The 144,179-nt window shown below is 32.2% G+C and overlaps 6 protein-coding genes and 1 pseudogene across 9 annotated transcripts; 3 read left to right on the top strand and 4 right to left on the bottom strand.

The window, feature by feature from the left end:
• Positions 1-8,798: 8,798 nt before the first annotated feature.
• Positions 8,799-22,123, bottom strand: LOC111700721 (uncharacterized). The gene is made up of 9 exons (XM_023471732.1): positions 22,029-22,123; positions 21,668-21,727; positions 18,603-18,675; positions 13,399-13,438; positions 13,144-13,205; positions 11,839-11,885; positions 11,237-11,282; positions 10,579-10,638; positions 8,799-8,828 (listed from the first exon to the last, which is right to left on the bottom strand). The coding sequence occupies exons 1-9, from the start codon at positions 22,073-22,075 to the stop codon at positions 8,799-8,801; spliced, it is 465 nt and encodes a 154-aa protein (XP_023327500.1). The 5' UTR covers positions 22,076-22,123.
• Positions 22,124-35,203: 13,080 nt separating this feature from the next.
• LOC111700720 (multidrug resistance protein 1-like) lies at positions 35,204-71,302 on the bottom strand (annotated as a pseudogene).
• Positions 71,303-83,096: 11,794 nt separating this feature from the next.
• Positions 83,097-87,444, top strand: LOC111700725 (uncharacterized). The gene is made up of 7 exons (XM_023471738.1): positions 83,097-83,185; positions 84,062-84,103; positions 84,689-84,771; positions 85,072-85,146; positions 85,663-85,724; positions 86,378-86,456; positions 87,279-87,444. The coding sequence occupies exons 1-7, from the start codon at positions 83,129-83,131 to the stop codon at positions 87,355-87,357; spliced, it is 477 nt and encodes a 158-aa protein (XP_023327506.1). The 5' UTR covers positions 83,097-83,128; the 3' UTR covers positions 87,358-87,444.
• A 3,163-nt stretch (positions 87,445-90,607) lies between these two features.
• LOC111700724 (uncharacterized) lies at positions 90,608-94,453 on the bottom strand. 2 transcript variants are annotated; one of them, XM_023471736.1, is made up of 9 exons: positions 94,340-94,453; positions 94,091-94,204; positions 92,812-92,927; positions 92,344-92,401; positions 92,100-92,149; positions 91,904-91,943; positions 91,340-91,401; positions 91,213-91,260; positions 90,608-90,791 (listed from the first exon to the last, which is right to left on the bottom strand). In XM_023471736.1, exons 1-9 carry the CDS (start codon positions 94,415-94,417, stop codon positions 90,686-90,688), a joined length of 672 nt encoding a protein of 223 aa, XP_023327504.1. In that variant the 5' UTR covers positions 94,418-94,453; the 3' UTR covers positions 90,608-90,685. The 2 variants fall into 2 exon arrangements, with proteins under 2 accessions (XP_023327504.1, XP_023327505.1); XM_023471737.1 differs by lacking the exon at positions 91,213-91,260.
• A 1,297-nt stretch (positions 94,454-95,750) lies between these two features.
• LOC111700718 (uncharacterized) lies at positions 95,751-143,488 on the bottom strand (the record flags this gene model as incomplete). Of its 2 annotated transcripts, XM_023471728.1 has the most annotated exon segments (21): positions 95,753-96,853; positions 97,617-97,649; positions 98,362-98,464; positions 99,882-99,940; positions 100,539-100,636; positions 100,902-100,987; positions 101,563-101,623; positions 101,985-102,044; positions 102,372-102,397; positions 103,659-103,815; positions 107,905-107,973; positions 108,884-108,998; positions 110,440-110,487; positions 111,918-111,945; positions 114,063-114,113; positions 114,208-114,245; positions 116,313-116,387; positions 116,903-116,919; positions 118,308-118,402; positions 142,517-142,602; positions 143,336-143,488. In XM_023471728.1, coding segments are annotated over 21 exon segments (1,610 nt in total), but the record flags the coding sequence as incomplete, so codon positions are not given.
• Positions 120,187-128,007, top strand: LOC111700717 (thyroid peroxidase). Its single transcript, XM_023471727.1, has 10 exons — positions 120,187-120,294; positions 120,375-120,772; positions 121,206-121,416; positions 122,115-122,273; positions 123,659-123,877; positions 124,241-124,492; positions 125,272-125,417; positions 126,345-126,488; positions 126,931-127,161; positions 127,771-128,007. Exons 1-10 carry the CDS (start codon positions 120,218-120,220, stop codon positions 127,971-127,973), a joined length of 2,040 nt encoding a protein of 679 aa, XP_023327495.1. The 5' UTR covers positions 120,187-120,217; the 3' UTR covers positions 127,974-128,007.
• On the top strand, positions 130,572-138,704 carry LOC111700719 (lactoperoxidase). 2 transcript variants are annotated; one of them, XM_023471730.1, is made up of 9 exons: positions 130,572-130,675; positions 132,917-133,320; positions 133,776-133,854; positions 134,125-134,289; positions 134,577-134,798; positions 136,288-136,539; positions 137,117-137,262; positions 137,719-137,862; positions 138,524-138,704. In XM_023471730.1, the coding sequence occupies exons 1-9, from the start codon at positions 130,602-130,604 to the stop codon at positions 138,685-138,687; spliced, it is 1,650 nt and encodes a 549-aa protein (XP_023327498.1). In that variant the 5' UTR covers positions 130,572-130,601; the 3' UTR covers positions 138,688-138,704. The 2 variants fall into 2 exon arrangements, with proteins under 2 accessions (XP_023327498.1, XP_023327499.1); XM_023471731.1 differs by having other exon boundaries at positions 138,516-138,659.
• Positions 143,489-144,179: the final 691 nt, after the last annotated feature.

Raw genomic sequence — 144,179 nt, 5'->3', positions numbered from 1 at the left:
AATACAGGGTTAGCCACAAAGGATGAAACTTTGTAGAAGATTGTACGAAATATTCAAATGTAACAAATTCAAGAAAATACGAAGACGATTACCAATGTGTAGCGTAGTTGACCGCGCAAGATTTACAATACATTAAACTATATTCCGCTCCAAATGTGTCTCCTCATGTTCTCACCACCCCCCCCCCCTTCACCGCCTCTACTCGTGGAGAACAGCGTCAGTTTGAGTGTTTAGAAAGACGAGATGCGAACACCTCCGATCAGGAACTACTAACTCCTTCATACTGCAGCAGCAGCAGATGTCACCCCTAGCAACAATTGCTGCTAATGTCGGGATTAAGGCTGGGAAGTGTAAGATTTTAATCTTTCTGACGTAGTGACCGAACTGCGACACCCCAGACCCCGATGCTTAGATGGCCAGAACTGCTGACAGGATGCTCAGACCTGCGAGCTGACCATCATGAAGTTCCTTAACTGTTCCATTCATTTCAACACTAATAATCAATGTTATTTCATTTTCAACCGTTTAGATACTCCAATTTAAGGGTCAATATTTTAAAACAAATTTGATTTGATTTCTCATTTCATGCTATTATTTAATAAAGTTAAGGAATATCCCTTTTGTTCTTTTATTTGTGTCAACAACACTGTCCTTATATTCATAACACCCTAAAGTTGTAAACAGGTTTTCTTCTATGCCATCAAAGCATAAAATAAGCCCTTAACAGACTATATTCAAGGCAGAAGATTTAGTTCAACCGAGAAATCGTCATATTTTGATAATTTCTAGTCGTCTTTACAGTCTCATCCTTTGTGGGTAACCCTTAAAAAAACTGAAAATACATCCGCTTTTAACTTTGTAGCCATAGTTCGCACCACTTGTGTCTTTTTTAATTTTTTCCATTTCTTCATTATAAAAAAATATTTATCAGACTTTTGATAAACCTTTTCAAATCTGGTCAAATGTCAGTAAATTCAAAAATACAAAGAAATATTGCAGACAAATGCAACCAATATTATAATCAAAAATACTAAAATACTATGTTTTTGATATTTCAACAAATACCCATGAAAGAAGAATTTTTTAAATAATCTATGAATGAAATTCGCGAAAATGAACGAACCAAATTCGTTAATTTTCGTTCAAAATTTTCGCGAATTTCGATGTTAACAAATATTATGAAATACAGGAATTTTTAGTTGTTTTTGTTTTTAATGAACAAAGCTGCCTAAGCTTTATATATTATTATTGATTTTTCCCAATTTTAATTTTGTTTCTCGTATTTGTATTTATTTTGATATTATTTATTATTATTATTGTTTTTGTAATAAACTCATTATATGCGGCACACAAGTTAGAAATGTAAATGATAAAATCCAAGAACTCCTTTAGCTAAGAATCTTTGAATCCATCAAGGTGTGAAGTATAAAATATATAAAATCTGTTCTGCATATATTCAAATGTATTGAGGTATGAATATGAAACCAGTAGACCATGTTAATTACAAAACAGACATCCTTATAAACACAACATTTTGGGATATTTACTAACGCGACAACTTACTTGAAACGAAGAAATAATGTTAAAATCTGCGACAAACAAACGTTTTTTAATAAATTTTCATGTGACCCTTTATCCTTTAAGCTATAATATATGTCGAATTCATGACACCTTAGCTGAGCAAAATTATTAAAATTTATCCTATGGTTTTTATCCGAAAATTGATAATTTTCATGTCCATTTTTCTATAAAAGAAATTGATTTATCACAGTTTAAATATAGAAAAATACTGTTGTGAATCTGGTATGGAACTCTTGCAAATTGCAGGATTCTCTAAAATTACGACCAGTCATCTACAAAGATTTGTATGACCGAAAGGTGACTGGGCTTGTATTAAAGAGTCGATCTCGTCGTAATTTTGGTGAAATCTCAATTTAAAGAGCTCTCGTTTTTCATTTACAACTGTGGAAAATATTGTCGCTTTTCTCTGAATTGAAAAATGTTTAATTCTGATAATTTCTTCATTGTTTCTGGAGCAAGAAATGTTAAACTTAGTTTAGTACAGAAACCACAAATGAAAGCAAAAATTTTTTAAACCCAAAACTCATAGATATCTTATTTATACTTGTGAATCGGTCATTCTTTCAATGTAGATCCACTTGAAATCTTTGAATGGATCGATCCACTTGAAATCTTTTAATAGAAATCCACTTGAAATCTTTTAATGGATCGATCCACTCGAAATCTTTCAATGGAGATCCACTTGAAATCTTTCAATGGGATCCACTTGTAATCTTTTAATGGATCGATCCGCTCGAAATCTTTCAATGGAGATCCTTCTTGAAATCTTTCAATGGGATCCACTCGAAATCTTTCAATGGAGATCCACTTGAAATCTTTCAATGGAGATCCACTTGAAATTGTGTTTACAGTTACTTTAAGGGCTGACTGAGCATGATAGAGGGGCCTGGATTATAGAACAAGGGGGAAAAGGGGACATTTGTTTCTTTCTTTCTTCTGCCATCTCTGTATTTATTCAGCCTTGACTTTCAGCGCTTTTTCTTCCAAACTAAATTTACAATGGTCAAGCTTGTGGTGCCACAAAAACCTATCTTAGCAATCATTTTCAGAGGTGGAAGAACAGAAGAAAATTGTTGAATTTACCCCCTACCCCTCCCTCGTTCACATTTGAAATAGGAAACCAAGGTCAGATTCTACTCCAAGTCGTGACTTGTCAAATATTTCAGATCCTGATAATTTGAAAAACTAATATTTAAAGAGACTGTTCACGTAACTTCAAGGGACTCTGAACATAACTTCAAGTAATTCTCAATTTGTAGAGAATGGTAATTTTGATTTACAATGGTACATTTTAAATGTAAATTTAGCTTGTCTGGGTGTTTGACTGTTTGTTTGTACCCAATCAACGTCAAAATGGCTGAACTGATAGGGCCCACATTTTGTGTGGGACCTCACGTGGCCTCAGGGAAGTTTTAGGAATAATCAAAATTTTAAAAATTTGTGCTTAAAAGTTTTTATTTTTGTAAAATTTTGAATATGCACGAAAAAATATTTTGAAATCAGCAAACTTTTTTTGTTTTTGTTTTATACTGTACAAAGAGAAGATGTTCAGAGATAAAGCCACAACTAAAAATTGAAAAAGAAGATGGGCGAAAAGCGCCTTAAAAGCCTAGTTTTAAATATTTGTTTTACCAAAAATGCATGCGATATTATTCATTTTCCTCAGATCCTCTACAACAATATTGGAAAATGCTAGCAAAAATACGATATTTTCATCATTGTTTAAGGCGTATCCATTTTTAAGATTTGAAGGAAAGATCACTTGTATCTATTTCGATAGTCCCTTTAAGTTTGTGAGTATAGACTACCAGGTTTATAACTTCTAAACGTTGAAGGTGAAAACCAATCAAATATTCACTTCGGGGTGTTATATAAAACATTACAATTGAAAGAGGACTTAATCTTAGTCCTTAGATACTTGATAGCTACAGGGTGTCCCACATCATTTTAGATCGACAATGGGTCTAAATTGTGATTTTCGGGACTAATCAGAAAATATTAAAAGAATGAATCATTTTGAAAATTGTAATAATGCAAATATACAAATTCTCAATAAAGTCAAACGGCTATGCAAGTTTTACATAATATGGTGTACCTTATGAACATCAAAATTAGTGCAAATAATTTTTATCCTTTTTTAATTCCCATTGTGTTCATAGATAGCCATCATACAAGAACAAAGACAACCCTAAAAGTCGTAACTAAACTATTATGATTAATAGAAGTATTAGACTGAAAAGACGACATTAAACTTTTACAATATGACGATCCTAGGGATAAATTAAGTCTTCTGCCTTAAATACAGTTTTGATTTCTAAATAGCTATCTTCAAATTACATGTTTACAAGTAAACAAAGAGAAGTTGTTAATTGACAACTTCTCTTTGTTAAAAAACTTGGTAGACATCTACACCGAACATGTTACTTTATAAACAAAAACAATTTAAAAAAAAAAATTAAATACAATATAAAAAATAATATTTTTAGATTTTTTTAGTCTTTTTTTCTGACATTTATTGTTCCCTCCGGATCTGTAAACTATATATTTCTTTGCACAATTATTTAATAAACTTCTAATTTACTAGTGTTTAAGTAGTCAGTATAGTTTCATGCTTAGTGGGTAGCACTGTATATTATTGGTCCGAATATCCCTAGTAATTTCTTATGGGCTCGGGCTTAGGAATGTTCAGTAAAAACATGTGTAGTATAATTTATGCAGGAAAAACATTGCAAGAACTGAACCAAACCGGAACTAGGATTTCAACAAGGAACTTGTACAGGGAACTGAAAATTAACAGGAAAATATATAATTTCTATTGAAAAGAAAAGAAAAAATTATGAAAAAAATAAAACACAAAAGAGATCTAAAAAGAGGAACAAAAAAGGAAGAGGGGATTTGAACGCAACTTTGAAGGTTTGGAATTTTATAGCTTCTTCATCATAGACTCTTTAAAAATATATATACAAATACATACATACACATACAATAAACATATATACAAATACATACATACATATACAATAAACATATATATATATATACATAGTCTTTGCTTTGAAAATAGAATTAAAATAATGTTACCTGCGGCGCGGCGCCACGTAATGTTTATTAATAAGAGGTTTATAATATCTTAATTAAGGCAATGATTATGTATCATATCATAGTTGTTATAATGTATATAACATATCATAGTTATGCATAATGTATATAACACATCATAGTTATGTATGATGTATGTATCATATCATAGTTATGTATTATGTATATAACACATCATCATTATGTTGTATGTATATAACATATCATAGTTATGTATTATTTATATAACATATCATAGTTATGTATAATGTATATAACATATCATAGTTATGTATTATGTATATAACATATCATAGTTATGTATGATGTATATAACATATCATAGTTATGTTTAATGTATATAACACATCATAGTTATGTATGATGTATGTATCATATCATAGTTATGTATTATGTATATAACACATCATCATTATGTTTTATGTATATAACATATCATAATTATTTATTATGTTTATAACATATTATAGTTATGTATGATGTATATAACATATCATAGTTATGTATAATGTAAATAACATGAAATAGTTATGTATGATGTATATAACATATCATAGTAATGTATGATGTATATAACATATCATAGTTATTTATTATGTTTATAACATATCTTAATCATGTCTGATGTATATATAATATATCATCAAAGTAATGATGCAGCATATTAGTATTTTGCACCATACAGTCGCTGTAAGTAATCATAATTCCCCCTGTTATGTAAATTTCAAAATATGACCTGTCTTAACTATTTAAATTATTTATTACATGCCGTCTTCCTATTCCACAGTGTTTGGGTCTTACTGCATTATACTCCTATAGCGGAACAGTGACAATATTTTTTTACTTTTTATTTAGTTAAATTTTCAGAAATTCGATTCGTTAACGGTATTCAGAGGCGTCGTCAGGGGGGGGCCTCAAGGGCTAAGTCCCCACCCCAGGACCAGTGAAATATATGGATTTCGGGGGGTTTTGAGGCCCCCCTGGAAAAAAATGTAAGTTTTTGTATAAAATTGTCATAGAACAGTAAATTCTCAGTAACATAATCGTTTAAAGGGACTGTCATGGTATTTTTAAGTGACCTTCCGTTTATAGAGGGAGCATATCCGATTCACAACGGTAACTGTGAAACCTTAATCTGATCAATGATATGGGGAAGATACCGTCTTTTTTATAGCTTAAACAAAGTTTCATTCTGTTAATTTCTACATTTTTTTCTTAAACGAGAAATGCGTAGGTCACAATTGTATAGTGAAATCACAAATAGAAATAATAAATATAAAAAAAACCAAGAACATTTAATTTACACTTTATCAGACAATGCTTTTTAAGGTATACGTTGTGAATCAGACATGCCACTTCGTCCATGTAGGCTCACTTAAAATTACGTTTGTACAGTCCCTTTAAGTACTCTTGTTTCAGATTTATTTTATTATTATTTTTTTATTCAGGTTTAAAACATAATCATTTTCTAGTTAAAAATATAATCCTTTTCTGGTTTAAAACATTATCTTTTCTCTCAAATATGTTGAGAGAGATAAATATTTAGATTCTTCAGAAATATTTTAAACCTTTGGCTAAGAGCTTTCCTGCGCTAACAATACACACAATTTTCATCATTATATTAAATATTATATGTCCGATTATAATTCGGGAACCTCTAGACCGATTTGCCTCTATGTTTAGGTTTGGTTTAAATTCTAAGTTGAGTAATTTGACCTTTATTTGGAAAACTTAGTGTCCAGGCAGAGCTGGGTTCCCAAGCTAGTATATCATAAAGTAAAATATATAAAATTGTTATCAATAAATTACAACTTTAAACAATAAATCATACATTTATTTTGAAGTATTTCTCTTTCATGATTAATCACATGCTAAAATGTAATAAAATGAATGCAACTAAATAAATATATATATAAAATACACTTTTGTGAAGACTTTAAACAACGATTATTTGGTCGCTAGGTGTCTCCGGTCTTGATATATAAGGGATTTTACTAAAGAGAGACACCTACCGGCCAAAAAATTGTTGTTTAAAGTATATCGTAACTAAAAAATAAAACAATTATTATAAAATAATACCTGTCATACGAACGTATCAGATTAAATTCGAAATTTATAGATTCTAATATCTGAATTATTGATTTAAAATGTGATTGATTTTTTTACGATCTGATTGTAACAATGTAATTCTAATTTTTTTTTTGATGCTATACGCTCTTGGGTATAAAACATTTTTTAACCATTTTCTACTCACATACTCGAAAGATAAAGTTAAATTACTATTAGAGTAGCAATTTTAATATTCAATTCAATTCCTCCTTAGTTTTTCAAAAACACTCCCTTTAACAGTTTAAACATTCATAATAATTTTAGTTAGTTCAACTTTCTTACTATTGTAATCCACGTGGGGGAAATCCTTCATGACCAGTGAGCTGGAGATCACAAAAATAGATATTCTTCATGATCATTGAGCTGGAGATCACAAAAATAGATATTCTTCATGATCAGTGAGCTGGAGATCATAAGAAATAGATATTCTTCATGATCAGTGAGCTTGAGATCTCAATTTTGTTTTATTTTAGAGATAAGTTTTTAGTTGAAATAACTATTTTCAAAAATTTGATATTTTCTTTTTAAATCAATTTTTTACTAAATACATCAATTTGAATTAGTGGTGGTTTTTTTGCAAACAAATGTTTAAAATCAGTAACTTCAATAGCTTGTTTTAGAAGTGGCAATATCCCAAATGTGCAATTACCCAAGTGGCAATTTCCACAGCCGCCACCGAAGCGTTAGGTCCCTTGGCCCATTCTAGACACAGCGCTTGGCCTTGTTGCAGCCTGCAGCACCTCAGAGGGCTTAACCTAAACTTTTACATTTGCCGCTTGGGAAATTGCATATTTGGGAAGTTGCCACTTGGGAAATTTTCATTTGGAAAGTCCCTTGGGCAAATACATTTGGGAAAGTACCTTACACCCTTCAGGACTCTTTTATTGTAGTAAAAAGTTATTTAGTAATCTAGTGATATTAGAATTTCTCCAGAATATGCCTAGAAACGTCATTGTCAAAAATGAACATACACACAGCAAGGGTATAGTAGACAAGCCTGCCTGCAGCAATATTCATCATATTGCTGGTCGAATAATACCCACTGTGGGAACCACTGTCTCCAAAAGTTTTAAAAGAGATTCCAACTTCAGCGACGATTGTGAATACTATGAAAATTGTGGAGGATCGCATGCACAAGCTGCGCATACTTTTCTTTACAGTTCTGAAGGTTTCAGCTTCTTCTTTGGCATTCACGCTTTTTAGTGGAATCTGTTCAACTGTTTTGATGCTTTGAAGCTCGAAACAAGAACTTTTTCTTTTTCCGTCAGGGAAAGAGGGTTTTGTTATGCTTGGCAATGATGCAGTGCGCTTTAATTTTTTTGGTGCAGTATTTTTAGCTGGCTGTGCAGGTGTTTCTTTTTTTCCCTGCATTTTCATTTCTTTTGGGACAATCCTCCTTTTTTTCTTTTGAATCATAACAGCTTTTCTGGTAACTAAGCACATTCTTGTCACTTCCAGACCAATAGACACAGAAAGAAAGAGTTGTAAAACTGGAATGAAAGTACAGTTGCTTAACCCATCTTTTGCTTTAGAAGATTTGGTGACATTGAAGGTAAGGGTGTTGGTGTTGTTGAAGAATGAGTCAGTTTCATTAAAGTTTGCCCAGTCTGTTACATTAAACCTGTTCAGAGTGTCAACTATGTGGACATCCAGGGTTTGGTTGTAGCTTTCAGAATCATCATCTAGGAGTCCTAGTTCAGTTTTTACAATCTGCAAGAGTCTGATGTTCTTCCCATGGCCATAATTTCTGCATGTAGACCAGCTGTACATACTGTCTAGGATGCAAACACAGATTGAGCCTATTCCAACCAGAAAGAACCACAACTTAGAATTGGAATTGTGATAAATCACTGGCTTTGCAATCAGGAGTAACCGAGCAGAGCATAGGGCCACTAAGATTCCAGATCCTATAACAGAGTAGCTGTTCAAAGGGAATAGGACGGTTGAGAAGAATTGGTGATTGTCTACAAATCTGATGAGTTGAGGATGAAACCAACAAGTGATGAAGTTCAGAGCATAGGTTCGGGTTGATGCCAGTCCTAGAATCAGGATAACTAGAACCAAGATCCTATTCAACAAGGTTTTCTGAGCTATTGGTCGAGTACACAAGAAGTCAAGGATAGATAAACAAGCCAACAATGTTAATATATAAGCAATTGTTGAAACAGTAAATGTGTAGTAATTAGGTAACCTAGGAACTAACACTACCCATAAAATATAAGAGATTGCTATGAGAACCTTAAATATTTTCTCATTTTCTGTGAACATACTTTTAAACTTTCAGATTAGAATGATTGTTCATAACTGAGAGAGATAAACCTAGTTAATATTTCTCTCAAATTCAATCTCAATCAAGCATAAGCCGTGTAAGAGGATTCTAGTTCAATCTTTGGACGATTTTTCCCAAAGTAAGATATAAGTCTTTCTTATCTTTTTCTTATCTCTAAATCTCTCAATTTATTTTATTAATATTTTAGCCAAATTACGTTCTCTATTCCCTGGATTTTCAAAAAGATTTTAAAAAAAACCAGAAAATCAATGCAAAATCGATTGGCACAAATAAAGCACAAAATTTTGCTTTGCACAAATTCTTCATGGGATATTATCATCTCAAATGTGCGATCATACTAATGTCACAATAAAATTGTAATCTTTTATATAAAGAATAACAAAATAGCAAGAGAACTGTGAGAAAATTAAAAAAAATTTATGCTTTATTTATTGAGTAGTAAACTCTGTTTGTTCTGCTTGTGTGTCGAATCATAACTCATGAACCGTGGATTTGCCTAAAATTTAATTGAAAGGAAATATTATATGTCCAGGCAAAGCACAGTTCCCAAGCTAGAACAAAAAAAAAACTATTTTAATCAATTTTGAGGGAATTTGTTTGGTGATTAAAATAATTTATCACCCAACAACAGGGTGATAAAGTAGATTTATCGACCTGGTAATAAATACTCGTAGGTTGAGCAAAAGTAAGTTAATATTACTATAGGTTATTGTAATGGGTATCGTGCGCACGAAAAAGATTTTGCTGTGATTTTTGTAAATCCTGGCAAAATCATTTTTGCACTTATTAATACCCAAGATATAACTTTAGAAAACTGAACAGTGCATATCTATATTTTTTAAGAAACAAGTAATAAATATTAGATTCAACAATTTTTGAGGTGTTTAGGGACAGTAAAGGAAAAATGAAAGGGGGTATAGGTTGAAAGCTAATCACTTTGGCTCTTGATCGCGACCCATGAAAGTTTTATCTGATGTTACTATCTCGAGAAATTGATATAAAACTGTGTTAAAATCATACGAAAGTTCAAATATGTAAAATTTAGAAAATCTTAAACTTAAATCACGTGACCAGAACTATCACCAATGGCAGAGCAGTATACTGATCACGTGTCTCTGCCTGTATCACGTGATCACTTTACTGCACTGTCATTGGTGGATTTTCTGGTCAACCAATTCGGACGTGTAAATAATATTATGAATTAAATCTATTAAAAATAGAAATAACAAATATAAAATTAGAATTGGAGTAAACTTAAGTAATAATTAGCTTTCCCGGGGATATTATCGTTTTCAGATTGGTTGCTTATTTGCTGAATTTTATCTATTTAAACCCACTACGTTTAAACAAAATTGTATTTATATTAATTTTCGTATAAATTTGACACAGTTGTAAATCAATTTCTCGAGATAGGAACATCAGATAAAACTTTCATGGGTCGCGATCGAGAGCTAAAGTGATTAGCTTTCAGCCTATACCTCCTTTCATTTTTCCTTTACAGTCCCTTTAATGTAATAGTCCTTAATCTCTATATTTTGTAGCAGTGTCTTCTTCAAAATCTAAACAAAATTATATTAAATTATTTAAAATGAAAAAAGTCAATTTTTGAATTGTCTCACTGTGGTTAAGAACTTTTTTCTTAATTCGTAATAAATTATAAATCTTAATAATAAAATTTTTTTTAACCAATTGTTCCGCCCCCCACCCTGTGGTGATTCTTTCTAACTTAAAAATGGCTTACACAGACTTCTGTCTCTATCTTCTTCACTTTGTTAACTATATATTTGTGAACAAATTTATCGTTTATTTTTGATACATGAGGTAGAGTGAAGGACTGTCTAAAGGTTACCTAGTGTTTTTAAAAAAATCAATAATAGTTAAAAGCTTTTTTATTGATTAAGATACAGATCTAAAATAAAAAAATCTTTTTTTTATTTGAAAAGTCCTTTAAACTGGATATATTTTCCACAGTAAAGATAAATATTTTTCATCATTTTTTCTTCGAACTTTCATCGTAGTGGGATGGTGGAANCCCCCCCCCCCCCCAATAAAAAATAACAGGAGAACCAAGTGAACCCTGCATTTTTTTTAACTAAGCAACGAAAAAGTCCAATTTGATGAAAAAACGATTTTTATAAGATATAAAACAATTGTAACCTTGTTTTTTCTAGCTTCCACAGAAAATACTTCATTTGTTCTTGGTCTAAAAACATCAACTTACATTCACCGTCAACTAAGTTTTCGGTGCGTAATCTCCAGTACACTAACCGAAGATACTGTAGGATTCAGTTGCGTAATCTACAGTACACTAACCGAAGACTCTAGGATTCAGTTGCGTAATCTGCAGTACACTAACCGAAGATACAGTAGGATTCAGTTGCGTAATCTGCAGTACACTAACCGAAGATAGAGAAAGATTTAGTTGCGTAATCTGTAGTACACTAACCGAAGATACAGTAGGATTCAGTTGCGTAATCTGCAGTACACTAACCGAAGATACAGTAGGATTCAGGTGCATAATCTGCTCTACTGAGAGTGCAGTACAAGTTCTACGTTGCTATCTAGTGTATTTGCTGTAAATGAACAAACACAATGGCGTTTTAAAACTTGTTGAATTGTATGAATTTTTTTTTCACAATTGAAAATTTAATCATCAAGATCACTTAAATTTTTGTCGACAAACTCTTCACTTAGAAAAAAATTGTAACACTGAACATTCATTTGTAAGCCTTTCAAATTCTAACAATTTAAATACTTACACGCATAATGTTCCATTACCATGTATACAGCCTTTTTTAAACGTTCCCTAAAACATTTTATTTTCAATGAGGTAATTGTATTTTGGGAAGCTGGGAACTTTTGAATGGTTGAGATCGGGATTAAGGCTTGATCCACTCTTTTTCTTAATCTCAAGATTAAATAGTGCTTGTTCTCCTCTTCTTTTTAATCTCCAGATTAATTGACCGATCGGGATTAAGGATATCCCATTCTAAAGTTTTCAGCTATGGACAAATATAGTGTTTCCTGTTTATTAGACTATTCCAAATTATAGGTTGTTAAGTACTTGACAATCTACTTAAACTATTCAAGATAAAAAATTAAGTCTAAGAATCGTACGTTAAACTGAACATAGTATTAGAATCGTATACGTTTTCAATCATATATAACCCCTTTTATTAGAAAGCCATTAAGACGAACAAAAATATTTTGACCTTCAAACATGGAACCAAATAAAATTAGCCTTATCTTTCTTTTTGACCTTCTCTTTCTGTCAAGCTTGCAATACTCGTTTTCCAATTTTCAAATCTATAAGTCCTACTGTATATCTTACTGTTTTATGAGTCCTGCGTTATATCTTACTGTTTTATGAGTCCTACTGTATATCTTTCAGTTTTATGAGTCCTACTGTACATCTTTCAGTTTTATGAGTCCTACTGTACATCTTACAGTTTTATGAGTCCTGCTGTATATCTTTCAGTTTTATGAGTCCTGTACTGTACATCTTACAGTTTTATGAGTCCTACTGTATAAACTGTAAAAGATCCTTACTGGCTTATAGTTAAAGCAGTTTGATAAATCAACATAAAAGTTGCGAAAAAAAATATTTTATAACAAGAAGGTTTGAGTGCCGTCTTCTCTGTGGGTGGGTGAACTACGACAACTGTTTATTTAGAATTATTTGAGGGTTAGGTAAGGTTAAGACAATTTGTGGGCCGAACGCTGCGGTAAAATTACTTATTAACAATAACAGCTGTAAAACCATGTGCGAATAGGTCAGAAGTTTAGCATAGCGGATGTGCGTAGGTCGAAAGATACACCATCGGTAAATATCTTATATTCCCCTTTACAAAACCTTTATTTTAAACCCTTGAATATCTTATTGATAGATTTTATCAAAGATTATATAGATATGCTAAAAGTTCTCCTGAGCTAAGACATTTGTGTTCTGAATGCTTGATCTTGATATCCGATATTGTGGGCACTTTTATGCATTAATTAGTTTACAATGCCCAGAATTCTCAGAACCAAATAAATAAAAAGAAAATGGAAAATGTTTTTTAAACCTGATAAAATTCCCCCGAATTCCACACCAGGCTGCCTTCGCCGTTAATTCGAGATTTATGATCTAAATAAAAATGAGAATTAACTTCAAACTGGAAGTTTCTAAATGTCGTCTAGAGTTTTACATGTCGTCTTGAGTGTAGTTTACACACGAAAAACTGCCATTCAATCACTTAAACGTAAACTATTAATAAATATATATTCTTATTCGATCCAATTTTTAGATTAAACTTTTTGACATTTCAATTTATTTTCACCTAATTCTCCATAGTATGCAGCTACCTCCATTTTCTTCTTCTAAACAAAGATTATATCAACTGCATGTTCCATAATAACCCTGAATGATGTATTCAAGTCTGAAGGATAATATCAGTTCTAATCTTTAAATCCTGAACAATCCACAGCGGTTTAGCTATATTTTTCATATATCAAAACAAAGAAACAATGATAACTAATATGGCGACTGTTTATGTATATCACATGAGTTTTGATCAGGTATAACTACTTGCAGACATTACGGCGGAAAGTAGGACGACTTGTCCGACACAGAACTCCCCCCAGAAACCGAGGTGGAGAGATTGAAGGCGGAGGCGAGGTTTCTTGAATAACTCCTTTCTGTTCTGTGAGGATTTCTGCGAACAGGAACTGCAGGCTGAACTTGAAAAGAACCTTCCTGACGACTCGAGGCGGAGCTGAGGCGGATGAATCTGTTTTTGGACCTTGAGGACGGAGGATTGGACGACCATAAGCAGGAGGACTGGCGGGAATGATCGTGGAGTTGGATATCACTGGTTTGAGTCTGTCAAAGGATACCACATCAACCTTGTCACCAATCTGGAGGCGGAAGAATTTGCTCTGACGTTCCAGCACTTTAAAAGGACCTCTGTATAACGGAGAGAGGGTGGGAAGGGAGGCATCTTCACGGACAAAAACAAAATCAGCTTGAAGCAGAGAGTTTGGTAGAGGTTTAGAAGCAGCGGAAGCTACATGATGAGGAGGAGGGGCGGAGAGGCCTGATGAAGCTAACTGGATTTTCCTCAAGAAAGAATCTGGTGGGAACTCTGGAACGCTCAGAAACTCTCCTGGAATGCTGAGAGCAGATCCATAAACTGCTTCTGCTGAACAAAAACCAGTATCTTCTTTAGGAACAGTACAAAGTCCCAGAAGAACCAGAGGCAGATGTTGAAACCAGTTTGAACCAGCTGCTCGAGCTCTGAGAGCAACCTTCAAGCTTCTGTGGAACAGTTCGATCATACCATTAGCCTGGGGATAATAAGAGGTTGTTCTGGACACCATGATTCCTAGTTCTCTGCAAACTGCAGTCCAGATTGAGGAGATGAACTGGCTTCCTCTATCTGAAGTCAGAGTGTCAGGAACGCTGAACCTTGAGACCCAGGTTAAAATAAATGCTCTTACACAGGACTCAGCAGTAATTGAAGATAAAGGAACTACCTCAGGCCATCTCGTACTTCTATTGATCATCGTGAGTAGATATGAAAAACCATGACTTGATGGAAGAGGCCCTACAATGTTGATATTAACATGAGAGAAACGTCGTCCAGGAACTGGAATTTGAGGAACACTGGACTTCACATGAAAACTGATCTTGCTCCGCTGACACTGCAAACAAGATCTAGACCAGGAACCAATTTCACTTGACATCTTAGGCCAGACAAAACGTGAAGAAATCAATCTCTTAGAACCTCGTATTCCAGGGTGAGTTGTGGAGTGCAGCAAGTCAAAAAGTTTCCGTCTGAGAGAAAAAGGAACAAGGGGTCTTGGAACTCCGGTTGAAATGTCACATTAAACTTCAGTGGTTCTGTAGGGAACGGAAATAATCTTGAGAGAACCAGAGTTGAGAAGAGATTGAACAGAACTACACGAGGATTGAAGAGCAGCTAATTGATCAAAACTGAAACCTGGTCCTGTTGTTAAACCTGGATTCGGAGAAACAGACTGGACGCAACCAAGGGAACATGTCAGGGTTTGAGTCCAAGCTGTCTTGCTCTGAGGGAGTAAACTTGTGGAACAGTAGGTCGGGACAGAACATCATTGACTCAGTTTTCTGCTCCAGGTAGGTGAACTGTGCTGGAGTTGAACTCGGAGATGTAAGAGAGATGACGCTGTTGACAGGTGGACCAGGGCGAGACGTCCTGGAAATAGCAAAAGTTAGAGGTTTGTAGTCAGTATAGAGTGTAAAACTTCTACCTTCGAGCATGAGGCGAAAATGGTGGATGGCGGAGTAGACAGCTAAAAGTTCTCTGTCGAAGGCAGAGTACTTCCTTTCAGCATCATTCAGCTTCCTAGAGTAGAAAGATAAGGGAAACCAACTTCCCCGCATTTGCTGCTGGAGAACTGCTCCAACATGAGATTCGGATGCATCCACGGCCACTGACAAAGCTGAACCAGGTGCTGGATGAAATAGAGTAGGCACGGCGGAGAGAAGACGTTTGCTTGAAGAAAGGCGGATTCCATTGTTGAGGACTACACTAACTGCTTATCAGGACCCTTCAGAGCGTTGGTGAGAGGAGGAGGAGCTAGGATGAGAGCTGCGTCCTTGATAAACTTTCTATAAAAATTCACCATATCAAGAAATCTCTGGAGAGCAGGTTTATCTGTCAGAGTAGGAAATTCATTGACAGCAGAGGTGTGCTTGCTCAGGGGCTGGCATCCAGAGCTTGTGAGGTTGTGACCAAGGAACTTGATCTCGAAAACCGCAAACACACACTTAGGCAGACCCACAGTGAGACCGTGAAGATGGCAGAGCTCAAAAACTTCCCGGAGATGAACCACAAGAGAAGAGAGATCAGGACTAAAACCTAGGATATCATCCACATACACAAAACAGTAAGGCAAACCTCCGAGAACCTGATCCATGAGCTGTTGAAAGGTTTGTCCAGCGTTTCTAAGTCCAAAAGGAAGTCGCAAGAACTCAAACATCCCAAATGGAGTGATGATTGCAGTTTTCTTGATGTCATCCTGAGCCATCAGAACCTGATAATATCCCTTCTGCAGGTCGAGTTTGGAAAAAACTTTGGATCCTGAGATTTGAGAAGAAAAATCAGCAATGTTGGGCAAAGGATACCTTTGAGACGACGATAATCTCCACAGGGCCTCCACAAACCGTCCTTCTTCTTTACCATGTGGAGAGGACTTGACCAGGGAGAGGTTGACCTTCTGACAATGCCTGCCTTCTCCATGGATTCAAACTCCTTCTTGGCGATCTCTAACTTGTCCGGATCCAATCTCCTAGCTTTAGCAAAGACCGCCAGGCTGAGTGAGGAGATGATGACGAACTTCATGACAAGGCGGAGAAGCTGTGAATCCGTCTGAGGAGAGAAAATCTGGAAAATCTGATAGCAATTCTCGAATACATTTTGGTGTTGAAAGAAGAGCCGCCCTCAGAAAACCGGGATCATCTGAAGACAAAAAACTTTCTCCGACACTGTTGAGAGAAGAGGATTCAAGAACTCTGCCACCAGCCATGTCGACCAGAAGGTGATTATGCCGGAGAAAATCAGCTCCAAGGATTGGAGCAGACACTGGAGCAAGATGAAACTTCCAATCATAACTTTTGGAACCAAAACAAAGAGGAATAATCCTGGTTCCGCTGTAGTACATGGTGGATTCGTCCTCGGTGAGGAGCTTGATGTCAGAGTTGGAACTGTTGTTGGAAGGCTTTGAACAAGGAAAAACGGACACTGAAGCTCCGGAGTCTATCAGGAATTTGCGTTTGCTCAAGGAGTCCTGTAGATAGATCAGGCTGGAGCTTCTTGAATTGCCGGCAGGAAGAGAAAAGGATTCCTTCCGGCGGCCAGCTAGTTTCCCGATCAGGAGCAGGGTTTACGGCAATTCAAAGCATTCTCACCATGAGTCCAATGATACCAGCAAAGGGTTGAAGCAGGACGACGACCCGTTGTAGCTGAACTAGAGCGACAACCTCTGTTTGCACTGCTTGGCCCCCTACCAGCGTTGACAATCTGAGGATCCAAGGTTTCTTCAGAGGACAGAACATTAACTGAAGCGGAGGCAAGGCTGTGGTACAATTCATCTGCCTACAAACAAAGAGCACAAGGGTCGGATATATCTTCCTGAGGAGGTGTGCACGAACATCTGCAGGTAAACAGCGCAGGAACAAACCTCGAAAGATGAAGCCAGGCTTGAAATCCTCCGGGAGCAGGGCGATCATCCTGTTCATCAGGTGAGACGGCTTCTGATCACCAGAGAGTGGTAGAGAAATCAAACTCTTGAACCTCTGATAGTCATTGAGACCGTAGGTTTTAACTAACTGTGCTTTAAGGACCTTGTAGGTTTCAGAGGCTGGAGGGGCTCGAATGAGATCTAGCATCTGAGAGGCTACTTCCTGGGACATTGAAGCCACGCAGTGGTAGAACTTGGTGGTGCTGCTGCTGATCCCCTTGATGTTGAACTGGGCCTCAGCCTGGGCGAACCATACTTCCGCAGATTCAGGCCAAAAAGGGGGAAGCTTGAGGGCAACAGCTCCGACACTGGGCAACGCTTCACTTGATTGGGTGGCCATATTCGTTGACTATCACACCAAAAAGCTTATTCACCGCTTCTAATCTTACTTAAGGAGTGGACTGTGATGAAAACAGGGAGCCCGGCTCACTTCAGAAAAGAGTGCTGCGAAAAAATACGGACAAAATATGTAAGGGAGTTAATCATGTCGAGGTCACCAGATTTAGCGACGGCTAAATAAAAGACAAAAGTCTATAAACAACTAACTATATTTTTCATATATCAAAACAAAGAAACAATGATAACTAATATGGCGACTGTTTATGTATATCACATGAGTTTTGATCAGGTAACTACTTGCAGACATTATGTCGGAAAGTAGGACGACTTGTCTGCCACAGCGGAACTTTTTATTCGGAGCAACTAGTGCTTTGATGGAAAAAAACCAATTTAGAAATATAAATCACCGTTAGATTAGAGAAAAAAAACATGGATTAATATTAAAAAACGTTCTACCCCAGATTTACATACAGGGTTACCCACAAACAATGAGATTACAAAGACGACTGTGCGGAATTGCCCAGTCTTTTATTTAAAGTTTACTGTTCTCCGAAGCTGTAAACAGGTTTTTTACATTAATGTATTCTTTATGAATTATGGGTAACCCAGTAAATAACGGTGTTAGGTATTTTCCCAAGGGCTACTTCCCAAGTGAAAGTTTCCCAAGTGGAAATTTACCAAATGTGAAATTTTCCAAGCAGCATATCTTCCCAAAGGTTAGGTTAGGACTTAAGAGAGTCGAGCGCTGCGGCTAGGACAGATTTGGGAAGTTGCCGCTTCTTAAATTTCAAAATTGGGAAGTTGCCACTTGCAAATATGCTCTCGGGAAGTTGCTATTTGCGAAAATATCCTTGGGAATTTGCCATTTGGGATAATGCCTTTAGGATAGTACGAGTACCTAATATTAAATGATTTATCATACCTGTTTTGTATCAATGGTATTCTCTATAGTAAAAACCTTGTAGAAGAAAGTTTGATTCTGATTCGGTTGAAGACTAAAAAATATTTTATGATATTTTTTCAAATTAATTTTTAAGATTAAAAGCATAATAGTACATAATAATAAAGAAATGTTTTCTTTGATCGATATCATTTTTGCATAACCTAATATGGTTTTAAAACATTTTTAATACAATCTTCATTGCAATTGATCAATAATTTTTATGAAGTTTAGAAATTTTAAGTCATTACGTTGCCATTTTCCAATACAACATCCTTATTTCTATTTACCATTAAATATGATGAAACAACTTGGTTGGTAATTAAATGTTTTCAGTTTAAACCGTAAATATTTTTTAATCTACCCTTAACAATCATTTTTAAGGACTACAGTGAGAACCAGCAAACTGTGGAATAGGAAGACGACTTTACAGCGAAACTTAAGTGTATTTTATGTAGTTAAAAAGCAAATAGTTTTACTAGAGACTTATTAACAAACTTGTACATTGTATTGAATCTGGTCACACTGCACAATTGATTAGTCTCATGTTCATTGGACTATTTAGAGTCATAACTTGCGTCTTCTTAATCCAGAGTTTTCTGGTTCTCACTGTATATGGTATACCTTCCTTTTTATGTGTCACCCTCCCCCCCCCTCCCCCACCTTTAAGAGTGAGAGCGTAATTCAAGTGATTTTCCATGGTTTCTCATAACGGTAGCCTATGGATCAAACATGTTGAAAATGTTTTATTATTTCCATGTTTAAAAGTGATTAATTCCGAAAGATCCTATATGTTTTCCTGTAGTATAAATGCGCAATTGTAACTTTTGTACGGATACCACTACAGAAAATTATCAGCTTTCAAAATTATGAGGCCGGATATCTACTTTAAGATTGATAAGACAAAGCTTTTAAGAGTGCTGTTGTGAATCGGGCATTGTCATCCTTGCTTGGAGGGTCACTTGAAATTATACACTTACAGTTCCTTTAAGCCATCCCTGGGTTTGCAATCCCTTATGAATTATTATAAATAAATATAAAGATGTTTTTCTCGTTATTTAGCTAATTGCTTCAGTTATGGAAATTGTCCAAACTGGCAAAAAAAGGTTTTACTCTCACAGGTATAGAAAAAATCGGGTTTGGAAATTAATTTCGATATATTTTATATCCTCTTCAGTCCTACAGAAAATGACCAAAATTATTTCAAATTAAAAATAAAGATAATGTAACAAATAACTTTCTAGAAATTTATAAAAAAGTAAGCAAATTAGGGGAGAGGGTTTTTTTTGAAGTGGAATAAAAAAATGAAAAGTGTAAGAATTATGGTCAACCTTAAAGATTGATGGTATTGTCAAAACTGAAGGAAATGTTCATTGAATTAAGGATTGGGGGGTGGGTGGGGGGGTCTTGTAAATTCTGGTCATTTTCCATTCCCAAATTTATAGAATGAGTCATAATAATAACTGCTACTGGAGAACATAAATGTGAAGGATTAGTTTAAGTTTTGTAAACTGATCTCATTGAAGAAACTAATGAACCAGTTTAGGAATGTTCTTCAAATCTTCTTATCTAAGTGTGAGAGAAGGCTGTGGGAACCTGCTGTACCCTGTTAGAAATGTGTAAATGTAAATTTTCCAAACGAGCAAAAAAAGGTTTTACTCTCACAGGTAGAAAAACTCGGGTTCGGAAATTAATTTTGATATATTTTATATCCTCTTCAGATAATTGAGAAAACGAACCAGGATGTCCAATTAAACTTAAAAAGCATAAACTAGAAAAACTAACTATGTGTTCCATTCCAATTAAACTAAAAAATCATATTCTCTAGAAGTCAATTAAGTGTTAAATGAATATGTTTAAAATTACTCGTTATTTAACTAAATTCTTCAGATAATTGAGAAAACGAACCAGGATGTCCAATTAAACTTAAAAAGCATAAACTAGAAAAAAATAACAATTTGTTCCAATTAAACTTAAAAAGCATATTCTCCAGAAGTCATTTAAGTGTTAAATGAATATCTTATCCATCTATACTGTGGTTGTCAAAAATATCAGACATTGAGATTATGCTGTCCGCAGCAATATCATACAAATGATTTTTTTTTGATTAGCTTTTTATCATTAGACAAAAATTTTTTCTTCTTTTATTATAATTGTGTTGTTAAGTAGGAAACAAAATTCATGTAGTCAGAGGCAAAAACAGTATATGACTATGAGACAAAGGAAAAACACAGTATATGACTATGAGACAAAGGAAAAAAAAACAGTATATGACTATGAGACAAAAGAAAGACAAAGTGGAACACTCTTAGAAATTGCATTATTCTTCAAATGTTGTTGCATGATACGGTGTTGCACGAAATGCAATATAAAGTAAAGGATAAAAAATCCAAACCAATGAGATGTGTTTTTTCAAATACCACTTCTTACATATTTCTCTTCAAAACTGAAAGAGAAAGCGTTTTGACATGAGCTTGTATAATAAAAAAATTTTCCTTACATAGAACGTAACCAAAGCAACGATAAAACATAAACATCCTTTCTGGTCTTCAGCCCAATAAGAAATTAGAAATTATCATCTACCAAATGTGTCATGGAACGCCAAATTCAACTTTAATTGCACAAGTCTCCAAAGTTTTGTAAATGACAATTTTCAAAGAAATTGAGTCTTTGCAACATATTCAATCTGATGGTTTAAACTTTTGGTATTTCAAACTCAGATTATTTGATCAAACAGAATTCACAGTTTGAAATATCTCAGGTCTACGAGATTGATTTAAAAAGATGTAGAGAGGTTATATAATCAGAGTTTGTTGCAAAGACTCAATTTCTTTAGAGGACGAAATTTGACATTTGTTGCCAATTTTCTCTCTACCTGTTAAGATTGATATTACTCTTTATATGTAAAGATGACATTTCTTATTGCGTATTCTTACAAAACATTTAGCAATGGTAAATATACTGCTAGAATTCTTGAACTCATTCTATGCTATATTCTTCTTACCCCTGTTTACTGATTTGAAATTTTAAAATATAAAAAAATATACCTGAATCTCCTGAAATGTTGATGGTGGGAGTTTTCCACATCGGAGAAAAGACTTTCATAACTAAAAATATTATAATTAATTTATAAAATAAAAGTATTTTCTGCCAAAAAAAGTGAAGCAAAAAAAACTCACTTTCATATAGTTTGTCAGAATTTGTGTATGATCAACTTTCAGAATATTATCATTATCATAGGTTTTTATGTCAAATCTAGCAAATCCGAACCATAACTTATTCCTTAGGTTGCAGAACATTAATAAATTCAAAATCTAGAAATAAATCATGGGACCAGGCTGACTTTAAATCGTTGCACAGATCAGTGATCAATGTTGTACAATGTCTGTGCGGTATGTTGGTACTTACCATGGAGGTTGATCCTGGTTTTCCATAATTAGATTAACCAGATCCATCAATTAAATTAGGATTTGACATTTTAATCTAAACAATTAGAAGAATTTTTAAATTCTTAGTATAATCCGCTTTCAGGAGAATATCATTCCGTATCATACAGAGATACACACAAATGATGAGACTTCAGAGACGACTGTACGGAATTTATGCTGTCTGTTTATATTCATGATTTCCAACAATTGTAAAACTGTTTCTCTTTTTGCTCGATCATTATTCATTCTAGACTGCATACATTCTAGACTGCATACATTCTAGACTGCATACATTCTAGACTGCATACATTCTAGACTGCATACATTCTAGACCATACATTCTAGACCATACATTCTAGACCATACATTCTAGGCCATACAAAGACACTATATAAAAACTTATTTTAACTTCGTCGTATTTAAAAAGTCTAAAGTCGTCTTCACTTGGAAAATAAATTTACTCTAAACCTGGTTGGGCTATTTTATATATAGGTTGGGGGTTATGATTTTTTCCTTGAGTTGAGATAGGAAAGTGTGAAACATGTCCATAGTCCAACTTTTCAAGGCTTGTAAATCAAAAAAAGTTAGACCTCTAACTTTAAGTTTAGGTTGCAAGATAGGGTTTTTAAAAAGTTTAAAAAGTACGTAGAATAAACGTTTAAATATAATTTCGTTTAATTTTGACAAAGGTTAGCATGTGACACATGATATTACATCCATTTTTTAAGGGCTTTTCAAATATATAAATCAGAATTCTTAACTAATAAAAAAAAGTCATTAAGGATTTCTGATTTTTTTTAACCCCCCCTCCATTACAAACGTTATAAGGTTTAAGTACATTAACTTCTTTGAACATTTTTTTTAAACTTTCTAAATTGCTTTAACATTAATGATCAGTCAGAGGTATTAAGGGTACCGTTATGAATCGGGCATTTCCATCTTTGATATGACGGTAACTTGAAATTACATTCTAAATTATTTCCTTCCCGTGACTTGTATAAACGGGAATCAAAAGTTACTTGTAAAAATTGTCATGAACAAGTTATTGTACGTGAGAAACAAAATTGACAGTTTTGAACACTGACCAACAATTTTTTTTTACTTTCGTTTCAGTCACTAAAAATGTCACTTGTAAAAATTGTAAAAATTGTCATTAAAAAGTTATAGTATGTGATAAGCAAAATTGAAAGTTGTCAAGACGGACCAACAATTTTTTTTACTTTCGTTTCAGTCACATAAAAATGTCACTTGTAAAAATTGTAAAAATTGTCATTAAAAAGTTATAGTATGTGATAAGCAAAATTGAAAGTTTTGAACACTGACTTTCGTTTTCGTCAAGATATTTTGAGACATAAAAAATGCAAGTCATCCGTTTTACATCTGTAACAACAGAGTCGAATAGACCATCAGGGCAAACATTTGTTAAAAATCCACATTTTTCCTTCTTAGAATTTCTAGATGTGGTTGCGGAACCAAAGGTAATATCGAATTGTACGCACCTCAGAGACAACGAAAGAATTTTACAAAATTAAACACTTTAAAGATCGACGATATTTTCTCTTTTCACAATGACTGAAAGGGCATCGTTGAAAATTGGGCATTAATTTATTTTAAATGGAGGATCACTTTAATTACAGTTCAATTTACTTTTTTGTGCATAATTATTATCCTTATTATTATTATTATTTTCTTCAAGATTTAGTTTATTGCACAGGTATTGGAACATCTCTAAAGAAATTTTTATATAAAACAAACAAGATTTCATACAGGGAAACCCACAAAGGATGAGACTTCAAAGACGATTGTACGGAAATTATGCCGTACCTGGTTCATGCTTCCTTGTTCTTATTTCAATAAAATGAAAACCTTAGATCTACTGTAATTGATTTACTTTAATTTAACTTTGAATCGGTAGTTTAAATTTGAACCGGCAGTAGAAAGTTGAGCGACCTAGCTCAAATTAATTAAATTTGGTCCTGGCTCTATATATCTAACTATTGTCGGCTGGTTACTACACCACTATATCAAGCGTAAATAAGACTGACCATGTTAAGAAAATAGAACGAAGTTTCTCTATGAACCCTCGGGCGTGTTAACGCACATCATTCATCACAAAAAAAAATGAAAACTTAAAGAAACTCAAAATATTTACAAACGTTTAAGAGATAATTTTTTCAAAATATTTTCCAAAACCGGAAAAAATATAATTCTTTTTTAATTCTGTTAAATAAGAAACTTGAGTTATGTAAACCTCATTATGAAAGTAAAAACCAGCCCGGCTTTTCTCTATGCGCAGTGCACACAGATGAGTTGCAATGCGCATGGCAAAAAATCTGAATTTAAACAGTTTATGAACCAGACAGACGGCTTACTACTCACTTCATAGATTAATAACAATACAGATGGAACACTAAATGTCTTCTTTTCAAGATTTAGGGGTTTTTCGTTCACAATAACTCTGAGGCAGAAACCCAAATGGGTTACGCGCATGCGCTCTCTCTGTCTTGTAATTCAACGCGGCATATGCCTTAAGCTCCTTTGGGCCTCTGCCTAAATCTTGAAATGACGACATCTACTGTTCAATCTGTATTGTTACTAATTTATGAACTGAGTGTTTAAATTCAGATATTTTTCCATTGCGATTTCAATGCACTAAATTCATCAGTTAAAAGCGTAATACTTGCCGGAAGACTTAAATGTTCTGGCATGGAAGACCGAAGGGTTGTGGCTAATGGCTACCAGAAGACAAAAAAAAGCTAATATGTGGCATGGAAGGGAAATATCGTGACTTATGGCCGCCTGAATTTCTGATTCTAACAAACGATATATTTACACTGTGAATTAAGAAAAGGATATTTACATGGTTCACAATTTAAAATAAAATATCATTTAAGAATTAGGATAGGTTCACCTTTAATGTATATAAAAAAATCCGTGAAATTAGGTTTAAATTTTGCGCTAATTGTTTGTCAAAAGATTTTGCGAAAACAAAGGATTTTCAACGAAAGGTTGAACATTTTTGTGAAAAATAGGACTTTGTCTGAAAGTTCTAATATTTCGCGAAATAAAAAAATAAAAATTTCGGTTTCGTTGTTCCCATTTTTGTCGTTCCCATTTTCGTTAGCTAAACAAAAATTTGGAAACGCTTTTAATGAGCTAGGATCGGACATATAAATGAAACAAAAAAAAACAGACAGACAAACAGTGATTACTGCTTTATGCTTAAATTGTATGCATATCTTTAGATATAGCAGTTATGTATATATTTATATATAGATTTTTTTTCTAAATAGAAATAGTTATATGAATCAAGACTCAGTATACTTTTAGAGACTAGCATTGTTTTTGTAAATGCACAAATTTCATTTTATTGAAGATTTTTAAGAAGATGCCCCCCTCCCTGTAAAAATTGCTGGATTGTCTAGTCTCTTCAAAACCTGTTCCACAGATCAAATTAAGAATTTCAAATTTGGTCATCTTAAAGAGACAGTATGCGTTACTTTAAGTGACCCGCCGTGCAACGATTGCAATGCCCGATTCACACCTGTACCCTTTATCTGATCCATAATGTGGAAGATATCTTAGTTTTTCTGGGTTAAAAGGTTTTTAACTCTCATAAATCCTGAACACAATCAGTTTTATAAATTATAAACATTAATTCATAGTGGATCAGACAAGGCTTTACATACAGGGTGTCCCACGAAACATGACAGTTAGTGAATAGTTTTGAATGTCTTCTTCCACATACTGTATTAGATATAAAACGCTTTTATGCAATTTATTTCTTTTAAAAAATGTTTATCTCATATATATTTTACTGTGAAATCAATTTTACTATAGTATGACTATTAATGTATCGAAAGCATTCATATTTCTTAAGAATTATCAAAATACTTACGACGGTCTATGTATTCATATATCTGGGATTCACTGTATCAAACAACGTAACAAATTATGGAAGAAGACATTTTAAACTATTCACCAACTGTCATGTTTCGAGGGTCACCCTGTATAAGACACCGTTGTAAGTCGGGCATTGCATGCCAAATTTGTCTGATAACTTGCTTTTGTACCGTCAATAATTAATCACTTTTATTTTAACCAGGTGGGCTGAATCTTAGCTACCTGTGTGTGTGTTAGTGTAAATGTCCATGAGTTAATCATCTAAAGCATAGAGTTTAACACCTGTACCATGAAGTTTATCCTCTAAACCTTTGAGTTTATTATCTGATATATGGGTTTATCATCTAAAGCATGGAGTTATTTAGTTAAACATTGAACTTTATTGCCTGAACCTTTGAGTTAAACATCATTCATGGAATTTTTCATCTAAACCTAAGCTATAGGTTTTATCATAAAAACCTTGGAGTTTTGCAGATAAACCTTGAAGTTTGAATAAAGATCCATTTACAATTTATACATTTAAGTACCTTCACAAATTCTTTTAAAGCCGAAAAAAGTAGACATGAACATGTACCCCACCCAGCCAATTTTTTTTTTGCCATTTTGCTCTAACAATAAAATATAACAATAAATCAAAAGATGATAATTAGTCCTAACAAAAACTAATTTTATATTGTACAATTACTGCTCCGGTAGCGTGTATACTAGATATCATAAAGCTGGTTTAAAAACTTCTCTCTGTTAATAATTTATATTTCTTATTTAAAATACGGTGATGGTGATGGACCAAACCTCTGTAGAGTAAAAAAAGGAGATGTTAGTTCTACATTTATTGAAAATATATTTTGATCTGGGTTGACCCTCTTCAGTTTTAACGTTAAAATAACCATCAAAATCGATAAAAAAAATTGTTAAAAACCACAAGAAAATAAACAAACCAAAAAGAATATTAAAACAAAATTGGGCTGTCAAATGGACAAAAGCTGGAAAACGAACTCAGATCATGAGATGGAAAAAAGATAATTTGCAAATATTCACTTTTTAAAAATGTTTTAATTAAAATTATTACTCCTTAAGAATGTTTCATAGTTCATATTTCATAGTTCATATTTCATAGTTTAAATATTGAAAAAGCCAATTAGTCTAAAAAATATGTTTAAGTGGTTCGAGGGAAGAAGTTGATTGGAAAATTACAGAATATTAGAATATACTGGACGTCATCACGCACCTCAAACCAAGGGCATTAAAGGGACTGTAAGCGTGGATTTAGGTGACCTGGCTAGGGCTGGGCACTTTCCAACTTTTTCTAGCCGTTCTGTTAACGGTTAGTTCCAACCAATAAAAAAGTAAAATTTCAAGTAGCCGTTAATTTAAAGTTAAGAAGGGCACCTCCGATTTTAACAGATTTTTTTAGAAATTACCGTTGGTTAACGTTTTAAATTTTATTAATGGCGTTAACGGAAAATTTTCAACAACTGTTAACGGCGCCAGTGGTTTGCGATTAAAGTTTTCATAGTTCATATTTCATAGTTTAAATATTGAAAAAGCCAATTAGTCTAAAAAATATGTTTAAGTGGTTCGAGGGAAGAAGTTGATTGGAAAATTACAGAATATTAGAATATACTGGACGTCATCACGCACCTCAAACCAAGGGTATTAAAGGGACTGTAAGCGTGGATTTAGGTGACCTGGCTAGGGCTGGACACTTTCCAACTTTTTCTTGCCGTTCTGGTAACGGTTAGTTCCTACCGTTGAAAAAGTAAAATTTCAGATAGCCGTTAGTTTTAAAGTTAAGAAGGGCACCTCCGATTTTTAACAGAATTTACCGTTTTAGAAATTACCATTGGTAAACGTTTTAAATTTTATTACTGGCGTTAACGGACAATTTTCAACAACTGTTAACGGCGCCAGTGGTTTGCGGTTAAAGAAATCGATAACGGCTGAGCCGTTAATGGTCCTTTTCAATATTAACATATCATAAAATCGTTAATGGCACAAAGCTCTGAAAAAATTCGTTAACGGTTAAATAGGGTGTATCTATAAAAATGCTACACTATAAAAACACTACCAAGGCTAAATTCGCTACTATTATTAGATGAAATCTATTGATTATGATTAAAGATAAGAACTTAGATTATTAAATGTAGTTAATGAAATAAAAGATAAATGTAGTTAATGAAATAATAGATATTGCTGACATATGATAAAGTTTGAATCATTAAAAAAAATCATAGCGGATTAAATGTATTAAAAATTATAAAGACATTACTGAGCTGAAAAAAAGTGATTTGTTTTATTATCGACACATTTTTTATTAAAATTTTTCAAGTTTGAGTATATTTCTGAACCAACATTGAAATTAACATTGACATTTTGCAGATCTGATTTCACTCGAGAACTGTCTGTCCGGGAAGAGAAAATTTTGTTTTTGGATTCGATCAAACCTTATGAAGTTTTACAAAGTAAACTTGTTGACTTTAAAAGTCACTATAATAAAATAAAGAGATCTAAAATGGATATTTCTAACATTTATTTAAAAAAAACGAGTGTTTTGAAATATTTGCATTTAAGGTTGAGTTAAAATTGGTTGATTTAGAAATTAACAAAGGAATTAATGATGGATATTTGATGGTACTTCATGGGAGTGTTGTAGAGCTTCATGTTGGTGGAGCAGATCAACAGGAACTGGGGCAACAGGGCTTATCCAACCTAGTAGGCAGAGATCGCGGCTTGTCATGCTGGCTATGAGCGATTATGTTTTCTCTGGAAGTGGAGTGCATGTTAAACTGGGAACCCTCGGGTAAGCCTGTCTGCTGCTAATTGAGTATCTGCGTCATCATCATAAAGGAGTCAAGAATTTTTAAATATTTATATATAAATTATGAACTTTTGAATTATTCAAATCGTCAATTTAATTCTTCGATATTATTAAAATAGAATTAATTTCTCATTCAAGAAACAGATGTAACAATTGTTGTGATAAACTTGTAATTTTTTAATTTACGAATTCGGGAATTTTTAAATATTTATATATAAATTATGAACTTTTGAATTATTCAAATTTTAGACACAAACAGAAATAGGCAATAAACTTATAGCGAATATAGCCGTTGTAGCGTTTTTGTAGGGTAGCGTTTTTACGTGTACCGTATATAGGGTAGCATATCAATAGTAAGAAATCTTTAATGGCGCAGCCATTAATGGCCTACTTAAGTATTAACGGCAATAGCAGTTTAACTATATTTATCATTCTCTGCGGACTGATATCCAAATCAATTTTATTGATCTTATTCTGAGAACCCAGATTTTGAAGCAGAAGACGACATTTAAAACCTTCAAAAACATTTTTTTATTAATTAAATGTAATCTTAGGGTGAAAAAAATAACGAAATCCATCAAGAGGACAAAGCTCTATTCACAACGGTACCCTTAGTAAAGACCATAGTTTTATATTTGAGGTGATTAAGTAAAAGCTACAGCACTGTTTAGATACAGATTTTGTGTTGCTCAGAATGATGCATGGTCTCTCTTAAAAGGTAGCTATAGCGTCAGAACTCCGAGGTTAAACCAGGGAGTTTTATCATAATATTTACTATAAAGCTCCGCCAAGATCTTTTACTCTTCAGTTTGCCAAAACTTTAAGAGCGCTAATCAAATAACAAATAATTCCACAATGTCTTAATTATGGATTTTAAAAAATGTTTAAAACTCATATGTTTGGTTTGCTACATTTTATGGGTAGTGTTAGTTCCCGGGTTGCCTAACTACTACACATTTACTGTTTCAACAATTGCTTATATATTAACATTGTTGGCAAGTGTCTCAATCCTAGACTTCTTGTATAATCGACCTATAGCACAAAAAAACTTGTTGAACAGCCTACTGGCCCTGACTGTTTTGTCTCTAGGACTGGCATCAACCCGAACATATGCTCTGAACTTTATCACTTGCTGGTTTCATCCTCAACTCATCAGATTTGTGAACAGTCATCCTTTCTTCGCAACCACTGTACTCCCTTTGCAAAGTTATACAATACTAGTAGAAGGAGTATTTATATCCCTTTGTGCTGCTCGACTGCTCTTGATTGCAAAGCCGGCGATTTATCATAATTCCAATTCTACATTGTGGTTGTTTCTGGTTGGAATAAGCTCAATCTGTGCTTGTATCACAAACAGTATTTACAACTGGTCTACATGCAGGAACTATGGTCACGGAAAGAACATCGGAATCTTGCAGATTGTGAAAACTGAACTGGGACTCCTAGATGATGATTCTGAAATTCACAACCAATCCAAGGGTATAGACACTATTGATGTTGAAAGCTACAATTACACTGACTCTGCTAACTTTATCACAACTCTTAACCTAACCATCACTGAGACCAATTGTTCATTGCCTGTTCAGACAATAGAACATATAAGTGAATGTAACTACTTGCCAATAGTTCCTATACTTGGGGCTTGTGCAGTTTGCCTTGAAATAACAAGAATTATTTTGGCCTCTGTCAAAGCCATCCGAAAAAGAAAAAGAAAAAATAAAGTAGGCCAAAAACAGATGAAACAGACGATGAACAAAAAAAACTGCATGAAAATGACCTTTAAATCAAATTCTCAGAAAAAGTTTAATCGGACAAAATCAGTCCCTGAGATCCCAAACTCTACCGTGAAGACTCTGAGAAGGCACAACTCAACCATTGAACTTGGAGCTGTTCAACCAATGCCTCAACCTACTCCAGCCAAACCTTTAAAGGTTCATAAAAAATATCAGAATCCGAAAGAACAGACAGAAAGCCTTGAAGTTGTATTGAAGAATACCATCAAGTCCATGTGCATGCGCTCCGCTACTATTGCAATAATTTTTGTAATTGTTGGTACTGTCGCAGTTTCTTTCCATGAATTCCTCTTTACAAATGTAGAATACTCATCATTTGGTAGTTCTATGAACATTGCAGCTATAAGGCTTGTTTATTACTGCTTGACTGTGTGCATGTTCACGTGTGATCAAGATGTGTCAACATATACGTGGAAGAAGTTCAAGTGCCAGGATCAAGTACACCCCTTCATTGCCACAGCATGACATGTCTTCTTAACAATAAACAAATAGAATGTGTTAATTCTTATGAAAACTTTAATTTCGAACACAGATGTCTGTACTCATCCCCTTTACATTAGGACTTTTTTCATCGTTGGACATAAATCAGGTTTTTTTATGCTCTACATTCCGAAAAATGTACGGCCACAGAATTTCGTCAGAGATTTTGAGCACAGGATTATCAACCTTCATGATTGCATGCATCATTGTTTGGTTCTCTCTCTTACAATATTACTAAGAACGGCCATCTTAGAGTTTCTCGAGAGAAAAAGAAACAATATTAAAATTAACAATTTAATTTTGTCTCACATGGTTTTTCCTTCTGTGTACTGCATATATCCTAAAACAAAAAATAAAATTCATATTATAAAAGTTAATTAGTTAACGATAAGAATTATAATTAAATTAAATGTACTGAGATTAAATGAAATAAAAAAATTACAAACGAAAAGTATTTTTTTTTACGGGGATTTTTTAAATTTTTGAGACTAAATCAGCCGCCTTTTTGAGAGGGGGTTTAAAACCGTGGTTAGATCTAATTTTGCTCATACAGGCTGGCTCATTTCTATTTTATAGTTTGGAAAAACAAAACATTTCTTTTCTTTTCTAGAAAAAAATATTAACCGAATATGTCTAGTAAAATGTGAGTATCTTGTTGTATTCGATTGTTCAATAATCTATATTATTTAATAGATAACCGAATATGTCTAGTTAACATTTGTTTATCATCTTGTATTCGTTTGTTCAATAATCTATATTATTTAATAGCTAACCGAATATGTCTAGTTAACATTTGTTTATCATCTTGTATTCGTTTGTTTAATAATCTATATTATTTAATAACTAACCGAATATGTCTAGTTAAAATTTTTTTATCAAAAGCCAAACGAAAAAAAATGTTTCGCATCAAACATTATTATATATTATATACCACTGTTGCCCCCAACCCCTCTGAGCAACCTCTGAATTACAAGAAAAAAGGTTTAAATTATATTCAATCAATTAATGTTCAACTTTTGTTACCAAATAAGCAATTTATATATTTTAAGTTAGAGTGCATATACATTGTTTAGATTGAAGAGATTTAAATGCAAACAAATAGTGTTCATGTTCCCCTTTTTAGCGTGGAGAAAATAACATTTTTGAGTTAAATTGACAGTTTTAGCTGGATGTACTTTTCGAGTAAACGCTGTCCTTTTTACATGATTGAATCCTGAGTACTTTTACTTTAAGTTTTTTAGAAAATATTGAACATAACATGATATTTTGTTCATAAATATTTATAAATCAATATTAATAATATTTTACGTATTTGCTGTGGAAATCTAAACGATTGAGTTAAAAAATTAGTTAAAAACTGAAAATATTAAAGTACAGTTAAACCCTAAATGAGCAATTGTCGTCTAGACAATTTTTCAATAGGTTATATACTATTTTACGTAAATCTCAGTATTTTCGAAAATTAATAAATAGCCATGAATATGCAGGAACATTTTTAAAGAGCTCCATATAATCATTTAATTAAAAAACTAAATATCTGCAAGATTTCATTATCAGAAAGCGAAGAATACGACATTTGATGAATTCTTTCGATGTATGGCTTATTCAGGGTTTAATGAATTTGAACTAATTGTCATCTTATGCCTATAGCTGTTAAATGATAAATGTTTGAGTTGAAATAAAAATTATTAAATTACATTTTCATTCACAATTTTTGTCACTTAATTTTGGATTTTGTGAAATATGTATAACAATTCTTCCAGTATTAAAGGGACAGACCGGCAATGTAAGGTAGTTAAACTGAGTAAGCAGTGTTGTGGAAAGCTTATTTAGGATTAATTTGAGACATAGAAAACTTTTTAAAGATCTGTAAATCCTGAGTTTGAGCGCAAATTCGACGTTCAAAACTCCTTCATTGGGAGGTGGATACGTTCTATTTAAAATTATTAAATAACGACGACAAAAAATCTAAACAAAAAACTTTACAATAAACTAAATAGTTGCTTAGGAACCGGCTGAGAAATATAAAAATTAATCTTATCATCAAAAATAAGTAATCTTGTTCAATTATTAATTTCTATTTTCTCATTATTCACAAAGATTTTCTGCAGATTTTTTTGGAATTTTATTGAAAAGACGACATTTCAAGAATTTGAAATAATCTGCGAATAAATTCAAAGAAAATAAGATATTCAATGTAATGATAAAAACGAAATCATGGGTTCTAGCATTGATTTATTGACAAATTCCTTTTGATGAATATGTTCCCGACCATCTAATTAGATAACTATATGATTTTTATTTTATTTTTCGTCGTCGTTATTTAGTAATTTTTAAAAACCGATTCTGAAAACGTATCCACCCCCAAAGTAGGAGTCGTAGGAGTTTTGAACGTCGAATTTGCGCTCAAACTCAGGAATTACAGATCTTTAAAAAGTTTAATATGTCACAAATAAATCCGAAAGAAGTTTTCCACAACACTGCATACTTAGTTTAACTACCTTACATAACCGGTATGTCCAAATCCTTTATAATGGTCCACCCAACGCATGCTTCAATGACAAAAAAACGCCATTCCAATGACCAAAACCATAACATCATATCAATGGCCAAAACGACAATACCTTTCCAATGACTAAAACCAGAACACCATTCCAATGACTAAAACCACACTACCTTTCCAATGACCAAACCAGAACACCATTCCAATGACTAAAACCACAATACCTTTCCAATGACTAAAACCAGAACACCATTCCAATGACTAAAACCACACTACCTTTCCAATGACTAAAACCAGAACACCATTCCAATGACTAAAACCACAATACCTTTCCAATGACTAAAACCAGAACACCATTCCAATGACTAAAACCACAATACCTTTTCAATGACTAAAAAAAGAACACCATTCAAATGACTAAAACCAGAACACCTTTCCAATGATTAAAACCAGAACACCATTCCAATGACTAAAGCCAAAATATCATTCCAATGACCAAAGCCAAAATACCCTTTTCCGATGACCAAACCAAAACCATATGACCATACCAATGACCATAGCCGAAAATACATGATTACATTTAAATCAAAAAACTTTTTCAAGTATCAAACCTAAAACACTAACTATATATAAGGGTACACTGAAAGTGATGCCTCCTGTTTATTTAAGCTAGCTTCAAATAATATAAAATATTAAAGAAAATGCTTTAAATTTAAAAATATATTTTAATGCAGCCAGTTACATTTTAACATTAACATCTATAACACTGTTATTTTTTATAACGTTTTTGGGCAGAAATTTTCTCTTTATCGAGAAGGTTTAAGCCTTTTTAGATTTAATATTGTCCCGAGCTTTAGCTAATCTATAAAGGCGAGAACTATCGAGATATAGAGAAAATTTAAGTCCAAAAACTTTATAACACGGCGTGCCAAAATAATAATGTTATAGATAATTTTATGAAACGTTTGTGTACTTGTCTTATTTCAATGGTCATTTCTAGATCAAATAAGCTTTGAAACAAAGCATAAGTCAAAATATAAAGTTGATTTCAATTTTTTTCATTTCATTTGAAACAAAATATTTTGAAAATATCCTAATTTTTTTAAAGAAAATCCGGGAACCAATCAATTATTATGAGTGAGTGAGAATGATAAAGTACACAATAGTTTCATAAAAATACAAGTTTTTTACATAGTTATACATATTTGACTATTTCTCCTTAGATTAGATAAAACTTGGAAAATAGTTCGGACAACCTGACTGTACTTTAACGAACAACTCATATTAATTTGAATTGAGAAATACATATTTTAAAAACGTTCTTTATCATTTTTTTCTACTTAAACTTACACAAATGAATAATCACCATTATAAGTAATTATTCGATTGAGTTTTTTTTTGTATCAATACAATTGTGCGAAAAAATGCAGAATAAAAAAGTCTTGAAAATTCTGAAAAAAAATTAAATATTAAAAAACAAAATGAGCTAATTGTCTAGCCGTTTAACACTTTAGTTTATGAGAAAATTACAGAAGTTGAAAAAATAAAATGAATTTTGTCCGCGATTTTTTTTTTAAAATTTGATTATATTGGTAAAGTTTAGACACATTTTATGAGCACTACAGTATATAATCGGATCTTGGTTGATTTAAACTTAAGATTCTTAAAATGAAAAAAGTTGTAACTGAGAGATTACGATCGTTTTATACATAAATTTTAGGGCAAGTTATTAATTGAGCTACTTAGTTCCAAAATATTCTTGAACTGGTGTTCCATAATTATCTTGAACTGGTGTTCCATAATTTTACGTTCCATAATTATCTTGTACTGCAGTGTTCCATAATTTCACGTTCCTTAATTATCTTGTACTTGTGTTCCATAGGTTAGAGTACAGTCCTCCAAGTTCCAAAAGTTCCGTGTGTGAACCACATTCAGCAACTTGACCTCCCTTAAAATATTTATATTTAAAAAAGTTTAATTCGGCCCAATCTATATATTGACTGTCTGTCCGTTTGTATCGGATAAATGTTAAAACCAGGAAATTTTCAAATTCTGAACAAAATCGTTCATGTCTAGAGTTATTATGAAAGTATAGAAAAGATAGACCTCATTTAGTAAATAAGGCTATTATGTGATATTGTTTTAGAAAAATATCCCTATAATTAGGTAGCTGTAATTGATAGCCGCAAACTATTTCTTATTAAAAATCAAATCAGACTTTCAAGGGCGTTCTTTTTTCTAAACTTTTTATTTTAATTAATAAATCTATTGTGAACTAGACAGAACTATATTATGGAAAAGTCAAATTTATGCGACATTACTGGTACGACTTTGTGACCTAGTAGCTCCTTTGATTTTGATTTTACGAGAAGAGATAATGTATACTGTTATATATTAAATTTCAAACATTTGTGTTCCTGTGAATAGTTCTTTGATATATGCTGTTATACATTAAAACACTAAAGATTTTAATTTGTCGTGAAATTTACATTATTTTGACGTGAATTCCTCACCTCTATTACAAATATTTTATCCACAGCTTTGATGGTTGATAATCTGTGAGCAATAGTGATTGAAGTTCTTCCAACCTGGGCGGCTTCTAGGGCTTCCTGCACTACCTGGGTAACAAATTATTAACATGGTGTGATCTTGTATTTGTTGCATAAAACGTGCTGGGTCGACACTACACTGGATAGCCTGACTGGACTGTACAACTGTATGCATGTACAGTACGTTTTGTACCGGTACAGATCATGCCCCTCCCCCTCTTTTTAGTATATGTTTGACCAAATTTTTTTTCCCCACGATTTAGTAATAAAATTATTTTCACCAAAACATTGTACAGTGATAACCAGAAAACAATGGAATAGGAAGATGACAATATAGCACTACTCAAGCGTGTTTTAATGTTTTTAGTTTTGATGGCAACTTATTAGATCACTAATTTGGCAAATGGGTCTGTTTACACTGCGCAATTGCTACGTGTATTATGCCTATTGGACTTTTTAAAGTTATAACTTGATTCCCAAAGTTGTCTGCCATTTCAGAGTTTTTTGGTTATCACTGTAAACGAAAAATATTACAAACAAGGGGGGAGGGTATTATTTTTACATATTACAATACATATACCACTGAACTATCATTCACTGAGCCCAAAGCTTAAGACAGGGTATCGTTATGAAAACCAGTTTTAAAACCAGGGTTTCATGAATGGGGTTAAACAGTTTTTGTGGATATCAATATTTTTGTTATGAAATATTATTTTATTGAGTTTCTTCATATTTTTCATTTTTTTTAGAACCTCTTAAATCAAAATCTACACAAATGTTAAGACCCCAAAAAGGAAACTTGGGAGTTTCGTCCAACAATACTCTTTTAAATTTTGGGCTCTGTACAACTTTAGAGTGTACACTGTACAAGTGTACAGAGTATACAATAATATAATAATAATTGTTGTTCACACATTCATGCATATTGCACAATCAGTACATGCAGTGTACAGTGAACCGATGAAAATGTGTGTCCAAGTATACAATGTACATATTATACAAAGTACATTATTAATTTAAAAACAAGAGCATCACGTTGTGGATTTTGTTAGTTTGAATGACTATTTTCATAATAATTGACAAAAATAATGGGTTTAATTGTTTAAATGATGTAAATGTTTTTGTTCAGATATATTATCTAATATTATGGACTTGAATTTTGATATTATGATGACAAATCATTAGCTCCAAGCAGTTAAGATTTACAAACCTTTTCACTTTCAGTGTCAAGAGCTGATGTAGCTTCATCAAGAAGAAGTATTTTAGGATTCCTTATCAGAGCTCGAGCTATTGCTACTCTTTGCTTTTGTCCTCCTTTATAAACATAAATTTATAACCTGTCTGTTTAAATATATAATGTTTTTATTTTAATTTGATCAAATTAAAGATAATAAATTGTTAAACTGCATATTATACTTAAAGGGGGTGTATGAATTATAAATCAATGTTTTTAAAAACTAATTATTTTCAACTGTAGTTTAAATCTACTAAAGTAAAAAGTGATATTAACATTAATATTCATCACTGCAATTTTAACATTAATAATCAGATAAAGGTTTCAAGTGTACTGTTGTGAATCAGGCATTGCCATTGTTGCATAGAGGGTCGCTTGAAATTCCCTTTAAAGAGTAAAAAACACTTAGGATACCATTAAAGTCACCACACTTTGGGTATTTTTAATTTTAGTTTCTCATAATTTAACTTTTTAATTTTTCAATTTTTGATTATATTTTTTAATTTTAAGATATTAAAAAAATGTAAAATACCTGACAACTGTGTTCCTTTCCCTCCCACCCTAGTCTCATATCCGTCCGGCAGAGCAGAGACAAAATTATGGATATTAGCCTTGCGGGCAGCTTCGATTACCTAAACATTTTTTCATGATAATCGTCATCTTATTCAGAGGTCGAAACCCTTGTGTCGAGTATCGTAAACCTTGAACGCTTGATCTCGATATCCATCCAATGCGGGAACTTTTAAATTTTAGAATAAATGCTAGATTCCTTCAGTGTATATGACTGCCACGGTATATCGAATGGGAATAAAATCAATCATTGGGCTGCATAGATGGAGCACCTTGACTAACCAGGTTTCTTCTATTTGAGTTCAATCTCGTCAATGTCTATAATTCAACAATCTTTAAACTTAGGGAGTTGCCTTTGCATTTTTTTAAACGCATAAGCCGAACAATTTTATTTATGAAAATAAAATTAAAATCAACTTAATATTTTTATTTCTGCTTTCGTTCCATAATTTCACGTTCCTTAATTATCTTGTACTTGTGTTCCATAGGTTAGAGTACAGTCCTCCAAGTTCCAAAAGTTCCGTGTGTGAACCACATTNTCAACTTAATATTTTTATTTCTGCTTTCTAAAAAAGCTTATTTATCTAGAAATAGCTATTTCAAAATGCAATAAGACAAGTACACAAACGTTTCATAAAAATACCTATAACGCTGTTATTTTGGCACGACTTACTGTAAAGTTTTTGGAATTAAACTTTTTCTGTAACTAGAAGGTTCTCGCTTTTACAGATTAAATTTTATAATTAAAATCTAAAAAGGCTTGAACCTCCTCGATAAAGAGAAAATTTCTGTCTTAAAACAGTATAACAATCCGATTTAAAATAATACATAGTTATTATCTCAAAGTTACTACCGCCGTTTACCCGCGATTAGTCTTAATTCTTGATTATGGCATCTTCCCAGGGTTGCCCGTGGAATTATAAAAAATTCCATAATTCCAAATAGCCTATGTCAACCCCAGGGCATCCCATGGATTCCCTCAAGAAAATTATGCCAATTTGGTTCAGCCGTTTGGCCAGCTATAATAAATATATAAATAAGCGAAGAGCTTTATTCTTAAATTTTATAAAATGATCGATGCATAAAAATATACAATATAATAAAGCTCTTCTCTCATATGACTATTTTGAATGTACATATATTGATATGTTAGCTATAGCTAGCCAAACGCCGTGACCGGATGGAAGGGTGTCTGTGGAGTAACATAGAAAACAAAATTCTTCAACAATCGTTTATTTTTGTTTTAAATAATTTTTTTTTCAAAATTCCATGGGCCACCCCAGGCAGGTACTTTAGCTAATAAACAATATGCATATAGTGCATAAACGTTGACTTACCTCTTCCATACTGACTTCTCTCGAGTTGTCTCCGTATTTAATATTATCCGCCAAACTTCGATCAAACAATACTGGTTCCTGAATAAATTTGTTTAAAGGGAGAGACCGCCTAGACATGGCAGTTGAGCTGAAAGTGCAGTATTGTAGAGACAAACTTTACTGTTTATTTGATACCAATGAGACATTTTTACGATGTACAACTTTTCTAACTTTAATAACTTATTTTAATTAAATTTTACAATATTTTAAAATATTAATATGATATCAGATGGAAATATTTTGAGATTTCTATATTTCTTGTTCTTCATTTTCTCTTAATCGTCCATCCTTCATTCATACGTCGGCTAATTTTGAAAATAAAAAGAAATGAATTTTTTTGATGTCCTTGTAATTAGCCATTTTACAAGAAAGAACTATCTTCCATACCATGTATTCTTGGCACTATATTGAATTCTTCAGGGCATAAGGGGGGGGGGGAGGTGAGAGTGAGCTAGGTCACTACCCTCTCCCCTTACATCGCAATTGTTTGGTGTATTTTTCAGTTCCCAGGGTTTGGGGAAATTGTTCTTACTTGCAATTTGTCCAACTGCAAGGACAAGCAGAAAAAATGAAGAGCAATAATATAGAAATCTCAAAATAATTCCATCTGATATCATATAGAATTTGAAAATATTGTAAAATAAAATAAAAATAAATTATCAAAAATAAAAGAGCACCAAAACGCTCCATTATACAACTGCAGTTAAAATTTCTCTGCAAGGCGCTCTACCCTTCCTCCCTGCACCCCCCCCCCCCCCCCCCCCCCCCCCCCCCCTTTTTCATTATTTTCTCTGGCGGGGGGGGGGGGGGGGGGGGGGGGGGGGGGTTGAGGGATGCACAAATATGATTTATCAGAACTAATAAAAGAGACTGTAAGTGTAATTTCAAGTGACATGATCAACAATTATAAGATATAGCTTTTAAGGGTATAAATACTGTAATATTGTCAAATGTGGTACTGCAAAATATTTGTTAGCATTCAATAGAGTTATAATAGATAGAGCATAGGTGTACACGAGTTCAAACAGAATTAGGTAGATTTTGAAAACATTACTTGAGGCGCTAGTATCTCCTTGTATACATGCAGTTTGTATTGTAAAAGAAAGTCGGCAGGATGCCAGAAACCTGTTTTTTTCTCACCTTTCTACAGTCTCAGTGACCTCTACGGCGGAATATTAATTAAAATGCACACATAGCAGTATGATCTTACGCCAAGAGGAGGGAGTTCCAACTAGCCCATGCAGAAAATGGGAGAAATATATACTCTATATATCTCTATTGAGCCTTCAAAATTCTCTTCGATGAAATTTTTTTTTACCTGTGATACTATCCCCATCTTAGATCTTACAAAGGGTACATTCAGAGATTCTGAAAAATTTTCATTTTTTGAATTTTGCAAATTTTCAGTTAAAAGCTTTCATTTAGTATTTTTAGAATTTTATTTTTACCAATATTTTCGCTTTCTATGCTGATACTTCCGGAGTCTAGATCGTAGAACCGTTGGATCAGCTAAAAATTTATAAAATTTTCATTGTATTTAGTTTAAATATATATTTTAAATATAAATTCAAACTAAATTTGGAAATATTAGAAAAACTAAAATATATTTATTTTTTAGCTAATGCAAGGGTTTTGAAAAGATTAGACTGAAAATCAAAAATAAATGGCTTTAAGTTGAGAAGAAATCATTGAAATGATATTTAAATTCTATACTAGAAATTTATATTAAAAATTATATATAAATAAGAGGAATGTTTAAGGCCAGCAGGTTAAATATATTCGACATTAATACAACTTTGTGACTTAATTTTAATGAATTTTATTTTGCTCAATAAAAGCTCCTGACCTGGATAACTGTGGATTTCCCACAGCCTGATTCTCCAACCAGAGCAACACTTTCACCAGATTTGATCGATAGTCGGAGTTTATTTAGAACCTGGATATTTTTCCTGAAAAAAGAGAGAAAATAATGCCGCTCAGAAGATCAAAATTGTATGTAGCATTTACACTAATCCTAATGTGTTGTGCGTCGCGTAATGTCGAGCATTTACACTAATATTAATGAGATGTGCGTAATGTCGAACATTGACACTAATACTAATGTGATGTGCTTAATATCAAACATTTACACTAATCCTAACGTGTTGTGCGTAATGTCGAACATTTAAACTTGTCCTAACATGATGTGCGTAATCTCAAACATTTGCACTAATCCTAACGTGATGTACGTAATGTCGAACATTGACACTAATCCTAACGTTTTGTGAGTAATGTCGAACATTTTCACTGATCCTAATGTGATGTGCCTAATATTGAACATTTACACTAATCCTAAAGTGATGCGCGTAATATCAAAACTTTACACTAATCCTAAATTGAACATTTACACTAATCCTTACATTTTGTGCGTAATGTTCAACATTCACACTAATCCTTTAACATGATGTGCGTAATGTCGAACATTTACACTAATCCTGATATGTTTTGCGTAATATCAAAAATTTACACTAATCCTAACATGTTGTGCGTAATGTCTAACATTTGCTCTGATCCTAACGTTGGGTGCGAAGTATCGAACATTTACACTAATCCTAAGTGACGTGTATAATATCGAACATTTACATTAATCCTAACGTGACGTGTAATAATATCGAACATTTACACTAATCCTAACGTGTTGTGCATAATATCGATCATTCACACTAATGTTGTGCGTAATGGTGAACATTTACACTAATCCTAACATGTTGTGACTATGGTGAACATTTACACTAATCCTAACATGCTGTGCGTAATGTCGAAATCTCAACACAAATCCTATCAAACAAATATACAAACATTTAAATGAAACTATAAGATTCTTAGGGAACACAAATCGTAAAAACAAGAATCTTAAAGTTCATAAAAAATCTATATTTTATGACGTGCTTTGTATTAATTTAAAGTTTTAAACCCAATAAACCATGATATAGGGCTTTTTTATCAACGATCTTTGTATCCAATCAAATGAGAAGGTTATAAATATTACATTAAAATTTCAAAAAAAAATTTTAAACGCATAACTGAATAGTATCTAAAATAAATAAACGTACAATATGTTCCAAATTCAAAATCTTTGGGTATGTATCTTTTTATATACTTCAGTATGTTCGGTACAATATTAACACATTTATACATGATAAACGTTTTCTGAAACTTTAGACGAAAAACAGAACGAAAGTTGATGTCATTCTAAAACACATCTGTTTTTTAACGTACATTTTTTTTCTCAAAAACGCCTATTTCTGTCAGTTAAAACTTTTAAAATTAACGGTTTTTGTCCTTCTGTAACAGTCTCTTCCGTTAATTTTCAAACACCTCCGTTTCGTTAACGTAACTTTGCTAGCCCTGTAATTGTACTATTTCAAAAATCTGTAAACATAAATGTTGAATTTTTACAAGCTCGAATTGAAAATATTTTGGGTGTATCTATTTATATTCTTTAGTATAATAAATAAGCATGATAAATATTAGGTTTTAGAAGAGCCTGGGAAGAAATCTTTTTAAAAGCAATGCCGCGTAAATATAAGACAATTAAAATATGCCACGTAAATAGAAGACGATTACCTGGTGGGGTAAGAGAATTTTGCATCATCAAAGGAGACGTTTCCATGAACATCGCCCAGTCTTAGTCCCACACTATCTCGGGAATCTATCGCAGGAACCCTGATAAACAATATTATATTAAAGGGACTGATAACCCCTGATAAACAACATTATAATAAAGGGACTGATTAACCCTGATAAACAATATTATATTAAAGGGACTGATAAACCCAGATAAACAATATCATATTAAAGGGACTGATAAACTCAGATAAACAATATTATATTAAAGGGACTGATAACCTAGATAAACAATATCATATAAAAGGGACTGATAAACCCAGATAAACAATATCATATTAAAGGGACTGATAAACCCAGATAAACAATATCATATTAAAGGGACTGATAAACCCAGATAAACAATATCATATTAAAGGGACTGTACGGGTTAATTTTAAGTGATCTTCCATGCAAAGACGGCTATGTACGATTTACAACGGTATCTTTATCTGATCACTTGTATTAAAGATATTTTCTTTTTCTAGTGTTAAAAAGTTCAATTCTGATAATTCCTATATTTTTTTAAAACCCCTGATTTCTAGTTCTAACTTTACCTATCTAGTAGTTAAAAAACCATGATTTCTAGTTCTTCATACTTAATCTATCTAATTGTTAAAACCCCTGATTTCTAGTTCTTTATACTTAACCTATCTAATAGTTTAAAAACCCTGATTTCTAGTTCGTCATACTTTACCTATCTAGGAGTTTAAAAACCCTGATTTCTAGTTCTAACTTTACCAATCTAGGAGTTTAAAACCCTGATTTCTAGTTCTCAGTTTACCTATCTAGAAGTTTAAAAACCCTTATTTCTAGTTCTTTATACTTTACCTATCTAGGAGTTTAAAAACCCTGGCGGCAGCTGTAAAAGCTTTGTTCATATCTCCAGTAAAAGCAAAGGCGTATCCAATCATACCAGCACCGCCGATGATGGCATTTACCACCCTAAACATTATTCAAACTGAACAAGCTGCAGATATCATTGCGTGAAAAATTATTGCTAGAAAAACAATTCCTCCAAAATCAGTTTTCAAAATATTCAAAGAGTTAGCAGCAAAAACAATTATTAATAAAAATACTATGATGTTTAAAAACTGAAATCAAAGCATTTAGGCTATAATTTTCATTCATGTAAACGGTGTGTTTGCGAAAAATGAAAGGGGGTGTTTTACATATTTCATATATTGAGAGACACCTAGCGGCACAATTATCGTCCTGCAAAGTACATCACACATAAAAATAAAAAGGTTTAAATAAAATGTTATTTTTAATTTTTTCTCTAGGAAATTCTTCAACCTTTTTCATGGACACAACAATTAGTAGCGATCGAATTCGAATTTGATTGGGAACCCCCTATAAAATTGTTCGAGAACACTCCCTTAGATACAAAAATAATAATAAAAGTCTGACTTAAAGACGTCCTCGAACTCAACTTCCTTCCTGTCGACCAGGACCCCACCGTACCACAGGGTTATACCCCACCCGAAGAACTGCATGGCCTAAACAAATATTACTATTATTATAAAAATCTAGATAGATTAAAAAAAATATGAAAAGCCTCATAAAGGAAAGAAGGGTGTAATTATCCCCTGAAAGGAATTGAGTTTATGCCACAAACTGTGATTTTCTAATTCCTATATGTCTTTGCAATCCAATATCGTGGAATTATGAATTCCGTTAAACCAAATAGTTTAATATTGAAATATCAATGGTTAAACCATCAAGTTGCAATGATATAGGGATTTGAAAATGTGTGTTTCTGGCAAAGACTCAATTCCTTTCTAAAATTAAAAAAGATGACCTGTGAAAATCCAAAGATGCATCCTCTAAGATGAGATCTTTTTAGGTTAAGTTTAAAAGGTACACGTAGCAATTCTACATACATGTTTGCATACCTAAACATAATATTGTTCCTGTTAATTCTATATACATGTTTGCATACCTAAACATAATATTGTTCCTGTTTATTCTACATACATGTTTGCATACCTAAACATAATATTGTTCCTGTTAATTCGTCTGATTTCAGTTTATAATGTAAAAAGGATAAAGTTTGACTTAATATTTCTATAGTTCTTAAATGTTGAATGCCTGTATGTAATAAATGTAGTTTGAACATACCTAAATATATAAAATGCGTTGTACAATGTCTACGGATCTAACTACGTAAAACTTGTCATACGATTCTACTATCTACGTATAGTGATTATATTATATACCTGCGTAATATTGTGAATACGTATTAGAACTTACATGCAACATAGAAATTTAGTAAAAGACATAAGTTATAATCAGAACGCCACTTTGATTACAATGTAGAGTAATTTGGTTTCGTTGAAACATATGAATTAAGATCATACCTATGATTGTGTCCTTGTGTGGCATTCAAAGTTATATAAGGGCTGATTAAGTAGCCTATGTTTGTGTCCTTATGTGGCATTTAAAGTTAGATAAGGGTTGGATAAGTAGCCTATGCTTGTGTCCTTGTGTGGCATTTAGAGTTAGAGAAGGGTTGGATAAGTAGCCTATGCTTGTGTCCTTGTGTGACATTTAAAGTTAGAGAAGGGTAGGATAAGTAGCCGATGCTTGTGTCCTTGTGTGGCATTTAAAGCTAGAGAAGAGCCGGATAAGTAGCCTATGTTTGTGTCCTTGTGTGGCATTTAAAGCTAGAGAAGACCTGGAAAAGTAGCCTAGCTTGTGTCCTTGTGCGGCATTTAGAGCCTGAGGGGTAGCTAGATTGATAAGCTACGCTTGTCTCCAAGTGTGGCATTTAGAGCCAGGTGGTTGTGTCCTGGATGAATTGAATAGCGTACTGATTGTGCCTGTCTGATACAGTTTGGTGGAGAAACTTTTAAAGGGACCGTTCACTTATTTGGGTAATTTCAGGGTAAACTAAACAGCCTATTCGCTCTTGATTGGTAATAGTCTTACTTTTCAAAGACAACTGTGGCCAGAGAAAAAGCCGATTTTTCGTTCAGAATTTGAGCGGAAAGGGACGGTCCCTCTCTATAGACACTATTTGATGTTTTTTTTTCAGTAACAGCAGCCCAATAACATTTAAATTTATTATATTTGAATGTCATTATGTATTCGTTATTATTTACTAAAATATGAAAACTTTTGATATTTGAGTTAGCAAGAAATTTACATTTTTCGCATTAAAACAAGTAAAATGTGTAAACAAAGACGACGTCTCTACGACAATCAATTAATCATTACTCGTATTTAGGTTCGTAGATTTTGTAAATTTTTTCCCGCATATGCACAACTTTTCATTTGTCATGCCGCGTTCAATTCAGCTTTTTACACAGGCAATACACAATTTTGAATGCGATAAAATAGTGTTATATTAGAAATAGAAAGTTAAAAAACAACAAAAATTAAAAAATAATGACATTTACAATTAACGATTAGATACTACAGTTTAATTTTTTATTCGAAATTTATTTTGATCCACAACATACTGAAAAAAAAACATTAATTAGTGTCTATAGAGAGGGACCGTCCCTTTGCGCTCGAATTCTGAACGAAAAATCGGCTTTTTCTCCGGCCACAGTTGTCTTTGAAAAGTAAGACTATTACTAATCAACAGCGAATATGCTGTTTAGTTTACCCTGAAATTACTCTAATTTTTAATTCTTGAGTGCAGATGGTTAAAAGAATAACTATATTAGCTTTTCTCAATATCAAAACATATCTTTACAGTTTACAATTTCTAATCTTCTATATTTGTCTTACCTTTCTTCACACTGAATTCCAGCGATTGTCCTGATATTCGTAATAGCCTCAATTGCCAACTAAACAAACATTTAGTAAAAATATTTTTGCTTAATTTTATTTCTTTAATTAATGCCAAATTTAAATTTAAGATTTTTACCTTAGAGGAAGTTTCAAATGCCTTTCCTTCGATTGAGTCGACACCAAGAATAATTTTAAACTGGGCAAACACAGCACCTGGGGAAATATTAATGTATAAAGAAGAGGAATATTTTTTCACCATGAAAAATAAAAATTATAATTTATCTATTAAACATGGATTTAATAAGGGACTGTAAGCGTAATTTCAAGTGACCTTCCATTTGAAGAATTTAAGAATAAATGTGACGTCAGCCGGATGGAGTTCACACAGTACACTAGTGTACACTTCAGGTTTACGGCTTTTGACACAGCATTTAAGAAATATATTTACACACTGAGTTCTCTGTCCTCGATGATGAGTCAATAGTCTAAAGGGTAGCGTTGTAAATAGGGGTCTCTCTCTTCAAATAAAAGGTCACTTTTTAGTTTCTTTAAGAAGGACTACCAAAAATGTGCTTACCAAAGAACCTTTTCTTAGTTGGTCTGTTGGTCAGTTGTTCNCAGTTGGGGACCAATTTATTTTAATATATTGGTTTCCTTACCAATCAACAAAGGAAAGAAAATAACACAGACCAATCCTGATTTTTTTAAATATATTTACAATTTGTACATTTCAAACATACTTAAATTTGTATTAAAATCATAATTGCTGGCCCATTAGCTCCCTGACTACAACTTTAAATAAAAATCAATTATATCCAAATTATGTGTTTATTAATATTATTGAATATTTATAACATTAAAAATAAAAGACGACTGTGATTGGAACTTTTGTGTGAATACTATATTATTCTTGAACGCGTGATCTCGATATCCAATGTGAACACTTTTAAATGTAAAGATCAAGGCTTGACAAACACTGGTTAACGATGAGGAACTAAATTAATTCTTTAAAACATCAATTTTCTCTTCTGAATCAAATAAGATTTAATGTACAAAAGTTTAAATATTTTCCTAGTTTCCAGCTAAAATACAATCCCATGATGGAAGCTATGATGAGTCCTCCAACCCCTTGAACCACTGATCCAACCCTTACTCCAGTAGCGCCCTAAACACAGCGAACCAGAATTAATTACTGATAATACAATAAATGAAATAAATAAAACATTCCCCCTGATACCGATTACCAAAGATTAACAATAATACAGATAGAACACTAGATGTCGATTTTTCAAGATTTAGAGGGTGTAAAATATCTATAATCATACAATAATACAGATAGAAAGAACACTAGATGTCGATTTGTAAAATATCTATAGTCATACAATAATACATATAGAACACTAGATGTCGATTTTTCAAGATTTAGAGGGTGTAAAATATTTATAACCATACAATAATACAGATAGAACACTAGATGTCGATTTTTCAAGATTTACACTTTACAGGGTGTAAAATATCTATAATCATACAATCATATAATATGTATTTTATATTTTCATTAATATTCAAATTAAGTTCAAGTAGTTTTAGAAGAAATAATGTTCTCAACAGTCAACACTGTCATTTACATTTTAATCTACAAACTATTGAGTTTTCAGCCATTACTTTAGATTTTAAATATTCTACTCAAGTTTAAATACCTGAATTTTTGCTGCATCAGCAGACAGTCTAGCGCAAAGTGCACCAGTGTTATTTTCTGGTCTATCGTACCAACCCATTTCCTTAAATTTAAATCTAAAATTTTTAAAGGATCATAACAATGTTTACAGAAAAATCTGCAAATTTTGAGTTTTGAAATTACAAAAAACAAATGTCCGCCTATGAAACATTTAAACGCGTAAAATGATGCTAATAAAGGGCGCGAATTCCCTCTCAAGTGTGCAAGTTATTGTTTATTTTCATTAACCCTTCATATGTTTAGGTAGATATGGTTACATAATATGCTTTTTATCAATACCACAGTGTTACTAATCTAAAAGTTTTTTTTTATGAGCTGGCCTGGAAAAAAATCAATATAATTACTACCAAAGCAGACCTGAGTCAGCCAAATTATAACACAGTAAGTCATACATCGTGCAGAGTGATACCAGTTCAAAAAATCTGGTTTCGTTAAAATTATTTTTTTCAATATTATCAGAATCGCGGACAGTGAACAGAAGAAAAAGAAATGAAGGAAGATAGAGAGAAACGACGACAACAAGAAGAAAAGTTAAATTAAATTTTTTCTGTATTAACTGTTTTCAATTTAAAAAAATCAAAATTCAAAATAATAAAAAAGTTCGTACTCTAAGCCTAAGCCTATGTAGATTCAGACCTCAAGCCTTTGTAGGGTTAACTTTACATGAATATTTCCTTTTAAGTCTTTTAAGAATAACAATTTAAATGCATTATAGTTTAATTGAAGAAAATTAATGATGCCTTTTAGATTCTTCTGAATTGTTAAAGAATATTTTCCAGTTCAGAGAAATAAAAATTAAATATTTTGACAAAACATTTCTATGAGAAGACGACAAAATTAAAAAAGCTTTGAATTATAATTTAAAATTCGGTGATGGTGATGGACCAAACCTCTGTAGAGTAAAAAAGTAGATGTTAGTTCCACATTATTGAAAATATATTTCGGTCTGGGTTGACCATCGTCAGTTCTTGAAATTGTTTCTTCACAAAGATTAAAAACAAACTCAAATTGAATTACAATGGATTACCTGACTCAACATTGCCTTAAAAGCTTTACTTCTTAATCTCATCGTCATTCTTTCTCCAGATATAGCGAACATAAATCCCTTAACAAAATTCTATATAATAAAGCTCTTTTCTCATACTTAAACTAGCCTGGGAACCCAGCTTTGCCCAGGCTACTCATAAGTAATCCCACCGTTTACCCGCGCTTGGTCTTAAATTACGATTTTAGCTACTGTATTCCGTGGGTTCCTAGCTTTCGTTTAATTTGCATAAAGCCATAGTTGAAATATTTTCTATTTGAGGAGATCATTAGAGGTCATTAAATTCAATTTGATTTTATTTTAGGAATTTCCATCACTAATTAGGCGTGCATCCAAAAACTACATCAAACATGACATCTCCACCATCCACTTTTACAAATTACTTAAATTAGATTATCCTTCAATAGTGAGTTCCAATATATATTTGAATTTGGTGACGATTTTATTTTCGTCTTTTAAAGAAAGCTGTGATATGTAAGTGTTTTATCTGCTAGAGTCACAAATTTGTTTGTTTATGACATGGTTTGATAGCACACTGTTGTACTTCGTAAAATGGCAAATTCCTGTATATAAACAAAGTAAAATTCACTTTTTATCTTGAAGATATTATTTTTATTATTATTAAAGGACGACCCATCATTCAATGAAATAAGGGTTGGCGCTCCTAGCCGCCGAAACGTATCCATGTGCTGACCGAACCGTGTCACCCAGACCCTAGGGAGAAGACTTATACTAGGCGATCCGCCCAAGACAGCTCCATTTATGGAGACTCTCTAAATCCAGTCGATCCGCCCAAGACAGCACGGTTATAAAACATTCTAACTTTCTAATGTTTAAAAAAATGTACTCTATTATGACCATTTATATTAGGAGGTGAAGACTAATTCTTAATGAAGAAGATTTTGTATTCTTCACTTGAAGCCGATGTTTCCTGGGTCACCCTGTACGTAAATGTTTGTAAATTTTACTAATTACCTGTAAAAATTGTACAGTAAGAGTTCCAACTCCTAGAATAACAAACATTCCAGCATAAAATTCTGACTCACGCCTACAAAACAATATATACGGTTATAACTTGTAAAGTCTGCAATAGGTAGACGACTTTTAAAAAGGCACAGCAATTGTGCAGTGTAAACAGGCCCCATTTCACGAAATTTGTGATTAAATAAGTGTCTAATGAAACTATAATTTACTTTGAAACAAAATTAAATAAAATGTCGTCTTCTTATTTAATTTTCTTCTGGTTATCACTTGAATAACAAAAATAAATTTTAAAATATAAAACTCAGTTTTAGAAAATTGCAATATAAGACGAAGAATAATAATAATAGTATAACTATATAAAATTAAAAGAATATTGGCCAGAAACAGTTGAATGATTGACATCATCGTTCTCTCTTTTATATTTCAATATTTTTTAATTAAAGAGACTGCAAGTGTAATTTAATTCTGATCAAGTATGAATTAGATATCGGTATTTATAATTTTGAAAGCTGATTATTTTTGATTGTGGTTTCTCTACAAAAGTGACTTGCGCATTTTTAATGCAGTTAACAGAGATGATTTATCAGAAAATCGACAATATCTTCCACATTATTGAATTAGAGAAAGGTTTCAAGATTTCCATTATCATCTTTGTATGAAGTTCAATATTTTTTAATTAAAGAGACTGCAAGTGTAATTTAATTCTGATCAAGTATGAATTAGATATCGGTATTTATAATTTTGAAAGCTGATTATTCTATACCACTATTTCTTAATCAGACAGTAAACGTAAATTTAAGAAATCCTCCAGTAGCGCTCCATTCACAACCATACAAGCTAGGTCTGATCAAGTATGACTTAGATATTGATGTTTATAATTTTAAAAGCTGAGTATTTCTAATTGTGGTTTCTCTACAAAAGTGACTTGCGCATTTTTACTGCAGTAAACAGAGAGGATTTATCAGAATTTTTCACTTTTAAAACAAGAAAATCGACAATATCTTCCACATTATTGAATAAGAGAAAGGTTTCAAGATTACCATTGTTATCTTTGTATGAAGGGACACTTGAAATACCACTACAGCTCTTTAAAAGAAAAAACCAAGGCAACATTCAATAGATTTCTAGCTGCAACTTTTATCCTTTGCGAAACTTATTAAAATAGAATTTTGGAAGTCCATCTATGATCATGTTAGTGTGTGTGTGTGTTTGTGTTTATACCTGGCGAGATCTATATCAGGATATGCAATGACTCCAAGGATTTCTCCGAACAGTAGAGCGAACAGTGGCATTAATGCACCCATGGTAACAGAGCAGATTATTCCAAACAGCATAAACAACCATTCAGGGCTTAACATTTATATTCGGTATTATTATCAAATAAAAATTACAAAACAATTTTGTCACCTCTTTTTGATACAAACAAATTTTGGGTTTTAACTTTTAAACAGACAATTTAGGGGTCATTAGTTCCAAACCGCAATTTGAACCATTTCTAACAATGAAAATTGAAAACCTTGCCTTGCCATAAAGATAAAGATAAAGATTTAAAACAGTCAGGGCTTTAAATATGAAAACATCTCAATTTAGATTTTTTGAAAAAATTTAAGATTTGCAATTTCTGTCCTTGTCGTAAAAAATAAACCTCTGCTTGTATTAACAACTGTTGCTTTCGAGATGGAAGGGAACCAACAAATCCAACTTTTCACTGTCGAGTCCAGATCTGACACTCAGTGTTAGAAATATGCTAAAACCAGGTTTAGAACTATAAATGTCCCGTGAAATAAATTGTCCACGAGAAAATAATTGTACTTCATTTTAAATTAATGTATCAAAATTTATATTGTTTTTATAATGTATCATATTGTATGATAGTGAATTGACATGTTACAATCTATATATAAATTTGGGTTGTCTGTCTGGGTGTCTGTTTGTTTGTTTGTATCCAATAAACGTCAAAACGGCTGAACCGATCGGGCCCAAATTTTTAGTGGGACATCACGTGACCACGGGGAAGGTTTATGAATGATAAAAATTTAAAAAAATGTGTTTTCAAGGTCTTTAATTTTGTAAAAAGATTTAAATTCTTTTTTTTAAAAATCCGCAAAATTATTTTCTTCTTTGTTTTAAAATGCTAACAAAAAGAATTACCATGTTCACAATTTAAATAGAAGATGGGCGCGAAGCGCCCTAAAAGCCTAGTGTGTTATATTGTATAATATTGTATTGACATGTTATGATGTATCTTATTGTATCATATTATCTTAACATTGTGTATTGCAATTTAACAAAAAATTAACCTGTTCTCTTTGAGCAGTCTACCCATAGCAATCGTATTTTCATCAGTTTCTTCTTCGATCTTTTCTTTTTCCTAAGCAAAATTGTTTAAAAATTTATCAAAAAATCAAAGGTTACACCGTCAGAACCCACGATTTAAAAATTTCGGTTCGAGCCGTAATTCCTTAAACCCGACTTTAATACCCAATCTTCGACCCATCTCTGACGACAGCTTGTGTCTCGTGATTGACAGCTGCAAGATCTTCGGCTCGGCTTAAGGAGTTAGGCCTAATGAAAATAAAACCGACCTTGGTTTGTTTTAGTAAAGAATAAGGCTCAATGTTGAGTCTCATAAAACCCCGGAAAGCGCCAATTCCTTCCATGAAAATCCGCCAAATAGAATATTAATCCGGTTTTTTGAACTCGGGAAAAATATGATGCAGCTGAAAGCTCAAGCCGAAAATAAGGCCCAAAGACAGCTTAGACCCGAGCCATATTTTCCCGAGTTTTTTAAATCGCGGGCTCTGTTCAGAGATAAAAGAATTTAAAAGGACTGTAAGCGTTATTAAAAGTTAACCTCTATGCAATTTTACGTGTTTATTTTCATTTTGCGGTTTCTCTGTGCACGTGACTTGCACATTTTTTGTTTATAAAAAGAAGATAAACTCTCAGAAAAAAAAACATTTTTTGAGTTAGAAAAACGACGGTATCTTCACCATTTTTGATCAGATTAAGGTTGCAAGGGTACCATTGTGAATCGGGCATTGCCATCTTTGCATGGAAAGTCAATTGATTTACACTTACAGTCCCTGTGGACAAGTAATCAGTTCCTGCTACTAACCTCTGTAATAGAGATAGTTCGATCCTTTTTCTTCATCGACATCCTAGACAGCTGTCTCTTGAGTTTACCAACTACAGAATCCTTCCGCTCCAGCTGATCAAGATCCTTTATATCAACCTCTTCTGCATTTATTATTTCATCATCATCTTCCTCCTTTTCTTCTTCAAGTTTATCACCCATTTGTCTAAAAAGGATTTTTTTTATGGATAATGTGAAAATTTAAAAAATATTAAATGTTTTGTGAATTATCAAGAAATGACTAGAAATGAAGTTTGGTGTTTGCTGCCCCTCCCTGTATACCTGGTTACTAGGCTGAAATACAATCCATTCAAGCTCATGAGCTCATCATGAGTTCCTTTCTCACATACTACTCCATCTTGTATTGCAACTATCATATCCGCATTCCTAAATATAAACCAAGGTAAAGGTTTGGCAAGGAAATTAGAAAAAGTACCAAAAATTAGCCATAAATCCAACATTTTTCACATTCAAGGGTATGTGAACGTAATTTGAAGTGACACAATGCACATTGTTACTCTTTCCAAAAAAGAAAAACGGCAGCATTTAGATCAAAAGGGGGTAGGATCTCATTCGCAATAATATATAGGCAACATTTTATCTGTCGCAGGATAATTTATAATTCATCTTGGTGCATGCCACAGCTAAAATCATATTGGCATTTTCCAGTTTCTCTTTTGAGACAGTTATTGTTTAGCTAAATCTACCACTTTTACACTAATGATACAATGATACAGTGCAACAAACATACTTTTAAATGAAAATGAAGGCATATATTTGACAAAATTTGATAACATTTTCACTATGTAAAAAATGTATTTTGCGCATGGCAACCCTGGTTTGGATTTTCTTGTTTGTTAGATAGACATCAAAACAGTCTTAATTTTAATAAACATTAGTCTTTTTTAAAAAAGTTAAAACCTTTTGAGCTCATTTTAAACTTCAAAGACTTGACAAATTTTCTATGTTTTCTATTACTATTATTAACAAACAATATTTTATTAAAATTCTCATTTCTTTCTTTGCTAACATTTGGGTTTATTTATTGCCTAATGCATATTGCATTTACTTTTTTGGTATGTTTAAACATTTAAATTGTTGCATTATTTAATCTGAGATAATCTGGCAATCTAATAAGTATGGCATTATTTTCCTTCAAATGTCTGTCTGGTTCAAACTGTTCATCTACAGGGTTACCCACATTTACCCACAACAGATGAACCTTTTACTCTTAAAACGTATTAAAGGGACTGTGTGAGTAGTTTCAAGTAACCTTCCATTTAAAGGGTAATATCTCCGATTTTGAATTCTCATATATTGATGTGGTTTAAAGGGTTGTTAATATTTTTTTTCTCGTCTTTGGTTTAACATTTTTTAACGCAAGCGTGTTTTGGTTCAGTCTTACTTCTTTTATCTCAGGATAAAAAACATTGTAAAGTACAACAAAATGTGGAATGTTGAAGGTTTTGTTAAAAGTTTTTAAAAACTGGTCCAAAAACTGTCAACAATCATATTTTTGAATAACCGTGAATGTAACTAAATACAGTGAAACCTTTAAAAACGAATACATCGAAAGAATTCATCAAATGTCGTATTCTTCACTTTCTGATATTGGAAATATGCAGATATTTAGTTTTTTAATTAAATGTTGATTATATGGAACTCTTTAAAACTGTTCCCGCATATTCATAGCTATTTATTTATTTTCGCAAATACTGAAATTTACGTAATATAGTATAAAACTCTTTGAGAAATTGTCAAGACGACATTTGATCAATAATTCTGATTATTATTGTTATTAAGGGTTTTACTGTATAAAAACTATAGATGTTTTTTTTTATAGAATTTTCAAAATATCAACCTGACAGTTGAAAGTCTGTGTGCTACAATAATAGTTGTTCTGCCTGTCCTAGCCCGGTCTAAAATATACAAATTTAAACAAATTAAAGTTTAAAAATGAATGCTCATTTTTAAACTGTAAATTGATATAAATGTAAAATTTAACAAATGCATAATGACAAACATAAGGAAGAAATGTTGAAAAGAAATAAAATAAATCTGCATTAATTATGGGTGATTAATAGTATATTACATTCTATGTGATTTCGTTAAAAGTAAGGGTTACACTTTTGAGCCACTTTTTCATAAAAAAGCTCAAATCCACCTTACACCAGTTTTCTTTGATACATTTAAAAAAGATTTGGGATATTTTTTTCATAATTTTCAAATCCATTCAGATTTTTTGCTTTGTTTGTGTAAATCAAATGACTAATGTTGGCCGAAAAAAATTTCGTCAAAATAAATCAAGATGCATGGGATCAAAATATCCGTCTTGAAAAACTGAGTTTAGAAACGTTTTATTCGTCAAAATCCCTTGAAAATTATGTTAAATTGCAATTTTTTTCATTCTTATTTTCATTCTTAATTGGAGATTTCAGATATTTATTTTTTTTCTAATTTTTTTTTTACTTTTTTCGAAAAACTCAAATTTTCTAATCTCTTCATAACCTAATGGTGTGCCCTTTTAAATTTCAAACTTAGCGTTATTGATCCAACATAATTTATAGTTTGACGACATTGTGTTGCAAAGATATGGAGATAAAAAATTCAGACTTTTTGATAAAAACTTAATTCCTTTAATTATTTTATTGTCTTTATATATTAGCTAACAAGATGTTCACCTAGAGCTGCTTGAACAACACGTTCAGATTCATTATCCAGGGCAGAGGTTGCTTCATCCAAGAGTAGAATCTTAGGGTTCCTAAATATGGATGTTAGTGTTTCTACACATGGATCTTAGGGTTCCTAAACTTGGATCCTGGGTTCCTAAACATGGATCTTAGGGTTTCAAAACAAGGATCTTAGGGTTCCTAAACATGGATCTTAGGGTTTCTACACATGGATCTAGGGTTCCTAAACATGGATCTTAGGGTTCCTAAACATGGATCTTAGGGTTCCTAAACAAGGATCTTAGGGTTCCTAAACAGGGATCCTAGGGTTCCCAAACATGGATCTTAGGGTTCCTAAATATGGATCTTAGGGTTTCTACACATGAATCTTAGAGTTCCTTATCAAATATCTCAGGGTTTTTAAAACAACAGTTATTTTTCAAGCATGAAGAATATTATTAAAAAACTTGTTAAAATAAAATTTAATGTTTTTATACCGAATAAGTGCTCTAGCAATAGCAATCCTCTGTTTTTGTCCTCCAGACATCTGAGTTCCCCCCTCTCCAACCATAGTATCCAGCCTCTTAGGCAGTTTCTCAATAAACCTCCAGGCGTTGGCCTCCTTCAATTTTATATTTGTTTTACTGAAGTAGTTCTGTCAATATTTCAGATAATAAAGAGCTCAAAAATGCTTAATAATATCCAACAAATATTACCAAAAAACGTTTGATTTCTGACGTAAACCATGCAGAAAAAATCTTATTAGTTCCAACATTTATAAAGTTAGCAGAGACCTCTAGATTTAATGAATATCCTTAAGTAGTTAAGCTAAATCTTGACAGATTTTAATGTGCTTATTATTTGTTAATTAAAATATTAAAATTCGTTAGTGACACAAAATGACAAATAATTAAAAAATCTATGCCAGTTTTTTAATTCAAAATCAATTTCAAAAGTGTAAACGCATATACTCCATCTGTTGTTATCCAACCCGTTTTGTTATTACAAAAAATTATCGAACTAAATAAGAATTTTATTCACTTTTGAGGGAATTTATCAGACCTAATATATCCCGTTGTAAGGGGATAAAGTTACTTTATCACCCTACAACAAGGTGATAAAGTGACTGGCCATACAACAGGGTGCAACTATATCATCCTGCTATTTAAATTTTAGATTTCACACCTATAATATTTTCCATTGTAGACTGATAAAGTTACTTTATGACCTTACAACAGGGTGATAAAGTAACTTTATCGACCTGTTATTAAAAAAGGTAAGTAAAACAAATGCAACTATATATATATAATATTGTATGCATGGGTATTGGGTATCATGCGTGCGTTGGGAATTTTTACTTTTTTGCCTTAATAATATCCATTACAATAGCATTATTAAATATTAAATCTTAATTGTTGACTTACCTTGCATGCTTTTATAATCTCCTCTTCTGTGCAATCAGCTTTGCCTAGTCTAAAATAAAAAATTAATGTCTAAAAATAAAAAAAATAAAAAAAATTTATTTCATTGGTGCATTTGGTAAAATCAATTGTTTTTAATAAATAATAAATTAGGAAGTACTATTTGATAAAATAATAAACTTTCATAATGTTTATTAAAATAAGAAAATAATAGTAAGCTTGTTTTTAACAGCAGTCAATGGAAAGTTATAATTGCAAATTATTGCACACTATATACCAGCTTTATGTAAATTTTCATATATTTTATCCAGTCGAAAATATATATGTACATACTTAATATTTTCCATGATTGAACAATCAAAAAGTACTGGTTCCTGTCCGACAACTCCTAAAATATAAAAATCATACATTTTAATTCTTTTAAAGGGACTGTCTACATATTTTCAAGCGACCCCCAATTTAAAGCGGGACCCTTTAAACTTTGTCTGCAGGCAATAAAATTTCGTTGTTTTCCTAAATTTCCGGAAAAGGAAACATAATATTTCCGGAAAAGGAAACATACTGTATAATTTCATTCTGGTTATTAAAACTGTGATTCCCCTTTAAAGAGAACAAATTAATTTATCTCATTAGTCCTGCTCAGAAGAAGGTTCATATCATAGATCAATAATAAGACAGATATAACACTAGATGTCGTCCTATCATGATTTAGGGGTTTTTCGTTCACAATAACCCTGAGGAAGAAGCCCAAAGGAGTTACGCGCAAGCCCCGTTGAATTGCAAGACGGGGAGAAAGCATGCATGCCTGCCTCAGAGTTATTGTGAACAAAAACGACCTCAAGTGTTTTATCTGCATTGTTATTTATCTATGGCTGAGGTCACTTAAATAATTATCTATTTAAACAATTGGTGGATTAATTATACTTGAGTCAGGATCAGGATATCTCTGGGTTAGCTGGATACAGGTGGATTAATTATACCTAAGTCAGGATCGTAGAATCTCTGGGCTAGCTGTATACAGGTGGATTAATTATACCTGAGCAAGGATTGTAGAATCTCTGGGTTAGCTGGATACAGGTGGATTAATTTTACCTGAGTCAGGATCGTAGAATCTCTGGGTTAGCTGTATACAAGTTGATTTCCCACACCCTGAGCTTCCAACCAGAGCTACTGTTTTCCCAGCAGGAACAGTCAAGTTTAAACCCTAATCACATTAAAATCGGTCTACATTTGTATGTATATATTTAAAACGTTCTTTTCACAGTTTTTAGTTGATATTTTTCCAGTTGGATCCGGATCCGGATCTTGAAAGCAAAAATGTTGTGGATCCAATGAATCCGGATCCAGGACCCTTTTAATTAAATGATGAAAAAAAACTAAAAAATTGAATAACTTCTGCAAAAAAAGCAATCATAATTTTTTAAATTAACCTGTAAAATCTTTACATCCTTTCTTGCAGGATAATTGAAGACAACATCTGAGAATTCGATGTTGCCAGTGATAACCGGTTTTGTTCCAGCCTCACTACTGCTGTCGATAACTGGGATTGTTGCCACAATCTGGAATACGAGGGGAATTCAGTTTAAAAATGGTAGAAAAGAAAAAAGAAAAAAATCCTCATTGAACTTACTGAATAAATTTTAGCTGCAGCAGATCTTGCACAAGTTAAAGCTTCGGCATAGGGTGCAAGCTGGCCAAGCTGGAATCCACCTCAAGAAAAATAAAAATTTCATAAATATGAAAATATCATGGTGAAATTATTTTCCACCTTTTTAATTTGATATATTTTTTTATGTGTCTTGAGTTAATACGGAAATTACAAAAAAAAAACTGTAATTTCAAAAACTATATTTTTATGAAATTGGTAACCTACTTTTAAATGATCGAATTGCAATGTTTATTGTGAAAAAATTGTTTATTTTGAAGTAAATGTTTTTTTAATCAAAATTTATTCACTGACATTTAGGAGTTTATTTTTAGAATATATATCCAGGCATTATAGAGGTAGATATCAGGAAAAGTTTTAATATCAATAATTAATTAATAATGGAGGGGTTTTCAGATCCTCCCTTATCTTATCTTATCTTAAGTAGATTAATCTATTTTTAATAAATTTACTAAAATCTTAACAACATATTTAAATATCTGATATATGTAGCAATAAGGAAAAAACTCTGTGAAAAAAATCTGTAGATACACAACCAGAAACACTGTAAAAACCTACCAAACACCACTATAAAATACTGTAAAACAAATTCTTTAGATACACAACCAGAAACACTGTTAAAACCTACCAACGACCACTGTAAAATAGTGTGATAAGACTCTGTAGATACACAACCAGAAACACTGTAAAAACCTACCAACGACCACTGTAAAATTCTGTGAAAAAACTCAGTAGATACACAACCAGAAACACTGTAAAAACCTACCAACGACCACTGTAAATACTGTGAAAAAAACTAGATACACACCCAGAAACACTGTAAAAACCTACCAACGGTCACTGTAAAATACTGTGTAAAAAATCTGTAAAAACCTACCAAAGACTCTGTAAAAAACACAATGAAAAGTTAAAATTGACCCTTCCATGAAAACACTGTAAAAATTTACCCATGAAAAAAAAACTGGAAAAACCTACCAATGAAAAAACTAAAAACCTACCTATGAGAGCACTGTAAAAACCTACCAATGAAATCACTGTAAAAACCTAACCATGAAAACACTGTAAAAATCTAACCATGAAAACACTGTAAAAGCCTAACCATGAAAACACTGTAAAAATCTAACCATGAAAACACTGTAAAATCCTACCCATGAGAACACTAAAGAAAACAATGAGAAGATTTTGCCCGTTGTAGCGTACACAACCTTTCAGACATTCCGGGTCAATACCACAAAGTACACACTCCTCAGACGACCTAAACAAATATATTTGATTTAATCACATTAATCTCAAATTAAACGTGGATTTTTTCGGTTTTTTAATCAATATCCTGGTGGGCCTTCATAGTCTAAATGTACTCTAGTTTCCTAGAGGTCATTTATTTACTTCAAATTGACCGGTTTACATCTTAAGTTTCTTTACTCATAAAATTAAAATTAGTTTTTACATGAAGTGTACGTACATACCTGTCGTCCATGATAAGCTTGATTCCGAACCAGAAGCCCAGCCCGTACATAGCGTACATAATACCAAACACCAGACCGCCGGATAAAGCAACCATTGCCCCGCGCAAGATTCCAGAATTTTTAGCCGCCACAAGGTTCGCTTCATATCTACCAAGAAAGAAGTTATAAGGCATATGTGAGTGTTTGCTATTGGTATTTTTGATAGGAGATTACCGCGTTTTTTTTTTTCTTCATTTCGTTCGTTCATCGTTTGTGAAGGCAGAAGGACCCATTTCATTGGCTTTATTTTATCGTTAAAAAAGAATTGATTTAGTTCCTTCTCAAAATTATCGTTCATTTTCTACCTACGTTTTTTATTTTTCACATTAAACTATTATTCAGGGAAATCGTCTTTTAAAAAAATTGTTTGTCAGGTAAAAAAAAACTATAGTTTAAATTTTATTAGAAAGTTTGTTAAAAAAATCGTTTGTTCATTTGTTCACGATAGCATTTAAAAATCTTTAAGAAAATTTGTTTGTTCAGTAAAAGGACAATAGTTTTTTTCAAATTTGTTCGAACAATTTAAATCGTTTTTTTAAATGATCGTTATTTCATTTTTCCGAACTATCCAAGTAGCTTGTTCATTGTTCGTTTTTATTTCTGAACGACACCAACCTTCACAAAATATTTAGTCCTTTCTTATAAGTTTTGTTCGTTCACAAAAACGATGCTTATCTCTAATTTTGACTATCTTGCTTTCTGAGACTGACTCCAATATCCACATAATGCAATCAATGTTCTAAAGTTCTGACCTGGCAATCTCCTTTTCTTGTCCGCCAAAGGCAAGAACAGTTCTGACGGCGGACAGAGCTTCCTCCGCCACTGCTCCGGCTTTACCATACGCCTCCATCTCTTTAGCTGCCAGTGACGTGGTAAATTTTGCACTCAGTCCGCCTGGGAAATGAATATATATTTGAGTATTCCATTAAACCAGATAATAAATTGATTAAAAAGAAAATTGAAAGTTGTGGATTGTGATGCAAAATTGGGAAGCCAGCTTTACCCGGAAACTAATATCTTTCTATCATAGTCAAATTAATCAACATAGAATTATTAAACTAAGCTAAGAACATTTCAGTGTCTGCCCCCTCTTCTTGTTCCTAAACATTAAAATATAACAAGCAGGAAGCAAAACTAAAATATTTAAAGAGAACACACAAATTTTAACATTAAGAATAGTTGATTTTGCTGCAAGCATTGAATACTATTACTCAAATTATGGTTTCTAGTGCGTGACTCTTGAGATTGCGTGATACGCTTGAGTGCACAAAAACACCTGTAAATCTTGAATATTTATGATATGAAAAATTATATCTGAATTTATCAAAACAAAATAATGTAAAGTTGCGATTTACAAACAGTATTGATTTATAGAGCGAATATTAATTTTAACATTTAAACTTTATTTGAATTCACTCACAATATACTGGGTGTCCCACGAAACATGACAATAGGAAGACGACTTGAAAGTCGTCTTTGGTATTTGAATTTATTTTTGACATTTAGTCTTCTATCTACTTTAACATGTATGATTCTTGAAACAATTATCACATAATTCTCCTAGCCCTGGCATTTCCAAAAAGTGGTCTGCGTTTTTTGTGCTTTCAATATTATCTGAACGAAATTCTTCATATCTCGGGCAATATTGAAAGCACAAAAAAGGCAGACCACATTTTGGAAATGGCAGGACAAGGGAAATTTTGTGATTATTATCTCTAGAAATTTACTTCTAAAATTAGGTTGACAAATAAACGCAGCAAATTATATCAAAAATCAAGACGACATTCAAGTCGTCCTGCATACTGTCATGTTTCGTGGGACACCCTGTATATCAATTATGATGTTTAAATGTCATTTATTTTCTAAGCAATAGTAGAACACAAAATTTAGCGGATTTTCCTGTCCACGTTGATAGATTTCTAAAATCAATATAACTGAACTCAGTAAATTCATAATATATGGGCTCTTCGCTCTTGGTATTAAACATTTAACCATTTTCTCCATATATAAAGATACAATAGATTAAAGGAAAAAAAAGCATTCGAAACCGAATTTAATTAGGGATCAGCCTATGCCCCGGTTTATTTTTAACAACATTTAAGCACTCAAAATAACCAAGAAATTGTATAGACTTAGGTTTAGATTAAAATTTATAAAATAAAATTTATCTACAGGCCCAAATTTCGTAGCAGTTTTGAAGACTTCAGGAGAAAAACCATAATACGGAAAGCTATTAAAATTATGCTTATTAATACATGCGTATTTTCATTACATGTACTGAGAGCTATCAAAAACACGACCTTTAAGTCAACTCATAACTGTAAAATTTTGCGGCACACCCTGTTGATAAAATAAATTCAACTTACTCTGTCATTCTGCTAGCAAAATCAGTTGTTGTGTTTACATCATACCATCCTATATCTTGACGAAGAACTGATTTTAAAAACTCTTTCCTAATTCGGAATACCTGATAAAAAAAACATGAGGTTTTAAACAAAATTGCCAAGGTAAAAGTAAAACAATTGTCAAGGTAAAAGTAAAACAATTGCCAATGTAAAGGTAATACAATTGTAAGGTAAAAGTAAAGCAATTGCCAAGGTAAAAGTATAACCATTGCCAAGGTAAAAGTAAAAAAATTGTCCAGTTATTAGTAAAACAATTGCCAATGTCTAGTTATTTCCAATATTAAGATATTTCCAAGATCAATTTACTTCCAAGATGTCAAGTTATATCCAAAATCAAGATATTTCCAAGATCAATTCATTTCCAAGATGTCAAGTTATTTCCAAGATTAAGATATTTCCAAGATCAATTTATTTTCAAGATCAAGATATTTCCAAGATCAAGATAGTTTCAAGATCAAGATATTTCCAAGATCAAGATATTTTCAAGATTAAGATATTTCCAAGATCAAGATATTTCCAAGATCAAGATATTTCCAAGATCAAGATATTTTCAAGATCAAGATATTTCCAAGATCAAGATATTTCCAAAAAAAAAGATATTTCCAAGATCAAGATATTTCCAAAATCAAGATATTTCCCAGATGTCAAGTTATTTCCAAGATTAAGATATTTTCAAGATCAAGATATTTCCAAGATCAAGATATTTCAAAGATCAAATCTTTTTCCGAAATCAACTTATTCACAAGATCAAGATATTCACAAGATCAAGAATTTCCCAGGTTAAGTTATTTCGAAGGTAAAGTTATTTCGGAGGTCAAGTTATTTCGAAGGTCAAGTTATTTCGAAGGTCAAGTTATTTCGAAGGTCAAGTTATTTCGAAGGTCAGGTTATTTCGAAGTTTTCCAAAGTTGGGTTATAAGGTCACGCTAATGTCAATTTAAAGTCAATCTGCTACCTGTCTGGCTGCAGCGTAGTTAAGACAAGTAACGAATATGTAGCTAATTATCCAGAGTGCTGTAGCAACCAGGGCCATACCCCAGGCAAACCTAGGGGTTAACAGATCATCAGGTATTCAAGTAAATATTAAACAGACAGATTATTCATTTTACTATTCGATTTAAATTTCCTAAATAAAACATGGAGCATAGTATTTAAGACAACCCACTCGAAAAGTTGCATGATCTCAGCCGGTACAACATAAACATATGCATTCAGTCGTACCGTCCAGTCTAAACTACCCAGTGTAAACTGTAGATTCGAGCCAGCACGTTTTATGTAAATAATGTATGAAGCCAAAGACCACATTAAAGGGGCTGTAGATACTATTTTAAACAACGGAAACCACTTTTTAATCTTCATCTGATTAATATTGCGGAAAATTTCTTATATATATGAAACACTAATGCATTGATAATAAACATAGTTTTGTTGTCCTAGCAACCTCATTGTGAAATTTTGTGACTTTTCATAAATAGAAATTTAAAGGATATTTTATAAAAAAACATTTTTTTAATTCAAAGGGTAGGGTACATGGGCGGTTAAAATTTTGGTCAGTTAAAATAAATTAATATAACATAGCCCATAACTTTTTTGTCACTAAAGCTACAAATCTAATATCTATATTTAAAAAATGGATGTAGAAACATTTGTCACAAATTGATATTTGTAAAAAAAAAGTTTTTTGACATTTTTGAAAAATTTGGCTATGAAACCAACCCTAATTCTCAAAGGCCTTTTTCTAGGGAGGGGGGCGTAGGACGCATCCCCCCCCCGGGAGATACATAGATTCAGGGTTAAATAAAAAAAATTTATTCTGAATTAATGCTTGATCCTTGTTGGATATGACCACTACGTCATGTCGAAAAGAAATTAAATAATAAATGGATCCGTATTACATAAGATGGAGATTAATGCCTTGTTTGGAATTGTTGTACTTTATGACAAGATTTTGCAATAATTCTTTATATTGCATCATCTCTTCTACAGGGTGTCCCTCGAAACATGACCGGTTTTGAATAGTTTTAATGTTGTCTCCCATATTTTTTAAGTTGTTTAATACCAAAAAGAATAATAAAAAATATTATATGGCGAACATATTCTATACAAATTAATTTCAATGTACAATAATTTTGAATAAAAGATTTTTTAACAAAACAGACTAATTTTTTTCAATATATAACACAGTATGTGGAAGAAGCCAACTGTCATGTTTCGTTGGACAGGGTGTAAGTGTTTGCATACACTGATTATTATCTGCATATTAAAACCTTTTAACAAATCAATGTAAAGTGATACAAAATGTGTCTGTTACAGGGTGAGCCACATGTCTGTAGATTTTGAGTGTGTATCTCTCAAGGGGTTATACAGACATTCTTGGTTTTCTTTCTAAAAATTGATTATTTCCAATTGTGTTTAGCATATATAAATGGTGAGTGGATTAATGCAGCATAGACAAAGAAGGAAATTGTAAGAACTGTTGCTGTAAATTAAACATGCAACTATAATATGCAGACATTCCCTTTATTTCGTGTTTTTTTTCCGGAAATTTTTATCATGAAATTTTTGCAAAAATGTAAAAAAAGGTTTATTTGATTTTTGAGATATCTCTAAAATATTAAGTATAAACTGCGCAGCAAAGAAAGGATAACACTTCTTCTATTTAATCTCTTGAATGAAATACAGGTTTGTAATCTCAGAATTTGATACATATAGGGGTGTATACTTTTCAGAATTAGATATATACAGGGGTGTATACTTTTCAGAATTAGATACATATAGGGGTGTATACTTTTCAGAATTAGATACATACAGGGGTGTATACTTTTCAGAATTTGATACATACAGGGGTGTATACTTTTCAGAATTAGATACATACAGGGGTGTATACTTTTCAGAATTTGATACATACAGGGGTGTATACTTTTCAGAATTTGATACATAGTTGTTGTTATTCCGACTCTTGGTTTACCAGATTGTGGTTTTGAAGGTCATCAAAGGTTTTTTTTGCAAAAATCAACGAACTATTACATTATATCTGTGTAATATAGAAAATTATGGCAAGTGTAGCTGATGGCAAAAGTACTCGCGGCAAGTGTTTATATGGCAAATGTAACTGAGCCTTGGGACTTACTTGTTCCATAAGCATTTTATGAAGTTGTTCACGGAGCAAAAACATTTGATCAGATCATTTTGCAGTATTACAAAGCTATCGTATAGCTATAATATAGGGAAAATGAAAAATGTATGGATTTCAGGGAACCAGCTAAATGTATCCTTATATTTAATAGACTCAGCCCGGCTATTTAGTATAAATATTGCTAGAAAGAGATACATTCCCTTCTATAATATAATTAATATGTAGGGAATGTTCTCCAGTAAAGGATTAACATTTTTCCAATGACAAAAAAAGCAGGGAACCCTATTCTCTTAGACGATGCTGACCATAGCAGAGTGAACATCACAGAATTTATCATCGGATAGTTTCTCAAACACTCCCTTTAAATCCTTTAAATTCTTTGAATTGATCAAAAAAAATAGATGTTTACCTTTCAATAACAATAATAAACTGTGTATTATCCGGCTCTGTTCCGTTGGTTAATAAAGCCAGTGCCTGCCCTTGCCGGTCATCTATCATAGCCTTAATATTAATTTTTTTTTTATTAAAAAAATATATATTAGACAAATTCATGGACAAATTTTAAATAAAATAAGTAAGAACAAACTTAAAGGGACTTTAAACCTTTGTCCGACTAACAACGGTACTCTTTAAACCTTTGTCTGATTCACAATGGTACTCTTTAAACCTTTGTCTGACTAACAACGGTACTCTTTAAACCTTTGTCCGATTCACAATGGTACTCTTTAAACCTTTGTCTGATTCACAATAGTACTCTTTAAACCTTTGTCCGATTCACAACGGTACTCTTTAAACCTTAGTCCGATTCACAACGGTACTCTTTAAACCTTTGTCCGATTAACAATGGTACTCTTTAAACCTTTGCCGATTAACAACAGTACTCTTGAAACCTTTGTCCAAATAACAACGGTACCCTTTAAACCTTTGTCCGACTAACAATGATACTCTTTAAACCTTTGCTGGATTCACAAGGGTACTCTTTAAACCTTTCTCCGACTAACAATGGTACTCTTTAAACCTTTCTCCAACTAACAATGGTACTCTTTAAACTTTTGTCGGACTAACAACGGTACTCTTTAAACCTTTGTCCGACTAACAATGGTACTCTTTAATCATTTCTCCGACTAACAATGGTACTCTTTAAACCTTTGTCCGACTAACAATGGTACTCTTTAAACCTTTGTCAGACTAACAACGGTACTCTTTAAACCTTTGTCGGACTAACAACGGTACTCTTTAAACCTTTGTCGGACTAACAATGGTACTCTTTAAACCTTTGTCGGACAACGATGAGGTAGATACCCTAATTTACTCTCCGTACTTGTGTACATTCGCGCGGTTTCTTGTTACTTAATTTCCCGCTTGATCAAGCAAAGGTTCAAAGGCTATCGTTGTAAATCGGACATGTCACTATTTGAAATTACGTAGTCCCATTAAAGAGACTGTACACGTAATTTCAAATGAACCACATTCCTATAGTGGCATGTCCTTCTTTCTTGAAGTGTTAAAATTATCAAATTTCATCTAGAAGTATAAATTATATATATCCTTGATCAGACAAAGGTTAAAGGCACCTTTGTGACTCGTACATGCTGGGTCACGTCAAACTACGTCATATTTTCGCTTCAATGGTTGAAATTAGCTATTTGTCTTGACTTTTGCGTAGAAGTAAAATACTTTGATTAAATTAAATAAATAAATATGTAAAACTATAGCTAGAGTGCCAGGCGTTGCCCAGTTTTATATCATTATCATTTATCCGTGCTTTCTACTATAAAATCATAATTGTATCTGGAGTGCCTGGAGTTGCCCAGTTTTATATAATTATCATTTATCCGTGCTTTCTACTATTAAATCATAATTGTATCTGGAGTGCCCGGCGTTGCCCAGTTTTACATAATTATCATTTGCCCGTGCAAAGTACTGAATCATTATTCTATCTGAAGTGCCCAGCGTTGACAATTAAATTTAAAAAAAGTTTAAACTTTTTTAGTTTACATGAGCCCTGGGGTACAAATGTGTGACGTAACCCATGTAATTGTCCAACTGCTGTTTTGCCCCCTATATCAAACATATCTATATTTGAGCAAAGAGCTTTGTTATCTAGGTTACCTGCAATGTATCTCCAAACAGTATAGTCATAATAGGCATAGCAGCTCCTCCTCCAAAGGCCAAAATCAAGCCAAACAGTATGAGAAAGGCATCAAAGGGTGTTGAAAACTTGAACTTAAAAAAAAAAGTTAAAACAAATAAAAAATGTATAGGGGGCCCAAATAATAAAACCGGAAGTAGATGAACTATGTATGTATACTTAGTTCAAAACCCTTCTCTTGTGAATGGTCCTTCAGGTTAAAGAGAAGGTTAAACTAGGTCCACGTAGTTCAACTCCAACGCTATTTATGAAATATATAAGACATAAATATATTAATAAAGTTATTGCAACAAGTTAAAAATAGTCATTTCAAAAATCAAAAAAAAAATTTAAATCGTGATCCCATATATGAAACACTAAACTTAGAGATTTAAAACAGTAAAATTATCGTCGTCTTTGTATCATGAATGCCGATAAAAATGTTGAAATTTTTATACCAAAGACGACTGATTACTCGCCTTTCTCTCTAATTTGCTCATCCTCATATCTTTGCAACCTGATGGTATTACACCAGTAGGTTTCAAAGAGTTAGGGGCCAGAAAAAAGAGCTAGAGGCCGGTAATTATTTTCTTAATGATTGTAGAGCGTAAGACAGTAAACTTTACAAAGATTTAAAATAAATATATGATTAATTGTTGTCTTTTTATTTAACCCTATCTCTCCTGGGGTACTTGAAAACCAGGATATGCTGGGGGGTCCATTTGGCCCCCCCCCCTCTAAATCCCATGTTTGATGTCCAAATATGACAAATGATACATCATTAGAAAGCTCTTGTGCTCTACTTTAAGAATCTGCAAAAAAAATTGCAAATTTGCAAAAATTGAATTTTTTATCGCAAAATCCAGTTATTAAGTAAAAATGTTTGCAAAAAATAATTTGTCCAAAAAATGAAAAATTATACATTTTTGAAAAGCCCTTGACCATGCCATTTGAAATATGCAAAAAAGTTTGCAAAATTTTAGATAACCTGATTTTTAATCAAGAAAAACTAAAAATGTGCAAATTTCCTTTGACAGGTTGTTTGCAAAAAATTTGCAATTTTTTGCGCAAAACTTGTGCAATTCGTTTCCTTATGTCAAAGGCTTTCCAAAAAGCTAAATTTTATCAAAATCTGACAAGTGGAAGTGGGTCAAAACAAAGATTTAGTTTGTTACAGGAAAAAGCAGTCATTCAGGCAGTGTGCCTAAGGATTCAAGCAGTTAGTATTAAAGCCCGGTTTTAGGGAGGGCTTTGGGTATGTAGGAAAAGTGAGAAAATTTCAACAGCCTCAGACCAATACTTTTTGAGTTATGTAAAAAAAACTACAGGGGGGGGGTCAAATTGACCCCCCCCCCAGCAGGAATTTAGGGTTAGCAGTTTTTTTTGGATCTCACTAGGTAAGTTTAAAATGCTGCTTACCAACTCAATGAGACCAACAGTTGGCGCTAAATCATCTTTTTTTTCATCATCATCATCCTTCTTATCCGTGTTTTCTTTTTTTCCTTCCTTGTCCTCCATTTTGTGATGGAGTCCGTTGACTCCATTTTTCTCAACTCCATTTGGAAGAGAATGTCCGTTTGTCATAATATATTTATCATTATCAGGAAGTGTATCACCACCTTAAATACAAAATGGAGGTCTTAAATGGACTGTTCGCGTAATTTTAAGTGGTCCACACTGCACAATGCAACGATGGCAGTGTCTGGTTAGCAACGTTAAGTTACAGGGTTTCTCAATAAACATGGAAATTCAGTGACGAATTCTGTATCGTCTTTTCAAATAATTTTTTGATTTAGTACAGTGATACCTATCGAGAAAGCTGTGATCCGTAAGAATTTCGTCTGCTATGTTTACAATTTGCGTTTTTATGTTTTGACTGCATACGGTTGTACTTAGCAAAACAAGAAAATTGCAGTTTACAAACAGAGTAAACTTTCCGTCTTCATTGTTCATCTTGCGGAGACATTATAGATTCATCTTTACAGCCATTTACCGTTTTGATAAAATAAACTCTAGTAGACTTAATAATACTATGGCTTGTGAAATCAGGTGTTAATACTAATTTATAACTAAGACGATATTGAATGCGTCACTTAATTCCCATGTATATTGGGACACCCTGTACTTTAACCAAAAATCGCAATTGAAAATATGAAATTCATTCTTGATCAGTCCTCCTTCATGATACCTTTGTAAATCCATTATTTTAAATTGGCAAATTTCTTATCTTTAATTCACTATAAGACATTTTTTCTTGAAAGCAAAATTGGCAGTATTCCAGTAAAAACAGTTACCAACAGAAACACTTGGAATTTTGAAAATGTGGTCGCCTATATTCGTATCTCTAAAGAAGTTTGTCCAGCTTTCAATTAATGGATTAAAACCAAAATTGTTTAAGTTAGTGATGATACATTCAAGCTATTTTAGTACACGTATACGATCCTTTATGTGAAATCTTTGATTTTTATTTTGATAATCTTAACATTTAAAAAAAAAGCGCAACTAATGTTTTTTATAAGGGGAACCCCGGGGGGCACTTCTGCATGTGCTTAGTAAGGCTCGCGTCGCACAGGTGTAATATCTCTTTTCAAATATCAAACTTTTTGAGAAAGTATGATAAAATAAAAAAACTGTATCTTGTAAATTTCCTTTATTTCCATATTCAATTACTTAATTTGTTTATGCTAGGAGATGCCCCCCCCCTTTTTTACCAAGTTGCGCCTAGCTCTGTAAGCTTTTCACTGTCAATAATACTGACCTTCCATTTCCTTGACGTTTAGCACCATTGGTGCACTTAGTTTTAAATCTGAAATACAAGTAATTATTTATTTCTTGCTGAAATATGTATAATATATAAAACGATCTCAGAATAAGAGAATAAGAATTAAAGGGAAGGGAAATGGCGCTGGTCTGGCGTGAGAAAGCCAGTCGCACTGCTTTGCAGACGAGTTCGTTATCACACACTCTTTTGGTACAGACACACACATATGACATTTCCGCCCCCTGCTGAGAATTGATTTAAACGATGTTTATTTACACCTTGAAGTACATTTGTACCAGGAGGCGGAAATGTCATGTATATGTGTTTGTACCAAAAGTGCGTGTGATAGTAATACCGAACATACAGTACATAACAATCTTGCAGTATTGATACAGTCTAGGAGAGTACATTTGTTTATTTAAAAAATAAGTTAATATACATGTAATATATTATCTATATATATAAGTAAACACTAAAAAGGTCAACTTCAAGGTCCACCCTAAGTTTTTTAAGCATTTCTTTAAAAGATTTTTTTTGTGTTTTTTACCTTCCCTTTTCTCAAATATCAATTTTGTCATTCATTTCTTATGTTTAATTAAGGCACCCTGTATGCTGAGGGGATTTAAAGAACCTCCATACTGCAAACTCGTTTCTTATCGTTACTATTTTATCTTAAAAGTGAACTGGGTAGATGCCATAGAACAATTTATAGGTCTTGGCATTGACCGATTCGTTTTTTCATGAGATGCAAAACTTTCTGTTAATGCAACCTTTTTGGGTTCTAAATAAATTTTCATACCTGGATGTATTTCACAAATATTTTGCAAAAAAACTATTATATTTTGTGAATTGGTGCTATATAGCTAGATTCGTACATTCTTCATCTGTTAAATGGTAGAAAATTTCTCTATTTTGGTTTAAAACTGTAAAAAGTCATACACACGTTTAGGAATTTGGAAAACAAAAACAAGAAAGTCTTAATCTCAATTAAAGTAGACGTTTTAATACAAGACGTTTTTTCATCATAAACTTTTTTATCATTTGTAAATATTTTCGAAAAAAGGTTTTTTTTTGCGAATGCAAAAACCAATTATTTGTTATTGGAGATAAGAATGCGAGGCACCGGAGGTCAATTTGCGGGGCTTAAGGTAGCTCTGCACCCCCCCCCCCTTTGTTTCAGAAATAGCTACAGCTGCTTGAATTTGAACAGCCCAAGGGTGCATATTCTTGTTTCATCCTAGAGAATCTAGATTTAAACGATTAACGGACTTGCGAACAGGCCATACATATTACATATAATCTTATCCAATATCGACGTCAGCGCGACTGCAGAAATTGTACTACATCAGAAATTATAAAAATCTTAAGGTTTTTCACAAAAATGCTTTTTTGATAAAGTTTAACTTTATTTATAAAACTCCGTGAAAATGAAATTGAACGCATATAATGACGCAATATTAATGTTAATATTAACACATATTAAAAATGTATAGTTATTATTTAACAACTCATCTATTCTAATCTATTTCAAATATTTCAATGATAAAATTACTATTATTTTAAATAAAACTTTATCTATAGCTTTAAACAAGTAATAGTCTCCTACAAAAAAGGATAAATTTCAAGTCAGCAATTAATTAAGAATGGCATTGAGGCCTTTAGAATTTTTGCAACTATCTTTCTATCTCAAAGCAAAGTCATGCTTGCAGTTACGTATACATTGTAAACATATGATGTCATCCTTTAAGAAGAGTAAGATTTATCTGTAAAAATAAATCCTTTTTAGTTTAATTCTTCTAAAAACAAATAGGGACGAAATGCAAATTCCATTTTTGAATTAAAGGAAAAGATGTATTGACTTTTATTTTAAAACCACGAATTTCAGAACAAAATAAAGTCTCCTTATTATATCCTATTTATCATCATACCATGTTTTTCTTTATCATAATTTATCCTCTAATTATGTACAATATTCTTAAATCCTGTTTTCATTCTTATTTAAGCTATTTTCATTTATCATATTTTACTATATTCTGTTTTTTTTTTTTTTTTATTTAGTTCTAATTCATCTTATTTTTATTTTAATACTCTTTAGTATCCTATTTTTATTTATCATATTCCTTGTATCCTATTTTTATTTACCATATTCCTTGTATCCTATTTTTATTTACCATATTCCTTGTATCCTATTTTTATTTATCATATACCTTGTATCCTATTTATATCATATTCTTTGTATCCTATTTTTCATTTTCCTATTTATTTATATCCTATTAGTATTTATCATATTTCTTGCTTTTTTTTTTTATTTATCATATTCCTTGTATCCTATTTTTATTTATCATATTCCTTGCATCCTATAATTTTTATTCATCATATTCCTTGTATCATATTTTTATTTTCTTATTCATTTATATCCTACTATTATTTTCTTATTCATTTGTATCCTATAATTAGTTATCATATTCTAAAAAATCCTGCACTGTGGGGAAAAAAATGTTTTTGAACCAAATAATATCCACGTTTTATCAATATCTATCAAAATTCATCAAAATGCAGTACTTTTCGTATTTTTATATAATTTCCCCCTATTCATTAATTGAGAACCCTTAATTGTTTAGCAAAAAAATACATTTTTAGCAAAAAAGATACCACTTTATAAATATATCAAAAAAAAAGATAAAAATGTTAAATTAATATTTCATGCACATAGCCACTAAATAGATCGCACTACGCCCGCCACAAATTCCTAGATGAACCCTACCCTTGGTCTGCACAAATATCTACCTGCACCTGTTTTTTATTAAAATTTTTAGAAGATTTAACAATAATCTATGAGAACTTGAGAAGACCGGCAACTATATGTGGTTGAACATTTATTCAAGTTATTTCATAAGGCATCAACTTACGAAATTACGAACAGGGGCGTATTCAGGAATTTGTCTAGGGGGGGGGCTTGATTTTTTACTTTCCCGGGTGGGGGCTCAGCTACAAACCTGAAAACCCCCTGACAACCATAGATTTCACTAGTCCATGGGGTGGGGCTGAGCCCCAATGCCCCCCCCCCTGACTACGCCTCTGATTACGGCCACATTTTCCGAAGTTGCCTACGGATAAATCTTAGGCCGTGCACACCTAGATTTGTGCCTTCAGGCACAGTCAAGTCTGGTTTTACCATGCAGCGCTCTACGTCTTTAATCCACAACCTTTAGTAACTGACTAAAAAGTAAAAAGTGTTGACTCTTCAAACAAGATTCTTGGCGGAATTCTTGTCGGGGGGGAAAATTCGAAAACAATTTATTCCTTAACTTTTTTTCTTTTTGTTTCAAACATGTTTTGTGTATTTTTGTCATTATTTGTCAAAAATATTTTTAGTGGATTTGATCAAAACTGCGAAATTTACTCCGATCACCTGAGGTTACAGTGTACTTCCAGCGTACAGAGTTCAAAACCATCCATCTGAAAATCAGGGTTGCCAGGTAGCCTTCTAGAAGGCCACTTTTCATAAATGTAGCCTAATCAGATTTCAGATTCAGAATGCCTTTTGCATTGGTAGCCTTAAGGCTACCTTTTTGTAGAATTATTGGCCTAAAAGTAGCCTTTTCATAAATTGGCAAGTTTTTTCATCCTTTTTGATACTTTTTACATAAAAGTTCAGCAAAAATAAAATTTATAAATTTCTTTGGCGCTCCGCGCAAACATTCTGGACATTAAACAACAAATATCTCTAACCATAGTATGTCTAAGTATGAAAGAATAAGGTTCTTTAATATAGACAAAAAAACTTAGTTCTTTTTATTTGTTGTTTTGGAGTACGTTCAATGTGTGAATAGTATTTTAAGATAAAATTAGTGATAAATTAGTATTAAACAAGGTAAATAAACTGTAAATTCAAGCATCAAAAAGTAGCCTAGAGAGGGCTAAAAGTAGCCTTAAAAAATTCTCAATTTAGCCTTTTCCTTCTTTTCAAACCTGGCAACCCTGCTGAAAATTTATTCGCCGTCACGGGAAAGTACACTTTATGCTAAAAGCAGTGGCGTATCTAGGGGGGGGGGCCTTCATCTGCCTTCCTTCCCCTCCTTAATGTTTTGTTAATGGTTTTGAATAGTTTTTAGAATAAAAAAATTTAAAAATTGATCTAGTTTTCTCAGCTACTTATGCAATATCTTTATCAGCTAAAATTAAAGTGCAAACATGATCCGAAAACGGATCGCATACAATGCTTTCGTTCTTAATTGCATTGTTTTTAGACCGTTGCATTTGCAGATATGACTTCAAAATTTGCACTACTTCGTAAAAGAAAAAGAAATATTTAGAAAACAATTCAAAAATCAAAATGCAAATTTGCTTTAAGCTATATATAATGATGCTGAAATTTGACACTGAAAGAAAAAAATAAAAAAAATGCAAATCGGTCCCAGGCGCGCAACTAGGGGGGCAAGGGGTGCAAGGCCCCTCCTAGCCTGATAAAGGGGGCATGCCACTCCCATAAGAAGGCTTGCCACAGGGGGGGGGGCAAGAAGTTCACCCTGTTTTGCAATTTAGCGTTTCATGGATTCCTGGGAAAGGGGGTTTATTTAGTATTTTTAGATATTTTCACTATCAGTTCTGCCAATTATTATGATAAAACCTTAATAATGTAGTACAACTATTAAATTAATCCTACATGTTCACTGCATATATTTTGTGATGTGTCGAAAGAAAAATATTTTTTATTTAAAATCATGATTTTTCTTGTCAGTGTCTGAGACAATGTACATATTTGATTTATGGATGAATAATGAATATATATATATATAAATATATGAAAATTGTAAATTAATTAATATTGTGATTTATATTTACTAGAATAGATTTCTTTTTTTTTCATATCAGATGTGTTAAGAGGACACGATCCCCACACCTACAATCCTGTGAACTATCACTGGGTGGGATTTCTTTAGCTATTGATATGAATTGCACTTCTTATTGGGGTTATCATAGCATTTGCTTCTGAACACCACCTGAAACAGTTTGCTGTTCATGGTCTCCGGCTGGTTCTCTTGTATTATGCCACAGTCCTGTTCCTGTGTCTTAGAATACTTCTTCATGTATCCCATACACTGCTGTCCTTATCTAGTCTGGCACTTCTTTCCATACTAAATTTGGCACTTCTGCTTGGGAACATCTTGGCACTTTTGTTCTGGAATGAGAGAGGTTTTGACAACTTGAACAGTTTTGCACTCTTGTTTATACTGATAATGACACTCCTGTTCTTGCTGTATGTTTTCTTTCTGTACATCTTCTTTCTGTACCTCTTCTTGTTGTATACATCTTCTTGTTGTACATCTTCTTCATGTCTACCTCTTGACACCCTAAATTGCTGCTCCAAGTGTCTACTCTTTCTTACAGCATCAAACTCTCTCTCCAGATTTATGTCTAGCTCCAGGTCTATACTTGAGCCTGGATCCTTGCTGACTTACTGTTTAGTCCTAACTGCATTCTGTGATTTAGCTAATCTGCTCTGCTCTTCTTCTGTCTCAGCTATCTTGTTAATCTTAATACTCGTTCAGCTTTCAATTTTTTTGATTACCCAGAATAGACGGTGGCTGCTTTCCTTCCAGTCTTGGGCATTCTCCAAACTTAAAACCTGCCAGAAGAACCATGACAACAGCACTACAATACATGTGACATAATTGCAGAAACTTTTTTACTACTTCTAGTTCTAAATCTCTTTGTTTTTTGATATACAACTTGCCTACTGCCTGATAACTTTGTTTTGGTTCCTTAGACATAATAAACAGGCATGTTTCCTTTAACTCTGCATCGTACAGTCCCAAGGCATTTCATCCTGAAATTCAACCAGGCTCCTCTTGGAGCATATGCTTGAAACCATGACTCTTCATTGGCAGCATAATATTCTCTGGTATCTTCACCACTTTCCTGTTTCCCGTCCAGGTATTCCTGTTTCCATATGTCTTGTCTGCATGAGCTCTTCTGGTCTCCTCCTCTTCTGTCAGTTTTTGTATTGGTGAATCCTGTGTCTGTTGCTCTCATAATATTTTTGTTGTGAGAATCTTTTCATCATTTTTACATAGAACACTCCTGCTTCACATTTCTCAAATGCTGCTCCTAGTTGCAAAAACAGTATTATATCTCTTCTAGCTGCTCCCATGATACATTAAACCATCACCCTTCTTATATCATTCCCTGGGATTGTTTCCCAGTTATCTTCAATCAGATGATTTTCCAAGTTTTCGCATCATTAGAACATTATCTCTGGATTTCCATCATATTTGGAAGCTCTTTCAATGAAGTCCTGTACTTTTTCTCTTGTACTATTTCCGATATCACACATCTCGTCCCATCTTCTGTTGCTTCTCCTGTTTCCACTGCTCTCTGTAAATGTTCCATATATTTATCCTTCTTCTTGTTCTGCTCAAATATTGCTTTTACCACTTGAATCTTTTTTTAATATTTTCCATTTTTTGAGTTTCTTTCAATGTTGTAACTCCAATTCCTCCAATCTTTGCAACAGAACTGACAATTTTCAGTTGAAGTTTTTCATCTTCTCTTCCAGTTTCCTTCATGTTTGTTCTTCTGATATCTGGTTCTTTATGAAATTGTCCACTCATATTCAGTTCACACTTGTTGCTTCATTGTTCCTAGGAGTCTGTGGCATTTAACTAGGGTTTCTTGATTCACGCCGCTGCTACCACTTTTGAGTAAACGCCTACTTCATAACAATTTCTCAAACAAGTATCTATCCAGGTACAGTTCAGTTTCACTTTAGCTATCAATGTACCCAGATACAATCTTGTTAGCTATCAATATCAATCAGAAGCTTGTAATTATTAATGCCAAATCAAAGGGCACAACCGTGTTAGCTATCTGTGTCAATACAGACACTAGCAATTAATTGATTAATGAACAGAACACGATCCACACTTCTACAATCCTGTAAACTATTAACCGTCTATGTCTGAACTTAATATTTTTCAAAATATTTTTTTGAAATTTTCAATTTATTTTAGAAATGTTCCCTGAGGAACAGAAATATTTTTATTTTTTTTACATACAATGCATAGTTTTAGAGATAGTGACAGCGGTCGATATCGACTGCTTTGTCAACGCAGGATTTAAAAAAAATCGACCGCTCCGNGATCGTAAAAGATCAACAAAACTCGCCCACTGTTACAGTACAATAGCAATCAATTGATTAATGTCTTTAAATGACACGTTTCACACGGCTACAATCTCCTGAACTATCAACGCCACTACCACTGGGGGTGATCATGTTAGCTATAGATATGAATCGGAAGCTTGTAGCTATGTTAACTGGACAATAGCAATCAGTTGATCAATGTCTTAAGCATGACATGATCAACACAGCTACAATCCCTTGAACTATCAACGCCACTACAGCTGGGTGAAATCTTGTTAGCTATGGATATGAATTGGAAGCTTGTAGTTATGTCAATCGGACAATAACAATCATTTGATCAATGTCTCAAACAAAGACACAATCTCTATTGGTATGTTTAAAATAAAACCGAATTACTTTTCACACTGTAACCAAAGCAGAGTTTCTAGTGTATTTGAAATTTATATGTTAATGTTATAGTTGATACACGTAATTACAATTTCTATTTGTTTTCAACATCACATTATTAAGGCGATCATATTAAGTAGTATAGCACAGTTGAAATAGGTGCAGTTAAGATGTACGTCATTATATATATCACAGGATTAAGCGAATCCTGCTACATATTTATTTGAAATGAATAATGGGTTTTACATAGAAGTTTACAAACATAGATAGTTAATTATGTTTATGCACTGCAGGTTTAAAGAATATTGCGTTACCAGATATTTATTGCACTATTGTAGCGGAGGCAGGAGTTTTATGATCTTTTAACGAAAATCTCAGGATTGGAAATATTCAAATCCTGGTTGTATATATTTATAAATAGAACAACATGGCGGGAAACCCAAACTTAGGGTGGCTGACCCGTAGCTAGGATGAGGCCCCAAACAAAGATCTCAGGTTCATTCACCTAGGGAAGCTACCGAAACTAGGAATTTCTGAATCGAAGGGAGCAGGTCAACTGATACCTGATCAAGCTTCAGTTGGCAATCAACCTTCTCATCTAGAGGTCACGGGACTGTGTTAAGATCTGTGACTCTGCTCTCTGTACTTCAATATTATTTGTATCCATTAGTATCAATCAGTTTGTATTTTTACACTTACTAAAGTATTTGTACCGTACATCGTTTAATATCGGGTGAATGAGTTATTTGCAGTTTAGTCTATTATCGGGGTGAAAATATATCTCCCTATTGCAATTCATTCAAAAACAACACTATCACTACCAACTAGTGCTGAACATGTTCCTACTTTTTGAAATCAGTCTCTTCCTTCTTCTCTGTTATGTTTCATTCTGTTATGTTTCGTTCTGTTTGTTCCTGTGATAGAACGATCGTTCCCAAGGAACGACACCCAGCCCTACTGCCAACTGGACAGTAACGCTACAACTTTGTGTAAAAGTATACAATTTTCAAATTTATGCAGTTCCTTACCAAAGTAAAACCAATTTTTTCTCTCTCGATGGCTCTTCCATTAGAGAATCTAGGATTGAAAACATGCAATAGTTCAATTTACTTTGTTTGAAGTAACTGTGTATATATGTTTCTATTATTAGGGAAGACGGTATGGAGAGGTCCGAGGAAAGGAGGGTGCGGGGTGGTAAACAGGGGGAATGGAGATTGAGGGTTAGCAAAGAAAAAGGGAGCGCAGAAAGAGAGAGAAGGTCCCTTTTAGTCCTTTAATTTCGATTTTTAAAAATAGTTTCAAATTTTTCCATCAAAATGTAGATTTTTAATTAATAGTCTAAATTATGTTAACACACTATCCATCTTCCGCCCATCTAGCTCTGGTCATGATTTTGACATAAAATTTACCTGTAAAAAAACAGGGGTGGGGAAATTCGGTGCGAAGCGCTATATTTCAATTATTTACCCACCCCTTTGTAAAATATCATAAGCCGCCCCTGATCTCCCCATCTTCTCCTCCAATCCTAATATTTCCAGGGGGCGTTTTTCCAGGGAAGGGGACGCCCCCCCCCCTATTAAAGGGGAGGTAGTCCGAGGGGAGGAGATTGAAGACCACCAAAATTGTTCTCAACATTTCATTCTTCTTAGCTAAGAAATATTTACATATCAGAAAAACTGCAGAATTCTTTCACACTAAATTTTTTTTTTGAATAGTTTGGTTTGCAAAAAAATTGTAACCCGAACGGTACCACGAAGTGCATGGTAAGTCGGAACCACTGCATGATTACCATACAGTGATATCGAAGAGGAATTGAATAAATTCAAGGGTTTGCATAATTCGGAAATCCATACTTAATCCCAAGATTAAGTACTCCAGGATGTACTTAGCCATATTTTAGGCTTGCGTAGAGATGGACGCGTTTTGCTTATTAAGTACTCCAGGATGTACTTAGTTCTGCATAGAGATGGACGCTTTCTGTCTGTTTTTATTTCCTGCGTTCGTCACTCACGAACATCCTATTTCGTTCGTTTTTTCCTATCATTAAAGAAAGTTTATTTCGTTTGTTCCAAAAATCGTTCGTCTTGTAAAAAAATTATAGATTTTTTACAAGCTTTTAGAAAATTAGTTCGTTCAGTGAAAACATGTTTGACTTCATTAAAAAAATATCGATTTTAAATTTCTGATCCATCGTTAATTTTCTGTTTGAACGACAACTTCAGTCACAAAATGTAATTCGTTTTTAAAAATTTCGTTCGCTAACAATAAACGATGATCATCTCTAGCTGACTTATGCAGGAATTTGCTGCTTTGAGAAACTGTATAACAGAAATCTAGGAGTGGCGGATGATCACAATCTTTCAAAAATCAAAACAAAACGTTTTCATGCCAAAAACTGTTAAGCTTAAAAACAAGAAAATTAAAGCATTGATTCAGGCAATTATGAAAGTTATGCATTAAATTTTAATACTGGAATCAACTTTAAAATGTTGCTAAACTTTCACCTTTGTTTTATCATACTAACTCAAGTTTACTTTAGTGTAGTTTTGTGGCCTTAACGTCTTGTTTCCATAACTTCAGCTAAAAAGTAGTAATTGATAAACTCATGGTTTGATATTTTCCGTAAAAGTGTATATTTGGGGTTTTACATTCGGATTTCGGACATATTAAAATCCACGCATTTGATGATCACTGATCAGGTTAAACCGATAACAGACTGGCCTAACCCACATTGATCCAGAGTGCCATGAAAAGTTGCATCGATTTTTAAAATTGGATCAACTTTAAATTGTCGCAACTACTTGCAATTTAATTTGACCTCATAAAATCCCTTTTAGTTTGCTGTGGCCCTGGACTTTTCATTTTTCATTTTCAACTTTAGTTTATAAAAAGTAATTTGCAAATTCTCATCGAATTTTGCGTCAGAGTTTGCAACTTTTTTATCACTGTGAGCCTCGCCAGGAGTATAGAGTCGGTCCCGTCTTAACAGATGATGCATGATATAAAATATGTGCAATATGAAAATGCAACAACCAAAAAAAGCTTAAAAGCATATTAAATTTAAAGAACATTAATACAGGACTTAATGCGTATTTACCTCTCTTTTATACTTTTATTAAACAAGATATTTAGCTTGGAAGCCCAGTGTTAACCAGGATACTTATAATTACTCACGCTGTTTTCCCCCACTTGGTCGTAAATTACGATTTTAGCTATTTTTCCCAATAAAAATCGACACATTCAACTTAGAATTTCAAAACCAAGCATGCCCGTCCCTCTTCCGAGTTCTTCAATGAAAATTTGAGGCAAATCAGTCCAGGGGATCCTGAGTTATGATCGGACAAACAATCAAAAGAAGTAGACAGACATCCAAAGAGGCACACAACTTTATTTATATTGTTACACATACCTAGAATAAATAAAATTTTATTTTGTTAAAATCGTAAAATAAATACAAAAATACAACGAGCTGAATCATCAAATTCAGCTGAGTACAATCCTGTTCTTTCTCTTGATCAGAACTTGAATCCCCCCCCCTTCTACTCAACCCTAACACACTTTTATCTGACCTAAATGTGTCTAAAAAAATTCAGTCGAAGTAAAAAAAATAGAATTTACTCTCTGTATAATAATCTTTCATTAAATTTTCTCACTTAAAAAAAATACTGAATTAAATGTATAAATTCTATAAAATATTTCTCTTTATGTGTAAGTAATATTAAACAAAAATATTACTAAAAATGTTGAATTTTGAAAATTTTCTTTCCTTTTAACATCAAAGTATTTTGTACAGGCTGCTACTAAATGTTTCAAAGCTATGCGACCCTTACAAACTATTTAGAGTCTAACAAAAAGATTTGATTGCAATGACTGGAAACTGGGCAGAATCCCCAACCCCCGCCCACACGCATTTATGGGCACTGTCCCCCCACACCTCCTAGAATCCACAGTTTAATCAGTTTACCTCGGCTAGTTATACACTTTATATTTAATTTCCCAATAGCAAAAATAATCATAATTTTAGTAATTATACATGGTGGTTTTTATTATATTTAAATAGCAGGGTTATATACAGATTGATCATAATGTTTTAATATTATTATCTTCATTATTTTTTATTATAGATATTACCTTTATCCTATTTAGCCTTACTTTTATCATTCTTATTATTATTTTGATCAAAGTTGTATCGCTTAACTTAAATAGTTGTGTATCTTGTGTAATATTTGGATGCTTATTTTTGTTTTTAAGAGACGTATTTCTGTAAATCGTGAGTCGTGACAGCTTTTTTATTAAGAAAATTTAAAAAATTTAAAGAATTTGTCAATTTAGAATATAAAATGGCCTCCAGACACAATATTAATCCACGTAAGCCCTGGACTAAACCAAGAATTAAGGAATATAAATTATTCACGTTTCAGGACAAATTCATTTTTAAGCATTTCAAATTTTCTTTGATGGCAAAACACTGAGAAACAAAAATAATTAAGTACTATTAGAACTGTGTCCGAATTTAATGAAGTTAAGTCGCGTCTAAAATCCCAGAAAAACTGGTTTTAATTGAACGTCGGCTTAAATCTTTGAAAAATTTAATACAAATTTAAGTGCTACCAACAAAATTTGAGCCTCGGCTTAAATTTAAGCCGCGGCTCAAATTCTTAAAATTTGGCCTCTGAAAACTTTAGCATTGCGGAATATCAAGATCAAAGCTTGATCTTATTTTTTGTTAAGATAAATTTAAGGTTTAAGGTTTTATCCGGGAAGATGTCTTAAAATTCAATCAATCAGAGAGGCCAATATAGAAAAAATTAGAGAACAATATCAAAAGTGGTCATAGTGAATATTTAGATTAAGCGATCTGTATTAGTTGGGCTTCTACAGTTTTCAGTCTATTTCAATTTTTCACTAAATAACTAGTCTGCATAATTTTACATCAAAACTTAAGATGAAAGAAAGAAAAAGAAACTGATTACTTATCATATTCTAATCTAAAACCTTATTTTAAGAAGTACTTTATTGATAATGTGGCATATCCAATTCACAACAGTACCTTGAAAAGCTTTGTCTGATATTCATGTTTTTTGTTTTTGAAAGCTGATTGTTTCCATTTGTGGATATTCTTCAAAAGTGACTTGCGAATTGCTTGCTTCATAAAAAACGTAGAAATTATCACAACTAAACAGTTTTCAAGCCAGAAACTCTACTGGTAAGGGTAAAGTTTTAAATCCGGAGTCAGTCCCTTTAATATTGTGTATATTTGATATCTAACACAGGTTTACGATATAAACAGATTGTGCGGAGAATATTATTACCAGGCAAGAGAAACAATAACGTTAATTTTTACTTTTTATCTTTATAAGAAATATTATTGGAATTTTTTTTTTAAATCTTACATTTTGTAATACATTGTTTCTTTTTTAATTTGAAAACTTTTTTATGCCGTGGTTTCCAAAACTATTGGAATAATTGTCATCTTCTTTCTTTCTTTTTACTACGCTGTACAGGGTTACCCACAAGGGATGAGATTTCAGAGACGATTGTACGTTTTCTTGCATGCATAGTTCCTTATGGGCAAAAACTTGTGTATATTTGTTTTTAATCATTTATTAAACCATCAAAATACTTAATTGAATGCAGAAAGAAAAATCAAGCGTCAAATCGTCATATTTTTAAAATTTTGGGTCGTCTTTACAGACTAATCCGTAGTAAGTAACCCTGTATGGAAAGGTTATTTGTAAACTTTGTATGTATCAATGTTGAGAATAAAATTCAAGGTCAATAAAATTATGTTCACAACAAACCTCATTATTTTATTTAATAATAATCATTTAATTCTGTAAAACAATGTTAATCGACGAAAACTTCTTCGGAAACTAATTTGTTTAAATATTGTTTATCAGCCAATGATTGAGTACATAAACAACAAGGATAATACAGGGCGTACAGAAACCATCGCAATGAAGTACATTACAGTACAAACTAGGTAAGTACAATATAGTCCAAACTAGGTGAGTACACCAAAGTAAGAACTAGGTGAGTACACCAAAGTACAAACTAGGCGAGTGAAATATAATACAAACTAGGTGAGTACATTACAGTACAACCTAGGTGAGAACATTACAGTACAAACTAGGTGATTACAATACAGAACAAACTAGGTGAGTAAATTATAGTCCAAACTTGGTGAAAACATTACACTACAAACTAGGCGTGAAAGGATTCACGACACGGGGTGACATATTTGGGTATGCACATAATATTTTTTAACCGGTTTTTATTTTAGAGAGCCTGTACGTATGCCTAGCTCTCAGGATCTGATGAACTGTAATGTAGAAGATCTAGGGTTTAAAGTGCCCAGGTATGCTAAAATCCATCAAATAAAGCCATCGGAAAGATATAAAAAACTCTGTGAAATAAAACCACCAGAAAAAGTGTATAATCAATTAAAATTCTAAGAAAAAAGTTAGAGAAAAAAGAAAAATAAATTCCCGAGGGATTTTTTCCCAATATCGTTCTGAAACCGCAATCAAAGTCACAAGAAAAATATTCATAAGGATTCAAAAAAAATTTGTGCAGAACAAAATTAGATTACTAAGAATTAAGTAATTTTCATATTATACTTTTAAAAATTCGTTATCAACTAATTTACTAACTGCTTATTAAATTATTTTAAATTACTGCAACGTTTGTTAACAAAACGTTAAACAAATATCGGTTATTTCCAATTGTTTCTTAAGGGAAGAAACTTATGTTAATCTAAAATATTCTTGCATTTTATTAGCTCTTGCTCAGACTGTAGGGAGAGGTGTAATAAATTTACGGTATTTCTTTTAACCGAATTCAACAAAGAATTACAATTTTGATAATTTTCCAGAATTGGCGATTTCCTTTCACGGTACGGAGCCAAGAAGATTAAAGAGATGAACTCACAAACAGGTGTGTGTTAAACTTTTAAATTTTCATACCGTTTATTGAAAACACATTATTTTAAATACTAGGATTACATGGAGCTTATTGCCTCGTCGCATTGCATAGTAACAATATAACTTTTGTGTTGTTTATCAAGTCGCCATTATATACTCTGCTTCTCGTGTATTTTCTGTTTAATTTTGTGCATTTTCAATAATAAAAAAATGTCTGCATATTTTTCAAACAAAAATTTCCAACTTTAAACATCCAATAAATAACCTTTACTGGAATAATAAAATTGACCAGATAGGTTCGGTCGTATTTATTGGATACAAGCTACAGTACATTAAAGAACCCATGGTTAATAATCATGGTAACCCTTACTTTAAAGCAAGCATTATTGCCCATCAAATCAATGTTTTTTGTTGTTGTTGTTTTTTTACTTTTTGTTAGGTTTTTTATATGTATTCTATATTTAAATTCTTATTTTTTTTTGTGGATTTAGACTCTCAAATTCAGGCCCTTTTAATATGACAATCTAAAACTTTAAAACCTTACTTTAAAACCTTAATTATGGTTAAACAATTTGGCAAAACAAAAAATTGTAGCCAAAATGTATCAAAACATAAATGTAAAAAAAAAATATTTTAATAAAAAATTATTGACTAAAATATATTCAGTTCATACGAAGAATGAGATGCTGAGGCAATCTAAGAACTCTGAAACTATTCCTGATAAAAGAACTTCAACACTTATCAGGTAGTCGATGTAACCAGTAAATACATCATACAGGTGTCCACTGTAAATCAAGACTTTGGATTTTAACTTAAGACACATTTCATGAGAAACAGTAGCTTCAAAGGAAGTCTATGTGCATGCAATGCACATATGAAAATATGGTTTCCAGCAAGGCCCAAATTTCAAATTTTGCAATTTTTTTGCAAAGTCAACAAAGGGCTTTTTTGCATTTTTTACTACAGTGAAACCCTTAATAACGAATACATCGGAAGAATTTATCAAATGTGGCTTGACAATTTTTCAATGAGTCTTATACTATTTTACGTAAATTTCAGTATTTGCGAAAATAAATAAATATCCATGAATATGCGGGAACAGTTTTTAAGAGTTCCATATAATCATTTTATTAAAAAACTAAATATCTGCAACATTCCATTATCAGAAATGGAAGAATACGACATTTGATGAATTCTTTCGATGTATTCGTTATTGAGGGTTTCACGGTATATAACTGGAATTCGCAAAAAAAAAAAGAATTTGTGCAAATTTGCATTTTTTTGCAGATTCTCAAAGTAGAGCTGAAGAGCTTTCCAGTGACGCATCTTTCATCATATTTGGACATCAAACATGGGATTGACCCCCCTCCCCCCAGTATATCCTGGTTTTCAAGTACCCCAGCTGGGATAGGGTTAATCCCAGAATTAATCGAGAAATTGAAATTAAACCCAGCTAAAAGCCATAATTTGATATTATAAATGGGGTAGTACATGGTGATACTGTTAAATTACAGCTGGAGGAAAGGGGGCACACTTAACATTACGCCTACTGTCTTTTTATTTTCAGAAATCAATACATAAGAGAGGTGTCTTCTATGTACCAAGGACAAAAAGGACCAATAACTGCAGAATCCAGCCTCTTTTAAAACAAGATAAGGAACATTGTTAACTTTAGGTGTAAAAATCATGGTTAATTGAACTCCTTGAATAAAGATTTGTGTTTCAAAATATGATATTTATGTGTTCATTGTATACAACGTCATACCTATTCATGTCTATGTCAACAGTAATAGATAAAAATTTCATTACATCCATTGTTCAAGGACTTTTTAAGTAAGCCAATTTTATATCTGAGTCTTAAAGATAATAAAAAGTTATGAATTATTATTATTGATTTATATTTTTTAAATTTTCACCAGGATCATTTATTAAGTTTGGAAAATGAACAGGAGTGAACGCTCTAGTGTCAGGCATTTTTAAGTTTCTAGGCTTTTAGGGCGCTTTATGCCCATCTTCTATTTCAATTGGGCTAATTTTCTCTTTGTATACATTGTATAACAAAAACAAACAAAAATTTGCAGATTTTATAAAAAAAATAGCTGGATTTTCAATATTGGTGAAAGGAATAGTTCGTGATTGAGTTGTATCTTGTTAGACAGATGCCTTAGAATACTAATATAGTCGTATCCGGTTTGATATTGACTAAAGTATATTTGAACGGAATAGTTCGTGATTGAGTTGTATCTTGTAAGACAGATGCCTTAGAATACTAATATAGTCGTATCCGGTTTGATATTGACTAAAGTATATTTGAACGGAAAAGTTCGTGATTGAGTTGTATCTTGTTAGACAGATGCCTTAGAATACTAATATAGTCGTTTCCGGTTTGATATTGACTAAAGTATATTTGAACGGAATAGTTCGTGATTGAGTTGTATCTTGTTAGACAGATGCCTTAGAATACTAATATAGTCGTATCGGGTTTGATATTGACTAAAGTATATTTGAACGGAAAAGTTCGTGATTGAGTTGTATCTTGTAAGAAAGATGCCTAAGGATACGGAAGTTATACCTGGAATGGTACTGATCTAAAAGGATGGGCATTTATTACATATACTTTGCTTGTCTGTCTGTCTGTTTGTGTCCAATAAACGTCAAAACAACTTAACTGATGGGGCCCAAATTTTGTGTTGGACCCGCATGACCCCCATGATGGTTTATGGATGATAAAATTTTCAAAAATTTGCCTCTAACAATTTCGATTTTTAAAATTTTGAAAATCCGCAAATTTTTAATAAACTCTACAAAATATTTGTTTGTTTTTGTTTTACAATATACACACAGAGAACATGTTCTTCATTGAAATAAAAGATGGGTGCGAAGCGCCCTGAGAGCCTAGTTTGATAAAAAATAAAAATTAAATAGTTAAAACGTAAACCATATATTTATAAGCTTATTTCCAAACATTCATAGAATGACTGTTTTTTTAAACTGTTTCATTTAAAGCTTACACATTCACAACTGGTAAGACAAATATAAATACAAACATAATATAGTTTCAAGAGTCTTTCGAGTTAAAGATAAAGTTTGCCAAAATTCGAACAAAGAAATTAGATCATAAGAACAACAGATATTTACACTATCCATATTATTCACAGTTAATGAAGATCAGAAAAAAGGATAATTTTGACACAACTAATATAATAACTGTAACCAAAGCATTCTTAGTTAACTATTTGAACTAAAGAAACTTGTATAAAGTTTAAAGCTTGAGAATCAAAGAGAACCAAAAGAACTGGCATAACTAAGTCTATGATGCGAATCATACTAGTCAGTAGTCGAAGTGAGCTCTTACTATGGTAACCATCATATCTTAGAATCAGGATGATTGCAGTAAGAACTACAATTATGCTGATAATAAAGGTTATGGTTGAAGATCTTAGTAAGAAGTCCTTGATAGGCTTGATTATTGTCTTCTTGAACATAGCTGAAGAATCTATAGAGCTGATTGGTACTGTATGTACTGCTGAAGTCCTTGAAGCTGATTCTATAGAGCTGATTGGTACTAGATGCACTGCTGAAGTCCTTGAAGCTGAATCTATAGAGCTGATTGGTACTGGATGTACTGCTGAAGTCCTTGAAGCTGAATCTATAGAGCTGATTGGTACTGGATGTACTACTGAAGTCCTTGAAGCTGAATCTATGAGCTGATTGGTACTGGATGTACTGCTAAAGTCCTTGAAGCTGGAACAACTGAATCCTGAAGGGATAACCTCCGCATCTTTAGTCTCTGTGTCCTCTCAGTCCGGATATCCCCAAAGTACCTTGATCTTTTTAGCTTAGATTGTTCGATTTTGTTTTGTCCTGATGCTCTCATGTTTGACAACTTTATTACACTCACGGCTGTGGGCAGGAGGTTGTCCAGATGGAGTATTTTGTTTTGCCTTTCTAAATACTCTCTCCATATAAATTACAATTTTGATGGCTTCAAGTAATGCGGACAAGAAGAGTAGGATGGGGGGTAAGAGAAACTCGATGCACCCTGTTCTTGGTGTCTGATCTATACAAGTTGTGTTTGATTCTGTTTGATTTGACACTTGAACAGCAATGCCAACAACTAATCTTGTTCGTAGCATACTGATTGATTCATACCCAGATGAATGGGTAGGCATACATCTGACATGATTTAGCAGAAAGTCAAATAGTGCGGCCGAAGCTAAGAAGGCTATTGATAGCCTTAGAACCAGTTTTCTGTTGATACTTTGGAAGTAGGCTGGACTAAGGATCAGCACAAGACGGGAGACAGATAGGGTAAGGAGGGATGCATATCTGCAAGATGCTATTGTTAGAGTATTTGTTACATATTTTGCTAGTCCTGTATATTCTGAATAGAATTTAATTAAACCCTCAGAAGTAATATTACTTACTAATCTCAGGCTAACAAAGTGGATAACAGACAGCTCTTGAGTAACTAAAAACTGTATACAGATATGTAATATTGATATTATTCACAATTTAACTTTAATGTATGGAATGTTTATTCCTCCCACTGCTCTTCTTATCTGGCTAAAATTCAAGAGGGCGAAAAAAAATAAAATTTCAATATGGATCCAAATTGTGCTTCTCTGTATTGTTTACAATTTAGATGCTAGGAAACACAAATATCCCAGACAAAACCCAATTGGGCGAATATAAAATATTTGTATTAAATATTCAAATTTGGTTTCTCTCTGTTATTATTTTGTTATATTCGCTGCTAAGCAGCAAAGATATGTACCAGACTCACTCTTTATACATTCATACATACTTTTAAACATGGCTAAATTGTCTAGACATACTTGTATGTATGTTTACTACTAATGAAATAATACATGTTTATTGTATATAACAAAAACATAAATCCAAAAACTTTTTATTTAATCTAAAATGACTAAAATTTTGAATATCATGATAGGCTGATTGATAATATTGTAACTAATCTCTAGTCCAGTACAGTGTACATGAGAGATCTGGTTTCTCTGCAATCCTTATAACTTGAACAACACCAGCATTGGTAAATACTCTTTCTTCAATTATACTCCTAGAAATTAAATATATTATTATCCAACATACAATTTACAATTTACACACAAATTCAATAAATTATACGAGTCCACATTTGATATTCAGATTAAGCAATCGAGATTAAATGTATCCAATTTTAAAGTCTTCAGAGCTGAAAACTTTAGAATGTGATATTCTTAATCTTGATCTGTTAATTAATCTGGAGATTAAATTCTTGAGGAAAACAAGCAATATTTAATCTGGAGATTAAGAAAAAGAGTGGATCAAGCATTAATCCCGATATCCACCATTCTAAAGTTCCCAGCTCAGCTCTGGTCACTGATTATTCCACAACATTATAAATGGATACTTTAGAAAAATACCATGAAATTAACTTTTAGCTAAATACTTAATAATTAATAAATTATATTGTTACAGCAGTTCAACTAAATATTCACCTGAATCTATCATCATACGGTTTATAAAGTGTCATGGCACTAATTAACCTAAGAAACAATACTTTTGAATTAATATATGATTGTATCAAAACAAACTGGCACTTTGTGAATATGTAATTTATTTTACCTATTTGATCCTTTAGTGCTGACAAAGTACTCCAATTCTAAATCACTGAATGGAGCTTGTAACTAAAACATTTATTTATGCAATCAAAAATTAAAACTGAGCTTAACCAATAACTAAGCTTTTACTAATAAAAATGAAAATTATAAAAATCAGATTATTAATTTTATAATAAATAGTAATAAGCATAATTTCGAGTGAACCTCCATACAATGCCCGTTTAACAAGGGTACCCTTGAAACCTTTATCTGAACAACAATGTTGAAGATATTGTAGTTTTTCCAGGTTTCCTGCAGAAGAATTCATGCTCTATAACCTTGTGTAGAGACCTGACTGTTTGACAATTGAAAATCATGAATATTTATATTTAATTCTGATTTATTAGACAAACCTTTATTAATAATGTAAATTGGACATTGCTGTATCTTTGCAAAGATGATCACTTGAAGTTAAACTTATTAAGATGATTATTAGTTAAACAATTCAAATCTTTCAGAAGATTCACTTAGGATCTGTAATTTGCATGCTGCATGACTGAACACAACATTATTCCTAATAAAAACCTACCATTTTATGATGTCCCATATCAAAATTCCAGTGTTTATGCCTAAAATAAAGATGTTATACTATACCTAGGAAAGTGTTTCACGATGTTTATTTTGAAAGTCAAAATGATTACCCCCCCCCCCTGGATCTGACTGATACTAAGTCAAACTATTTAGTGACTATTTAGTTGTTATATAAGAATATATAATAAACTTACAAATGACTAAACGCTCCATAGGAAAATATGTACTTCCATTTTCCAGAGGCCTAAACAGTACCATATATTAAACAGTTTTATTATAAACTAAACAGTTGTACTATTAATTAAACAATTGTACTATAAACTAAACAGTTGTATTATAAACTAAACAGAAGTTGTACTATGAACTAAACAGTTTTTTTTATAAACTAAACAGTTTTACTATAAACTAAACAATTTTACTATGAACTGTAATTATTACCAGTTTCATAAGCCTGCACTTAACAGGAAACACCCAGAGGATCACTCTCTTCCAATATCTAGACATCATTATCATTTTCATAATTTTCATGATCATCATCATTTTCATGCTCATCATTACCATCACGATGAGCCCAAAATATTTTTATTTAAGACTTTGAATTTAAGAGTTTTGGTCTTGTAAAGTGATTGGCGTTTATTTCATTTCAATGAAGACGACTTTTTTTATGATTTCGGACAAACTTTTTGTCAACTAAAAGTTTAAAGTAAAAAACGAGATCAGTTAAATGGTATCTCCTCTTTGTTTACATATAATGTGTATTCATGCTGTTTGAACGCTTGGTAGAAGGTCTTCTTTATTGAATTAATAATTTTATATATGACTGAGGCAGTATTATGAAAAGTTCAACATTAAATTAGAAGACTCCCAAAGCAACACATCATATTTAACATTTAATCAATAACTTACGGAACTTGAAGAAACTCGAACATTTGTTCAATATTTTCCCCCCTTGAGTATGTATATCTTCCAATGATAAGGTTTTCGTCTAGTGGGCCATCTATATTCTCTTCTTTCCAGTCAAACTAAACCAAATATTTTTACAATATTAGGATAATAATTCAACCAAACTAATTTAAAGTAGTTCGGTGGGAGTTGAATATATGTATATGTTCTATTAGACACTAAATGTCTAATTTTGAGCCAAAAAATGGGTTTATTGAAAATACCAATTTCGAATTTTAAAAATAACAGATTTTTAAAAATTTGAGATCCAATTTTTTTATCCTATGTTCCGCCCAAGGCACTCAAGGGTTACCTCAAAAAATTTGTTTGCCAATTTGGTCCAGAAGTATACGAATAATTTAGTACACGCTTGGAGACTTTGGGTTTTATTTAATAATGTTTTTTTTTTGAAATTAAAAAAAAATGGAAGACCGCATTTTGAATTTTTTTTTGTGATTATTATTGTATTAAGAAAAAAGTATTTCTAGGTAATTTCCTAGAGAGCGATTTTTGGAACCCCCACTCGTCCCCCTAGCCTGTCCTAGCCGTAGAGCTCGGCCCAGAAAGTGTCTTAACCTAACCTAACCCTAAATAATAAAAAATAAATAATTGATAGGAGGGGGGACCCGGGGGGGGGGGTCCAAAAATCGTTCTCTAGGACAGAACCTATTTCTAAAATAAGGTTCCCAAATTTATACTGAAAACTATATAAAAGGTCAAAAATTAAAAAAAAATGTTAAAATATTCCACTTTTTTATAGATTACTTCTGTATATTACCACTTTATGTATGTAGTAAGTATACACTTCAGTGAACATCTATCTTTTCTTTCACGTCTAAATATCACGCGGTGCTTTGAATAGCTTGATATTAATATCTTAAATGCTCGTTGATTTAGGTCTATAAACAAATTTTATTTCTAAAATTGACGTATTTTGGGATTTTTTTCTGTGTGAATAAAACTAATCATTTTTATGTTTAGATTTTAAAAGTTTATTAAACTTTCTGTTTAATAAGACTTACATAAATGGTTGACACACACTTGAACGTCAATGTTATATAAGCTGTAAAGCAAAACTTTTAAGTGCTTAACCTGTCCAACTCAATTTCCTATTTTTTCAAATGATTATGTAATTACATTTTGTTTTTTGAAACCTGTAATGCCTTACATTTTTTTATGGATGCTGACTCAACATAATGGGATAAATCTTTACTTTGTACTTAATGAATTTATGTATAAATACCTGGATTTGTCTGTTAATCTCGTTTTCTGTTTCTTCATTTATGTCATCTTCATCTTGGCCACCCTCCCTCTCATCCTCATCAGCTTCACTGCTTGCAGGCATATGTTGGTATGCCTTAAATTTTGAAAGAAAATGATTGCTTCGAAGGCAAGCCATTTTATTGCGTTGTACTTAAAAACATGCAAGACTTTAATGTAAAATGGTGGTCTAATAATTTATACTTTGCCTTGAAAGAAATAAAAAACTTACATTATAGAAAGCTGTTCCTAGTACGGCAGCTGTGAATAATATTATAACATCAGATGTGACAAGCTTTAATTCCAACATTTTGACGTTTGCGAGATTTTCGTCGAACTACTCGCGGATTACTAAAAACATTTGTTCATTGTTATATGTCTCAAGCTTGTAAACCCATGTGTTGTTGTTTATACCGTAAAACCTTTACAATTCGATAAAATAAAATTGAATAGCATGGTGCATGGCACATGAATTTCACCAGTAGGGGATCATTCATTTGACGAACAGTCCCGTTTTCCTCATATGGTCTTTGTACTGTACTGCTTTCCCTAGCTAGTTGAAATTTGGCCCGGTACAATGAACTAAAATGTACCGTCATTAGTCATTCCTTTGTCGAGTTTGTTTGACATGGACTTATCTTTAGTTTAGTTTGGCGTGTTTTACCGTCGCCTCTTGCAGTCTTGCTTGTGCTTCTTTCAACCATTCTTATGAAATTTCCATTTTCATAACATAGAATTAAAGAAAAAATACAAAACAAAAAATCCTATAGATCAGAAAAAAGCATTAAAAAATTATAAACCATCTAAAACCATATCACAATCACACTCAACGCTTTTAGCTCATATTTTTTTGTAAATGGCACTTTCTTTTATGTAACACTGAAGTGGTCCGGAAAGTAAGCTGATGGGTATCATTTTGAAGTTTTTAAGACTTGACACAAAAATTTTAGATGTTGTTCCTCTTTCAAAAAGTTATGCTTAATAAATTTGCTTGTAATACATAACGAAAAATTGTTTTCTGCGACTAAAGATATTCACCATAACGATTTTTCAAAACAATTAATATAATCGGTTTTATAAATCATTCTAACAATCGTTGAAGTTAATAGAGAAAACTATAAACTAATAAAAGCAAACTTATCATGCATAAAATTCTAAAACAGGATTTTGGTAGCGCTTTCAATATTTCAATACAGACTTCAAAATGATTCCCATCCGGCATTCTTAGCGAAATGACGATCATTTGAAGATCGAGACCTTTCAAAAATTGAATGTTAATGCGGTTGATCAAAAGCATCTTAAAACTTTTAATTGGGGTCAAAACAATTGGTGTCAGACTCGACACGCCGCACCTCTGACCCTTTAGTAAAAGTAAATTCAACCTAAAGTCTGACCGCGTCAACCTTGTTGCACCGGCTAGTCCAATTGAGTGTCTGCTTTATTTACCCAATGTCCGGGCGATACAGTACAAACTGGGACCGGAAAGGTTGACCCATCTCGGAAATTGTACTACGGCTTCCCGTGTCAATTTTCAACGTTTAATTGTTTATTATGGCATTAAAACTTTTGTATAATATTGAGATTTTTTGAAGAAAAAAATTGCGTTTGCTGTATAACAGCCAATTATTCTTTTTTTTTAAACGAAATATTTTTTATTTCCGTAAAGTTATTTCGGTTGACAAAATTTACATGTAATTATTAACAGAGTTACTGTGTACGAAAAAGCAATTTTTTACAAAAATATATTAGCTATAACTTTATAGCTAGTAGTACAGTAAAAATGTTCAAGAGATGATAGGAAGATTTACGAAAAGTTTGCGATTACGCGAAAAAGAGTTTTACATATAGAAGTGGGCTATAGTACTATAGCAATTTAAGTAGTTAATAAGGTTCAAGAGAAAACGATAGGTTTACAAGGTTTAAACTTGAAATAAAAACACTATTTATTTTTCTAAGTTTCGGAAAAAATAGAAGCAGATTTTGGTTTATATCATTTCTTGTGCATTGTATTTGCAGTAGTAATAAACAGAAACATTTCACAAGGTTTAACCTCTGAGGTTTACAATTTATAAGTATATTTTCCATACTAAGAACTTTATCGAGTTCATTTTATTCTTTAAAGATATCAAAATGGTGGATGTGGAGAAAGAGCTGTAGAGGCTTGAATACGTAGCGAGAGGCACGGAGAGGATTTTGAGGGGCTTAGAGGTCATTCTGCAAATCAGGAGGCTTCGAGGGTCATTTTGCGAGGCTCATAGTCATAATTCGAATTTCATATTTATATCTGAACTAATTCTGTTCAAAACTTTTAATGGTTTTAGGAAACCAGCCAGACAGACTAATATAAATGAATTATTTGAAATACTGTAAATACAAATCATCAAATTTTAAGAAAAAAATTGTTTCGCGGACTTTTTAAAGGGTTTCAGATTTCCAAAAAAAATCAAACATTTTATACTCTAACTGGTCTTAAAACTAGCTTTCCTGCCGGCCAGGTCAGAGTTAAAAAGGTTTGCATCATTTTTTTCGTTTTAAAAAAGTTTGAGAAAACAAGAAAATTTGTATAATTTAATTATTGTGATTATTGCAGAAACTTAAATTAATACCTTGTAATACAAGTATTTCATTGACCTCTCAACTTTACAAATACAATATAAAGATTTAATCAATTTATTATTTTCATATTTTTCAGCAAATGGAAACAAAGCAAAAACAGCAGAACCAGCACACAGAATGGATCCTAGAACTAAAATTAAATCTATTAAAGGGACTGTACAGGAAAAATGAAAAAGGGATATAGGCTGAAATCTATGCATTTTAGGAGTTGATTAAGACCCATAGGAGTTCTTGTTCCTGTCTCAGGAAATTAATATAAAAGTGAGTCAAATTTTTAAGAAAATTTATATATTTAAAATTGTGTATGAAAATGGTAGATTTAAACGGACCATATTCAGCAAAACATAACCAATCTAAAAACGAAAATATCCCAGAATAGCCTAAGAAACTTATTTTCCTTCTATTTTTGTTTGAATTTAATAATTTTTCATTTTAATAGATATACTTGATAGTAAAGAAATACGCCCTTTTATGACCAGAACTCCCACCGATGTCAGTGCAGTATCATTATTACGTGAGGGCGTCTGTATCACATAACCAGTATACTGCACTGCCATTGGTGGGAGTTCAGAGCTGAAACCTTTAGAATGGGATATCCTTAATCCCGCTCATTAATTCATCTGGAGATTAATAACAAGAGGAGAGAAAAGCATTTTTTAATCTCGAGATTAAGAAAAAGTGTGGATCAAGCATTAATCCTGATCTTCACCATTCAAAAGTTCCCAGCTCTGGTCACATAATACGGACGTATAAATAATATTATCAATTTTCTGAATTTGATCCTTTTAAATTAGGCATTGCCGTCGTTGTATGGAGCGTAACTTAAATTATGCTTTCAGTCCCTTTACAAATTTTGATGTTATTTTGGACTTTCAATTCAATTTTTGTTTTACCTAGATAAGCTGAGGCGAATTCCAATGCATCGGCTAAAATGAATATAAAGTAAGATAAGCTAAATCATTAGATTAAAAAATCGTAATGAATTAAAAGCATAGACTTCGATTTTTTTATACATTGAAACCCTTAATGACGAATACATCGAAAGAATTCATCAAATGTCGTATTCTTCACTTTCTGATAATGGAATGTTGCAGATATTTAGTTTTTTAATTAAATGATTATATGGAACTCTTTAAATCTGTTCCCGCATATTCATGGCTATTTATTTATTTTCGCAAATACTGAAATTTACCAAATATAGTTTAAAACTCATTGAAAAATTGTCAAGACGACATTTGATAAATTCATCCGATGTATTCGTTATTAAGGGTGTCACTGTATCAAAACATCAAAATATATTTTGCTATACATTTCCCATAAATAGATGGGCGAAAGTAATTAAAATTATTTTCTGCTGAAGTTTCATAAAAAAACTCTTAATTTTAGCATTTAGAACTCGTTTTTGGGAAACTGTTTGATTTAGAACTCGTTTTTGGGAAACTGTTTGATTTAGAACTCGTTTTTGGGAAACTGTTTGATTTAGAACTCGTTTTTGGGAAACTGTTTGATTTTGTAATATAAAAATTATACTCTGGATGTGCTCCAATGTACTATAAATGTCCTTTGTATATAGCAATGAATATAAACTAAATCAAAATTTTAAAATTTGAATATAACTGCCTTGGTTGAATAACTAACCTAGTAGGGAAACAGAGACAGGACCGATTAGACTGATGAACCCTTGAGCAAGATATTGAAGAGGGTAGCTGTATCGAACCTGATCCGTACCTAACTCTTCACCCTGCAACATCAGGGCTACATTCAACTACAGGGTGTCCCGATAAACATGGGAATTAAGTGACGACTTCAATATCGTCTCTGTTCCGTGCGGATGGGAAACAATATAAATATACACTTTTTGACAAAAACTTCTTTAAAAACATTTAAGTTATAAGTTCCAATTATTGGACGACGACATTTGACGATTTCTGCTTTTTGTCATAAAGTGGACCAAAATGGTATGTACTATGTAATGTACATGCATGATGTTATGTACCTGAATATAATATGTGCCTTTATGTAATGTATTTGCATGTTGTTATGTACATACATGTTGTTATGTTCCTGCATGTTGTTATGTACCTGCATGTTGATATGTACCTGAATGTTAATATGTACCTGCATGTTGTTATATACAGGGTGTCCCACGAAACATGACAATAGGAAGACGACTTGAAAGTCGTCTTTGGTATTTGAATTTATTTGTGACATTTAGTCTTCTATCTACTTTAACATGTATGATTCTTGAAACAATTATCACATAATTCTCCTAGCCCTGGCATTTCCAAAAAGTTGTCTGTGTTTTTTGTGCTTTCAATATTACCTGAGATATAAAGAGTTTGGTTCAGATTTCAATTTTGTTAAATAAAAGCAAAATTGTCGAAATCTGAACGAAATTCTTCATATCTCGGGCAATATTGAAAGCACAAAAAAGGCACACCACATTTTGGAAATGGCAGGACAAGGAAAATTTTGTGATTATTATCTCTAGAAATTTACTTCTAAAATTAGGTTGACAAATAAACGCAGCAAATTATATCAAAAATCAAGACGACATTCAAGTCGTCCTGCATACTGTCATGTTTCGTGGGACACCCTGTACCTGAATGTTGGTATGTTACTGCATGTAATGTTCCTGCAAGCTGTTATGAACCTGCATATTGTTACCTGCATGTTGTTTACCTGCATGTTATTTATCTGCAATGCAATTAGCACGTTATGTATCTGCATGTTGTTATGTATCTGCATGCTGTTATGTTCCTGCATGTTTTTATGTACCTGCATGCTGATATGTACCTGTATGTTGTTATGTATCTGCATGTTGTTATGCATCTGCATGTTGTTATGTATCTGCATGCTGCAAATGTTCCTGCATGTTTTTATGTACCTGCATGCTGATATGTACCTGTATGTTTTTATGTATCTGCATGTTGTTATGTATCTGCATGTTGTTATGTACCTGTATGTTGTTATGCACCTACATGTTGTTATGTACCTGCATGTTGATGTACCTGCAAGCTTTTATGTATCCGCATGTCGTTATGTATCTGCATTCTGCATGTTGTTTTGTATTTGCATGTTAATTTCCTGCAAGCTTTTATTACCTGCATGTTGATATGTACCTGTATGTTGTTATGCATCTGTATGTTGTTATGTACCTGCATATTTGGTGCAACACCAATGTGTAAACCAGTTAGAGCTCCAATAAAACAACTAACTGAACACACTTCACTTTACAAAGGAACTGATTTATCTATAAGTACATTGATAACCAGAAATCTCTGAAGTAGCGAGAAGACTTTTAGAATCAAGTTATGACTTTAAAGAGGCCAAAGAGCATTTGACGCAGCAATTGTGTAATGAAAACAGACCCATTTCACTTAATTGGTGATTTAATGAGTGTCTAGTAAAACTATTTACAACAAGAAAGTCGTCTTCCTATTTTAGATTTTCCTGTTTATTACTGTACTTTAATTCTTATATCTGTGTAAATTGATGTTGTGCTAGATCACACTTTCAGGTGGTTGCAAAGATAGGGATTAGGAAACAGATCAGTTTATTAGATTTACAATAACTTTGATAAACTAAAATTAAAAAATCTAAATTTTAAATCAAATCTTTTAAACTGTTGCCATTCTGCAACTTCGTGTCGATTATTTCAAGGCAAAATAACTAAGTATTTGTTTTAAATATTTGAAAAGATTATATATTTTTGCCTTTGAGGCAACTCTGCTTAAAATTGTTTTATTATTTATTATTCTTTACATTTTACTCAATATTTTCCGGTTAATAATGTTTTGCTATAAAGTGTGTCCCTAGGACTATAAAGTAGTATCTAGTATTTAGGCCTAAGATGGCCATAGCCAGGCCGGAGAGGGCCATACACAGGATATAAACATATCGAGATTTAAACCTAAAATAAATATATTATATATGGGGATTAAAATAATCAAAAAGATTTAAATGATCTAACATTTAGATTTTTTTTTTATTTACAAAAAGTTTTTAATTGCTGACATCTTAAGTTTCCAGTGATGAACCGAATTTCAGGAAAATCATACAAAAGTTTTAGTATCTTATTTATTTAAATGTTTCTAATTTAAAAATATATTCAATGATTTTAAAATTTCACACAAAATATTAGATTTTGTTCTGGCATTGATTGATAGAATATCTACCTAATTTTGTTGACTAGGATAGCTGCGCTGAGCCGGCCAAACAGATCACAGCCGTTTAACACAGCCACTAGTATATTCACACTTCCCTGACAGACAGAGAGAGTAAAAGTAATTTCAAGTGACCTTCTGTTGAAACAAAAAAAGGTGACATGTCTAATCCAAAAGCTTTGACTGAGAAAGTATGAATTAGATGATTTTGTTATTAAAAACTCTTGAAAGGTATCTTGTACATTTCTTGCTTTAAACGTTCAATGGAGATATTAACACAAGTAACAACTTCTAAACATGGAAAATTTACATGATCTACAATACTTATAATCACATCAAGGTTTAAATTGTACCGTGAATCGTAAATATTCCTTTCTTAAATGAAGGGTCACTTGAAACAATTCACTAACAGTTCCTTTAAAAACATAAACAAAATAACTAAACGTACTGCCAGGTAAATTTAAAATCTCCATTTAGAAATTTAGTTTATCAAAAATTAAAAAGGCAGTTAGACTCTGTCAACTGGCTGAAAAAGGTTTTGATATTTAAACTCAATATGTCTTAAAGGGACAGACCGGCTATGTAAGGTAGTTAAACTGAGTATGCAGTTAAATGTCTATCTAAGATAGAAAAAACTAACTAACATGTTTTGGAATAATTTTTTATTTCATACCGGTTCCATGCCTAGGTGAATTATTGCATAGCTGGGTAGAAAAGTGCAGAAACTAACATAACTGATAAACATAGTTTATTATTATCAAATTAATCATATGTTAATGACAATTATTATTTTTTATCATTAATATCATCAATATTTATAACAATCTACAAAAACTATTTAAGAATATGAATTTCTGCTTTAATTGAAAAACTCGTAGTAATTACTAAATTACAAAAATAAAAGTTTTTAATTTTGCCATCATTACTATCATTATTATTATCACTATTTTTAATTCTGTTAAATTATCATTATTATAATAATCATTTTTTATCATTATTATATTGCTATCATTATCATTATCATTTTTATTATCATTATTATTATTTTCAAAATTATTATTATAATTATTTGTATTTACTTGTTTTAAACTATTCCTAAATGTGATTGTTATACTTGAGAACAAAATTATAAGATATTTGGTATTGAGCAGAATACTAAAAACAAAACAAAAAATATGAAAAAATGAAAACAGTTTTGTCTTCTTTTTAAATTTTAAAATTAGAGAGGAGGAGCATGTCAAATTCACGAATATTTCATTAAACCTACGATTTGTTTAATGTACAAGAAAGACGATTGATGCTGCAGAGCCAATGAAGGAAATTTTCAGATTTAAACACATGTATAGATATTTTACTCATAATTGTTAAGTTTTGACTTGGACATGCTATTATTTCGTTAACAGTAGCTTTAACTAGGAAAATATTTTAACAAAACTATAAAACAATTGAAACAATATTTTGTAAAAATTCAGTTTTGCTTTCCTTAAATCGAATCCTTTCACCTTTTCCTGGAAAAGTTTCATAATGTTTAAAAATTAGAAATCGAAGAAGTATCAACATTTTCACCCTTTTTTGGGGTTTCTTGAAGATGGCCGTGCCCGATCTACCCTTTAACATTGTGTCTCATCAAGCAGGATTTAGATATCAATGGTTATAATTTTTTAAAATCTGATTATTTTTAGTTATATAGTTTCTCTTTAAAAGAACAATTTAGAAAATTATAAAAATAAACAATTCTTAACTTAAAAAACGAGAATATCTTCTTCAGTATTAATCAGATAAAGGTTTGAGGGTACCATTGGGAATCAATCCGACATTGTCATCTTTGCATGGAGTGGATCCGGCATTGTCATCTTTGCATGGAGTGGATTGGTCATTGTCATCTTTGCATGGAGTGGATCGGTCATTGTCATCTTTGCATGGAGTGGATTGGTCATTGTCATCTTTGCATTGAGTGGATCGGTCATTGTCATCTTTGCATGGAGTGGATCGGTCATTATCATCTTTGCATGGAGTGGATCGGGCATTGTCATCTTTGCATGGAGCGGATCAAGCATTGTCATCTTTGCATGGAGTGGATCGGTAATTGTCATCTTTGCATGGAGTGGATCGGGCATTGTCATCTTTGCATGGAGTGGATCGGTCATTGTCATCTTTGCATGGAGTGGATTGGTCATTGCCATCTTTGCATGGAGTTGATCAGTCATTGTCATCTTTGCATTGAGTGGATCAAGCATTGTCATCTTTGCATGGAGTAGATCGGTCATTGTCATCTTTGCATGGAGTGGATCGGTCATTGTCATCTTTGAATGGAGTGGATCGGTAATTGTCATCTTTGCATGGAGTTGATCGGTCATTGTCATCTTTGCATGGAGTGGATCAGGCATTGTCATCTTTGCATGGAGTGGATCGGTCATTGTCATCTTTGCATGGAGTGGATCTGGCATCGTCATCTTTGCATGGATTGGGTCGGTCATTGTCATCTTTGCATGAAGTGGATCGGTCTTTGTCATCTTTTCATGGACTGGATCAGTCATTGTCTTCTTTGCATTGAGTGGATCGGTCATTGTCATCTTTGCATGGAGTGGTTCGGTCATTGTCATCGTTGCATGGAGTGGATCAGTCATTGTCATCTTTGCATGGAGTGGATCGGTCATCGTCATCTTTGCATGGAGTGGATCGGTCACTTAAAAATACAATTTCAGTCCTTTTTAAACCGGAAAAATAAAAATATAATAAATAAATATTTATCTCTATATGAAATCTTTCCTTGGTTTTTGTGTTAGAGTCTGTATTGAGAAATGATGCTGTCAAATCAAGATCATCTTCATGATTAGGATCATGATTAGGATCAGCTTTTAGAACTGTTTCAGACACATGAACTTTCGTTTGGATATTGTCATCCTCTTCTTTAATAGATCTCTCACTAAAATACAAAAATAGATCGAGCTAAAAACTTTAGAATCTCCTCTTTTTATCATTCTCAAGGCTAGTTTAATCTTTAGTATGTATTTAATATCAAAGAAACTGAAAAAAAAACTACATGTGAACAACAAGTAGACAACTCGTGAACAAGACATTAAATAAAAGTCGTTAATACACCATTAAAGAATTTATGAAAACTTTTGCAAAAAAGGAGAAAATTTTTCGTTCATATTTCGCAAACTTTTTCGTGAAATTTCGTATTTTTTGCGAAATTTCTTTCCGTGAAAATTATTAACGCGAAAGGAATTGAGTCTTTGGAACAAAATCAAATATTTAAACCTCAATATCTTTAGAATTCGATGTTGTAAACCTTTGATATTTCAAACTCAGATTATTTGATCTAACAGAATTCATAGTTTGAAATATCTAAGGTCTGCAACATTTTGTTCCAGAGATATAGTGATTAGAAAATCAGAGTTTGTGGCAAAGACTCAATTCCTTTCGCGAAAAAAAATGTGTGGAATTCTCTCGGAGAGTGATCAGCATTAGAAGTTATTATATCATGATTAATTATTTCTCTTCCGTAATTTATTTCAAAACGTTCGAATACCCCCCCCCCCCTCATAAATTTTCACATTTCACAATGTAGTAGAAATGCGCAATTGCCAGTTTTGTAAAGAAATCTCCAATTCAGTTTTCCAAATTTTATGCATGAATAACTAATTCATACTTAAACAGATAACGCTTTTAACCCTATAAAGGCTGGGGGGGGGGGTAGATCCCACGCCCCCCTCAAAAAAGGTCTTCGAGTAAAGGCATAGGGTTTAAATACATGTTCATAGACCAATTTTTCAAGGCCAGCTCAATGAAAAAAATATTAAATGATAACTTTTGTAGTTCGGGTGCTAGGGAGGATTGAAATAAAATGCCAAAAAATGTTAAAAATATATATTTTTTTTTGTTAAAAACAAATATCAAAATGTGACACATGTTTCTACATTCATTTTTCATGGACTTTTCAAAAATTTACTTTTTAGATCTTTAGCTTTATTCATAAAAAGTTATTTTAGATTTATTTTTTACGCAGACAGGACTTTTCACCTCCCTGTGGCCTGTACCCTACCCTGTACATAAAAATATTACAAATATTTTTTAAAGAAATTGAGTCTTTGCCACTAAATTAAATGGTCTAATCCCTATATATTTGCAACCTGATGGTTTAAACCATTTATGTTTCAAATTCAAAATATTTGATCTAACAGAATTCATAATTTTAAAATCTAAGGTCTATGATATTGGGTTGCAAAAATATAGAAATTAGAAAATCAGAATTTGAGGAAAAGACTCTATTTCTTTCTATTTATTCAAAGTCAAAAAAATTCACGATGATAGTGTAAAAAATAAGAGTGCAAGGTCAAAACAACTAGAGGGGGTTGAAGCGCCAAACCCCCCTCCCCCCCCAGCGCGCCTGTCTAGGGTTAAGAGCACTGTTGTAAATCGGGCATTGTCATATTTGCATGAAGGGTCACTTGGAATTATGCTTACAGTTCCTTTAATATGATATATAATCTAAGATTTGAACACACAACGGTTAAATTTGCGTTTTAGACAATTGTTACTATAGGTTTAAAGGCGATTCACACCCTTTTTTCTAGTAATACATTCAAAGTATTTTACAAACTAGCTTAAAGCGTTTTTATATAGACAATGCTTCCCACCACCCCACGCATTTTTTTCGTAAATCCTAAAACTGAGAAATAATTCAAATATTTCTATTTTTATAACTGGTTTTGGTCAAACTAAAACAATCTCCTGATGATGACAATCTTTTTTTGCGATATTTATTTTTAGGAGAAAATTGTATGAATTGGGATGAGATTTGTTTACAAAATGAAAAAATGAAAAATAATGCAGCATTTATTATGCATCGCCAAACTTATTTCTTTCACACCTTGTATTAAACTGTGTGTTTGCATTATAGTGCAAAGAAATAGTTTTTAAATGTCTGCAAAACTATTTGAATTTTTACGGAATGATGATTTAAATGATAATTGTAAAGTACGTATTTTCTGATTGAAATCAACTCGAAACAGCTTTACAATGATTAAAGAGTTAAATTAAAATAACTAGACCATTTGTGTTAAAGGGAACACTCACTTATTTGGGTAATTTGCAGGTAAGCAAATATCCCATTAGCTATTCATTGGTATTAGTCTTACTTTCAAAGACACCTATGGCCTAAGAAAACCCGATATGTCATTCAGAATTCCAGCGCAAAGGTATGATACCCTTGTAGACACTATTTGATGCTTTTTGTACCACAGTCATGGATTAACATTTTTTTCAAATATTAAATTAAATTGTAGTATCTAATAGTTAATTATAGATGTCCTTAATTTTTTTTCAAAATTATTTCTAAAATTGACTATTTTCAAAATAAAACTTGTTTTAAACATTTGACGATTTAAAACGTTATCCCTACTTCCTCAGGATAAAAATCGGCCTTTTCTCTGGTCGTGGATATCTTTGAGAAGTAAGACTAATCTAGCCTGACTACTAATGATTAGCAAATAGCTATTTCCGTAAAAGTAAATATTTCCATTTACTGATAGCGCAGATTGAAGGATTCATAACTCTAATTGGATAATGAGATAGATATAAAGATAAATGTTACCGCCATACTATTTCTATTGGTTTAGAACAGACACCAAACACATGACTGAACCCTGATTGGATTAGGCGCTAATGGACTCGGCATACAGGAGTGATAGGCTGATTAGTTTACTATGAAATTACCCAAGTAGGTGAAAGGCCCCTTTAAGTCAAACTAGATTAAATTGTATTTAAGACTGAAATATTAAAAGTGTTTATCATTATTTGAATTTTAACTTACTCTACTGTTTAATTTGCAGTGTTATAAACCCTTAGAGAGCAAAGGAATTGAGTTTTTGCCACAAAATCTGATTTTCTATTAGCTCTATCCGTGCAACTTAATGCCGTAGACCTTAGATATGTCAGGGTGTAAATATTGAAATATCGAAGGTTCACACCATCAGGTTGCAAAGAAATAAGTTTTAGAAAATTTAAGTTGCGTCAAAGATTCAATTCCTTTTTGAGAATTTCAACTATAAACTCAAATTTCGCTTTGTGGTGTGGTACTTTTTATAAATAGCTTGCTATGCACAGCCGGCGTTCAAGGTTTTTTCTCTATATTTGTATCTTGATCTTTTTAGCTTCAGAAACATATGTCATGAAATTTACATTTATTGAGATGATTTACGAGATTTTGAATGATTATAAATTTTGAAAACAACTTTTGACTTTTACAAGGTAGATCTGTATTCATAACATTTTCTAGATCAATTTTTTTTGAAAATCTATTTCACTACATTGATGAATTAGAAAAAGAAAACAAAGAAAGAAATATTTTTTAAAATATTATTTAATATTTCTTCTAGATCTTTATTTTGGAAAATCTATGCCACTGCACTGATGAAATAGAAAAAGAAAACAAAAAAAATATATTTTTAAATATTATTTAATATTTCTTCTAGATTTTTTTTGATAATCTATGTCACCATGCACATGATCAATGTAGAAAAAGATGATCAACGTAGATTAGAAAAAAAGATAAATAATTATTTATCTTTATATATCATTATAATGATTTAAAAAGGTTATCAGATATAGATAAAGAAAGAAAAAAAGAAAATTTCTAAGGTTATTTAATATTTCTCTAGATTTTTTTTATAATCTATGTCATTGCACATGATCAATGTAGAATAAGAACAAAGATAATAAAGAAAAAAAATTTATATTTGTAAAGAAAATTTATACTTCTTTTTGATCACTGGCACAGGACATGAATAATAAACGATAAGAAAAACATAACAAAGAAATGTTTTTTTGATATATCTTTTAGTCTAATTTTATTGATAATCTATGTCACCATGCAGTGCACATGATAAAGTTAAAAAAACTGCTTATAAAAGGTATTTTAAATTTTTTTAAAAGAAAACAAAGAAAAAAAATATTTTTTTTAAGGGCTAATATTTCTTCTAAGTCCAACTTTATTGATAATAAATTTTACCTAATTAATCTTTGTCTGTGCCTTCTTCGGATTTTTTCAACACGTTTAGCGGCCTCAAGTTCTAACAAACTGAAATAAACATGTTTAGCGGCCTCAAGTTCTAGCAAACTGAAATATACATGTTTAGCGGTCTCAAGTTCTAACAAACTGAAATATACATGTTTAGCGGCCTCAAGCTCTAGCAAACTGAAATATACATGTTTAGCGGTCTCAAGTTCTAACAAACTGAAATATACACGTTTAGCGGCCTCAAGTTCTAACAAACTGAAATAAACATGTTTAGCGGCCTCAAGAGCAAACTGAAATGAACATGTTTAGCGGCCTCAAGTTCAAACAAATGAAATAAACATGTTTAGCGGTCTCAAGTTCTAACAAACTGAAATAAACATGTTTAGCGGCTTTAAGTTCTACTTCTAACAAACTGAAATAAACATGTTTAGCGGCCTCAAGTTCTAGCAAACTGAAATATACATGTTTAGCGGCCTCAAGTTCTAACAAACTGAAATAAACATGTTTAGCGGCCTCAAGTTCTAGCAANTTCATAAACCTGGTCTCAAGCTCTAGCAAACTGAAATAAACATGTTTAGGGGCCTCAAGTTCTAACAAACTGAAATATACACGTTTAGCGGCCTCAAGTTCTAACAAACTGAAATAAATTTCAATATTCATAAATGTTAAAAATTATTTACGTATATTTAAAAGAAGAAATTATTCTTAACTTAACTGCAACATAGGGGAGTGTGATTCAACTTTTCAAGGCCAGCTCATTAAATTTTTTTCAGCCCTCGTACAATATTGGTAGAGATTGTATTTTAAAGGTTGAACAAGTCAATCAGGAAAATGTTGAATAATATTTAATTTCCTTTCATTTTATAAACTACTTGAAAAGCCTCCGTTCACATTTTAACTCAATTTAAAGAACTGTTTGAAAAAACATGAGAACGTGTCCAGCCTTACAATGAGACCCTCTGCTCCTGACCTGACTGATGATCCCAGATATGCATCTGACATTTTCAATGAAGAAAATGATTCTGCAACCGAGGATGTGAGACTGGAGAGCCTTGATCTAGACTTCAGCATTTTAACTTGTCGTTCTAAAATCATTTGTTTTAAATAGCTAGGCTTTCAGAACCCTCGTTTCTATTAAAAAATTTAGCTTTTAACTCGTTCTCAAATTTTCGTGGATTTTTAAAGAATAATAATTTTTTTCATAAACCTTACACAGGTCATGTGTGTGAGTTGCCACAAGTTGGCTCAATCTGTTCAGTCGTTTCATGTTTATTTTATATATGTAATTTGTGGGTTTTCTTTGTACGGCAAACTTCAAAAAATCATTTAACACTATGAGGCAGCAAAAAAAAGGTTTTGCTGAATTTCTATTCGTATGTTGGTTAAATTTTGTCTGCAAAGTTTCCTAGAATTTTGTTTCAATGAGATAGATTTTAAAATATTATTTCTTTAACTACCGGAGAACATTGTTTTTTACAATTTAAGTGAAAAGTGCAAAACACCTGTAACAGAAAAATATAGTAAATCTCTATAACATTTTTCAGACGTCTAATATAATTGAATATATCAGACAATCTTCTGCAGATCTAATTGGTTTTGATGAGAAAGGAAAAATTTAGAATTATAAATATTTGACTTCTTTCAAACCTTTGTAGCTGTACTGACAAAGGGGTTATTGGCATTTTTTTATCAGAAATATAAAATTTCAACAAAAAAGAAGATTTTCATGTTCGAAATTGTTATTTTGTTTGCAAGTTCTCTTATATTTAACAAATATTAATATTTACTTTACAGAACGCCCGGAGAACAAATATTTTCTTTTGGATTTTTAAAAACCGCGTTGAACGTAGAAAATATCAGTTTTCTGCAATTTAAACACCATTTTAGAAATAGTAACACTGCAAGTTCTCTGCTGTCGATGATCAGTTTAAAGGGTACCTTTGTAAATTGAACATTCCCTTTGAAAAGATCCCTTTTTCAACGGAAGAATGTTAAGTGACAAAGAGCATTCGAAATCGATTATTTCTGTCAAAAAACCAGAAAAATCGAACACAATAATTTGAAAAATCTTGATTATTTTTCTCCACGTCTTTGCTTTTTAAATCAAGAGATTTTCTAAAATATGTGTTTTCAAAGTAAAGCATTAAATTAATTAATTAAGTAATAGTTGTCGATACTTATTTAGAATTTATATATTTAGAATACAGAGATCGGATCTTAATCTTAAACGCTTGATCTCGATATCCGGAGTGAGGATGATGATTAATGGTTCACCTCTCGATTAAAGATAATCCTGCATACTTGGAGATCAACGCTTAATCCAGAGATTTGCAATACAAAAGTTTTCACTTTAGAATAATGTAAAGAATTTAAACCGCGTCACTGATCAGCCAAACCGGATCCAATTGAGTGCCAGCTCAATTCTTGAAACACTGAATACAATTTCAAGTGGAACCAACCATATTTGAACCGCGTCTTAAAGTCTTTAAATTCGGCCCCAGGTCGATATATTTAAAACTAACAATCCTGGAATGGAACTGATGACCTGGACATCCTGTACTGGTACTCCGACACCTTAGAATCAAAAGTATACGATTTCTTTATTAACCAAAGGGATGGTGGGTGGGGGAGGGGGGGTCACCCTGGGTTTAACCCTATCCCGACTGGGATATTTTTGTCTAAAATAAATGGGGTGGGGGGGGGTTTGGTTTTCCTACCCCCTTTGATTTTGCACTTAGAGTTGAGATAGGGGAGTGTGATACATGTCCAAATTATTACCTGCCTGCTCATAAAAAAATTATACCTCTAACTTTAATGTTTAAGGTGTAAGGGAGGATTTTTAAAAAGTTTAGAAGATCTCGGAAAAATGTTCAAAAATAATTATTTTTTATTTTAGACAAATATTAACATGTGCCAAATGAATTATATATTACATATATTTTCAAGGGATTTTTAAATAGATAAATTTCAGCCCAGTAACATTTTTAAGTAACTAGAAATTCAAGGCGCTTCGCGCCCTTCTTTCTAGCCTTAGAGGGCGCTTCGCGCCCATCTTCTAAATTAATTGTAAACATGTTCTCTTTGTGTACATCGTAAAACTAAACAAAAATAATTCGCGGATTTTTACAAAAAATTTCGCGGATTTTCAAAATTTTAAAAAATTTAATGACGATCGAATTTTGTTAGAGACAAATATTTGAAATTTTGATGATTCATAAACCTTCCCTGGGCTCCCTAGATGTCCCACAAAAAATTTGGGCCCGATCGGTTCAGCCGTTTTGACGTTTATTGGATACAAACTAACAAACAGACAAACAAACAGACAGACAAACAAGCCAAATTTATATTTTATATTTAAGTTGTTTACTATTTACTTATTTGATTATTATTAAACACAGACCCGCCGTTTGATTTTCCTCCACTCTAAACGATGCATCAAAAAAAAAATTGACAAAATATGTTTTTGGAAAAAAGGGGGACCCCCCTTCCTCCATCCTGATATGGCTAAAAAACGTATTTATGATTTCTTTGATGGTCCTCCTAGCACAGTCATTAGTATAAAATGGACAAAAGTCGTCTTTGTTTACTTCTGTGTGCTTGTTACAAAGTTCAAAGCATCGTTTCTAATCAAGGAGTATGGAATAAGGAGATACAACTGACGCGGCCCGCCCTACCATATGATTATGCATGCTTTGCAGACGGGTACTCCATTTGTATAAGAAACATTCATAGAATATTGTATACGCGGACATTGTACATCAGACAAATATTTCTTATTCAAATGAAGTATCGTATGTAATGCATGTATAATAATATGGTAGGGCGGGCCGCATCAGATGTATCTCTCTTCTATTTGATACTCCTTGCTTCTAATTAGTAACTTAAGCAGACGACTTTTATCCTGTTTTTTACATAATATTGCTGAAAGGAAATATTTTCAAAAACAAATATTGAAATTATGTACTTTGTTCAAAAATATTGATTAAAAGTTGAAATCAATATTCCTTTTAGACTGAAGTTACTGTCCACTGCCTATAACTTAAAATATTCTTTAAATTGTTACATTTTATAAAATAATTGATAAATTCATTTACCATTTACCAACATCTTTTGTATCTGTTTATTTTCAGTCCATAGACCGAATAGAATGAATTTGAGCTACTTCGCTGAACTATCTGCAGCCGGTTTATATTTGAACCATCGATTCAAAGTAAAAGGTTCAGGATGGATTTGAATCTGTGATTAAATTTGAACCGGCGCGGCATCAAAATCTAATTCTCACACATTATTATTAGTTTAAAGTTGACATTTCTTGTTTCAATAATTAGTTTTAGCCATTTCTTCAATAAATTTCGTGTAGTTTTGTTTAACTCGGCTTGGATTTAAAGATAAATACGCTTGAAAAAGATAACTTTCCAGATTTTGCCCATTTTTAACACTAAGTGTTAGAGATGGGCAAAGTGTTAGTTTTGGAATTATATAAAGAACATCTCCTGTATCACTATTATATAAAGAATATTTCCTGTATCACTATTATATAAAGAATATTTCATGTATCACTATTATATAAAGAATATCTCCTGTATCACTATTATATAAAGAATATCTCCTGTATCACTATTATATAAAGAATATCTCCTGTATCACTATCATATAAAGAATATCTCCTGTATAACTATTATATAAAGAATATTTCCTGTATCACTATTATATGAAGAATATCTCCTGTATTACTATAATATAAAGAATATTTCCTGTCAACTATTATATAAAGAATATTTCCTGTATCACTATTATATAAAAAATAACTCCTGTATCACTACTATATAAAAAATATCTCCTGTATCACTATTATATGAAGAATATCTCCTGTATTACTATAATATAAAGAATATCTCCTGTCAACTATTATATAAAGAATATTTCCTGTATCACTATTATATAAAAAATAACTCCTGTATCACTATTATATAAAGAATATCTCATGTCAACTATTATATAAAGAATATCCCCTGAATCACTATTATATAAAGAATATCTCCTGTCAACTATTAAATAAAGAATATTTCCTGTATAACTATCTATATATAAATTTGGCTTGTCTGTCTGGGTGTCTGTTTTTTTCTGATTGTTTGTTTGTATCCAATAAACGTTAAAACGGCTGCACCGATCGAGCCCAAATCTTTTGTGGGGCATCACGTGACCACAGGGAAGGTTTATGAATGATCAAAATTTCAAATATTTGTCTCCATCAAAATTCGACCTTCATTAAATTTTTGAATATTTTGAAAATCCGCGAATTTTTTTGTGAAAATCCGCGAATTATTATTGTTTTGTTTTACGAGGTACACAAAGAGAACATGTTCACGATTGAATTAGAAGATCGGTGCGAAGCGCCCTATAAGGCTAGTTATATAAAAAATAACGCCTGTATCACTGTTATATAAAAAATAACTCCTGTATCACTGTTATATAAAGAATATTTCCTGTATCACTATTATATAAAGAATATCTCCTGTATTACTATTATAAAAAGAATATCTCCTGTATCACTTTTATATAAAGAATATCTCCTGTATCACTATTATAAAAAGAATATCTCCTGTATTACTATAATTTAAAGAATATCTCCTGTCAACTAATATATAAAGAATATCTCCTGTCAACTATTCTATAAAGAATATCTCCTGTATCACTATTATATAAAGAATATCTCCTGTATCACTATTATATAAAGAATATCTCCTGTATCACTATTATTTAAAGAATATCTCCTGTATCACTATTATATAAAGAATATCTCTTGTATCACTATTATATACAGAATATCTCCTGTATTACAATAATATAAAGAATATCTCCTGTATTACAATAATATAAAGAATATATTCTGTATCACTATTATATAAAAAATATCTCCTGTATCACTTTTATATAAAGAATATCTCATGTATCACTATTATATAAAGAATATCCCCTGTCAACTAATATATAAAGAATATCTTCTGTATCATTATTATATAAAAAATATCTCCTGTATCACTATTATATAAAGAATATCTCATGTATCACTATTATATAAAGAATATCCCCTGTCAACTAATATATAAAGAATATCTCCTGTATCACTATTATATAAAGAATATCTCCTGTATTTGCTGACTATTCCACATCTCTTGAAGAGGAGGGAAAACAGGTTTCTAAAATTTGAAAAATAAAATAATAATAAATAAAATTTGAAAGATAAAAAAATATAAAATAAAAAAGTTTCCTTTCAAGAAAACCAAGTTTTACCTGATTATTAGACCTTAATGCAGAACTATCCAGGATTCCTAGAGAAAAGTATGGAATTAAATTAAAATCATAATGACTGTGCATTTAAAGAGTTTCATTCCGGATTCACAACGGTACCACGGAATCTAGTTAATAATGTGGAAGTTATTGTCTTTTTTCCAGCATTGAAAATTCTCTTTATTGTTTCTGCAGGCAAAAATTCACAAGTCACTTTAAAAACAAACACAACTAAAATATTGAATCAAAAAGTTAAAATCTAAGGTACTGATAATAATCGGACATTTCCACGTATAATAAGCAATGGGAAATTATATTCGTATTACAGAAAATTTTGATATATTTAGACGTTTAAAAAGGATTACGACAATCTGAGAAGGGTGAAACGATTTAAAATTGTATTTTGTAGAAGTTTGCTTTATCAAACATGCAAAATTGTTATCCTTGGTGAAAATATAAGGCAAAAACTAACCAAAAACTATCGCTTTAAAAACCCGAAAGCAGTCGTTTAAAAATGATCGTTTTTAACTTATATTTTCTTTTAGAATAACAAATTTGCATGTTTGATAAAAGCGAACTTCTACAGAATAAAGTTTTAAACTATTGGAACCTTCTCATATTTTCGAAAACCGTTTGGAACGTCTAAAAACTTAAAAAGTTTCTCTAAACGAATCTGGGTTTTGCCCATCACTGTTTATGATTTTTGAGAGTGCTAGAAACTATATTTACAATCTCTTTAATCAGTTTTTTAATCAACATGAAGAGAAGCAATTTTTTAGAGCTTCCTCTCAAGTTCTTGGTTCAAGGGTTTTAGAATATCTATTTATATTTCTTAATTGTTTTTAATTGTTTTTAGTTAAATTAATATCTGGATGAAATTAAAAACATTTTCTAAATTAAACATAAAATCACAATTTTTGAAACCATCTTCAAATCAGCTCTTTTCAACAATTAAAGGTGTCTGAGCTAGGCAGAAATTAATCGGTAGTTTAGTCAAATAGTCAATATTTCTTACAGGCAGCCCATATTTACTTGTTAAGTAATCGAGTATTAGCCACGAATTCTGATTGACTGCCCTAACCCCAATATTTTTGCAACCCGAAGATATCAAATAGTCAGAAAACATTAAATATAAAGAAAATATAGAAAATTCAAGTTTGTGTAAAAACTCAATTTTGTTTAAAAGAAACAAGTAATTAAATTTTTTTAAATTGGGATATAAGTGTATTTTCCAATGATATACAAGGCTTCCCACCAAGGAATTAACTTTGATTACGACTTTCAAATGGATGAATTCTCCTGTTTTGAAGAAAACCGGTTTCGGATGAATCGATCAGTTTGGCAAGGAACCGCACTGTAGAAGTTTTGATTAAATAGATTCCGTAAAGTCTAGATTAAAATCTTATCCTTAGCGGTTAACCCTGTTTTAAAATCTAATCCTCAGCGGTTAACCCTGTATTAAAATCTAATCCACAGCGGTTAACCCTGTATTAAAATCTAATCCTCAGCAGTTAACCCTGTATTAATATCTAATCCTCAGCGGTTAACCCTGAATTGAAATCTAATCCTCAACGGTTAACCCTGTATTAGAATATAATCCTCAGCGGCTAACCCTGTATTGAAATCTAATCCACAGCGGTTAACCCTGTATTGAAATCTAATCCTCAGCGGTTAACCCTGTATTAAAATCTAATCCTCAGCGGTTAACCCTGAATTAAAATCCAATCCTCAGCGGTTAACCCTGTATTAAAATCTAATCCACAGTGGTTAACCCTGTATTAAAATCTAATCCACAGTGGTTAACCCTGTATTAAAATCTAATCCTCAGCGATAAACCCTGTATTAAAATCTAATCCTCAGCAGTTAACCCTGTATTAAAATCTAATCCACAGCGGTTAACCCTGTATTAAAATCTAATCCTCAGCGGTTAACCCTGTATTAAAATCTAATCCTCAGCGGTTAACCCTGTATTGAAATCTAATCCACAGCGGTTAACCCTGTATTAAAATCTAATCCACAGCGGTTAACCCTGTATGTAAGCAGTTAACCCTTAAATTTAATTTCACAATTGTTTTAAAACGCTTCTTATCATTTTATTTGTTGCCTACCTTTGTTGTTTTGTGTCACTGTTTGATAATTATCTTCTGCAAAATACAGATGTGAACTTGAACTAGTAGATGAGCCTACCAGAATCCACCAAAATCCAAAATATCCTTTGAATCAGATTTGGAAATTTTGTCCACTTATATATTTGAATACTCAGTTCATGCTAAAGTAACAGGATGTATGCCACAAATAAGCTTAAATTTTCTAATCCTTATATCTTGCAACCCCTCATATTTCAAACTTTGATTATTTTTATTTCAAAGATATAATGCTAAAAATCAGAGTTTGGTGCAAGAACTCATTACTTTTCTGTATTGAAGTTGTATAATGTTAAATTAGAGGCACATTATTTATGGCACCTATATAGCTGCTATTTTATTTCTTCCCGAAAATATAGAAATTTTGCTAAATTTTTCAATTTAAATAAAATTAAATTGAAATTACTTTTTGATTCAGATTCTATTTTTGTATTCAACTTTTAAATATTCGAAAAAATCGAAAAAAAATAAACTGTCCTGACAAAAAACTTTAAACCACTGCAAGCAAAAAAATTATAGTTATTTTAAAGGAATTAGGTAGATTTGAATTTTGCCTGAAAACGAATGATCCCTGAACAAAAGTTTAATTAGTGATTTATAGTTCATGTAACGTCTGAATTCTAATATAAAACATTTCAAAGGGACTGTTCAGATTAATTGAAAGGGGTTAAAGGTTAAAGCATAAACGTTTTAGGAGATAGTTGTGACAAATATATTAGTTCTTTCTAATTTTCCTGTCTTGAGAAAATGTTATTAAACTGTGTCCAAATAATACCAAAACTCATATAAATGTGATAGTATTTGTATCAAAGGTTAAACAGATGCATATTCAGCAAATACGGAACGAATATGAAACTCACGATAAACTAGAGGTGCCTAGAAATTCTAGGTATGCTCCTAGCTTACAATTTTGATAAAATAAATTCATTTCAAATAGATAAAGTAGATATAAGTGAAAATATAATTGTTTCGTCTATCACGTGACCAGAATTTCCAGCAATGGCAGTGTGATCAACGCCTAGAATTCTAAGCTTTATCCTTTAACCCTTTCATTTTACCTGATCAGTCCCTTTCAGAATCAGTTTTATAATCTTTATTTTTTATTTTCTTGACTCCTGAATTTATTTACAGTTTGAATACAAACTGTTTAAAAGTGGAAAATGATCTTAATTGGAAAGGAATTGAGTCTTTGGAACAAAATCAAATATTTAAACTTCAATATCTTTAGAACCCGATGTTGTAAACCTTTGATATTTCAAACTTAAATTATTAAATCTAACAGAATTCATAGTTTGAAATATCTAAGGTCTACAACATTTGGTTCCAAAGTTATAGTGATTAGAAAATCAGAGTTTGTTGCAAAGACTCAATTCCTTTGATAACTATTCTTTTTGACTTTGTCATCGTACCTAGAACTCAGAAGGGATGGGTATTGTTTTGGATTCGGTTTTTAAAAATTCAAGGGTTTTTGGCTTAAAATGTTCTCTACAAGAATTTGAGATGTTAAACAAACAGCAAAATACGAATTTCTACTTGCTTCTATCTATATACTTTGCTTGGGTGTTTGTTTTTTGTTTGTTGAAATGTTTGTATCCACTTAACGTCAAAACGGCTGAACCGATCTGGCCCAAATTTTGTTTGGGACCTCACATGACCCCAGGGAAGGTTTATGAATGATCAAAATTTAAAAAATGAGCCTGTAACAAAATTCAAATGTTATTAAATTAAATGTTTGCGAAGAGAAAACATCATAAATCAAAATAGAAGATGAGTGCGAAGCACCCTGAAAGCGTATTTTTTTACATTAAGCAAAACATCCTTTATGACCAAAGATTTTTCAAAAACATTTTGTAATGAAAGCAAACTTATAAAGCATACAATTTTGAAATAGGTTTAATATTTCAGATTCCTGTGGAGCAGTCTAAAAATCCATTAACCTTCCATGATACCCACCAGTACCTAGAAGTATACGAACTACACGGTGTAACATTCTCAAGTTCGTTTGTGATAAGAAGAGCTTTGACAGGGACCAGTGAAGATTCTTCTAAATCCGACTGGAAAAAATATGTGTCACATGTTAATATGTAAAAATATTTATTTTAAACATTTTTCCGACGTACATTTTGATTTTTTTTCAAATCCTCCCTTGCACCCTATACCATCGAAGATAGAGGTATAATTTTTTTATTGAACACGCTTTGAAAACTCTTATTTCAAATCATAGGAAGGGGGGGGGGGACATCAAATTTAATTAAAGGATTAAAACCCAATCTAGTCATAATAGGTTCGAATTCCGTGTGTAGAAATTATAATCCCAGTACTTCTAGTTTACCGTGAGTAGAAACTATAACCGGAACAAGGGCATCTAAACTTGTCTTTTTGTCACGCATATTAAAACTCTTTACGCCACGTCAAAATAAATCAAATTTCACATTACATTTAATTTTCTAATGTTTTCAATTGTGTTGTTAATCATTTTTATAAACTATAATATTTCGTTTCGTTTTTAAGTTTTAGAATGTTTTCTGACCTCGAATTTTCCGACCAAAAAATATATTTTCTCTTTTAAAGGTCGTTAACTATCGTTTTCGTTTGGTCGTCGTTAACTATCGTTAACGCAGGGTCGTCGTTAACGGTCGTTAACTTAGGGTCGTTTTTAATTTTTTCGTCGTTTTTAAAATGAAACGATCACGTTTTTAGAGATATATTAAGAATAATTTGTCGCAATGTTTTACCATGGATTTCACATAAATTTCAATATCTTTAATCTGTTGTAGTTTATTGTATTATGCGTTGTACTTTCCATAAGAATGATATAAAAAGGTTTATTTGACTTCTGTTTAAGGAAAATGTATAATTTCAAACTTTGGAAACGTTGCATAACATTTATCTCATAGCTTTACGTTTGATGAAAAACGATAAAACAATTTAAAAGCAGTGTTATACCCAGCACTTGACACACAAAAATATAAAACTGTCAATTTAAAAATATTTCTGGAAATCATTTTTTGTCAAACTGTAGAAAAATTAACCAAGCCCTCATTTACCCACGCTGCAATGGATTCGCATAAGGAAATATGATTTATAAGGTATAACATGAGAAAATCATTTTTCTTTTTTATTGATATTTTTGATTTATTTTGAGATCTAACCTTGGTCAAAACTTTATAAACATGTTTGTATATCTAAGCCAATTTATTGTCCTAACATTTTTTCTGAAAAATCTAATTTTTCCCATTTTTGCTCCGCACCGAACTGTTTATCATTTAAAAAAGTGTTTATAATATATAATCTTCCAATCTTCTTCCCTTTTATGTGATATACAAATTATGTGCACTAAAATCAACAGTAAAACTTATTTTTACCTCTCCTCATACACTCCCCACTCATACATTCCCTCCCCCCTCATACACTCTATCCACGTATTCTAATTTTCTCTTAGATAATTATCTTCCTTGCATTATTTTAACTTTGCTTTAAATGTTTTTTGTAATTGATTAATTTTTTGTGATTTTTGTAGAGCATAAATTTTTAAACCACCCTTATTGGCTAGATAGGCCCCAAAAAATGAATTGTATGTATGTTATTCAAAATATAAAAAACAATTTCTGTATATTTTACATATTTTTTGTAATAAATAAAAAAAAACTTTTGAAAACTTTTTGTGTTTCGATGAGAAACCTTTTCTTTTCTAACTGTTATGCTTTGGTGGAATTTCGTGTTAATATATTTTTCTTTATCCAGATTTTGCCAGATTTTCTTATGAAAAAGATTTATTCTAATTTGATTGAGTTTTTAATGTTTCAATAAAACTTTTCTCTGACATTTATAGTGAAAAAATCTGACTTAACAAATGATTCAGTTTGAAAATGCAACTCAGATTATTAACATTGTTGAGTGCTTGTCTTTTTTTCGTGGATTATGTATCCACAATGTGTCCTCATGGGTATAGATAATTTTAAAAATTACATAAGAAAATAAAAGAAATAAAACAATAACATAAACTTTAACCTAAATGAATTTCAGTGGTACAGGTCCAACGGCATTTTCAATTGCTATGGAAAAGCGGAATCTTGAAGTTTTTGAACAAATCAAACAACTGCAGTCTGAAGTGTTTCTTGTAAATGGTTCAGTTCAAAATATAAAACTTATAAGAGATAGCACCCTCGCAAAAATCCTGGGCACAATTAAATCTGATATCAACCTAATTGGAAGCTCTTTAAAAAACAGCAGCGCTATGGATAAAAATAATAATCATATCTATGCACAACTAGACTATATAATCTGGGAAATAAGTAAGATTGATGCTTTGGTCCAGGATGCATGTAAAACTATATTTCCTGCTTGTAATGCCACTGAACACAGATTATACAGCTCGGAGTGCAATAATTTGTTAAACCCACGCTGGGGTGCAGCAAATATAGGTAGAGTTTGGCGTGTTTAATTAAATCCTTCATCCAGGGAGAAACTTCGTTCAGTAAAATCGTTCGTCCATTAAAATTTTTGGTTCAGTAAATAACCAATATTTTAAAACAAATTTTCGTTAGACGATATTGCTTGTTCAGTAAAAGACGACAGTTTTTTTTCCAAAGTTAGTAAAAAATTTTTTTTTAATGTTATTCAAACGAACGATTTAAAAATCGTTTATCAATTGTGTGACTAATCAACAAAATGCGAATGACCGTTAGTGATTTAAGATCGTTCGTTTTTGGTTTTCTTGTTGGTTTATATTTCTCTGAAAGATAAAATATTTTTGTTTGATTAATTTTCTAAACGACACCATGTTTCACAACAAATTTTGTTCGCCTTGTAATATTTCGTTTGTTCGTTGGAAACGAAACCAATCTCTAACTACAGGGTTCAGACGTCTCCTCCCTGCAGCATACGAGGATGGGATTGGAGTTCCTAGAGGAGGTTTTCCATTCCTTGGTCAAACTAATAGATCTCTTCCTTCGGCTAGATTCATTTCTCAAGAGATTACAAAACAAAATCTTCAATGGAGAAGGCAAGAGTTTGGATATTCTGACCTTTTTACAGCATTTGGACAGTTCATGTCACACGACTTCAGGCATGTCATAAAAAATTTGGTTTAAACCATTTGAATTACAACTTTACTTCGATATGATTAGGAGCAAAATCGGATAAGAATTGACTAATATTTTCTAATCCCCGTATCTTTGCAACCTGATGTTGCATATCTTTAATGTCTTAAACTTAGATTATTTGATCTAAGAAAATTAGTTGCTTGTAACATCTAAAGTCTAAATTATTAGAAAAGATATATATATATATATCTAAGTATAATATCTGAAGTTATGTACGGAGAGGAAGGGGTGGGGGAAGGGGGCGGGTTGATATTAATTTTTAGACATAATATTTACCCCTAAATACTCCATAATGTCAATACTCCATAAATATTCAGGTCAAAATAATAATAATTTCAAATCATATTTCCTAAAAACCAAACTTTTGTTTTAACTCTTTCCCTTTGTTTTGTCTAGTTTTGTTTTATAGTTTCTTTAAAATTTGTCTTCAATAATGAAATTGGAAAAGTGAAGAAATTTTAACGCTTGCCGTTGTAAGCCGTTTTCAAGTTAAATAGAGAAAGGGAAAGGCTTGGTATAGTATTCCTACTAGAGAAGAAATAATCTTTACCATTACTTTTTACCCAATATATATAGTATATACCTCTTTAGCCATTCTATAGTTTCATAATTTTGGTGAATAAATTCCATGTTGTTCAAATTTTGACATGTTGCTACATAGTTTCTCCCCTGAGGGCAAAGCAAATGAATGTTGTAAGAATCCAACCAACCCGGAATGTTTTCCTATACGAGTTCCTGAGGATGACAATCATTTCACAAGCACTACCTGTCTTGATCTTAGGAGAACAGTCCCCTTCTGCAACATGGAGGGCAAAATTAGGCCAGACAATTATTTCATAAAAACAAAATCCCTCTCTTCTTTAGACTTAGCATGGCGCATGATCTTCGTTAACCCTATTCCTGCTGGGGGGGGGGGGGGCAATTTGACCCCCCCCCCGTAGTTTTTTTTACATAACTCAAAAAGTATTGGTCTGAGGCTGTTGAAATTTTCTGACTTTTCTTACATACCCAAAGCCCTCCCTTTAGGCCCAAAACCGGGCTTTAATACTAACTGCCTGAGTCCTCAGGCACACTGCCTGAATGACTGCTTTTGCCTGTACCAAACTAAATCTTTGTTTTGACCCACTTTCACTTGTCAGATTTTGATAAAATTTAGCTTTTTGGAAAGCCTATGACATAAGGAAACGGATTGCACAAGTTTTTGGAAAAAAAATTGCAAATTTTTTGCAAACAACCTGTGAAAGGAAATTTGTACATTTTTAGTTTTTCTTGATTAAAAATCAGGTTATTTAAAATTTTGCAAAAATTTTTGCATATTTGAAATGGCATGGTCAAGGGCCTTTCAAAAATGCATAATTTGTCATTTTTTGGACAAATTTTTTTTTGCAAACATTTTTACAATAAAACTGGATTTTGCGATAAAAAATTCAATTTTCGCAAATTTGCAAATTTTTTTGCAGATTCTAAAAGTAGAACACAAGAGCTTTCTAATGATATATCATTTGTCATATTTGGACATAAAACACGGGATTTAGAGGGGGGGGGTCTAATTGACCCCCCCCCCCAGCGTATCCTGGTTTTCAAGTACCCCAGCAGGGATAGGGTTAAGATCATTTTACAATGCCAAAACTAGAGTTTCTAACAAAGTTTAGTCAAAAAAGAATTCAGATTATGTAAATCAAAACTTTTAATTTTTTATCTCTGAAATAAAGTGCGAGGCAAAAATGATTTCGAATAAATATAGTGAAATTTTGACTAAATTAAGTAGATTAGATTAGAGTAAAATTGAATGAAAGTAAATAAAAGTTTTCTTATTGAAGAATTATTGAGAAAAAAAAGAAGGTCTTGAATTTCTGAAAAGTAACCAAATAAATTTGTTTTTCTCATATTTTAAATTAATTTCAAAGATAGAGGAGCTACGAGGTCACAAGTGACATTATACCTAAGCACTCAGGCTTCCGTCATATAATATCACTTCTTTGTATCGGAACCTTTCTATCAGCCTATCTATTATACATAAGCACTCAGGCTCCCGTCATATAATATCACTTCTTTGTATCGGAACCTTTCTATCAGCCTATCTATTATACATAAGCATTTAGGCTTCCGTCATATAATATCACTTCTTTGTATCGGAACCTTTCTATCAGCCTATCTATTTCTTTAATATTTGAGTTAATTTCTAAGAATTTTGTCTGGTAAAAGGGAACAAATGAACGCTGTAACATCTGTAATTGATGCCAACACGGTATACGGTTCAGATGAAACCCAAGCTCTGAAGATCCGAACCCAAGTTGACGGTTTATTAAAAGTTAATCCTAACTTTGACCGGCTTATACCTATACTGAATGGGTCGTTGTCTGCTGGAGATATGAGACTAACTGAATCCCCTATGCTGACCACTTTACATACACTTTTCCTCAGGTAACATTCTTTACATTTTAAGACAATCTTACATTAAAATTCATCCTTTTAAAAAAAAAGTTTTCTTCAAATTGAATCTCTGACTTTTGATTTGAAGAGCTTTAATTAATTTGCAGCTACCCCCTCCCCCCCTCAAGAAAATTTTAAAATGAGTTAGATAAAGAGTTGAATAAAAACAACAAAGGAATTTAGTCATTGCCACAAACTCTGATTTGCTTATCCCAGTAGCTTTGCAACCCAATGTAGTAGACCTTAGATATTTTAAACAATTAATTCTGTTAAATCAAATGATCTGAAATTTTAAAGGTTTACCCCATCGGGTGACACTGATATAGGATTAGAAAATAATCTTATTTTTTTTAGGGAACACAACCGATTAGCAGGAAAACTAAAGAAGAAATCTAAAAGTAAAGATGATGAATTTATTTATCAAAAAGCTAGAAGTTTATTGATAGCAGAGCTCCAAAGTATTGTGTATAATGAATATCTACCAATTCTGCTGGGTGCACAACTTATGAAATCAAGAAATTTTTATATAAAACCAAATCCCCAGACAGTTTACAACAACACTATCAACCCTAGTACAACAAACAGTTTTGCAACTGCATCTTTCAGGTAACATTTTTTTTTCTTACAGAAACTGTAAGTCAAATTTCAAGGGACCCTCCGTACGGTAACCTTGAAAACTTTCGCTGATTTGTAATGTGGACAATACGGTACTATATCTAGGTTATTTCTTATAATTTTATAGAGCAAAGTCACTTTTGTAGAGTTACCACAATTATAAATAATCAATTTATAAGAATATAAACATTGATATCTTATTGATACATGAGCAGACAAAGCTTTTAAGGGTATCGTTCTTAAATAAAAAATAAGTGGGTTTGGAAAATCATTTTGCAGCCATATGTTTTAAGAAAAGACTGTAAAGAAAAGTCGTCCTATTGAAGATGTGTGGAGAAGAAAAAATGTTTTAAAGTTGTAATTTGTAATGGTTTGAAGAAGCTGCATTTTTGCCACAAGGTTTCTGTTTTAACCCGAAATCATCTTTATCTTTGATATTTCCAACTTCCTAATTTATCAAAACAGATTTGGCATATCACTGTGATATTATTTTTCTATGTTTGGTCATACCAGTGTGATATTATTTTTCTAGATTTGATCATACCATGGTGATATTATTTTTTCTAGATTTGATCATACCATGGTGATATTATTTTTCTAGATTTGGTCATACCATGGTGATATTATTTTTCTAGATTTGTTCATACCATGGTGATATTATTTTTCTAGATTTGGTCATACCATGGTGATTTTATTTTTCTAGATTTGGCCATACCATTGTGATATTATTTTCTAGATTCGGTCATACCACGGTGATATTATTTTTCTAGATTTGGCCATACCATGGTTATGGACAAGGTTACTTTGAAGGATCCTGCTCTCTTTAATATTTCTCAGTTTCCGCTTCATGAAAACTTCTTCAATCCTAATCTTTATCATTCCGAAAATGGTCAAGGGTTTGTTCAAACTCTTCTAGGTATATTTTCTCTTATATTCTTACTTTAAAATCCATCATTACCTAATCTTCTAGATAAGTTATAGGACTTAAAGGGACAGTGTGTTCAATTTCTTGTGACCCTCCATGTCCGATTTAGAATGGTACCCTTGAAATATTGAAATATTGATTTGATCAAAAATGTGGAAGATACCGTAGTTTTTATTCTAATAGTTTCTCCAATGCTTGTTATGAGCAGGAAGTGCGCGGAGAACCCGCCGATGAAAATTAACAGTCTTTAGAAACCAAAACATGAATATCTAATTTCCACTTGATCAGACAAAGCTTTTAAATAAGTCGGACATTACCACCTTAACATGGAGGGTCACTTAAAATTACGCTGACAGTCCCTTTAAAGAGATGAAAAATGTAAATTTGCCAATATATCTATATATAAATTTGGCTTGTCTGTCTGTTTGTTTGTATCCAATAAACGTCAAAACGGCTGAACCGATCGGGCCCAAATTTTTTGTGGGACATCTAGGGACCCCAGGGAAGGTTTATGAAAAATCAAAATTTCAAATATTTGTCTCCATCAAAATTCGATCGTCATTAAATTTTTAAAAATTTTGAAAATCCGCAAAATTTTTTGTGAAAATCCGCGAATTATTTTTGTTTTGTTTTACGATGTACACAAAGAGAACATGTTCAAAACTAATTTAGAAGATTGGCGCGAAGCGCCCTCTAAGGCTAGAAAGAAGGGCGCGAAGCGCCTTGAATTTCTAGTAATATATAATATATAATACCCAAAGGTTTACTAACGTATATTTATATATATAAGAAAACAAGTATTTAAAACAAGTTTTGAATTTTATATATATTTAAATATATATATGAACGAAGAGCTTTATTATATCGATTAGGAATTAAATTGAATCATTTAAAAACTTTTTTATTTATGTTGAGTAGGTCTGATGTCTGTACAATCAAAGATGGTTGGACCTAACTTTTCTAGAGAGATAACTGATTTCCTTTACTTTGATAAAATGTTAAATACAAGCAGTGATCTTCTCGCAAAAAATCTACAAAGAGGAAGAGACCATGGGATTCCAGGCTAGGCTTTAGATATTTTTGTCAGAGTAATTTTTCAAAATAACTTTGAATAATTTCCTAATAAAATTTTTCCTGTCTAGAAGAAAGGAATTGAATCTTTTAAATTTCAAACTTAGATTATTTTATTAAATAGAATTCATAGTTTGAAATATCTCAGGTATACAACATTAGTTTGTATAGATATATGGATTAGAAAAGCAGAGTTTGAGGCCAAGACTTCTAATTTCTAATATTTCTATTTCAATATGGAATTTTTCTCTTAAAAATGTTACAAATATCGTTTAAATGTTAAAAAGGAATCACCTTTTTCAAAATTCTCATAATACTTCAGATTTTGGTATGAGGAGAATAACTAATTTTGAACTATCTTAAAACGAGTATTATCAAAACTTTATAAGATATAAATGAATTATCCTGTTCTAGTGAATTTTATGTGCTTTAGGTTACAATCAGTTCCGTGAGCTGTGTGGTCTGTCTAAAATTAAATCCCTGAGTACTCCGATTCCTCCGTCTTTCATCAACAGGAGAAGATGGAATGTCCTCCGACAGATGTATTCCTCCCCGGAGGATATAGATTTATTTGTCGGAGGTGTGATGGAGAAAACAAGGAAGGGTATGCCTGGTCCAACATTTACATGCATCAACGCAGAACAGTTCGAGGCACTTTTAAAAGGTAAGAAGTGTGTTACTTACTGCCTGGCTGGTAGTGGCGCAGCACGCCTACCTGACAGGTTGTGACCGGCACGCCTGTCTGGCGGGTTGGATAATCTAGGAGGATTTAATGATTGAATTTTCATTCTTTCTGAATGATTATCCACCATAAAGACGTCTTATGGTCTCAAATAATTTCTAAAATATTTCTCTACAATACTGCATTCTCAGTTCAACTGCCATGTTTAGCCAGCCACTCGCATTAAAGGGACTGTAATCGTAATTGACCTTTCATGCCAGATTTGCAATTAACAATACCCTTTAAATTTTGTATCTAGTCAACAAATGTTGAAGATCTGGTCATTATCTGACAATTCCCCGTTGATGTAGAAATCGTATTTCGCTTCATAAAAAACACACAATTGAAATTTAGCAATTTTAAGACAATAGATTTCTCCTTCATTCTTGATCAAAGAAAGCTTTTAAGAGAAGCCTTGTGAGTCTTTACATGTAATTTTACATATATGTACGTGGAGTAACTTGAAATAGCGTGTACTGTATATGCAGTACCATTAATAAATAAAAAATAGATTTTTTTCTTCAATCTGGATGAAAACCGTTTATTTTCTAGGTGATCGGTTCTTCTTTACCCATGTTGGAGAAAAAACCAGCTATAATTTCCAGCAAAGGAAACAGTTAAACCGAAGACGACTCCGCGATATTATTTGTGAAAACACAGCAATACAAAGAGCTCAGCTGAACGTGTTTAAAACCAGGGGATGGCAAAAACCCTGTTCAAGAGTAAATTCTTTGGATGTTTCATTGTTTCTTTGAAATTTTAAGAACTAAATAAATTCCATTGATTTAATTTTTTTTTATTTCAAAATAATATTTGCTGCTTAGCAAAATTGTGAAGCATGAAAATTAACTATTTAAAAGATTAAAGTGTCGCCAGGCTTTTACTTTTAGTAATGATCCGTAAGAAACATGCCAAGGCTCAGTTACATTTTATATAATTACACTTTCTACAATAACATTTGCTACATAGTAACAAATCCTATTAAGTTACACTTCCTAGTCCTACAATAACATTTGCTACATGGTTACAAATCCTATAATAAAGTTACACTTCCTACAATAACATTTGCTACATAGTAACAAATCCTATTAAGTTACACTTCCTACAATAACATTTGCTACATGGTTACAAGTCCTATGAACTTACACTTCCTATAATCATTTGCTGCGTGGTAACAAATCCGATGAAGTTACACTTCCTATAATAACATTTGCTACATGGTTATACAAATCCTATAAAATTACACTTCCTAAAATAATATTTGCTATATGATAACAAATCCTATGAAGGTACACTTCCTATAATAACATTTGCAAATCCTATAAAATTACACTTCCTATAATAATATTTGCTATATGATAACAAATCCTATGAAGGTACACTTCCTATAATAACATTTGCTACAAGGTAACAAATGCTGTTGAGTTACACTTTCTATAATGACAATTGCTACATGGTTATGCAAATCCTATAAAGTTAGATTTCTTTTAATAACATTTGCTGCATGGTAACAAATCCTATTAAGTTACACTTCCTATAATAACATTTGCTACATGATAACAAATCCTATTAAGTTACACTTCCTTTAATAACATTTGCTATCGGCCTCATGTCATGTTCTAGCCTCGGCACTCGGCCCAGAAGTTGGTAAGAAACGGCACACTATTTAACATTTAAAAGGTCACAGCGCTCGGCCCCCTAGCCCATCGAAGCCGTAGCGCTCGGCTTAACCTTAACCCTTACCCAACATGATCTGTAATTAAAGGATATGTTTTAGAAGTACATTTATTGCTTCTAAATATAAATACATATTAAATAAAGAGTGTATAAAAGGAATGGAAGTTGAGAAGGTCTTCTCCAGTTCCAGGATCCGACACAACTGATTTTCGGATTTCATAATCCTCTTTCGGGGATTTCATTGTAAATTAATCTAAGCTAATCAAGTATAAATATTTTCATGGCCCTGAACAAATGCAAAATGCTTGTTTTTATAGCATTAGATTTTCAGAGAAAACAGTGACGTCAGAATGTTTAAGTTTAAAACCATTACAATCTTGTTCAAGTAAAGAGATTGCTTGCCCCCCCCCCCCCAATTTTGCCTCCCAAGTAAGTACGCAAAGTGTGTCTCTAGGTCACAGAGTTGCAAAAATACAAACCAAGGTCATTTTATATTTTCTAATAATCCTAGCTAACCTTAAAATTCTTGAACTGAGCAAGGAGTTTCACAATTTAAATTTGAGGCAAATCGGTCGAGAATTCCGGTTTTATAATCGGACACACAAACATATAAAACGTTTATTTCTACCTCTCATAAATATAGAAATATAAAATATAAAGTATAGAAATTAGAAGGGGGGGCTGAAAGAGAAACCATGGATATCTCATTTATTCTGAATCAAACAAAGGTTTTATGGGCTTTGTTGTTACAATCCATGCAATGCCTAATATGTGGATGTAATATAAAAAAAAAAAATAAGTTATTTATTAAAAACTTGCTAACTTAAAGAAATGTTATAAAAACCAGATAAAATCACCAGTAAGAAGAAGTTAATCGCCGACCACTGTAACTGAAAACAACTGGAAACAATTGGAAACAACTGGAAACAACTGGAAACAACTGGAAACAACTGGAAATAACTGGAAACAACTGGAAATAACTGGAAACAGCTGGAAACAACTGGACACAACTGGAAACAACTGGAAACAACTGGAAACAACTGGACACAACTGGAAACAACTGAAAAGAACTGGAAACAACTGGAAACAACTGGAAAAACTGAAAAGAACTGAAAAGAACTGGAAACAACTGGAAACAACTGGAAACAACTGGAAATAACTGGAAACAACTGGAAATAACTGGAAACAAGTGGAAACAACTGGACACAACTGGAAACAACTCGAAACAACTGGAAACAACTGGACACAACTGAAAACAGCTGAAACAACTTGAAACAACTGGAAACAACTGGAAAAAACTGAAAAGAACTGAAAAGAACTGGAAACAACTGGAAACAACTGGAAATAACTGGAAACAACTGGAAATAACTGGAAACAACTGGAAACAACTGGACACAACTGGAAACAACTGGAAACAACTGGAAACAACTGGACACAACTGAAAACAGCTGGAACAACTGGAAACAACTGGAAACAACTGGAAACAACTGGAAAAAACTGAAAAGAACTGGAAACAACTGGAAACAATTGGAAACAACTGGAAACAACTGGAAACAACTAGAAACAACTGGAAAAAACTGAAAAGAACTGGAAACAACTGGAAACACGCTCTTTTTACGTTCTGTTCTACAAACCGCGCAGATACTATCGTTCTTACATCTGTTTTCAAATTACAATGATTAGCGGAGAGAATCAGTCGAGCTACGATGCTCAGTTCGTTAACACAATGGATAGTTAGTCTAATTATCATCAAAGGTCTCCACACAAAATGTCCTTACGGGTAATTTTGATCTCCCACTCCTCCCCCCCCTAGGATTTTAATTTTTTAAATTTTTTTCAAATGAGTAAATTAAAGATTAAATAATAAAAAGTTATGGCATTTTTTTATTCTTCCTCTTCCGTCTATGTATAAAAAAATGTTAGACAAAATATGTGCTCAATTTTGATGTTGATAAAGTGTGAGCCGTTCTTGAGAAAATCTCAGGGACCGGGGGGGGGGGGGGGGGTAGGGGAAATCGTGATAGGGTTTTTTAGGGTCTGTAGTAATTTCAAATTACCCCTACCCTTTAAAGCATGCTTCACATTTTTTAACTTACTATTTAACCCTACCGTTTTTTTTTGCGATGACTCTAATAGTATTTGAGCTAGGAAGCTCAAATTTTCTGCCTTTTCTAACTATACTATGTACCTCACTTAACCCTCAAAAGGCTGGGGGAGGGGGCGTTTGACTCCACCACTATATTTTGTTTGCCCAAGCACGCTCATTTTTGACTCTATTACCGTGAACTTTTTTGACTTTCAATGAATAGAAATTTAAAGAATTTTTTGTAAAGAAGGTAAATAAAAACGACGGATCTAAAATTATATTTTCTAACAGCCTTTGAAAAATGAAAGTAGAAATTATGTGTCACATCTTGATATCTGTTAAAAACAGAAAAGTAATTCTTTGCATTTTTTACATTTTTTGGCATTTTTTCCGACCCTCCTAGCACCCAAACTATTAAAGATATTGATCTAATTTTCTTGAATGATTTGGCCTGAATTTGAAAAATTAGGCTATGAACATGCATTTCAACCCATTACCTATACTCTAAGGCCTTTTTCTAGGGGGGGGGGCGTAGGATGCATGGGATGCTTGGGTTGCTCCCCCCCCCCCCAGGCTATACATAGATTCAGACCAACCAGCCTTTATAAGGTTAAGGTTAAAAGCTGAACTTTCATATCTACTGCACGAGTCTGCACTCCTCAGGCATACTGCATAAGCCTGTACAACATTGTATAGGGTTATGGAAATCCGTTGACAAAAGAAAGCAGATTGCACAACTTTTGCAAAGAAATTTCGCACAGATTTTTGCACAGGCGCTAACAAAGAGAATTTGCATATTTTAAAATTTTTTTGAATTCAGATTCTAGGATTCTGAAAAGTTTGCACTTCACTGGAAAGGGCAAACAAAATTTCTTCGTCGCATTTTGCAATTTGGATTTGTGAAAATTTGCGATTTTCTGCAGATTATCGACGTACGTAGAGTCCATGCTTTTCAAAAACGTATCAAATGTTTTATATTTGTATCACAATAAGAAAATAGAAGGAGGGAAATATTCCCCCCCCCCCCCCCCCCCCCAGTGAATTTTTGGTTAACCAGACGTCAGTCTATCGGAATAGGTTTTAAATTGACAGAGATACCAGATTCTATTCTTTCGCATGTAATCTTTTTCAATGCATTTTTTATTTACTAATTCTTGTAAACTAAAAACGTTTTTTTTAAGTTTTCATATGATTCCCATGTTTTTTGACACAGTATTGTTTTAACATCCATATTTAAGGGCTTCATATTTTTTTAAATTTTAGATCTGTAATTTAATCAAACAAAAAACTAAAAGCTTTTTTTCCTTTTATTCTTGAAACTATTACCAGACTTTTTAGGCTCCTGTTTCCACTAACCCTTTGCATAAAAAATACTTGAAAATTATATTTCCAGACCATTTGATTAAAACAGCAATAAACACATAGAGAATAGACTATATAGAGAGGAATTAAAAGAATCTCTCGGTATGAATTTTTCAGTCCCTTTAAGCCTGAAAGGGAGTTCAAAGTGTACAAATCATGTAAATGTTTACAAATTATATGCAGTAGAGTACATTAATACAGTATGTTCCCTAGACTATTCATTTCAATTTCGAATTTTTTAAACTGTTAAATAAACTTTATAATGAATTAGGTGAATAAAAACATCATTTGATTTATAGTTATGACGGAAAATCTTCGTTTTTAAAGTGAAAGGCAAAGAGTATATATGAAATGATAATTGGTCAAATAATTTTAGATTTTCTATAAAATGATATTCCAGGGCCCAACAGGTTATACAGCATAAATATGAAGTACACCTGCAGTATGGAAACAGTACATCAAAATGGCCGTTTTACACTTTTTTCCAGTAAATTCCTCTCTATATATTCTATTCTCTATGAATAAACATCATCAACGTGGATTCTAAGTTTCAATTGAATACTTTCATTTCAGCGCTACGTCGCAGACGCCTTTTTCAGCTGCAATGGAACTCCGAAACAAGAAATTATTTGGAAAAATTCACCGAATACATTCGCATATCAAAGACTTCAGTGATGAGGCAACACAGGATAGATCTGATCAAAATCACGTATGGAATGTGGGTAAAGTTGAATTGATGGTGCGAGCCACCTGTGAGGGACTAGTTCCTATTTGCAATGATACAGAGTACAGAGCCTTTAATGGAGTTTGTAACAACCTGGAAAACCCTACCTGGGCCGCAGCAAACACAGGGTTTAAACGCCTGCTGCCTCCAGAGTATGAGGATGGGATAGGGAAGCCTAAGGGTGGATTCACTTTAGCTGCACGAACTGGTTTATCATTGCCAACTCCTCGGTTTGTATCTCAACAGTGTACAGGTAGAGATGGGCACATTCAACTTTTTTCATTCATTCCTTCATCGTTCGTTTTTTAAAATCGTTTGGAAAAAATTTATTTCGTTTGTTCTCAAAATTTTCCTTTCTTTTCCATCTAATTCTTTCGTTTTCTCACTGAAATCTCATTCTGTGAAATTGTTTGTTCATTAAAATCATTCGTTCAGTTAAAAAAAGATTGTTTTTAAAAGATTTTTTTTTCCAAAAAAATTGTTCAATCAGCAAAAAAGCAATCGTTTATTCAAGTCCGTTCGAGAGATTTTAAATTGTTCGTTTTTCGTCGTTTTTCAAAAACGAAATTTTTTTCATTTCTCTGAACGATCCATAAAGTTTGTCCATAGTTCTTTTTTTTTCTGAATGACACATTTTTTCAAAACAAATTTTAATCGTTCCTGAAAATTTTGTTCGTTCAAAAAAACGATGCCCATTTCTATGTACAGGACACAGCTTTAATCAAACACAGTTTCCCTACACAGACCTTTTCACTGCTTTTGGACAATTTTTGTCTCATGACTTAAGGAAATGTTTTAATAAAAAATACATTACATTTCTTTATTGCTTTGTGAGTAGATGGACAGCAAATAAATGTATAATTGTATTTTTATATTGTTCGGATTGTGGTTACTTCCACTGTAATGATTTTCCCTAGAATCATTTAATCTATCTCTGCTGGGGTACTTGAAAACCAGGATATGCTGGGGGGGGGGGTAGGTTCAAAGTTTCAAAAAGTAATTTTAGGAAAAGTAAATTATATTTTTTATCTATTAATTAAAAAAAACATTTTATCAGTTTATCTCCAGAAGCTACGGACCAGGGCTGCTGTTTAAATCCTACTGGACATGAATGTTTTCCAATACCAGTTCCGTCAGGCGATTCTTTTTTCTCACAACAGAATCAGACCTGTCTTGATTTCAGGAGAACGGTTCCTTTTTGCATTAAACAGGGGGAAATCAGGAAAAAAAAAATGTTTTTATCATTTTTTACTTATTAGGAAATTTTTCCCAATGTTAGATTTTATTGCATAAGGTAGAGCATAAATTTACACATATTTTTGTACCACTTTCTCAAAATAAATTTGCCATACAATTTTAGTTGTTTAACTAAGCAATTAAGTCTTTGCAACCCAATGTTATTTACACGATCTGTATGCAAATTTTAATTTGTGGCAAAGAATCAATTTCTTTACGAAGAAAAATTCAACCTATTTTTTTGGTTTTTGTATTAAAATTATTTTTTCCCAGAGAGCAGTTGAATTCGTTGACATCAGTGATAGATGCTAACAACGTGTACGGATCTGATGTTGAAACCAACGCTAAACTAAGGACGAAGGTAGATGGTCTAATGCTGATTAATTCTAATTATACAGATGAACTGCTTCCTGTGATAAATGGCTCCCTAACTGCTGGCGAAATAAGATTTAAAGAATCTCCAATGCTAGCATCGCTTCACACTCTTTTTCTCAGGTAAACATAGCTTAGAAAACTGATTATTTTCAAATTTAAATTTTCTACAAAAGTGACTGGCGTATTTCTACTACAAGAAAACATACAATAAATGTTCAAAGTAGAACAATCTTACAGCTTTGTAATACCTAGGAATACCGAGAAATAGGCTATTTATGTAATACCTAGGCATACCGAGGAATAGGCTATCCATGTAATACCTAGAAATATTGAGGAATATGCTATCCATGTAACACCCAGGAATACCGAGGAATAGGCTATCTATGTAATACCTAGGAATATCGAGGAATAGGCTATCCATGTAATACCTAGGAATATCGAGGAATAGGCTATCCATATAATACATAGGAATACCGAGGAATAGACTATTCATGTAATACCTAGGAATACCGAGGAATAGGCTATCCATGTAATACATAGGAATACAGAGGAATAGACTATCCATGTACTACCTAGGAATACCGAGGAATAGGCTATCCATGTAATACCTAGGAATACCAAGAAATAGGCTATCCAAGTAATACCAAGAAATACAGAGGAATAGGCTATCCATGTAATACCTAGGAATACCGAGAAATAGACTATCCATGTAATACCTAGGAATACCGAGAAATAGGCTATCATTGTAATACATAGGAATACAGAGGAATAGGCTATCCATGTACTACCTAGGATTACCGAGGAATAGGCTATCCATGTAATACCTAGGAATACCAAGAAATAGGCTATCCATGTAATACCAAGAAATACAGAGAAATAGGCTATCCATGTACTACCTAGGATTACCGAGGAATAGGCTATCCATGTAATACCTAGGAAAACCAAGAAATAGGCTATCCATGTAATACCAAGAAAAACAGAGGAATAAGCTATCCATGTAATACCTAGAAATATTGAGGAAAAGGCTATCCATGGAACACCTGGGAATACCGAGGAATAGGCTATCTATGTAATACCCAGGAATATCGAGGAATAGGCTATCCATGTAATACCTAGGAATAACGAGGAATAGGCTATCCATTTAATACATAGGAATACCGAGGAATAGACTATCCATGTAATACCTAGGAATACAGAGGAATAGGCTATCCATGTAATACCTAGGAATACGGATGAATAGGCTATCCATGTATTCTGCTTTTATTCATGTTTTTAAACAATCCTTAAACATTTTCCTTAATCAAGTCTTATTGTTTGGTCAAAAAGGCACAGAAATATCTTGATCATTTTAAATTTAGACTATATTCTTTTATCTAACAGATTCCACGATTAAAGGATATTGAATCTTTGCCACAAACTTAAATTTCCTATATCTTTGCAAATAAAATGTCGTAGAACTTTTCAAAATATGAATTCTTTCAAATCAAATAATATAATGTTAAAATATCAAAGGTATACACCATAAGGTTGCAGAAATATAGTGATTATAACATTTGAGTTTGTTACAAAGACTCAATTCCTTTATAATGTTATAATATTTATTATTTAGAGAACATAATCGTTTAGCAAGAGAGGTTGCAAAGTACTCCAGCTCCAGTGATGATGAGTTTATTTTCCAAACTGCCAGAAATATACTAATTGCAGAAATGCAGAGTATTGTCTACAACGAGTATCTACCGATTCTCCTTGGACCGAGTCTAATGAAATCTATGGATATTTGGATTAAAAAAAAACCAAAAAGTTTTTATAATGCCTCCGTGGATCCAAGTATTTCAAACAGCTTTGCAACTGCATCGTTTAGGTATCAGTTATAATCTATACAGTAGGTGTTCCAGCAAAAATCGCTTTGCGAAAATTTCGAATTTTTCATGAAACAGATTAATGCGAAATTTCGCCAAAAAGGCGGAAATTTTTGCAATTTTTCGCGAAATTGTGGCATATTTTTTTTCGCGAATTTTTCTTGCAAATTTGATTTATGCGAAAGAATGCGAAATATCGAGTGAAGTTTGCGAAATACGAAAGAAAATTTTCGAAAATTTTGCGAAAGTTTTCGATCTCTGAAAAACGACTTTGATGCACCGCAATTGTTCAGTTTACTTTTGTAAACAGGCCAATTTTACTTAATAAGTGATTTTAAAAGATTTAGACTAAACTATTTTCTCTGTTACAGCATCAAATGCACTGAATTCTTGCTAAAATTTAGTCTTCATATTTGTTTTCCGGTTCATCACCGTTTAAATTAAAAAATTTAAGACGTTTTTTTTAAGCACATGAGATTAAACATTCGCCAAGTCACACAATTTAAGACTTTTAAATGCATAATTAGGCTCTGAAAACCATCAGACATGGACAATATGTATCCTTGATTATTCTTTTAGATTTGGACACAGTATGTTGCTGGATAATATAACTCTACGAGATGTTACATTTGATAATATTACCCAGTTCCCCCTTCACAAGGAGTTGTTCAACCCACAACTATACTTTGCAAACAATGGTCAAGGTGTTGATGAAATTATCTATGGTGAGAAATGAATTTAGTTAGCTCAAGTGCACCATGGGCGGTGTCATCCGTTGAATTTTGTAAACACTCGAATTTTGAAAAAAAATGCGATTAAATTAAAATTTGAAAAAAATCACATTTATTTTAGCTTTTGTTACCCCCAAGGGTGACCATGGATTTCTTCAAAAAGTTGTAGCCAATTTGGTCCAGCCGTTTGGTCAGCTATATCTAGCAGTGCACATATTGTGCAATGGCCTTTATTATATAGATTATTTGCCCCCATGCGCGAAAAATGTCATGTTTCAGGAAAGATTTTATAAAAAAAGTAAAGTTTTGAAATTCAACTGTTATTTTGTGTTACATAAATATCAACTTTCTAGAGAATTTGCGGTGTTTTAACAAAAAAAAAATAAGTATATTTGATCATTGATATTTGATAAAACAAATAAATTTATTGAGACTCCAAATGTTCTATAGGTTTGATGAAAGGAGCCTCTAAGCTCAGCGGAACAGATTTCTCTCACGAATTGACCGACTTGTTGTTGTTAAACGGAACCCAGTTCGGTAGTAACGATCTTCTTTCAAGGAATATACAGAGAGGACGAGATCATGGATTACCAGGTAAACATTTTAAGAGAAATGGACAAATTGTTCACAAAACTTTCGCATTTTTATGGAACATGTCTTATTTCAACAAGCAATTTCCTATTTTTTGTTGCATTTTGTCGCATATTTTTTGCAAAGTACTTCACATATTTGTTCTATATAACCTTTTGGGCCCTGGAATATCATTTTATAGAAAATCTAAAATTATTGTTAAAAGAAAACCAAATATGAAATAAGCTGGTTTCATAATTGACCAATGATCATTTCACATAGACTCTATGCCTTCCACTTTACAAACGATGATTTTCCGTCATAACAATAAATCAAATGATTTTTTTATTCACCTAATTCATTATAAAGTTTATTTAACAGCTTTAAAAAATTCGAAATTGAAATGGATAGTCTAGGGAACATACTGAATTAGTGTACTCTACTGCATTTACATGGTTTGTACACTTTCAGCCCCCTTATTAGGCTGAAAGGGACTGACAAAATTCATACTGCTGGATTGTCTAAATTCCACTCTAATAAATATTCTATTCTCTTTGATTAACTGGGTTAATCTGGGTTCACTTAAAGTTTTGCTTTGCATTTTTAGTTCTCACTGTTCTGCAGTAAACTTTTAAAATAATTAAAATATAATATTTTGTTCCAAAAAATAATTTAAGTTGTTGAGGATACAACAGTTTCCGAGAATTATGTGGACTCCAAAGAATAGAATCAATGATGTCTGCTGAGCCCCCGACCTATATTTCAAATAAAAAATGGTCTCTTCTTAAACAAATTTATTCAACACCTGATGATATAGATCTTTATGTTGGAGGTAATATGGATATATAATAATGCTCTTCGCTCATATCTATATATTTGTAATTTTTTGAGGAAAATTATGAGTACCCTGGGGCATGGGGGTAATTTTGAAAAAAAAAAATTTATTATTTCTTTCAAAAATCTTTTTTTTTTCAAAATTCGAGATTTTTTTCGATTTTCGGGCAACGCCGGGCAATTAAGCTAGTTTTTCATTTTGTTTAAAGGGACTTCAAGATTGGATCAACTTTAAAGTATAAAAACGCTTTGATCCTTGGTATATATATATATATATATATATATATATATATATATAACTCCACTATAATATTGTGAGGCACTTGTTTTAGCTTTAGTTATTATATCCATTAAATTGCAAAATTATCATCGATGTTTTGCATGAGAGCTTGCAACCTTTGGATCACTGCATGAGACTTATAGTGTAGTAGTAATATTAAGTGCCTACAATCCATATATAGAACCAATTTAGACAATTCACAACGGTACCCTTAACATCATTAAATACCAAACAATTAATCTTCGGATCTTTTTAAATGTTTCTTGTTATATCTTTACAATATTTTAGTGACATTTCCAACACCCAATATTTAATCTTTGATCGTGGTATTTAAGAAGTTTTAATTAGTTTTTAATGTCATTACGCGGGTAACCTTGCATCTTGCATTTTTATCTTAGAAATTATATAAACCTTTAAAATTTACTATCTGAGTTGTGTCTGTTTGTGTGGGGGGGGGGACACAAAGTAGAATTTAATTTATTGTGACAACCTGGACACTGTAGAATTAAAATTATCGGGGCACCCTGTAGAAATTAAATTATTGGGACATCCTGTAGATNTTTTTTTACGGTCTAAGTCGTATGTTCCAACTTCCTCAATTTTTATGGGCGCTACGCTCTTCGGTATGAGACGTCTTTATCAATTTTCTCATTATAGACGCAACAGATAGAAGTAAGATTAGTGGCGATCAAAAGCGCTTTTTTATCCCATTAAGCCTATACCCCCTTTCATTTTTCGCGAACACTCCCTTTAAGGTCAAATTAAAAGGATTTATGCTAAAATGAACGAGTTACATTTTATATCGATGCAGTGTGCATATAAGCTTACTTTAAAGGTAAATATAACTTTAAAACAAGGGGGGGGGGGGCAAATTTATACACCCCCCTCCTAGGCCTTTGTATAATGTATGTATATTTATTGTGCTTATACGATTTGCATTTGAACTCTAATTCTTTCTTTATTTTAGGAGACAGATTTTTTTTCACACATGCTGGCAGATTTAAAAGATTTCACTTCAAATTAAGAAAACTTTTATTTAAAAGACGACTGCGTGATATTGTCTGTGAAAACACTAAGATTCCACAGGCGCAAAAGAGCCTGTTTAAAACAAGAGGGTCCAAAATATCATGCTCGGAAACCAACCCTCTTGATATATCATTATTTATTTAACATTTTTTTTAAATAAATTTATTTAAAATTAGAATTGCCTCTCAATGTACAATTGTACAATCTGCATTTAATTAAGAATGTTCATATATATATTCATAAAATATACCTCTCTATCTATGTACATATATAAAAAATAAACCTCTCTATCTTTATACATTTACATAAAATATACCTCTATATCTATGTACACAAATATAAAATATACCTCTCTATCTATGTACATATATATGAAATATACCTCTCATCTTTATAGATTTATATAAAATATACCTCTATATCTATGTACATAAATATAAAACATACCTCTCTATCTATGAACTTATATTTGAAATATTTCTTTCTATCTATGAACATATATTTAAAATATACCTCTCTATCTATGAACATATATTTAAAATATACCTCTCTATCTATGAACATATATTTAAAATATACCTCTCTATCTATGAACATGTATTTAAAATTTACCTCTCTATCTATGAACATATNAATTACTAAGCGCTACTATATCTCCGGTCAGTGTACTGCAAATTACTAAGCGCTACTATATCTCCGGTCAGTGTACTGCAAATTACTAAGCGCTACTATATCTCCGGTCAGTGTACTGCAAATTACTAAGCGCTACTATATCTCCGGTCAGTGTACTGCAAATTACTAAGCGCTACTATATCTCCGGTCAGTGTACTGCAAATTACTAAGCGCTACTATATCTCCGGTCAGTGTACTGCAAATTACTAAGCGCTACTATATCTCCGGTCAGTGTACTGCAAATTACTAAGCGCTACTATATCTCCGGTCAGTGTACTGCAAATTACTAAGCGCTACTATATCTCCGGTCAGTGTACTGCAAATTACTAAGCGCTACTATATCTCCGGTCAGTGTACTGCAAATTACTAAGCGCTACTATATCTCCGGTCAGTGTACTGCAAATTACTAAGCGCTACTATATCTCCGGTCAGTGTACTGCAAATTACTAAGCGCTACTATATCTCCGGTCAGTGTACTGCAAATTACTAAGCGCTACTATATCTCCGGTCAGTGTACTGCAAATTACTAAGCGCTACTATATCTCCGGTCAGTGTACTGCAAATTACTAAGCGCTACTATATCTCCGGTCAGTGTACTGCAAATTACTAAGCGCTACTATATCTCCGGTCAGTGTACTGCAAATTACTAAGCGCTACTATATCTCCGGTCAGTGTACTGCAAATTACTAAGCGCTACTATATCTCCGGTCAGTGTACTGCAAATTACTAAGCGCTACTATATCTCCGGTCAGTGTACTGCAAATTACTAAGCGCTACTATATCTCCGGTCAGTGTACTGCAAATTACTAAGCGCTACTATATCTCCGGTCAGTGTACTGCAAATTACTAAGCGCTACTATATCTCCGGTCAGTGTACTGCAAATTACTAAGCGCTACTATATCTCCGGTCAGTGTACTGCAAATTACTAAGCGCTACTATATCTCCGGTCAGTGTACTACAAATTACTAAGCGCTACTATATCTCCGGTCAGTGTACTGCAAATTACTAAGCGCTACTATATCTCCGGTCAGTGTACTGCAAATTACTGCAGAACGCACTGAAAGCTTAGCTGAGGGCTTTCTGTTGTGAATGCTTTTAGTCCCTTTACAGATAAAGAATAGAGAATTAAATATATAAAGCTAGATATTATATTTATATTAAAAGATTTAAAGATGGCCGATAGCACTCTTCATATTTTGATTGAACAAGTTAGAAAAGCAAACTTTCAATGCAGGCCAAATTACATGTTATAGTAATACAAATGCCTTTTATAATTGTAACCATTTCCTAGCAGTAAAAGTTTATTTAAGTATTGTTAAAAACATCTGCTTATTAAAATTCTTCTTTAAACCTTTTTTTGTACATTTTTGGTGAATTTTGAAAACAGTGTAATCGTTTCTAATAGACATGTTCACTGGGATATAGATAACTCTAAAAGTTAGTCATCAAATTTTAGACAGCCTTGACATTAAAGTGTCTCAACAACCTAGCCTTTGGTTTTACCTCACCAACTCACTTCCAATTTTTTTTGTAGCCCTAGGTATATACATCTCTAGCTTAAGTTAAAAATAGTAATTGGCAAAATACTGCTAAATTTTTGTGTGAGAGCGTGCACATCTAGTGCAAATAAAATACAATTATGAAAAGTCCTTAATCATAGAGGACGCTTAATCACCTTCAAGAATGATATGACCGAAATTTTTAAATGTACGTATATATAGATGTCATAGGAATGCAATTTTAAAACAATTTTATTTTAATTCGATGTTGTTATAAAGCCAAGTTAGCAAAGTATAGTGCAGACGACTTTAATTATTTTGTGAACTGGGTCTTTTGTGGGTAACATTGCATTTCCCCGTCCCTACCTTATCATCTCCAAGCTCCTTGATCATGTATTTATCTACGGGTTGAAAAACCAGGGTTGCAGCATAGCAGTGCATCATAATTCCACCTAAATAACATATATATTTACAGAGGCTGTTTGAGGTATAAGCAATAAGTATACAATGTTTCTATTAGCTTGTGTTAAACAAGAGTAAACATCTTTTTAAGCATATTTTTTTTAAATTTAAATTTTAACAAAATTCAAATGATTAGATGATATCAGCTGCAAGTGTTTTGAAATTTCTGTTTTTCTAAATCTCCATTTTCTTAATAGCTGCTGAATTTATACGAGTTCTAAATTTACTCCTCAGAGTAAACATGTAATACCTCCTATAAGTGACAATGACTGCAATGCCCAATGAAAGCTTTATCTAATCAATAATGTGAAAATATTGTTGTTTTTCTAGCTTTAAAATGTTTACTAATAATATTTTGTATTGCAGTAGAAATGCGCAAGTAGAGAAACAAAAATTTAAAAATTCATTTTTCAAAATTATTAACATTCTGATTCATAGTTTATCATACAAAGCTTATAAAGATACAATAGTAAATTGATCATAGCCATCTTTGAATGGAGTATCAAATGAAAATACGTTTTAAAGAAAATTTACACAATTTTGCAGAAAATGATTAATTTTAAATTGTTTAAGAGATTTTTAGATTTAGGATTGATCATAGGTTTTTTTTCAAGCTTTTTTAAAATTATATTTATACAATGTAAAAGTTTTAAGTGAAATTTTACTGGAGAAATGAAATCCCTAAATTGTATTTTTTACTAAAACTATAGAAACAAATGTTACCAAGAATAAGATGAGCCCCCGAATATCCAAAGGTTTGATACAAGTATGTGAACAGGAAAGGTAAAACCATTCCTCCCAAACAGTTTCCAGCCAGGCAGATTGCATTCCCAAACCCTTTGTATTTATCAAAGTAGGTTCCACTGCACAGAAAACCTGGATTAATGTGTTATCATTTTTACAAGTTTACTTCATATAGAATTGAATTCTATACTGATGGAAATTAATTTTACTTAATATCTGTTATGCATATAATGTTAGTGAATGACAGTGATTCAGTTTTGTTAATAAATCCATCAATTATATCATCCTTGTAATAAATATCGGGTAACATGATATTCTGTAAACCTGCAATACGCTGTTTCAAATGAATATGTAGCATGATTAGCTTAATCATGCCTTATATATAATGACGTACTTCTCAATTTCGACGATTTCAACTGTGCTGCAATACGTAACGTATGATTGCCTTGATCATGTGATATAGGATGTAACGTAGGAATTGTAATTACGTCTATTAACTTTAACTTGTAGCATATAAGCCTGAAATACACTAGTTGATAAATAGACTCCGTACAGATTACTGCAAGAGAGTAATCATTCCCTGTCTTGATAAACAGGTTGGGGATCATACCCATTGTTTTGGCATTGATAGTTGTGCGCTTGTATCCATGAAGGATCTTAATAGCTGATCACGCCCATTGGTAGTGGCATTGATATTACTAGATCGTGTCCTAGTTGAGGCGTTGATAAGCGTGCGCTTGTATCCAAGGAGGACAATGATAGCTGATCACGTCCATTGGTAGTGGCGTTGATATTACTAGATCGTGTCCTAGTTGAGGCGTTG

This window comes from Eurytemora carolleeae, unplaced genomic scaffold, assembly GCF_000591075.1.
Source record: "Eurytemora carolleeae unplaced genomic scaffold, Eaff_2.0 scaffold418, whole genome shotgun sequence".
Lineage (NCBI taxonomy): Eukaryota > Metazoa > Arthropoda > Copepoda > Calanoida > Temoridae > Eurytemora > Eurytemora carolleeae.
This window is presented reverse-complemented; position numbering and strand designations above follow the sequence as displayed.

Coding starts and splice junctions, on each gene's coding strand:
- LOC111700721 (XM_023471732.1), bottom strand. CDS start 22,075: ATGGATCTGGTTAATCTAATTATGGAAAACCAGGATCAACCTCCATG. Junction 11,886..13,143: donor ATTCGGGGGAATTTTATCAG/GTTTAAAAAACA, acceptor AAAATGTTTTAG/GGAACGTTTAAAAAAGGCTG. Junction 11,283..11,838: donor GGTAATGGAACATTATGCGT/GTAAGTATTTAA, acceptor TGATGTTTTTAG/ACCAAGAACAAATGAAGTAT.
- LOC111700725 (XM_023471738.1), top strand. CDS start 83,129: ATGGCCTCCAGACACAATATTAATCCACGTAAGCCCTGGACTAAACCA. Junction 83,186..84,061: donor GGACTAAACCAAGAATTAAG/GAATATAAATTA, acceptor TATCTAACACAG/GTTTACGATATAAACAGATT. Junction 84,104..84,688: donor GCGGAGAATATTATTACCAG/GCAAGAGAAACA, acceptor ATTGTTTATCAG/CCAATGATTGAGTACATAAA.
- LOC111700724 (XM_023471736.1), bottom strand. CDS start 94,417: ATGTTGGAATTAAAGCTTGTCACATCTGATGTTATAATATTATTCACA. Junction 92,928..94,090: donor AGATTAACAGACAAATCCAG/GTATTTATACAT, acceptor TATTTGGTTTAG/TTTGACTGGAAAGAAGAGAA. Junction 92,150..92,343: donor AGTGCAGGCTTATGAAACTG/GTAATAATTACA, acceptor GGTACTGTTTAG/GCCTCTGGAAAATGGAAGTA.
- LOC111700717 (XM_023471727.1), top strand. CDS start 120,218: ATGCAACTCAGATTATTAACATTGTTGAGTGCTTGTCTTTTTTTCGTG. Junction 120,295..120,374: donor TCCACAATGTGTCCTCATGG/GTATAGATAATT, acceptor AATGAATTTCAG/TGGTACAGGTCCAACGGCAT. Junction 127,162..127,770: donor GTTCGAGGCACTTTTAAAAG/GTAAGAAGTGTG, acceptor TTTATTTTCTAG/GTGATCGGTTCTTCTTTACC.
- LOC111700719 (XM_023471730.1), top strand. CDS start 130,602: ATGCTCAGTTCGTTAACACAATGGATAGTTAGTCTAATTATCATCAAA. Junction 133,855..134,124: donor TTTTTGTCTCATGACTTAAG/GAAATGTTTTAA, acceptor ACATTTTATCAG/TTTATCTCCAGAAGCTACGG. Junction 134,290..134,576: donor ATTAAACAGGGGGAAATCAG/GAAAAAAAAAAT, acceptor ATTTTTTCCCAG/AGAGCAGTTGAATTCGTTGA.